The sequence below is a fragment of the Crinia signifera genome, chromosome 1 (assembly GCF_055691185.1).
Source record: "Crinia signifera chromosome 1, ASM5569118v1, whole genome shotgun sequence".
NCBI lineage: Eukaryota > Metazoa > Chordata > Amphibia > Anura > Myobatrachidae > Crinia > Crinia signifera.
Window position 1 is genome coordinate 445272246 of NC_139217.1, and position 144179 is coordinate 445416424.

Sequence of the window (144179 nt, forward strand, 5' to 3'; positions counted from 1 at the left end):
TGGTCAGTGAAGCAGGGGTGTGCTGCTCTTGTGGTAAGAGCTGTCCTTCGCGTTGAGGCCGGCGATGTGCAGCGGGTCCCCCCTCCCTCCCTGGACCCTTGCCTGGCTGCTGCTGCTTGGCCAGGGCTCCGCCTCCTCCTCCCTGCACCCGGAAGCAGTGCAGGGAGGAAACATATATATATATATATATATATATATATATATATATATAAGTCCACTGTTGGTCGGCACTCGCTCAATGTAATGATCCCAGGTGCACTCCACAATAATCCAGAAAAATCCAAAGAAAGAGGCACTCCAGTAGAATAACGAAAATGGCTGTATTATAGCGCCAAGCGCTTTCGGGGATCAAAGCCCTTTCCTCAGGGCACAATAGCAACAACCAATATTACATACATACCACAAATAAATACCCTTACCTGTCCAGAAGCCGTCCATTCACGCCAGGCGCTGGCATCCGGCCCGCGGGATGTCGTCATCACTGACGCACTGTCAGCCAACGGGGAGCGTTCATGCGTTCCACCCGTCTCTGGCTTGCGTTCCACTGCTGTCCAGGAAGCTGTCTCCACGGCCAGGCCCGTCGCCACGCACCTTAAGGATACCAATGGATCGGATGTTACTGGACAGGATGTGCATCACATAAAAACATACAATACAATGTGTAACAATACATAAAAAGAAAAATCAAAAAACTTATTACAAACAATACACTAAACAGCATTGGCGGATGTAAGTGTACAGGTAAATATAGAAAACACATACACATATAAACGGTGCAATTAGGTTATAGGGGTAAGTCATCCCAATGGTGAAATAGAGATAGGATGAAATTAACTGTATGGAGCCTATGTCAGGCTATTCCAATAATTTTTTTCATTGAGACCCCCAGGATTGGTGGTCCCAAGTCTCATTATCCATTGTGATTCCCTGATAAGTAAGGTCTTGGCACGGTCCCCACCCCTCAATGACGCTGGAACATGGTCAATCATGAAATAGCGGAGGGATTCTAGGGGATGGTTCAGTGCCTTAAAGAGACGGGCCACAGGTTGGTCTATGTCACGGCCCCTCAATGCTAAACTGATAGAGGATCTATGGCCCCCCATGCGCTCCTTGAATTTACACGTGGTTTGGCCCACATAATGTATTCCACAGGGACACACTATTATGTAGACCATGTGGGTGGAGTTACATCCTAACACAAACCTGATGTCATAGTTTTTGTTGGTATGGGGATGTTTAAAGTTCTTACAGGGTATTAATAATTTGCAAGTGGCACAGTCACTACACTTATAACATCCCGGTGCCTTGAAATAGGTGTTAGGGCATCTTTTTTTTGCCCATGCCGGTGATGTCTGTGCGCACAGACATCACCGGCATGGGCAAAAAAAGATGCCCTAACACCTATTTCAAGGCACCGGGATGTTATAAGTGTAGTGACTGTGCCACTTGCAAATTATTGGCGGGCCTGGCAGTGGAGACAGCTTCCTGGACAGCAAGCCAGGAAGCTGTGGAACGCAAGCCAGAGACGGGTGGAATGCATGAACGCTCCCCGTTGGCTGACAGTGCGTACCACCGGAAGTACCGCGATGACGACTTCCGGCGGGCCGGACGCCGGCACCTGGCGCGAATGGACGGCTTCTGGACAGGTAAGGGTATTTATTTGTGGTATGTATGTAATATTGGTTGTTGCTATTGTGCCCTGAGGAAAGGGCTTTGATCCCCGAAAGCGCTTGGCGCTATAATACAGACATTGTCGTTATTCTACTGGAGTGCCTCTTTCTTTGGATTTATATATATATATATATTTTTTTTTTTACGGTATGATTTGTGTCTCTTCTTTACTTACAGCGGAGGAAAATAGTATTGCAGCATTCACATGTCCTCAATGACCTTCTAATGTCATTGACATATGAGAATAGAGCGAATGCAGCACTGTTTACTTCTAGAATAAGCTGTACGGGGACAGAGTGACAGCCTGTACAGCATTTCCTAAGAAAGGACACGTATTACAGCTTACGGTAGGATGTGAGCAATGAATGCAAATGTGATTGAGTATCAGACTTTACTTATGTCTATTTTCAAATGTCTACAATAAAGGAACTCTCGCAGAAAAGAAAGTAATACACAGACTGGATCTGACAATAATTAAAACATTAAAACATATCAGAAACAGTTCATCACTGACTACCCCTGTCCTTACCAGCTGTATTACATGAGGATTTAAACAGATCTGTCGGCTTCCACCTTATAATTCCCATTTCTGTCTATGGTCATCTACTGGAGACAATGTCCAGGCCTCTTCTTTCTAATCATATACAATGAAGTGATCTCGCAACAGGAAAGGTTTAATCGGGCAAAGTTATGTTTCTGGTTTGGGGTTATATCTGTGGAATATCTAGAAAATTTCACTTTTCAGATGTCAATTAATAGAAGCATTGATGTCTAGCCACATTGTTGTACCAAGAGGATATCTGCTTATTTATCTTTACATACAGTTGGTCTTTCCAACCCAAGTCACAGTAAACAAGTGTCTCTGTCTGATTTAGGTGGTGATGGATCTCAAAGTTTTTTAAAGTAGAGAACTTGCTCATAGCAACAAATGCATAACAATGCCACCTCATTCCAACCGGCGGCTTGGGCAGCCGGTGCCGTGGGGGCATAGAATTTTCAGATTCTATTCGGTCTGGAATCCGCTGGAAATGGCCCCGCAAAAATGCTCACCTCCTAGACTGTTGCTAGGTCCTACTGGACCTCTGGTGTCTGTCAGGAGAACGCAGTGTGTACAGCATTACCCAGAAGTGACAGATCCTGGGAGCTCTTGTGCGAATGCAAGCAAGAAATCCCTGGCAATGAACATGTAACCCCTAGCAACAAACATGAAACCTCTAGCAATGAGCAAGAAACCCCTGGTAATGAGCAAGAAATTCCTGGCAATGAACATGTAACTCCTGGCAACAAGCAAGAAACCCCTGGTAACCCCTGGCAATTAGCATGTAAGCTTTGGCAATGAGCAGGAAACCGCAAGCACAAGAATGTGACCCCAAGCAACACGCATCTAACCCCTGGCAAGTAGCAAGAAACCCCTGGTAACGAGCAAGAAATCCCTGGCAATGAACATGTAACCCCTGGCAACAAACATAAAACCTCTAGCAACAAGCAAGAACCCCCTGGTAACCCCTGGCAATGAGCATGTAAGCTTTGGCAATGACCAGGAAACCACTAGCACAAGAATATAACCCCTAGCAACAAGCATGTAACCCCTGGCAAGTAGCAAGAACCCCCTGGCAATGAACATGCAACCCCTGGCAACAAACATAAAACTTCTAGCAACAAGCAAGAAACCCCTGGTAACCCCTGGCAATGAGCATGTAAGCTTTGGCAATGAGTAGGAAACCACTAGCACAAGAATGTGACCCCTAGCAACGAGCATGTAATCCCTGGCAAGGAGCAATAAACCCCTGGCAATGAGCATGTACAGGTAAAAAAAATAAACTTTTTAGGCAGGGGGGTAAAAATTTCTAGTTACGCCACTGCATAGCAACCAATAAGAATTTAACTATCATTTTATAGCATGTACTAGAGAAATGATAGCTAGAGGCTGATTTATTGGTTGCTATGGGCAATGCATGTACATACCCTTTTTAAAGGATCTGATACATTTCCCCCATAGGGGGATTTAATAAACCCTCTAGAGAGGACATGTGGAGAACTTACCCATAGTAACCAGGGTCTACATATCGATTTATAGAACTACTGTAGATAAATGATAGCTAGAATCTATTGGTTGCTATGGGTAATGTCACATATCCTGGTTAGACGGCTTGATGTATCTCATGCTTAACCTTTTCAGTTATCATTCTACAATGTATAAACCAATACTATTGTTTCTTGGGTAACATGGTGGCAATTGTGGATGTGCAGACTTATATGAGAAGAGCTGGTCGGACACAGCTAGGACAAATATGTTACAAGTCGGGTGGACAATCCCTGGATCGGCGGTATCTTGGGATTTTAGCCTAAAATCACTGTGATACGAATCCCAGGTTTGGAGCTTCTAATTTCGGTATTTCTAATGCATTACGAAGTTGGTTAAATGCCCAATAACAGCCGCGTACGCCTAGTGAGTCTCCTGTCCACCCACTGTACCTCCACCCCATCCACCACGCCTCCAGTCCATCCACCTGTCCATACCTAACATGGAGAACATGTAAGTACCTGACATTTGTACCTACAAACAGAGTAGAAGAAAATGGCTATTTGCAAGCCAATTAAGGGAATATTGTTATGAGTATAAAGACCCATAACTGTTTCATGATGACTTTCACACCGGAAGAAGGACGTTATATCCAAAATGTGTTGTTAGGATGTTATCATGAGGACAGGAGGAGATGCTGCTTTGCCAAATATCTGCTTCCATCAAAAGCCTGTGTGGCGGTGCCAAGCGTTTTGCCTGGGACTGTTCATTCAGCTAATAGACCAATAGCCCACAGCACCACTAATATACCACCAACACAAGCCTACCCCCATTACTTTTAACTTAATTTTTTTGTTATTTTATGTTTTTCATGTGCACATTTGTAATACATTTGCATTTATTCTAACTAGTTTTTGATAACCCTATGGGCGAGATTTAGTGTGTTTACCGTTTTTTTAGAAAATGCGATTTTTTCGCAAATCGCCGTTTTTTTATAACGCATTTTTAAACAGAAATCGCGTATCTAATGGCTGGCGTAATGCCGCATGAAAAGTGCGATATATGGCGATATACGGCGATATGGTGCGAATTGAGCCGATGTAATACGCCATAAAAGTGCGATTTCCGGGTTAGGTCATGAGCGTATTTGCGGCCAACCGGAATGCGATTTACACCAATACACCTAATCAGCCCATACAACATGCTAACCTATTGGCCCACCTTAGTCCCTTGCAATATGCATCACACCCCCTATATAAAGGGGCGCAGGCGCCATTTTACCCATTGAAAGGGAGTAAGGCGTTTGAGATTGAGAGGAGAGGAGCAGTGATAAGGTGCAGAGGAGGCAGAGGGACAGCCAGCTTGGGCCCAAATACCCCAACCACTGGGAGAGGTAGGGGAGTGAGAGGCAGCACTGTAAGAGGCAGGACAGGGAGAGCCAGCATGCTGCCAGGAAGAGGTGCGCCAGGGATAAGCCACATGGTGGAAGCTGAGCAGGTGGCTATGGAGGATGAGGAGGAAGCAGGCACAAGCCATGTGTCCTCACAGGAGGAACAGAGTGACAGGCACACAGAGGGTGATTTTTCAGAGGTGGACTGGCCTCTGCAGGAGGAAGATGAAGCAGACTTGGAGGTGCTGGGGGAAGAACCAGGACAGGAGGAGGAGGAGGAGTAGGAGGAGGAGGAGGGTGACCCTGAAAATGTGGAGGAGGAGGATGATGCAGCTCGTACAGCTAGTGGGAGGAAAGTCAGGTTCTCATATGAGGAGAATATGGCCCTGGTGCGTGCACTCTTGCCCCTGTATGACCGCCTGCTTGGTCCTCACCATCACCGCACAAGTGTGGCAAGGAAGAAGGGGATGTGGGACAATATCACCTCTGCGGTAAATGCAGTCAGCACACACAAGAGGAGTGTGCGCAACGTCAAAAAACGATATAATGACATCAAGCGCCTCCTCAAAGCCAAGCTTATGTTTATAATGGAAAATGTCTTCTTCTTTCAAACAGCGCCATCTCTGGAGTCCCAGCCTGCTGTTGAGCGACATCAGCCACATCCGATTGTTCCCAATGTCCAGTCTGCAGGTGAGATATCATACTGTTACACAAAGACATTGCACATTTCACACATGCCTGCAGCCACCACAGTAGCCTGTGCCAATGCATGCACAATGCATAAGCGAGACCTCACAATTCCAACTAAGGTAACATGACCAACCATACACCATTCTGCATGGTGTATTGTAGGACCTTCCCAACCGATGCTAGAACCCACTGATCCCATCCAAACTATGGACGACATGAGTGAAATCATCTTGGAGCCGGTGCCATCGTTGGATCCTGCACAACACCAATCACACCCAGTCAATGAGGCCCCCTATACACAGTCACATAGGCAGCAGCCCCCACTCATTGCAGCCACCAACACTCCCACTAGTGCAGAGGAGTTGGCGCAATCCATCCATATTTTCAAAGGGAAACAAATATCTTTTATGGAGATGCAGACCACCCAACTAGAAACCATTAAGGGGTATATAGGGCCAGATTTATCAAGCTCAAAAAGTGATAAAACGGAAAGTGATAAACAACCAGCCAATCAGCTCTTACCTGTCATGTTACAGGCTGGGTTTGAAAAATAACAGGTAGGAGCTGATTGGCTAGTTGTTTATCACCCTCCGTTTTATCACTTTTTGAAGCTTGATACATCTGGCCAATTGTGTGTAACATCGGTCAGCAAATGAGAAGAATTTCCCAAAGTGTGCGTGCTAATGTAGGGACACAAATTCGTCTTGTCTCCACAATAGACACACGCTTATCAGAAATTGGGCAAGCCATTCAGAGCCAAACTACTAATTTTAGAGCACTAAATGCCAATATGGTTGAACAGACACAAGCTATTAATGGCCAAACAACTGCGTTGAAGTCCTTACAAACGCAACTCAGCCTCAGTGCAACTAGTTTGTTAGGTCAGCACCAAACCACATCTACGCAAAGTAGTAGTGTGTCCTCCACACCCATGAGTGGATACCCCACTACTCCCCCACGTCGTAGTATCCGTACTAGGGGTGGTGGTACCACTAGTGTTAAGGGTGCTAATACCCGGGCTCCAGGGAAAAATGATTAATGTTGTGTGCATTTACATGTATCATGTGCTGTTTTTTTTACCACACTCATGCAGTGAATGGTAATGTTAAATTTTTCTATGGTATGGGCTATGCCTAAATGTTTCAGCAAGTAAAAATTATATGCAGCCAGCAAACTTGTTGTCATTCTTTACTAATGATTACCCACACTGTACTTTTATGTATTGTCAAATAGTGACATTTTAGCAGACACGGGACTTTGGGTTGTGTGTGCTTATTTGTCATGAAATTTTAAGGACATAGTGACATTTGAGGGGGATAAGCATTGGGAATTGCATACTGTATGTAGCCGACACTTGTTTTGGTAAATTTCATCCACCTCAGATCAATGATGCATGTCACCTCCATCCATTAACCCTATGTTAATTAGCAATTTCAATCATTTGTGCAAAGAAAAAACGACAGTACTTACATTACATTGTTATAGGTGTTATCATGTTGCCAGGCATAAAGTATACTGAGTTGGGGCAGCTTGCAGGTGTTGGCCATTATTGTTGGTCTGTTTCTGGGCGATGAACATGGACAGTGAAAAATGTAATGTTAACAATGTATGTGTGTTACAGGTTCCCCTTTACTATTCATTGCACACAACAAAATTACCTGTGAAATGCTGAAGTATCATCTGTGTACGAACCACATCCCCCCTCCGTGTACTTCGCACTACAACATCAGTAGTTTGAGCTTCCTGCACGACTGCTGCAGTGGCCACATTTACATAATTTGGTTGACCCAAAGCTATGTTATGCAGCATGCAGCAAGCCTGGACGACCAAAACAAATTTGGCAGGGTGGTATAGTAGTGTACCTGCTGACCTGTCCAAACACCGAAATCTGCTTTTCAGCACCCCAAAGGTGCGTTCCACTACATTGCGGGTAGCAATATGTGCAGCATTGTAGCGGTGCTGTGCAGGGCTTTGTGGGTTCCGCAGAGGTGTCATGAGCCACAAATGACACCCATATCCTGAGTCACCTAACATGTAAAGGGATTTGTGTGGTCACATATCATGTGGTTAATTTGCACATAATAGTAGCAGCCTAGACTATATTGTTCGGGCTGGTATAAACAATTACAACAACAATGACTCTTTAATATAAGGTTACACATATGGATGTTAAAGGGAAAGACATAGGTTAGCATACATCATGTAAACAGTGCTAAGTGACTTACCAAGTAGCCAGCCCTCTGGCATGGTGTGGTTGTGGAAACGGTCCCAGAGAGCTGAGTGCCGCCGGATATAGGCATCATGGCAGTTCCCGGGATAGCCTGCAACCACACTGAGAATTCTGAGGTTGGCATCGCAGACCACCTGCACATTGAGGGAATGTCTGCCCCTGCAATTCACATAGACATGCTCCCTCACGCGCGGGGCCCGAATCCCAATGTGGGTGCAGTCTATGGCTCCCAGCACATTTGGAAATGCTGAGAGCCGATAGAATTCCACCTTCAGGTCCTGCCACTCGGACTCACAACGTGGGAATGTGATATATGTGCGCCACAGCTTCTTTAATGCATTTAACGCCTGAGATAAATGTTTAGAGAAAGTGGCTTGTGACACCCCCAAGGCCCATGAGCTCACAGACTGAGTGGAGCCTGTGGCAAATAAGTGGAGGGCGCACATTAATTTCTGCAGCCCAGACACTGCATAGTTGCCCCCCCCACAAGGGTCCAAATCATCTCTCACCTGCTCATATAAGTTCAACAGGTTCTGTCGGTTCAACCTAAACATGTCCACCACCTGTTGATCAGATAGGGAGTCCAGGTACACCCTAGCATGGTACCGACGAGAAGCACGGAGTGGTCGGGGTACCTGGATCTGGTGGGCAGCATCATCCCTCCTGCGTAGCTCCTCCAAACGCCCCAGCTCACACACTAGCACCTCCAGTCCACTCTGCAAAATCTCCATCTCAAACACCCTCACAGGTGTCCATAATCATGTGGGGGTATATGTAGGGGACTTAGTAATTGCTATGTGTGTCACCTGTGACAGATTTAACCTTCTCTACGCTCAAACGCTGGCGATTTTGAGAAAATCACCACCCTGTACTTGATCTATTTTATTTTTTTGGGAAAAAAATAGCATTTTGCTGCCGATTTCCAAATGCGGCAGACATTAAATTAGCGATTTCTATCTTTTTCAATGGGAAAACATCTGGATGCGATGTTGGAATTCGCCACTTCAGAAAGTGCGAATTAGCGGCAAAAAGTGCGATTTCTGCCGCAAATCGCCACCCATTAAGTCGCAAAAAAAATCGCAAAAAACACAACATCGACCTCTAATAAATGTCACCCAATGTTCCTACCTGATTAGGTTAAAAAAGTATCAAAACACTTAACTTGCATCGTCTTCAGATTTGGTGCCTGTTTTGCTTATTTACCGTCCCATTTACCAGACCAACCCCTTTGCTGCCACTGGTGATAAATGCTACAGCATGTACCTGGGCATCATTACGAGAAAAACGAGGGTGAAATCATATGGTTTGGTTGGAAAAGAAAGGCAGAAAAGCGATACAGGAGACTAGCCAGAAAGAGAATAGGGAATAGTTAAAGAGAGCCAAAGAGGCAATAAATAGGGATTTTAGGAGGCAATATAGGAAATCATCTTTGTACGCTCAAGAGCACCAATGCTTTTAAAATATACATTGATGAGAATTTAAATAAAAATATTTGTATTTTAATAACTATTACTATTATTTAAGACAGGTCAGTAGAGTGGGAGGCACAGTCCCATGGTGAACTGAAATCTTACATATGGTTGTACAAAGTGTCTGCGCTCAGGACCTTCCAAAAAGAAAACAAAATTCGTGCCCATTTATTCAAAATGGCAGTCAAGTGGGCGGAGATGCGCTGTGCTGTGTTTTTTTTTTTTCTTCTGGTGCTTATCTTACCCTTATTCTTATTTGTGCATCAGTAGTATTATAAGAAGCAGTAAGATACACATGTAGAGTATAAAAATGCACACATTAGAATATAAAGTAACAGTAATGTTCTGTTTTTGTCAACATAAATAAAAAATAATTCATTTTCTCAGATAATACCATTTTGCGCAATACGCTGGAGAAAAAACAAAAAATCTGCAAGAAATTAACCTTTCTTTTAAGAAAAAGTAGAAGTATGCAGTAGGAGAAGTGAGAAACTTTGCACTTTATCAGTCATCTCTGATGAAGTGTCAGCTCTGGTGTAAAATCTCAGTGAAATAGTAGATCAGATCTCGTTTATGACATACTGTGATGGAGCTTTCTATCTTTAGATGGCTATGAGTCATGAGGTTGTACAGGCCCACATTTAATAATTCACTTTCTTCCTTTGTTCTTTACAGTGCAGCCCTGAATTAATATATTTCTTAGATTCTAGATGTAGTTTTTGTTGCCCTGCACCCAATGTGAAAAGCACTACAGAACTGGGTACTGGAAATAACCAGCTCTACCTTATTTGGGGTCTACTGTAATTCAGACTTGATTGCAAAGCACATGCCGTGTGCATCGGATCGAAGCCAGAGATTGCATGGCCTGTACTATAGAATTATCGGATCCCGATAAGACCTTACTGGGATCTTATGTGATATATCACATGCAAAAAGAACGCATGCAATATATCGCATGTGATCCAGCTATCGCAGGGTTGCCAACCCTCCCGGAATGGCCGGGAGGATCCTGAAAATCGGGTCCCCCTCCCGGCCCTCTGGAAAGGTGGGCAACCCTCCCGGATGCCGGCGGTCCCCCCCCCCCCCCCCCCTTCATGTACCTGGTGGTGGAAGCTTTAAATTGCTTTTCAGTGAAATGTGCGGGGCTAAATATGCAAATCGGACGTATTTAGCCCCGCCTCCTCATCGGAGACCTGCTTATTGCAGTATTTGCATTACTGGGAGGAGGGACTGATGATGATGTCTCTATCAGGCCCCGCCCCCAGAAGTGATGTTGACATTCTCCTCTCCGGGGTTCTCCCGGAGGGGAGACTGTAAAAGTTGGCAACCCTGAGCTTTGGTGGGGCTGCTAGGTCAATTCCAGGGGTATCGCATACAATGCTAGCATATGATACCTCAACCTAGGGCCTTAACTCTTTCTGCACATGATAAATTTGCTCCACATGCAGTGCACATTGGCCCTTATTCAGATCTGATCACAGTACAAATTTTTTGGAAAATGGGCAAAACCATGTGCACTGCCGGTGGGGCAGATGTAACATGTGCAGAGAGAGTTAAGTTTGGGTGGGGTGTGTTGAAACTGAAATCTTAATTGCAGTGTAAAAATAATGCAGCCAGTATTTACCCTGCACAGAAACAAAATAACTCACACAAATCTAACTCTCTGCACATGTTACATCTGCCCGACCTGCAGTGCACATGGTTTTGCCCATTTCCCCCAAAATCTGTACTGCAATCAGATCTGAATAAAGGCCATTGTTTTATCCATTTGAGAAAAAATGTGCACTGCGATCGAACCTGAATTAGGCCCTTTATCAATACATAGCTAAAGGCACAAAAGGAAACTGCAAGCTTATTGATGGTGTACACCTTATTTAAGGTGTTTTTGGTAAGATGTGGTATAAAACAGTAGATCTAATCTTTCTAAACTTTTATGAGGGAATTGGAGAATAGAAATCTAAAATTGATTATACAGGTAGAACCACCGATTATCCGGCATCGTCGTTTCCAGCGCTGATCCAGATTACCTATTTTGCCGGATTTACGATGGTGTCACCTGAATGCAGGTAGATGCACCCAGCTCGATTCCCCCCTCTCCAACCCCCCACAGCTTGTATCCTGCTTGCAAGGGATCCAAGCCTCCACAATGCAGCCCGACACCCTCCCACTTCCCATCTAAGCCCTCCCACTGCTCCTGCTTCCGTCCCAATGCCGTCCTAAGCCCTCCCACAGATTCTTTAACATCAAACACCCATCAAATCCTAGCTCCCCCTGGAACCCGATGTGTACAGATTAAAAAAGGTTCCGGACCTTCGGTTGCCGGAAAAACAAGGGTGTACCTGTACCAAAAATCCAAGTAATGGAATGGGCAACTGAAACATGACTACACTTTATAAGCCAGGCATGTCCAAACTATGGCCCTCCAGCTGTTGTGAAACTAAAATTCCCATCATGCCCTGTCACAATTTTTCTATTTGGGAATGCTAAAACTATGGCAAGGCATGCTGGGATGTGTAGTTTCCCAACAGCTGGAGGGCCACAGTTTGGACATGCCTGATTTAAGCCATTTAAAGTAACTATCAATAAAAGCTGTAACTAAATAGGGCAATTGAAGCATAGTCTAAAGTCTAGTTATAGTAAATGCTAAACATATTTAAGGCTGATCTTATGGATGGAAATCATTAAATCTGATCCAATGACAAGCATGATTTAATCCAAGGCAAAACCCCCAAAAACCCAAGAAAAACAAATACTTACAGGGTTTTTTTTGTACTTGTAGGAAAACTTTATTTGTTTTACGTTTTCATTGTCTGCTCTTGTCTTGTTTAGATTATCCCTAGGTCTGCTGATAACTTTGTACACTCGCTATGAAAATATTTCTCGTGAAGGTGATACATCAGATGAGACTGATAACAAATACCTTGTTTATTAATGTACAATGCCATTGGTTTTCTATGTGATCATTCCAACTGATTAAATGTGGTGAATTGGTCCTCATTCCTCTACAGCCGAGGGGTTTAAGTACAAGTCCCCACTGAAAGCTCTGTACACATTCATAAATTGGATCCATGTGTTATGATTGAGAGCGAAGAACGTGTGCTGTTTGTAGAAAATATAAATACAGCTACAAGGTCCTATACAGTATGTGCAAAGGCCGGCATACTGTATGTACAAACATACATCAAGGCAAATCGTTGCAATAGCAACACAGCAATGTCATCCATCAATGTGAATATTTTATTAAAGCTTCCCACACCCTTGCCCATTCAGGGGGTGATTCCCAGTAGTGAACACGGGGGGGGGGGGTTCTGAGTACTCCCCCAAGTTGAGGGTCCCCTCTTTCCATGGGTACAAGAATTTTAAAAATCGGCCCTGGGGAACCGGAGATATCTGACTTAAAAGCAGTGGTCCCCATCCAAGACTGTTAATTGCTCTTCCCAGTCAGATATTTCAGTTTCTGTCTGACTTAGAGTTTTTCTGAGGGAATATTCCAAAAGCTGGGACTCTCCCCCTTTGATGGACACTAGTAGCTTGTCTCTACTGTTTCCAGAACCAGTGATATCAGCCTTCTAGCAGCTGGTTACTGCTCCAGCTCCACACACCTGGTATGTAGTTTTATATACTCGTTGGCGGATTGCTCTGCCTCCTGAAATCTGATCCCCTAGTCCCCAGTACCATTTGGTAGGTGGGATTCTCTAGTTTTTAATTCCATTAAAAGCTAAGAAATCTAGTTCCGGAAACTGGAGATATCTGTGGTCAAGCAAGCTGTCCTCCCACCAGAAAATTATGAATAATAAGCCCACTCCACTATACACCCCTCCTCCGCATATTAAACATCCTCTACCACCCTGGAAATAATGTATTGGGACCCCTTCATTCAGCCCAATGCCCCCTTCTCCCACCCCATCTCCCACCATCTGTGCAGTAAAGGGGTAATCAGTGGAAATTACTGATCCAGGCCCTACATGCTGAGCAGTTGATATATTACCCCTACCACCCGGACGGGACATCAAAGCTTCCCCCACCCCTACCACTGGAGGATCGGTAGGTGCCCCAATACATTGCTATGCCCAGGGGTCTACACTGCTGTTATGTGTGTGTATATATATTTATATATATATATATATATATATATATATATTTATTATTATTATTTATATACATTTGGTCTATCTATAATACTTTAACTGACCCGGCATATACTGGGTCACCTAAGTTTCCATCTCCGTGCTTTGCTCCGCCCCTCTGGAAACCCCCTTCTGAAAATCCTGCGTTTGCCTCTGAGGTTGGTTTGCAAAAGAAAACTCTTTCTTTAATGGGCAAAACCATGCTGCACTGCAGGTGCGGCAGATGTAACAGGTGCAGAGAGAGTTACATTTGGGTGAGTTACAGTATTTTGTTTCTGTGCAGAGTAAATACTGGCTGAATTATTTTTACACTGCAATTTAGATTTCAGTTTAAACACACCCCACCCAAATGTAACTCTCTCTGAACATGTTACATCTGCCCCACCTGCAGTGCACATGGTTTTGCCCATTAGAGAGATATTTTGCTTTTGCAAGCCAACTCAGAGTGAAAAATATATTCCCACCGCATTCCGAGGTGGCAGTCAGCTCTTCCTGATGCAAAGATGCTTGGCTTTGTGTTTAGGTCATTTTAAGTTCCATTTATAAGGGTTTTGTTTTTGTTTTGTATTTTATAAAATTTTGTAGGATGATATTCTGTAAGCAGTATTAGTGTCATTGAGTATCGGTAGGTACAATTTAAATCTGTCTACTTTGTAGGTTGCATCTGCTATATAATCCCAAAGTCTCAGAGAGAATGTGTATATTTGTATATTTGTGGATATTAAATGTATTATTTATTACAGTTATTTATATAGCGCACACATATTCCGCAGCACTCTATAGAGAATATTTGAACTAGGGATGGCCATCTTGCCTTTGCCATCGATGGTTGCCATCGATGGCAAAAGTGCAAATGACCATCTATAGTGCATAACTATTCAACGGATGACCATCAATGTTTTTACTTATCAATGGTCATCCAGTTTCTTTGATTGATTGGCCTGTGGGCCAATCAAAATACAGGGGCGGGGCTTCATGCGTGTCCTGGCCCCTTGGGGAAAAAGTAAAGACTAAACTATTTGTTTAAGCTTGACATAGATGGTGGGAAACCATCTGGTTTTCCCCTATCGATGGCAAAACTATTCAACATCGGCCAGCAATGATTTCTAATCATCGATGGTCGATGGCCATACCTAATTTGAACACTCTCGTCAGTCCCTGCCCCAGTGGAGCTTACAATCTATGTTCCCTACCACATGTTCACGCACAGACATTCTAGGGTTAATTTTGTTTGGAGCCAATTAACCTACCAGTATATTTTTGTGGGAAGAAACCGGAGTACCCGGAGGAAACCCACGCAAGTACCGGGAGAATATACAAACTCCGCACAGTTGGGGCCATGGTGGGAATTGAAACCATGACCTCAGTGTTGTGAGGCAGTAATGCTAACCATTACACCATCCATGTTGCAATATCCACTGAATGTAACAAGTTGGATGCATAGTACGGACTTTGTGTCCTAGAGATTGTTTTTTATAACACAATCTTAGTGCATACATTTGGCAGGAGCATCACATTACTGTCTTTTGTGATTGGAGGACCTTACTCCATAACCTGCAACATGAGTCATTCCATTAGGTACAACATTCTCTGTTCCTGGACATCCTCACCAGTGGCAGTTGCAGAGGTGGCACAGTCCAAACTTTAAATAGGGGAGCTACACCAACTGCCACTCCAAACACTTTCTAAACGTTCCCATCGTGAATTCACCAACAGTGGGTGGGGCTCCCTTGTGTGAATTTTGGACTGAGCTGCCGCTCAACTCTGCAAGGAGGTCCAGGGACAGAGCATTTTCTCCCTCCTGGAATGGATCGTGTATGTAGATCCTTCCAATTGGGTTTGGATTACTAGATAGACAAATGTCGACATAAAAACCTGGTAGACACCTTGGAAGGTGAACATGAGTTTTGCACATTTTTTGGGTGGCAATGGGGACAACTGTTGGAATAGACACCCAATTAGTGTAACACGTAACCTTGCATGGCTCGCTTCGCTTGCCATTATATCATAGTCTCCCTCTATGCCGACATGTATGGTGAAGTAAGACCAAGCCTGTTTAAAAAAAATCATTAAAAACTCATGTTGACCGTGTGATGTGTCCCCCTTTTTCATGTCGACCTTTTCAGAATATAGACCGTTTGACTCTGTCGACCTATTGCATGTCAACCTTTTGGGCTAGACCTATTGACGGTCTATCTAGACCAGGGGTGGCCAAACCGGTCCTCAAGATTTACCAACGGTCCATGTTTTCCAGGTTACCTAGATGGTGCACAGCTGTATTCATTACTAACTGTAACATTTTAAAACCTGCTGCATTCATTCCTACTATAGATCCACAGGTTGCCTGGAAAACATGCACCGTTGGTAGATCTTGAGGACAGGTTTGGCCACCCCTGATCTAGAAACTGTAGATCTATCAACCAGAACCACTTCCAATTTGACTTCCTTACATCACAATGCCGCACTGTCCTTACTACCACAATAACAACAACAACAAGTATAGATGTCACCACCACCCTCAAGACCAGCATCCTCCTCTACAGAATGACTGTGCAGTAGAACCCAACAGCTTGTTATAATCAATGCACCTTTAAAACTGGGGAAGGACGATAGAACAGAGCTGTGTAAGTGGTTCTAGAATTTTACACACATGCACCCAGTGGCGTAACTAGATATGTATAGGTCCCATAGGAAAGGTTTGTAAAGGCCCCTTTGTACATCCCAATGTGGAAACATTTATATAGTACATGTTACTTTAACTGTAAAGGTGGGCCCCCATCCACTCTGGGCCCCATAGCATCTGCACTCCCTGAACCTATGGTAGTTATGCCCTTGCATGCACTAATATAGAGGTTTGTTTCAAGTAGTGAAAGGCTGGATACGTGGACCACTGCAGAAATTGCCCATAGCAACCAATGACATACCTCCCAACATGACCCATGCCAGGAGGGACACAATGCTCTGCTCCTGGGCATTCCTCTTAATGTATGATTGCCATCACCTGTTTTTGAGTAGGTTAACTAATCAGAAAGGTGCTTTAACACAGATGATGGAAATCATAAAGTGAGAGGAAAGTCCAGGAGCAGAGCATTGTGTCCCTCCTGGAGAGGGTCATTTTGGGCGGTATGCAATTAGTTTATACCTACTGTATCCTTTCATGCAGCGAAGCACTGCTGCCCAATGTTGCCCGATGCAGCTCTGCAGCCAGCGGTGGTGCAGGGGGGAATCGCCGCAGGGAAAAGAGGGTCCGGCTGCGGTCCCCCTTTAGTACATTAGGACGATACTTAATATTTGCAGCTAGCCCCCGAAAATGGATGTTTTCGGGGATTTACCCACAAATATTGTTCAATAAATGCATCCCAAAATGCTCTACTCCTTCTTAATTCTAGATTGCCATCACCTGTCGTGAAACACCATACTTATCAGTCAACCTGTACAACACAGATGAGGGTTATCATACATGAAGAGGGAAATGCAGAAACAGAGCATTGTGTCTCACCTGGAGAGGGTCATGTTGGGAGGTATGCAGATGATGGTAATCATACATTAAGAGGGAAATCCAGAAACGGAGCATTGTGTCCCACCTGGAGAGGGTCATGTGTGGAGGTATGCAGATGAGGGTAATCATACATGAAGAGGGAAATCCAGAAACGGAGCATTGTGTCCCACCTGGAGAGGGTCATGTGTGGAGGGATTTATCTAGACTAAACTTCTACTATGGGCGGTATTCAATGAGGCTGATTCGCCATGTTTTTATGGCGATTTTGTGCTGTAAGGCGAATTTTTGACTAAAACGGTGAATCACCCTATTCAATGACCAGATGGCCAATACATTTCAAGGTTTTTTTGCCATGATTCACCGAGTAGCAATCGCTATATTTTTATGATGAAGTGGAAGGTGAACTTTTAAAATAAAGTGTTTTGTTTTTTACATTTGGTGTCAAAAAATCAGGAATTTTATTCTGAGGAGGGGCATGCTATTTTTATTCATGTGCTGTAAGCACATGAATATATATTTAATTTAAAAAAAAAACATTATTTTTTTTTTTTTTACACAGAGCAGCCAGCAGGGGGCCAGAGCCGAGCCGCTCATTAGATATTCATATATTCACTGCACCCGATCATTACATATACATGATCGGGTGTAGTGAATATACCCGGTCCCCTGCTGGCACCCCCGGGGGGCAGCCTGTGCTGCCTGGCACCCGGGGAGCCCACCTCCCCCCCCACAAACATTCTGGGGCAGGCAGGGAGACTTCCATCTCCCTGCCTGCCGCCGTCCTCGGGCTCCCTGCGGCATCGCCGCAGGAGTTAAAATTCGCCAGTCAGGGGCAGCAAGCCCCTGACTCGTTGAATACTGGAGCTGGCGAGGCTCCGGAACTCAGCGAGCAGTGGCGAATGTGCAGCGAATCCTAAACAGGATTCGCTGCACATCGCCAAAATGCTCATTGAATACTGCCCTATGACTCTGCTCAAATGTGCAGTTTGTTCTGAATGGTTTTGCAGTAGTATTTCTGTCGTTGTGACTATACTTGGTAATGGCAATTCAAATAAAAGTGATAACGACATGGTGAAGGCGCAGCGATATGTAAGGGTGGTCCAGACCACTCATACTAGGGTGTCCAACTCATCTCTTTAATCCGGGACGCATATTAATTACACAGGTTCTGTGGCTGGCTTTCACCTGGTTTTAAACTGCCACAGAACCTGTGTAATTAATATGTGTCCCGGATTAAAGGGATGAGTTGGTCACCCTAACTCATACATATGGGTGTAGAATCCGGTTAGGTCAGCTGACCCCCCGCACGTGCGTCACGAATGCATTAGCTGGGTGTTCACATATGCCAATGGCCCACCCTGGCACACCACACCCCTCTCTACCCCCTGCTCGAAAGGCAGGGAGCGTGCACTCGGCGATCAGATTTTGCACCAAGTTTGCACGCTCCCAGTGTATACACATGGGCAGAAATGCTGCTGCGCATACACAAAACAACGCTCTCCCCGACTGAATCAACCTGAATAACTGCCTTAGTTCACTGCTTACCGAGCACTGAATCACTGCCCCACCAAATCCTCTCAGTACAGTGATCCAAGCAGGGATGGTGAAAGGCACCGGAGCACCCCAGGCGGGTGCGGGGGGTCGCTCCGTCCCTCCACTGGGGGGGGGGTGTCCGGTAATGCGCCGCGGCATGTCGCAACGTTCAACAGGAGGGGAGGGGGCGGGTGTGATGCGGACAGGGCCGCAGAGTAACTTCATGGGGCATGATGCGGCGGTGGCGGCCGCCTAGTCGCTTCAGGGGGGGAGATGGGGGGAGTTGCCGCTAACCTCCATCTATAGGGACCTGCTCCTAAGTGCTGCCCTAAGTGGCCGGCGCCCTAGGCAAACGCCTAAGGCTGCCTAGTGGTGGCGCCGGCCCTGGCTCCAGGGACTGACTGAACCAGATTCAGGCCCTCTCTCTCTCATTTTCTGTTATTTGTTTGTGAGGACACTGTGGTTTATGTATAAAGATGGGAGTTCTACTGGAGATGGGATCAGATTCTACCTTCTTATTTATTCAGCATCTTCTAGAAAATATTATATAGAATCATGTTGGTTGCTATTGGTCCCATCTTCAATAGAACCCCACAGTACCTAATTTAGCCCTAACCTCTCATCTGCAAAGTTGCAGAGGACAAAGCATAGATAGCCATCGCACAAAGAAAACCCGCCCCACGCGCATCTGCGAAAACATCACTATTCGCTATCCAGTTCCATGAGCAATTCACGAACCATTGAATGTTTTTTTCCAGTCTGCGCAAATGTAAGTCTGACCCGTCCACAACTTTGGTACAGAAACAGTCTGACAGGCCGGCGCTGATGTCACACGCCCTCCCTTAACATGCTTCGGACACTCCCAGAAAACAGCCAGTTACCACGCCCCAGATGGCGACTTCCTGTCAGTCAAATTGCGAGGAGATTGCGATTAGATCCATTCCCTGTTTTTGGTGCTAATTTGTCCGCAGTATGCATGCAAAGTCATTCGATAATCTATCAATTTGCAAATTTACACATCAGAGATCAACTCTGGATCATGCCCACTGTCCCAGAACTATGCGCTTCATCCCAAGTCATGCTTTCCTACTTTTGAAAACTAGTTTCAGGGAGATTATAGTTGGTAGTAGATTTTTGCACAGCACCCCATTGAGGGGGCGTGTCATGCTCCACCCAAAGGGTGTGTCTAGTTCCATATATGGAGATATTGTGAAAAGAAATTGTGAACGTGGCACCTAGAAGCGTGGGCGTGTACTGCTACATCTGAGAGGAATCTTGTAAAATGACTTATATCCAAATGTAGATGAGCCCCAAAGCAGTTAGTAAGAGCTACTGTACTGGCTAAAGTGCTGGGAAATGGTGCTGATGATTCAATGTAAATGTATCTGTCTCTCATTCCTTTTCCCCCAAAAAAATTAACAGTGTAATGTGGCTTTGCTGAAATCAGGAAGATTGCTAGACTAATGAGGGAGAGAGGGAGATTGCTGTTATTTCAGGGAGTCTCCTGCAGAATGCAGGAGGGTAGGCAGCTATGTCCCAAGTCAAATGTTACCATTTTAAAATCTATCTGTCTAAATGCGCCGTTATTTGTAAATATTTCTACTTATTGCGCCTTCTCCTTTGTTCTTCCATAATTGGGAGAGGGTAGTTGTCTTGTCTTGAGTCTAATGACCCTTGTCTCTAGGTGCTCATTGTCAGGCAATGCAGAAGACTGCAGACTGTAAACACACAAACAGCTGCCACTTGTCTTAATTTCTTAAAACATAAAAGGCAGCAGTAAACGATAGATGAAAAGCCCGTTTCTGTAAGTGCACGCCATTAGATCCGGATCACACGCTTCACTACAAGACTTTGGCAGAACAGCGCCCTCTTTCTGCAGATCGCAAGCACACAGCATCGCATATCCATCCACACTCCAAGCACTGAGGTATCATCAGAACATGATTCTTATACATTTTGGGTCTCATTCAGAATTACAGAGGCAACTGCACTTATTTTTTGTCACATGTGTGTCTGTTCACACTGTGAGTCTATTGACAGCAGTAAGCATGACATGCCACTGTGTTCTACTTGCAGGATGGGACTGGGTCTGGAAAGGACATGTAGAGACTGGAGAAACATGTACTAAGCCATGCAAGTGATAAACTGGAGAGTGATAAAGCATACCCGAGTCCCAACTGTCCCTTTTACAGCAGGACAGTCCTGCTATTTGGAGACTGTCCCACTGGGGGTAGTTGGGGAGAGCCGGAGATCACCACTGCTCTCAGAAAAGAGGTGTGCTAGACCACGCCCCTTTACCCAAGGCCATGCCCACCTACTCTTAGCCCCACGCCTTTTCAGGAGGATTGCACCTTAGGCGCACAAGGTCTCGGTTTGGGGATTGACAAATTTGGGAGGTACTGTATGAAAAAAGTATCAGCCAATCAGCTCACTGTCACGTTACAGGGCATGTTTGAAAAATGTAATTTAGGAACTGGTTGGTTGATATTTTATCACTCTCCACTTTATCGCATTTCAAAGCTTACTACATCTGGCCCTCTGTGAGCAGATGTGGGAAAGGTACAGTAAGACCGTTGTGTGGGCACGCCGTGCTTGGCGAATGAAAGTGACCACTGAACAGACCCTGCAAAAATCCTGGTGTAAGTTGATTGATAATGATGATGACGATAAATCTGGTTGACGAATACATTTCAGGTAAAGCCATTATCTAGGTAAATAATATGCAAATATGATCAAACTTCCCAACAATGCTGCACCAGTAACACTCATTTTACACAAAGCACCTTATTCTGGTGCCCGCTGTTCACATATGCTGCCGCCTCTCCGCCCCCCTCCCTTTGCAGGGCGAATTCCCCCGCACCGCTGCAAGTGGATGTTTAGCATAAACAGCCATTCGCAGGCTATAGGGAAACACCCACATCATTCGATGGTCACCGACCATTGAATGATGGGGAAGGAACATGCTAAACCACGACACTCTGAGGAATCTTAGCTTTGCGTGTATTCCTAAGGGGTAAATGGCAGGCAGCTGACATCCGGTGCCTGCCCCCAGCACCCACATCACTGAGTGATTACCATGGGAAGACCCATGAAACGCTGGTCATTCCCACGGGTGCATCTACCCGCTGCCATCCCATACCACCCTGCCTGTAGTGGTGGGTGCGAGCGGCCTGGCTCACCATGGCCACTCAAATTCTGTGCATCCACATGTGCAGTAATGCGCATTCGCAGATAAAAAAACATTGCTCGAATTGGCATGCGAGCGAACAGACCAGATTAAATCATCCCCAAGTGCCCACTGAATGCTGAAAGACTTGGATCACTGGACGACCCTTCTAGTGACAGACGGGTAGAAATGATTCTATATGCCCGATGACTGACTTTAAAAATGGCAGAATCTAGAAGTATACACTGGGGTCGTCTGAACACATTTCTATAGGCTCATAACACTATATTAGGTATGGAATAACAAGTGGTACATTAAATAGGTGTAGCAGGGACGTGCAGTCACGGGAGTCAATGCTTCCCCTGTAATTTTGTCTAAAATAATACACAGAATATACCTATGACACATATAATATTTTCTTTATAGTATTTTTGCAATTTGTAATATTTACAATAGTTTGGGAGGCACTGATATGTGTGCCTCCCACTAACTAGAAGAGCACATTAAAAATAATGGCAAAAGCGGCACTTCTAGACGTGCTTCATTTGGCAGAGGCTGGTGTGATTGGATAGCACATCCAATCACAGCAGCCCCTGTTAATTAAGCTTCTGGAAGTGCCGCTTTCCCCTCCCCTATCATCTGTACCCCGGCTCCCCATCGCTGTGTCCTGTTCCCTGTCCGCTGTCCGCTCCCCAGGTTGTATGTATGACATAAAATGGTACTACCATATCAAACAAGAAAAATCGTGAGCAGCACAGTGGATGTTTTGATTGGTAATGCCCTGCTCCTGAGCACCACGTCGCCGCATCCTGTTCGGCCATTGCAGGGGGGAGGCTGGCCAGGTTACTGCAGCAATGCCTCAATGCCGGTGGCGCACAGCCCGTCAGCTTCCTATACCACAGTCAGTTGCGTTACTGCCTGTACTGGAAAGTGACACATGGTGCAGGCTGGGCAAGGTGGACTGACAAAGAGTGCCAGCTCCAGATAGGGGGGAAGGGCACCACAGTTCAAACTTCAAATAGGGGAGAAACACCAACTGCCAGTGAGTCAGTTTGGAATGACGGTTGATGTGGCTCCCCTATTTGAATTTTGAACAGTACTGCAGCCTGCCACTCCACCTCCAAATACAAATGACAGAACACTGTAACCCCTGGTTACAGCATATGTATAAAAAAATATTGGCTGTTTGGCAGAAGAACTATTCGTGGCATCACAAGCGGCCGCACTCGGTGTCACTCAATGTTGGGTAACATCAAAAAGGTGGCTCCTGCTCACTGACCGGATCTGGCTGCTGCACTACAATGTGCAGCACCTGGTTCTTGCTGCAGTGTAGGAGCTGGCACTGCAACCTACACTGTCACCTTTCTGACCTTCGGCGTGATAAAAATGTGATACCCCGCCCCCCAACAAGACCACATCCCCTCCTGATAAGACCACACCCCTTTCTTCCTGGCACACACCTTCCTTTGCGGGAGACCAAGCCCTGAAACACGCCTGCATTCAGTTTCTTTTCATCCAGAGTGATGGTTCTGTGAAGTACAGTAACGCATATAAATACAGTTTATTCACTGCTTTTAAAAAAATGAATAGATACATTATAGTGGATAAAAGGAAGTACTTTTTTTGTGGTTAATTAATACATATTCGTTAATCTGGTTTGTTTTTAAGACTCAGGAAACCAGAACCAAGTGTTGGTTTATTACACGTCAATAGTGTACTGCCACTTGTAAAGGCTTTCCTTCCCAACATCGACCCTTATAGGAGCCATTCCGCACAATAAATACCTTATAAAGATCCGGAGAGGAACGCTGGCATCCATATGTGTTGATTCTGCTAAACTACTTACAGATGAAATCTCTTGTCTCCAACTTCTTTTTTTTATCATATTAGCTTAGTTTTGTTGATTTCCTCGACGGCTTTGTCTACATCATGTGCGGTAAGCAAGCAAAGAGCTTGCAGACCATTGCGCGGACTCTCACGGAAAGCAGAGTATCAGGTGTTCCCAATTTTGTTATGTGATTAAATGGCTGGAGGGCCGCAGACTGTGCATTCGCATAAGCAGGGGTTAGAGTGAGGGGGAACGGAATGGAACTGAGTTCCACCACCTCTAATGGTGAGGTGGAACATTTTAACCTCCACATTGGCCTTGCACAAAAAAGCATTCTAGTTTGCAGGGGGATGCCAAAAACCCTATACCTGGCCCTGTCTCTGCCTAATGGGGGGAGGGGAGGGGGATAATTTGGTGGCAAAGAGAAATGAGTTCCACCACCTCTGCATGACCACTTTAAGGCCTGCACATAAGTAGTAGTTCATCTGTGTTGTTCATTTGTGTATTGCGCAGGTAGCAGGAAGTTGTTTTGTTGGTAGTTTTCCTGTATGCCGAACTAAGTCAATGTGTTCTGCCAGCAGGGTCAGTTCCAAAACTATTACAAAAAAAACAAAAATATTAACTTGGGGGCCAATTCAGTCCGAATTCGGCACCGACCCCGATAGTAAGGATCTGCGCATGCGCATAATCACTCATGGACATGCGCACTCCCCCGGAGCAAACACAGGGGGCGGTCGCTGGGGTCCAGCCAGTGTTTTATAAACATGCCCACGAAAACAGTGGGCATGCCCATAGAAACACGGCATACCCCTGCCCATGCCTGCTCTGGTTGGGCGGATGATGTCACATGACGTCAGTGCCTGCCCCCATTCGGCCATCACCATGCAGTATTAAAGTAAGTTCAGGCTTACTTTTATCTGGTGAGCGACTTTTCCTCTGTGCGGCCGCATGGGAGCGGATGTGTAAGCATATTTTAGCGGGTGGTGTTTGCCTGCTCACTAGGCAGAGAATGTACACTAGAGTGCAGGTCTGAATCGGGCCCATAGTGCTCCCTGGATTGAACAGGAAGTCACATGCAGATTCATGATTATTGGGCATGTGTAAAACGGGTCTTGCTTTGTCGCCTGCAGTTTTTTTTCTGCAGCTGCCTTATTGACAGGCAACAGAATTGAGTGGGTGGTGAGGGAACACGTGGAGGCCAGCATTCCCAGAAATAGGGGGAAACTGCAGTAGCTTGGCCTGTTAATCTCCATGACTCCAAAGTCAGTTCTAGAAAATCATACTCTTTCATAAGGTTATGTAGCATCACCATTGCAACCTCCTCGTGGTCTACTTGTATGCCTCATAAAATCAGTTACTGAGATATAGACATCATTCATATTCTTGCACACAGTTAAGTGCCATACAGAGCGCGTCTCAGGATGAATCATCTCATTACGCCTTTCATGTTTTCATTCTGTAAGGCTACCCACATTTCATGTAGCAACACCTTACTGTTGAATACATCTGCTGCTCTGCAACTAAACTTACGGTCGCCATGGCCTTTTCCACATGGGGACCAGGATCACTAATGTCTTTCCAAAATGTTTCCATCTCCAACTGCATCTGCCTAGCGAATTTCCGCGTAGTGTAATTCTCTGAACGGTTGTTTAAACAAATTAAGTAAATCTGTTTTTTAACCCATTCCACTAAACAACAAGGTCCGTTTTTCCAGAGTTTGGCAGCAAATGGTGCGCTGCGATTATAAATAAAAGGCATGCTTCATTATCCCGCAGAACAGCAGTGAGAAGAGTCATAAGGATAAAAAAAAAATATTTGATATCTAGTTTAAGAATCTGCCAAGAGCAATAATTATTCCCAATTAGCTCTACCCCGATATTAAAATTCTAAAAGCGAGCTCCACTTGATTCTGCCACAGCAGCGCAGGAAATCGGACACCAATTCTTATAGCATTTTGTGAGGTCTGTTATACTGTACGTCGGCGGAACGAATTCCACGTTCCCTCCATCAAGAGGTTTATTAGTAATAAGCTACAGATGGAGTGTGCGTTGGGGATGGTCACAAAGCACTTTACCTAGGTCAAACCAGAAGAATTTTAATGAATCCTTTCTAATGTAATAGGCGAATGGATGACAGGTTGGGGATGTTTTTTAAAATAAGTTGCAATCGCAACGTCTCTATAGACAATTTCTGTTTGTTTAATGTTTTAATGGGGTGCCTGACTCCAGTCTGCAGTGGTAATTTCCTTTATCTGTTCTCCCCCGGGCAGGATGGATACAGAATTTTGCAGCACGATGGCTGAATGTATAAAATACCTTCCAGTGAAACACCTGGTTTGTACAGATTACATTTCCACACTGTAACTCACACAGAGGCCCCTTCACCAATATCTGCTTCTTTTGTCCTCCTGCTCTTTGTGGCCTTTGCGACGGAGTTAAAGCTAATGACTCCAGGTATAAATATTTCAAAGGAAAGTTGGAAACCAAAGAAAGAGCAGTTGAGAATAGAGAATAGAAACTCAAGTATATTGTTATAAATCTGGTTTGTGAATACAAGCAAGCAATCATTTGGCCAAGAAACGGAGGAGGATTATTTTTTTTTCTCTCTCTCAATTCGTACATTTAAGCTGTTGAGGAATAAAACCTGTTTTGCAATTAAACCGGAGCCTGTTCATTTCTATTAGGTTAAAGCCTTCTGCTGTGCGTACTGCAAGCTGATGAAATTCTAAATGATTGACTAGGTTCTTAACCCTTTGAGGGCCAACTTCTCTTTGAGGGATGTGCAAGGTATCTGCTAAAAATGCCAGCGTCGCTCTCATTTGTTATATAAATTCAAATAAAAATTGTTAAGTAAAAAGAGATTAAATACCCAATATAAGGTAACCATTGCAGGTGACGGTGATGCGTGGCCTGACTGTGCCTGACTAGATTTATAGTGCATGCAGTATAAATCTAGTCATCGCCATTGTTCTCTCACCAGAGAACACTACTGGCCACGACAGATCGGTCAGCACACATAGCAGGTGCATCGCTGTGTGCTGAGCGAACTGTGCTGCACGGTCTGAGCGTGACTGCATCGCTCAGCATGGAGGCTTACTCGCCCCATGTGTATGGGGCGTTATTCCGTATTACCAGTTAATACAGCAAAACATCATGAATACAGGAGATTTCGCAAACTACAAAAAGGAAGTGCAGGGCAGGTATAACACAGGTTTTCTGGGTGGGTGGTTTATAAGGGCCAGATGTATCAAGCTTCAAAAAGTGATAAAGTGGATAAGTGATAAACAACCAGCCAATCAGACCCTGACTGCCATGTTACAGGCTGGGTTTGAAAAATGACAGGTAGGAGCTGATACAGTTTTTGATACATCTGGACCTTTAAATGTTGGCCATTGTCACCTGCCAATGAAGGATGCATAAATATCATGTAAGAAGCTTAGTCCGCCCAGACAAAGTGCATATTATGTAATACCAGTGGCGCATTTATAATGGGTGCAGTGTGCATGGGGCACATGGGCCCCTGAGTCCCAGGGGGCCCACATCGCACCCATTTTTTTTAAAATACAGTACTTACCCTCTGCCAAACATGGCCATGCACCATTTTTCCAAAGACTGGCGCATGCGTAGTAAGGCCTGAGCACTCTAGTGCTCAGACCCTGGCACTCCCTGCAGCGAGCCCGGTCAGAAGAGGCCGCACATGGGCTTCCTCCTCTGTTAAGCACACAAGCTGCAGGACACCCGGCAGCAGCTCCAGGGTCCCAATCGCTAATTGCAGCAGCAGCAGTGTCCTGGCCATTGCCGCATGCAGGTAGAGGAAGTAACAGCAGCGGGCTGGGGAGAGGAGCAGGAGGAGGAGAGAGCCCTAACCTGGCCGCAGTGGCAGGCGAGTCTCTGGCGCAGAGCCGACGGTAGTAGAGAGCGGCGGTACGTGGGCGCGTCCGGTTGGCTGCGTCACGCTGCACGTCTGAGCTTCGCAGCCAGGACGGGAGCAGCCGGGCAGCATCTGAGTGAGTGCTCAGATGCTACCTGGCATTAGACTGCGCAAGCGCAGTCTAATCCTGAAATCCCGGGATTGGAAATTCTAATCCCGGGATTCAAATCCCAGCAATTTTGGTGCCAAATTCCAGGATCCGCTGATCCTGATACCAGGATTAGCCACCCTATTTATAATAAACATGAGCAAGTTATAGTATTAGTTACAAATAAAATAATCATCATTTTAAGGCTCAACTGAATTGGCTGTGCTATATAAGAAAGAATATAATTAAGTACATCTGTTTTTTATTATTATAATTATTATTATTATCAATAGCTAAAATGAGTTCAGTAGTTATGGGGTTCTTACCATATTTGTACGTGTACTTAAAGCCTGTGCATTGTGCACTGAGGTTGGATTAGAGACACATAATTATAAATTTTCACAATATTTGTGTCGTTTTTTCATATTTGTGTCACCGCACAGGAAGTGTGAGTGCCAGGATCACATTGCAGGCGCGATTCTACATTTCCTTTAATTTGTGGTTTTCTGTTCTGTAAGCAAATTATCTGAAGAGACATCTTTCGTTAGCGCCTCCTTTAGCACATACAAATCTGTTCTCATGTGCTTTCTAACACTAATGTTGCCAAACTGTGGATGATTCAGAACTCTATTATCTAGTTAAACCCCAACTTCCGTTTGTCTTGGTTGTGGAAGCAATACATTTTTTACATCAGATAATTTTTGAAAAAAATGTATCCACATTCTGTACCACCCAACGGTGACTTTCCCGGTTTGGCTGGTAGGTGGAGGTAGGGAGGTATGACTCAGCCCTTCTATATATAAATATTGAGCTGAAAGAATTGTAGAGGTAGCAGTAGTGTGTATTGCGTCCATAAAAAATGGACGTTCACCTGACAGGGTACCACGGTAATAGAAGAGAAAGCGGAAATACTAATTTTTTTTGCTTCGGTATTTACAAGGGAATAATCTTTGTTGGTTCTCCCACAGATTGAATGCTCAGCTCTGGATTTCTCCGAATTTTGTGTGTTTGAGTGAGAATATAGTCAAAAAGATATTACAGAACCTAAATAATAACAAATCTCCTGGGTCGGAAGAAATACTCCCTAGGATACTAAAATAATTGAGTTCTGCCATAGCACTACCATTATATCTGATATTCAAAGAATCAATACACTCGGGGACAGTACCAAGGGACTGGCGCATAGGTAACGTAGTACCAATTTGTAAAAAAGAAAGGTAGCAAAATTAACCAAAATTATAGACCGGTCAGCCTTATGTCCATTGTGGGGAAAATATTAGAAGGAATAATAAGAGATAGTATTCAAAATTTATTAGAACAGGAGAAGGTGATAAGTAACTCTTTGCATGGGTTCATCAAAAATAAATCATGTCAGACAAATTTAATTAGCTTCTATGAGGAAGTCAGTAACTGGGTGGACTGTTGATGTAATACTTATTGATTTCGCTAAGGCTTTTTTTGACACGGTGTTTCATAAAAGGTTATTAATAAAACTAGGTAACTTAGGGATAGGATATAAAATGTTTAACTGGATTACAGAGTGGTGGTAGATGGCATACATTCCAGCTGGGGTAAGGTCCAATGTGGAGTCCCACAATGTTCAATATTGGGATCCACCTTGTTTAATAGATTCATTAATGATATAGGTAGGGACATAATGAGTAAGATTGCAATATTTGGTAACAGTGCACACTGCTCAACATTGAAGCCAAGGCAATGATATAAGATTTAAGACCAAATCCAGGTTCCTAGTACAGACGCTTGTGATGTTATGGCAATAAAAAAATGCATTTTTTTATTGAAAATTGCTTTTTTTCATAACTTTAGGGCTGATCTAATCTTCTGTTGTTTACTCTTTCTGTGTGTGTGCATGATTGTTTGGACAGGAGTGTTCTGGAATTAAAGGGAAATTGGGTTGTTCATAAAATCTAACCGTGTGTGGGCACCTTAAAAATGGTATACTGTATACAGTAAGGGACACACAGAGGGGTCTGATGGAAGATAAGAGGCAGGTGGAAAGGTCTAATAGCACTTAAAGGACATATGGAGGAGTGGCTCTGAGGGCATATAAGGGGTATGTGAAAGTGTTTTACGTTATGGTGATACACCAACCACCATGTCTCTTATATCTCCACCATTCGCTCATACCTCTTCTTAGCATGTAAGCTCTAACGGGCAGGGCCCTCTCTCCTCATGTGAATCTCCAGCACTAGCCTTGCTTCCAGTGCTCCTTGTCTCTTGAACCTTTTAGCAACTCTGACTTTATGTTATCCTTTACTGGGTTCAATCCTATTGCATAGTTTCCTATCCTCCTGCATTCTGCATGTGACTTCCTGAAATAGTAACAATCTCCCTGCCTGCCTGAAGAGTCTAACAATCTCCCTGATTTAGTAGTAGTATGTTTATTTATAAGGCGCCGCAAAGTGTCCGCATCGCCGTGCATAGCAAACAAAAAACAAATGACAAGGTAACGTACAGGGTGTGTTGAAAAATACAGTATAAATAGGGGTATAGCTGGTAGAAATAAAATCAGCATCAGTTCAGAAGTAGGTGTCAAAATTGTCGAGGAGACTGAAGATGAAGTAGAGGAAGGGAAGAACAGGACAGGAGGACATGTGAGGTAAAGAGGTAGGGTGAGTACGTGAGGCAGGAGGACCCTACTCATAAGAGTTAACATACTAAAAATAGGTGGGTGGACGAACGAAAAACAACAGGATAAGTAGGAACGGAGGGGAACGGAGGCAGGATAGGAGGATCAAAAGAGGTTAGGAGGAGGGATAGGCTAGTCGAAAAAAGTGGGTTTTGAGGGAGCGCTTGAAGGAGGTAGTGGGAATCAGAAAGCCTGATTTAATCTAGAGCATCTATATTAGGAGACAGAGGATCTGGGGCTCCCAACTGCCCCCCCCCCCCACCATGAGCATGAGGCCCTGCGCTACAGTGGTAAAAAAAAACAGGGGCATGGCCTCGCAGGAGCATTGCAATGCAAGTATAGGCCACATTCCCTTTACTACTAAAACCATCCCCCCCCCCCCCCCCCCCCCCAAAAAAAAGAAAAAAAATGGGTGTGTACCTTCAGTGTGTGCAGGGTCTTGCTTAACATACTTGAGATGTTGGGAGGTATGCTGTAACTTCAAACTTTATTTCAAAATACTTCCAAAATCTGCTATGTACATGAGGCTTTTTAGATGTAACGCACCTCTTTAAATACAATTTGGGTGAGATTTCTGATCTTGGCTTGTTATAATTTAACTTTGCATGCTCTCTCATTGCTACAGGGCTAAACTAGCAGAGGCCTCTGCAAACAATTTGTTTCCAGGATACTGGAATGGGAGAAGATGGTATCTTTCTCTGTCAGATGCCCTTTTCCACTGACCTCAGTGAAATAAGAAAACAGTCAGATGTAATATTTTGCCATAAATGCAAGAAAGGAGAAAAATGGAACAAATGTTTTCTTTAGGCAATACTTCCATCCAAATATTCCATTACATCCTAAATGTTGTCCGGCATTGCACAACAGCGTGCTTTGTGGTCTTTAGTTGTGCATTAACCTGTTACCTCTTCTGCTGTAGCCTCGTGTACTACAGTATCTGCATCTGTCAATTGTATCAAGTATGTCCAGAAACGGAACAATTTTTTTAGTGGGACGGGGCCTGACGCAAACCTTCAATAATTGTTTATGCCTCCGGGCAGTCAATAGCGGATGACTGGAATGGCAGCAGCAAAGGACTTCCCCCCCAGGAATGGAGCCACGGCACAAGAGTTCCACTGCACAATCAGGCCTCTGGGCAGTCATTAGCTATGGACTTACCCGGCGGCCGTGGCTGCAGGATATTGGCTCCATTCCCAGAAGAGCCATGCGGGTGGGTGGGAGGGCGTCATGGCGGGTCATGATGTCATGCTGAGTCATGGCGCCACAGCGCGTCATGACATCCTGCATTGGCCCCGTCCCCACGCTTTCCCCCACCAAAGAGGGTGCTTGGCGGGCAGTCTGTCACTGCTTCTCTGATAATGAATGATGCACGCATCATCCGTATGTTAAGGGGGAAAGGCTGGGGACGTAAGCATATCTATAATGGGTACAGTATGTGCGCTGCACCCAATGTTCAATTTCTTCTGTGGAGTTCTGCGTTGGTGCTACTCTACAGCAAAAATCACCTGGAAAGTGGTGGGGACACCTTTTTCATTTTGATTAGTACATGCACAGTAAAGATTTGCTGCCAGGAACATGGCGGGTGTCATGTTTCCAGAGATGTGCACACGTAGCGGATTTTGTGTTTCCAGAGAACTGCGCATGCGTAGAGTTTACAGCGCCACAGAGACTAAGGGGCCTGCATGGGATGCGCACCACCTCTCTTAAACCACCATTGGCTGGAGCTTCCCAGCTGCTCCAGTAGTACTGGGCAAGCATAAACCATGACAACCATCCGGACGTGTCTTTATGTCATGCATGTGCCAGGGTGAAAGAAAAATTATACCTATTTTGTTAGAAAAAATATATCCTATTCTTATCGTTATATAATAAAATCAGGCTCTGATAAAAATGATGCAGGTTCAGATTGTGCATCACAATGTGGCCTAGGTTGCCGAAAAACATACCTCTGATTTAGAGTTAGGAATGCCAATGATAAGATTAGGAGCGGTGGGATCCCGGGATTTAGGCCAATTTTTCCTCTGATGTTAATCTTGGGATTAGATCCTCCAATACCAGCATGCACATTTCATCCCTTTCTGTCGGGCAACGATGAGTGCCAGCAGCGCTCGGCTCAGGTGCTGCCCGGAAAACATTGTGTTAAACTGTGCAGCTTGATGTTAGAGGTCATGCTGTACAGCCAAGCACCATCCGTCCCCACCTTCCCCTCCACCAGCCCCTCTCCACTGTGTCCGCTGGCTCCCGCCCCCTTTTTCCACCTTTTCCATCAGCTCCCGTCCACTCTCCCTGCCGCATCTACCTAGCATGTGTTCTTTGTCCATTCCGGGTGCCGCATCAGGAGGCCAATCTTGGGAATCCCGGGATTGATAGTTTTTCAATCTTGAATCTCGGGAATGAAAAAAAAAGGCCTGGGACTAGCCTCCATATTCAGAGACTGGTGTGCAGATTGACAGATCAAATGATTATCAAATGACTGTGCATTTGTACTGTATGCATTGCGTTTACGTGAGAAGAAATAGCGACAGAAAAAAAGAATATTGATCATAAATACAAAGCGGCCGGAGGTTGACTGACAGGAATCCGGTGTTTGGAGGTGATACCAGGATGTTTTCTGGGAATGCCCAGGCACTTTAAGTGACGTCAGCACAGGTTTCGATCAGCATCAGTCTCAGTCGCAGAGTTGTGGAACGGTCAGACCAGCGGCGGCTTTTACCTCTGCATAGGAGGGGGCTGCCACGATGCAGGCCCCTCCTCCTCCTCTGATTTTCAGGAACACAATATACGTTCACTCCAATCACATTGGCTTCATTCAGGTTCTCAATTGTCAGGAGTCCATATGAAGAAATGAATAAAATAAGGGAAATCGTGAGTTAATGGTCCCAGAATGTGTTTGACCACAATTGCGGTATTCCTATGAGACAACTGACCTTAAAATAAGGCCCTATAGGCACATAAAGGTATCTTTACTCATCAGGATTTTCATCAGTTGTTACATATGGAAAAGGTCTCAACTGCACCATGTGCCCTATGTTCCACAAAAGGTATCTGTTCTGGTCAACTCCAAGGAATACGACAAGGTCCCAGGACTCCCAGTAAGTTAAAAAGGTAATTTATTCCATAAAAAATTATACACGAAAAGTCTTTCACCTGGGTCTGGAATACCCCCAACACCACTCACCCGGAATGAGGGGTGGTAAGTACTTCCTGAGATGGCAACAGCAGGATCTCTACAGAATTGGAGGTTGTGTAGAGATCCCACTGGTGAGGATATTCCAGCAGCAATAGTATTGTGAGGTTTTCACGGCTCAAGAGTGGTATTGCTGCCGGAATATCCCCACGAGTGGGATCTCTACACAACCTCCAATTCTGCTGGATCAAAGTAAAGGTTTCCCGGAGTAGACCCTAGGGTTCAATACAACCAAAATGCAGGCGTGCCTGGGTGTGTGACATCAGCTCCGGCCCCGATCCGACTGCTTCTTTCACAGACGCCTTGTGGGCTACGTGCAGACTACACACGGGGGAAAAAACATTCAATGGTAAGTGGCAAATAGATTTGCAGGGAATCGCAATCAAACCTGATCCAATTAATTTCCTCAAGCTGTGCTAAACAATTTGCAGGCTTGCATGGGTGGGATTTCACGCTGACTTGGTGGCGTTTATCTGATCGTAATTCAGCATCTGATATCCCCCAATCTCAGGCGCCTCCTGCTGCATTCATATTTTTATAGCGCAGGATTGCACCATCACTTTCTTCTTGCAGCTGTACAACTTCATGTATCAGGCCCTGAGTTCCTCTAGATTCTTCAGTATGGGCTATGCACAAATAATAGTCTATTTCAGAAATGTTTTGTGGGAACGCGCTCAAAACAAATATCGGACAACTAAAACACAAGAGTAAAAGTCTTCCAGCAAGAACAATTATTTGGCAGAAGGGGGCTTATTTAGAAAAAAAATTCCTTAACCTTCAGACTTTTGTTTCAAAATGCATTCTTTAAAGATAGATATCTCAGACATGTACTGTAAATATATATATATATATATATCTGTTGGTGAAAGCACTCTTATTAGGTCCAATGTTGTGCGCCATTATCTATAGCAGATAACTACAGTAACTCCTCACCATATGTCTATCCTTATCCTGTATTTGTTAATATGTTGCTTTTTTGCCTGAACAGCCAGTGTTTTTTAGCCGTGAATAATAGTGTGGGCTGGTTCTCTGCATTGGCTGGCGCCTAGGTCATGGCCGTGCGTTCCACGGTCTGACTGTGTGCGTTCCAGCAAGCAGGAAGTGAGCCAGTGCTCTTTAGTCGTTATTGGTAGTGTAGATTGGATCTCTGCACTAGCTGATGCCCGAGTCATGGCCATGCGTTCCACGGCCTGTGCGTTCCAGCTAGCAGGAAGTGAGGCGTATGGCTGTAGACTCGTTTATGGGACACGCCCGCTGCACCGGAGGGTGTTGTAGGCAATATATATATGCAAAGTTTGGAGAAGAAAGCGCACAATGAGCAATGATATCACAAATAATTTACTGACGAATTTACTGACGTAAAAAAGCTCACATGTATAGAAGTTAAAATTTAACTGCTTTCCAGCTCAGAAATCAAATCCACAAAGTAGGCACGCCAACGGAAGGGACCGGGTCTAGTCCTACTGCACCACTGAAGGCTTCTATGGATCAGGACGCGGTCTGGAGGCCACGCCCAATGCGTTTTATCACTTGTTTGAACTTCGTCAGGAGCTCTGTGAGCTGCTGGCCATGCCCCCTTTCCTCCTGCTTGGTGTGAATAGATTCCACACAGTGTCTATTCCCCTCTGGGTAGTAGGGGGGACTCCCAACTGCCCCCCCCCCACTGTGGGACACTGCCGGCCCCAGACAGGACACAGGGTAGTGCCAAAAGTACCGAATTGTCCCACAAAAATTGGGACAGTTGGAATGTATGGGATACCTAAAGTATCAACCAACTGGACTGACACTTGGGGGTACAGAATTACAAAACTCTGATCATGTGCGGAATATTGGCATATGGAATAGCGACCTGACACTTTATCATCAGATATCAACCACAATCAAATCCTCATTATTTCATCTGAGGAACATAGCCAGAATCAAACACTTAATCCCCTCTGCCAAAAGTCATACATGCATTTGTATTATCATGCCTATACTACTGCAGTGCCCTCTACCTTGGCCTCCCAGCAAAAGACCTGCACCGATTACAGCTGGTAAAAAACACGGCTGCCAGGCTGTTAACCAACCAGCCCCATTCTAACCACATAACTCCCATTCTCTACTCCCTTTACTGGCTGCCCATAAAATGGCGAATCATCCACAAGATTAACTTAATGAGTTTCAAAGCCCTACATGACCAAGGCCCAAGGTACCTGAAGCATCTTCTGATTCCATACTGTCCCACCCGACTTCTGCGATCTGTAGATGAAGGACTTTTAGCAGTACCTAGAATCCCGTAATTCATCTGGGGGTCGAGCTTTTAGCCATGCAACACCGACTTTATGGAACTCACTTCCCCGAACAGTTGGAGAGGGCCCTACTCTAGAATGCTTCAAAAACAGACTCAAGACTTTCTTGTTTTTTTCAAGCATTTCCTTCATTCCCTTAAGTATTGTTTATAAAAAGGTTTTCTGTACATCATTGTTTCTGTATTGTATTCAGTCATTCTATCCTATTGGAGAAAGAGCGCTATATGAAAAATTATTATTATTATTATTAAAGTTAGTAGAAGAGGTGGAGTGAGTGGAGTCATGAGAGGACACAGAGAAAGACTGGTCAAAGAAGTAGAAGGACAACCGGAAGGGGCCATTTATTATAGACCAAGACAGTGAAGGCTTTGCAGGAGGAGAGGAGTAGTGGCCCTTGGATTTGGCAGCATGGAGGTCATTGCTGACTTTTGTGCAGGCTGAGGTGAAATCAGCCTGATCCAGGCTGGAGCTGACATCACACATCCTCCCCTAAAAGGGTTTGGCATGCCTGCATTTTACTTAACACTCCCACTAATATGCCAGTTACCACCCACAGACGTCTACTTCTTGTCAATCACCTTGCGAATGGCTAAGAAAAAAATGATCAGGCTTTCATCGCACTACAGCATCGCGCATGCACATTACAGCCCAAGCACATGCGCAGTGTATGGATAATCGGCCACTGTGCAAATTCTCGGTCGTGCTGGTCTGAATTACCCCCATTGTCTGTGGATGTGGTGCTTTATTTTACTTCAGCCACCCTGCAGTAAGATCCACCAGCTCAGAGAGCTCAGCTGAGCCAATTGCAGTCTGTGAATGACCTCCAACTGAAAGTTCTACCTGTGAGCATCAGACACTCCAGGCAGTCCAACTGAGAGGTGTGTCTTCCCCTTAGGACTGCCAGTCCAGGCTGGGATCAGCCCAGAGTGTGCTTCCTGTAGGAAGCCACTCCTTGTTTTTTCAAGCAGCCCTACCCAGCTTCTATGAGCTGGTACATGGGTGCCAGGACCTGGCTTTTCTCCTTGCCTCCTCTTTGGCATGGATAGCGGAACCCCCCCTTCCCAAAACAGGAAGGAGACTCAGATGGTTTTAAGACATTACCAATATATGTTCCTATTTATTTAATGTCTTAAGTCTATTTTTGTTTTGAAAGCCTGCCCCCTACCGGTGAGTACTTATCTCTTTTGTAGGCCTAGGTTGATGTGCATGTAGGTACTGATAAGTGCAGGAATAAAGTTCTCTCATTGTACAACGTTGCATTATCTCTTGATGCTATAGATAAAAATGTAGAAAAAAAAGATTTCTGAAACTCTATAGATGAACAAATTCATGGGAAGGCAAATCTGGACACATCTAAATTTGACTGGTGACCTTAAATAACCAGATATAATGAGAGACCAATACATTTCAGCACTAAACTTGGTTCATGCCCTTCAAGCGTAAAGCGTCTTAACCATCAAAGCCACACAGTGTACGATGTAACATGCTGCTCTTAACAGTCACCTCTTGACCTGCTCCGACATATTTTACCATGTAAATTAGTGGAACTCTGTAACTAGTTTTGAAATTCCCAGTTATAAGATGAAAGCAGGTACAATCATCCATTATGTTTCCAAATTGTGCCTTACCGTTTGCATTAGTTCAACTCAACGTTTAGTGCGAATGCTATCAAACATAATAACTGCACAGAGAGGCTGAGACACAGTAGATATGAGGAAAAGCTTAAAACGTAATACTACACAAATATAAACAATAGAAGACGGGGAGGAAGAAGGCTAGTGAGTAAAACAGATGTCTACCAGAAACTAACTAGACAGTTCTACGTGAAACAAAGATCAAATACAAGGAACATGTTTTCTCCTGGAAAAGGGGAAAAACGAGGTGAAAAGCTGTAACATGAAATAAAGCGGTAGAACCAGCCCCGTTCCCATGGTAAGGTAAAGGAGGAGTTAATACCTAGGTTATCTAGGGGTCTTACCCGAGGTTAATTATAAGGCAATCTAAACTTTTAGCACATGTTTTAGATCAGTAGACTGTATTACACCAATGATTCAGCTTAGTCTTACCAAATGATTCTGTATATCAAAGACAAACAGTCTATAACCATTTAATACTATATATGACCATGTGCATTTATTTGGGCTCATTACCAATTTCTGTTATTAATATTTTTAGTCAAATAAAATAACAAGAAGCCAATAAGACATGATGGCTTTACATCTACGTGATGGGCAACAGGTGGCCACTCGCACTTGATATGGCCTCTGAGCCTTCATTTGTGGCCCACAGTTACTTAAGGACCCCATGAAATAGTCATAAACTAATCCAAATTGTCCTAAGGACAAGTCGGACCAAATTACCCTTGAGCTCCCCATGCAGCTCCCTCTGACACATATGGAAGTAGCTTCAGTGTTCAGTAATGGAGAGGTAATACTTTATAACAGAGCTGCTGCAAAATGCAAGTTGGGTAACACTGAACAACATATTTTCCCCTTAAGTGCGCTGCACCATCTGGTCGTTAATGGCCCCCATAACCCTGATCTAGTTACCAGGTATGTATTGCAACTATTCCATATTTTTGTGAGCTGGAAAATTTTCATAGCGTCTGCAAGTTTCACCGGAAATTCTTGATAAAACACTCACGTCAGAAAACATTTATTTATTTGCTGATGCCAGTAAATGCCCGGCAGCTACAATGTTCTTTTACATGCTCAGATTCCTGAATAAAAACAACATATCCTACTGTTTATGGGCACAGGTCATTTTAGCACTAGACCTTAACTTGCATCTGTTATTTATGGGAAGAGAAATATATTCTATGTGGTACATCAATTGAAGCATATTCTAAACAGGTTAATAAACTCCAAACTCCCAGCTATTGGCCATGAAGAAAAAATACATTGCTCATTGTTAACCTGACATTCCACTCTCTGCAGTAGTGTCATATAGTACATAATGATATCCCCCACACTAATACAGTTTAGAATAGCATATATATTTTTTTATCTAGAATTTATTTCATGAAGGCTCCTACCTTCTGGAGCATATGAGTTAAACCACAAACTGTCCCGATTCCCGTGGGACACTGTCCTGCTGGATAATATTGGAAGAGCCTATGATTGCCACTGTTCCAGGGACGTGCGGTGGGGTAAATGGCTGAGGAGTCCCTGGCAAGTACCAGAGCAAGATTTGCACACAAAGAGTTGAGGGGTACATGCCGGCATTATACACTGTACTGTATATACAGTACTGCTGGAGAGTTGCTGAGTTTTAATAAGAGATGTGAAGAAAAGGTAGCCAGGTGAGGCACTGCCTCACCTGCCATAGACTTTTTACTCTATCTATTTTCCATCAGGAATAATGATTTGTTAAATACAAGGCTCTCTCATCAGGGATTCAATGCAATTTGCAGATCCTTGAAAGCAGGGGTGAGATTTAATAGGATGAGAGATTCAGAAAGTGAGAGATTTGGTAAGAAATCTCCAGGTTTTTTTAAAGCGGCAATCATTTACACTGCAAAATCAAACTGGTTTTGCAGTGTAAATGATTGCCGCTTTAAACAAACTGGAGATTTCTTACCAAATCTCTCACTTTCTGAATCTCTCATCCTATTAAATCTCACCCCAGAAGTCTGTATATACTTATCACCTGACACTATACTATTTATATCCACCCTCTGACACTCTCTCATCTATCCAGTCCTTGGTGCCATCCCTGCATCAGGGCGACACACTGTACCGCATTACAAAGCAGAAGTGTCCACTGTTTTAGCTTCCTTGAACAATCCACTCGGTACTCTCATTTGACACTGATTCTGCAGTCTTTACCACCATACCCCACTGGCAGTAACAGCTTAGAACAACCAGTGAGGGGTCAGGAACAGTAACCAGGGAGGAGACTCCTGGTGAATAGCTGGTGTGGTAACGCAGTCTAGGTGCTGAAACAGCAGATGCACAGGAGCCACCGATTGTGGTAGCACTTGTTCACTCAGACAATATCTTTAAAATATCTCTGTATAGCAGACACCCAGGAAAGCACAGTTTTCCAGTAGATAAAGGGAGTAACGGACAGAGGCCATCACGGGGTAGGACTACCTGGGGTAACCGGTCCCAATGATTGATATATATGCTAAGGCAAAAAAATATAAAATATTGATTTAAATTAATTGGGACCCAAATCATATATTTTCACGGACCAAAATAATTTGTTGTATGAACAATAAGTTAAAGCAACGAATGCACTCAGCTTGTGTAATAATGCTTAATTAAGCTTTTAGATATTGCAAACGCTCACTTTCTTTTAGATATAAAAGTCTAATAAAATGTATGTTTTAAATTAATACACAAACTATACAAATATCACTGTATTAAAGAGTGCGCCCAAAAGACACATTTGTCTTTCCGTTTGCATCTATGCAGACAAACCCCACAGTATTCAGTCACAATTACTGAATGTTTTGTGCGCACCACCAATCTATGACTACAAAAATTGTATTACATAGTAGTCCAACATATTGGTTAATTTGATGATCAACAAAAAATCTATTTTTTTATTAAGTGTCTGTGCGGATCCACACACCTCTATCTAGATCACTAAATTGATGCCATTTATATAAGACTGGTATCTATCAATGCTGGGAGAGGATACAAAATTAAGATAATGGGGGTTATGCAGCGAGGCTCCAATGTGATCACCCATCAATTATATAAGCCCGTACTGTTTTGTGTGTTTAGACCTGGCAGCATCCTAATTACCGGTGAGTGTGTTGTGGGGAACAACAGGTAGCTGTTATAGGCAGAAGACCTCTTTAGCATAACTCTAAGGGTTATATATATATATATATATATATATATACACATCTGGGTATTTCATAACAACAACTTTAACTTATTACAGACCAACCTATCTTTATTGTCTCCGCTCTAGGAGAACCCTTGAGGGAATATGTAGTTTATCCTCGATGGCACAAATAAGGCATTTTCATAATTAGTCCCTGCAAAATGATGGAAATGAGGACAACCTCTTCATATTGGGCCTACCGCCTCCACATGCCAATTTTTTATTGATGTCTAAGGCAACAACATGAGGGAGAGAGGGAGATTGCTGTTATTTCAGGGTGTCTCCTGCAGAATGGAGGGTAGGCAACAATGCCCCAGAACCCAACTGGAAGTGAGACACATGTTTGGGGGATTAAACAGCATGTTACCAGTGTAAATAAGAATACTCAGTGTTACAGTGAATATATGATAGTTATACGTGAAGATGTCAGGATTGCTGGGAATAGGTCAGACTGTTAGACTATCTCTTTATAAATCACCTTTCATTTTGTGCTGTGATGTTGCTACTCTCCCACAATTAGCTGCTTAGTCTAATAAAGATTTAATTGCATGGTTCATATGCTTGCAGTTATCAGGCACCACAACTAGCATTGCATTTAAGTTTGAACTAGATTGCCCTGGGCAACTGAGTGATTTGTCTGTATTTAAAGAAGTTTGAACATGTGGGCATAAAACCCTCTTTGATTGCTTGGGATTTCCTGTGTTAGAATTTACTTCACCAACATGTTTTCAGCAACATTTAAATGCACCGAAAAGATAAAGAATGAAATATATCAAAAAAATATAAATAGCCTTGTCAATGACATCACTATTTACAATAAATATTGGATTAGCGCATCCACGCTGATAATTTGTTTATATTCTGCTCTTCGGGCTATAAAATCTAACTCTGTTTCGTCCTCTAAACACAGGATTTTTCTTGCTAAGATGAAAGCTTTGATAATAACCTTTGACTAATTACACACACAAAAGCCTTTATTGATCAAAGACAGGTCTATTTTTGCGATATTTTTAAATGCACTTGTGCCATTTTCTAAGTAAACACATTACAACTAGATGAAACTGTTGGATTCCTGTGAAACATATACATAAAATGCCCCTTTTATTGTGAAATACTGTATACAGTAGTTTACCTCTGCAAGCAATGCTTTCTACCTTATCCCATTCAAAAAGTCCAGATTTATTTTTTTAAAGGAGGTGGATGCCACCCAAATAGCGTACATACATTGGGCGAGAAGGTCCGCTGGTGTACCTCTGAAGTTCCATACAGGTACAGTATATCTCCTTTGTCTTTAGAGACATCTGTACTTAAGCCGTGTACACACGGCAGTAATAGGGGCTAATATCACTGGGAATATGGTCGCTGGCGACCATATTCCCAGTGATGGGAGTGTGCCCCGGTGATAAATCGCTGGGTGTGCGCTCCTGTTTTCAGCCCCTTTCTAACAAAGTGGGGATCCGGCTCTTGGTACCTGAGAGTTGACTCCGACCACATTCACTGGAAATTCTCTGTGGTCATATCTGAGTGCTGTATTCTAATCAGGTCTGTTCCAGTCGCCACTCGCTGTCCCCGTCGCCCTCTACGCGTTTCTCCGCCTTCTCACGTCAGCGGCTTCCTCAGGAGGTATGAGGCGGAGAAACGCATAGAGGGCGATGGGGACAGCGAGTGGCGACTGGAACAGACCTGATTAGAATACAGCACTCAGATATGACCACAGAGAATTTCCAGTGAATGTGGTCGGAGTCAACTCTCAGGTACCAAGAGCCGGATCCCCACTTTGCAACAAAACCCTCAATAGAGTGACCCATATACCACTAACATGTGCACATGAGTGGGGGACATTTATCTCCAACAGTTGGGAAGTATAAATTACCATACTAACTGGTGTATGTTACCAATAATGGACTAACAGGATGAATGCATACTAACATCCTAATAAGGAACTTTTAAACAGAGCATTGTTATATGTGTGTGTTCGTCTTGTCTGTCATAGTGGCCACTTAAGATAAATTGTATAATTTCTTTTATATTTAAAATTTTAATAAATTGGAAAGTAATTGGCAAAGCGCAACTCTATTTTTCTTTTTTAAGTGTTGTTCATTGTTCAAAGGGGTTTGGTAATCCCCCTTTATCGGGAGCAGCTGCAGTGCAAAATAAGACAATCCGTGCTCAAATCCTTTTCTTTTTCTGTTTGATTGGTTCTACTCATAGAAGCTCACTGCATTTGCACATAATATCTTTCATGCTATGCATACCTCCAGGCTTGCCTACCCTCCCCGAATGGGCAGGAGGCTCCTGAAAATCTGTTCCACCTCCCGGCCCTCCTGGGAAGGTGGGCAAGTCTCCTGCTTGCTGGTCAAAGACCCCGCTCCCCCCTTCCCTGCTGGTTTAATTACTGCACAGGTCTGCGGAGAGGGGGCGTGGCTAAAATGATGTGATAGCTGCATTTCGCATCATTAAAGCCCCACCCCCTCTCCACGTGATGTCAACCTTGCCCCCACCCCACTCACATGTTGCCTCTCTGGGTTTCTCCAGGAGAGGTGAAAGTCCGGCAAGTATGCATACCTCCCAACTGTCCCTATTACTGTGGGACAGTCCCACTATTTGGAGATTGTCCCACTTTCCCTCCTGTGGGGAGTTGAATGTAAAATGTATAATTCAAGTGCACCATCTGATTCTGATCTCTAGAAGAGGAGGTGGACCCCCAGGCAGTGGGGCCCACCGGGGGTTCCCCTGAACATCTATATGGCCAGTTGAGTGAACGTAAACATTATGTGATCATCTCACACTAATAATTGACTCAGGGAACATGCTGAAGCCAAGAATTGGTGTCATGTGGGGGACCATATTTTTTTTCTACAAGTGCCAACTTTATGGAAATAAGTTTACTATGAGATTCACATTGTGCTGAGACTAACCCTCAGTGGTGTAACTATTAAGTTTCCGCCCCCCTGCCACAAATTCGGGCAGCGCCCCTAGGGTTAACAAACCCCCGCCCCCACCCCCTTCCTGTGCAGCCGGTACCTCCTGCCACGGCTGGCGCTTCTGTAAGGTCTCGGCTCTCCCAACTCCTGCAGCATATACAAAGTGACTCTCAGAAAATGGTTGCCCCCATAATGCAGACAGTTTTTGAGGATGCTAGAGTAGGAGGCGGCCTACTCCAGCAACCTTAAAAATGGTCTCCTGTATGGGGGCAGACATTTTCTAATTGTCACTTTTTATTATTTGCAGGAGCCGGGACCCGACAGAAGCTCCGGCAGCAGGAGGTACCGGCCGGCGGCAGGGGCAGACGGCAGCGCTCACACCTTCTCAGCACCTTACTGCCACCGTGGGGGCTGCGGGACTTTAGTTACGCCACTGCTAACCCTACTATAAAAGAGGATAAGTCAACCTCAAAAAAGACAGAAAGTCTTTTATATGAGAAAGTCCATAATTTTGTATAAAATGTCTAATAGGGGTTATTATGGAAGAATATGACAATAATTAATGAACTGTAGTAATTGGGAAAGCCCAGGAACTGTTGGGTGGCGTACAGACCAGATGATCAGTGAGAAACCTGAATGACCTTACCTTTCTCATGATCCATTGACAATACTTGGCCAGAGAGAATGATATGAATGAGGACCTCTTGATCATGAATTTGGTGAGCAGAGATTGTCTTGGAAAATATTGAGATACTGGATAGGTAGAATTTTATTTTTAGAAAAGCTCTTTAAAAATCAAATTGGTGAAATTTTGAAACAAAGTAGGTGCATTTTTTTTTTAGGTCAAATGGTGTTACTAGGTATATGTACAGGCCTGATGATAACCACAGCTTTTACTGGGCTCCATATTTCTAGGACCCAAAGATAATCCCACTGCAGTGATTAGTAGGATGCAGGCTTGAACAGGGTCTATCTGGGTAGCAGCTTTAGCTTTATTGCCCTAGTGGTGGCCAATGCAATGTTGTTGTTCTAGTTTATTTTATTTTATTGCATCTCTAAGAAACAGAGTAAAGCAACCATGGTGGACAGCCAGAAGACATGGAAGGAACGTTTAGGTGCTAAAGAGACACTCTGAAGCCTGGAGAGAAATCATGGAGCCAGAAGAGACGTGGTTGGGGACTGGAGAGACACTATAGGGACTGGAGAGACATTTTGGGACTGGAGGGACACTGTGGGGGTTGGGTAGGGACTGAAGACAATGTCAGGGATTGGCCAAAGAGAAGCTGTGGAGCAGAAGATGCATTGAAGGGCTGGGACTGGGGATACACTATGGAACTGAGACTGAAGGGACAATGTTCTGAGATGGAGGGACATTGTGGGACTGAAAGAGTACTGGAGTTGGAAAGACAGAAGCTGTCTAGGGATGGAGAGACAGAAGGGAGCATGGGGGGATGAGGCTGAAGATAAGTGGGGAACTGCCTAGAGATTTTTTTTACAGATGGCAGGATTAGACTTCCCAGAATAATATAAATTTTCTCATTAAGGGGCAGATGTACTAAGCCTTGCAGTTGTAAAGTGATAAAGTGACAAAGGTGACAACCATTATTCCAATGGAGCTCGGAAGCCAAAAGTTTAAACTGGATGACATTCTGACTGCACTGGTCCATCATTAAAGTTCCCTGACAGAGACTTTTTGGAAAGCTTCAACAAAGATTATTCCAATGAGTAACATAAGATCTTGTTCTCACAGTGAAGAAGCTCAGGCAAAGGTTTGTTCTGAAAGATCATGACGGCTACTTTAGCTTTCTCAGATATAAACTTTTCAGGCACAATTTTGAAAATATGCAGAACCAGTGTTCTCCCCTTGATGATTATTTGTGCACTTTGCCCGGAATAATTTCCCTACACCCTTGCACTCTCACGCAGCAAAAAATGACAAATTACAGAAGGAGCACCTCTCATGCAGCTCCAGGGCTCGCTGGAATGCCCCTGCCGGCGAGCGCTGGCAGAAAGGCACCCAGATCTGACTGGGACGTGTGAGCGTCTCGCACGCATGCGCGTCCCAGTCACTCGGCGGCGGGGAGTGGAAACCCTACCCGTCTCCATTTCACGGAGATGGGCAGGATTATGGGGGGTGCGGGGAGGTGGTGGGGATCGACGGAGACCAGCGGGGAGGTCACAGGAGGCGCTGGAGAGCTCCGTTGGAACTGGGCACGCGAGCATCTTGTTCGCACGTGCCCCCTTCCGGCGTTTGTCAGGGGCTGGTGGATGGCGATTCTATAGCGCTACATCTGTATAACAGTTTCACTGTGCTGAGGTTACAATGATCCAAACAGAAATGTCAGCGCAACTCAATTTAATGATTCAACTTTGCTGCAGAATACTCCCCTGCTATCAAAGTCAGGGTGCGGTTGGCTAGCAGGAAGGGTTAGCCGGTGTAGACCACAGAGAAGGCAGCGCAATGTCTCAGCGCACATGTTTCTATTTCCTTTCCTCATTTTACTTCTTTTGTCTTTTCTATTGTTGTTTACTTAATAGTGTGCTGCTTACGTTCACTTTGTATTGTTATGATGCTGCCGTTTTGATTACTGTATTTTAGAATTTCTTCTACTGTCTTATCATCACTGTTCAATAGACATCATATATGTTTTTTAACCTTTCCATTTTTGCTTAATAAAAGGTTTATAAAAAAAGATCTACATAAAAAAAAATATAGAAACCAGATTTTATTGTCTTACTTTAAAATTTAAAAACCACTTTGTGGCAAGGCTTTGTTTTCATTTTTGGAATTGTCTGGATTTCCTGGCTGTTCCGCTTCCTGTTTGTTTTTCTCTGATTATACTGTATGATTATTGGATTTTTTCCTGTAACGCAGTATCTTTAAAATAAAAGGTAAATAGAAGAATAGGTGCTGTTGAAGGGCATATCAAATGGAAAATAGAGTGCTAAAAGAGGGGAAAAAAGAGGGCCTTGCTTCTGTGAGTTTATAAGCATCCCATCGTCTTACCTGTCACACATCAGCATGTCAAAAACCTTAACACTTTAACTTATTAAATATAAAACTGAAATAACGACTCAGAGACTTGGGTTGGCAGAAAATTGTTAACTGATTTATTTATCGGAAATTTTATGCTAATTTGATTATTTAAATTAATTGATTAAATAATGGTGGCCAAGAAAGAACGGCTATTAACTAGAACTCCACCCCAACTACCCACGTGACTGGCCTAACTCACAAAATAGCGGTATCCAACTCAACCTCACTGCATTGACTGCCCACCCAGCCGGGTGGGGTCACTGACCCCGACACGGGTGTTACAGCAACAGGCCTAAGCCAATGAGAGGTGAGAGCACCGAAACAAGGCCATATACTCAAGATCAATAACTAATGTAAACTTAATTTTACTAAAACCTGCCGTTCTTTCCCGCCAAAGTGGAGGATCCCGCCGGATACCCCGCCCCGCCACCACCTAAACTACAGACTCAATACCTAAAAACAGATCCTCCAGGAATATAAACAGGCCCTCATTGCCAAGGTGAACCCCATCCGGCCGGGAGGGGTGCTGGTACCCAAACCTAATCCTATCGTGAGAGACTACAGCCCCCCCAGCGGACAGCACCCACCGCGCTATTGCAGCGTTAAGTTTCTTCCTGGCCTCATCGATCGCTCTGGGATTACTAACCCCCCTCCAGCTCAACCTGGGAACCACAAAGGACCAGACAATGGTGCAGCCGGGCCAAGCTGTATTAATGGCAGCCAGATTACTCAAGATCAGGTTCCTCAACTCCAATTGGGACATTTTCCCCAGGTCATTACCCCCTAAATGAAGCACCAAAACCCTGGGCAGCCCGTATTTGCGGACGTTCAGCATAAGGAACCCCCGGAGTGCTAACCATGACATACCCCGGACTCCCAGCCACCTAATTAAGTTGGTGTATGCAAAGGAGGGACCCCTACCTGAGCCAGCTAATCTGGCCGCCCAATGGATAAAGGAGTGGCCGACTACCCACACCTGGAGCCTATCGATTCCCAGACCTATAAAGAAGAGATATAAAGTTCGGGGTTAGGATTGGTTCGTTGTATGCAGGCCTATTTACACATAAGGGGAGGATCTGCCAAAAAGAAAAAACAAATTTGGTAACATTAAACTAGAGGCACAAAGTATTGGTGCCCAATAAACATGCTCCAATCACAATTGTAGCCATCCAGGACACAATGGGGAAGCGACAAACAGGGGTAGGGCAAGGTAATGGACAGGTAAGGAATAAAAGGTGTACTCGGCCGGAGAAAAACGACTAGACCTGCTGAGGGACTCTTAATTAGACTATAGCCAGATTAGTAGCACCAGATTCAGTCCGTCAGGTCAGGCAAAAAAGCGACAAAACTCCGGACGCTGGCCCAATAGCAGAGCGTAGATAACCCCCGAGTAGGGTGGACATAGGGTAGGGGGAACAAATGACCATCCACCACACCAGACAGATAGACAAGACAGGCACAGCAGCGCTCAGGGCAGGAGATGTGGTCTAATATATCTCCTGTAGCTCGCAGAGCGCCATCTACCTAAGGATTTAATGTCCGCCACTGACCTGCCAGCCGCCGCGGCCGCAGTAGCGGCGCCAATGCGGAATGAATGAGTACCAAAGTCACCTGGAGACAGCCCCAATCTCAATAAGCAGCAGCCCAGCATCCACCTGAACTGGTATACCGTCATGGGAGAACCGTCGTAATGCAGGAGCCAAGAGCACCCCGCATGTGGCCTCACTTGAATATACAGGGATGCCAGCGACACCGGGCATACCAACTCGGGGACCACTGGGCCCATGGAGGACCATCTGCCCCTGGCTGACTGGTCAGTCTTGGACCGCCTAATCCTGAACCATAGCGCCCCGCCCTCCAGCCGTATGTCAGATTCTAGCAATACTGCCTCCCTTGTCTTAGAGGGAGCAACCAACTCCGATATCCTAAACGCGCCGTGAAAAGCCATGGAGAAGGACAATCTGAACAATAGAGATTCGAATGCAGAGCTCGCGCAATGTTCAACCTCAACCAGCAGAGCTGACAAGAGCGAAGCATCGATAGGCCGGCGGCAATCAGGAGGAGACGGGGACATCCGGGACCAGCCCTTCATGGCCTTGGTTATAAGAAAACCTTTAGTGAAATCCGGCAGACCCTTAAGCCTAGCGAAGAAAGATATGCCTGCCAAATAACGCGCGGCTACTGCCCTGGGTTTTCCTGCGCTGTATAGGGACCAAAGAAAGGACAGTAACCGCTGTTGACCCTGCCTACCTGGCTGCGCTTCCCCTCCAGAGAAAGATTCCCATTCTGTCCAGGCCTGCCGATATGTCCGCAGCGTAGCGGGGGCTAGGGAGGACTCAGCTAACCCCTCCAATCCGGCCCGATCACCTGCCAAACATAAGAGGGGCAGGGCACCCCAACAACATCAGCCCGTGGAGCCAACTCTCTAAAACGCTGCCACTGGCAACGGGACAGTGCATCCGCTATCTCATTCTCTACGCCCGGTACGTGCTGGGCCCTAAACAGGATGTTATACCTTAAACACTGCAGGGAAAGCTGAGCAAGGACCCGCAACACCAAGAGAGACTTTGCCTTCTGGTTGTTGATAGCATGGACCGCGCTAAAGTTGTCGCACCAGAATAACACACTCTTATTAGCCAAGCGCGACCCCCAGATCTCCATTGCGACCATAATGGGAAAGAGTTCTAACAACAAGAGGTCCCTGGTGAGCCCGGTCGCGGCCCAATCACTGGGCCACTTCCCGGTACACCAATGCCCGGCCAAGAAGCATCCAAAGCCGGCCAATCAAGCAGAATCCGTGAACAGCTGAAGCTCAGCATTCGTCACCACAGGGGGGAGCCAAATCCGCACACCATTGAAATCCTCCAGGAAGGAGGACCAAACCGACAAGTCACGCCGAATCTCGGTGGACAATCGGACCAGATGGTGTGGTTTGTTCACCCCGGCGGTGGCCCGCTCTAGCTTCCTACAGAAGAGCTTACCCATAGGAATGACCCTGCAAGCGAAATTGAGCAGCCCTAACACAGACTGAGCCTGGCGCAGTGTAATCTTACTCCTACCACTGCACAGCTGGATCGCCTTGGCGAGTTTAAGGACCTTGTCCTGCGGCAAACTACAACAACCCCTTACGGTATCAATCTGGATGCCCAAGAACGACAGACAAGTGCACGGGCCCTCGGTTTTGTCATCAGCGATGGGGACACCAAAGTGTCGGAAGAGCACCTGCACCCTGGACAGAAGGTTCACACAGCGATCGGAACCAGCCGGTCCGACGCACAGGAAATCATCGAGGTAATGAGCGAGCCCGCTCTCCCCCGATGAATGCTCTACACACCAGTGCAAGAAAGAGCTGAACTTTTCGAAAAAAGCACAGGATACCGAACACCCCATCGGCAAACATTTGTCGATGAAATACTCCTCTCCTATGCGAAAGCCCATGAACCTAAATGCACTGGGGTGTAGCGGAAGCAGTCAGAAAGCCGACTCAACATCTATCTTTGCCATGAGTGCCCCCCGTCCAAACGACCGTACCATTTCCAGGGCATCGTCAAATGACTGGTAAGTCACCGAACAATATTCCGCTGGAATGGCGTCGTTGACGGAGAACCCCGCTGGGTAAGATAGATGTTGTATGAGTCCATACTTCCCTGGGGCCTTCTTAGGGACAACCCCCACTGGCGATATGACCAGGTCATCCAATGGGGGACGGGAAAAGGAGCCGGCCATGCGGCCCAACTGAATTTCTTTGCAAACTTTTTCTCTCAACACCTCGGGAAGGGAGAGGGCAGACTGTAAGTTCCTGTAGGAACCCCCCCGTACCTCCCCACGAATTGGTAAACAAAACCCCACACTAAAACCTTCCAGCAGAAAGGCCGCCACCTCCCTATTCGGGTACCGGTGGATCCACTCAGACATGGCCTCCACCCGTACTGGCGTATGTGCTCTACCGAGGGTTCCCGGCTCCCCCGCAATTGATGCAAATGTGCCGAAAACGACACCGCAGCCCCAACTGGCAGGAAGAATTATTAAAGGCATAGCATTTGCCCTTAGAGGCCCCCCCGGCCCCAGGCCTGTTTCCTGCCGGAAAACGCTGTGCCTGAGGGGTCTCCGACACTGACTGTGGAGGAGCGGGAGCCACGACCGCGGCCACTGAGGACGCGGCGGGGCCCCCCCCGCATCCGAGCGAACCCTCGTGAGCCCCATCCAAATCTCCACGTCTTTGCATCCCATGTCTAAAATGTGTAAGCAGTCCTGCTTTTTCCTGAACTGTTCATCATATGTACGCCAGGCAGTCCCCCCATAGGTACGCTGCATCTCATGGATCATATGAATGTAACGGATCACATTTATGTGCTCCTCCGGCCTATCCTCCAGATAGCAAACTGCAAAGACGCAGAAGCCGGCCAACCAGTTATCGTAAGAGCGGTACACTTCTGATCCTATGCCCCCTTTTTCTTTAGCTGCCTTAAACGCCTTTTTGGTATCCACGGTCAGACTGAAAATGTCGACATAGTCGCCCTTTGCAATCTTGACCCTACAGCTCTCACGAAGGCCTCTCAACACTGCTGTGTAGTCGCAGTGCACCACCCCGGGTTGGTTACGCCTCTTCCTTTCCCTGCGCGACATCCTGGCCCTATGCTTCCTTTTTCTGCCCAGCGCCTGCCTCCCAGCCTCCTTCCTAGCGTATTTGGCGGCCCTTTTGCGCGCCTTGGTTGCACTCCCCGCCTCAGACCCCCCTGCCGAGGAGGATGAGGAAGAAGAGGAGCGGCTGCTGCGCGACCCTGTGGAAGAAGCATGAGAAGACACAACATCGGTCCCAGAGGACCCCTCACCTGACGACTCTGGCGGCTCAGCCCAGGTATCATCATCATCATCTGCGTCGTCACCCCCGCCGACATGGTGATCTTCTGCGTCCATGCTGTCGCTCTCGTCTGTGCCACCCCCATCACCGGCAGGGACAGGGTACCGCGGCACGGCCTGCTGCCTGCTGGAACCACGGGCCCTCCTAGGGCCCTGGGCAGCACCAGAAACACCTTCGGCGGAGGAGCCTCTGCCCTCCATCACAGCAACCACGTCGCCCATGGCCCTAAATGCATCCAAGAATTGGGAGCACCCAGGGACGGGTTCCCGGGGAGACCCGGAGGCTCTCCTCCTCCCTCTGCGACTCCCTCCCGTGGCCGTGGGCATGCTGTCGGCCAAGGGTGCGAGGGCCCCCGCTACCGACGACAGGGCGGCGGAGAGCAGGGAAGGGTCGAAACCCGGGGCAGGGGACCCAGTGTCCCTTCTCTGTCTGTGCCCAGTAATAGCCGGGCTACGGGTAGGCCCCTCCCTGCGCCTCCCCCGCACACCATCATCACGCCGCGATGCCCCCGCTACCCCAGCCGGTGGAGTGGCCTGCCTGCCCACAGAGCGTGCATCCCCCTGCCTGCTGCCCTTCCTGGGGACCCCACACGCTGCCTACCCTCCACACCAGCGGCCTGTCCCCTCCGGGCGGCACCCTGACCACGAGTGCGCGCGCCGGGACGGGGGCCTGCTGCGGGAGGCGTATCATCAGCCCTGGCTAGTGCCCACTCACTACCCCCGTCTGGCTCCCCCCCGCGAGCCCCAGCCGGCGCACCAGCACTCTGAGCCCGGGTGCACGACCTCGATGCTCCCAGACCCCGCCGCGCGTCATCCGCCCGCGCCGGCTGCTCGCCGCCCGCCAAGCAGGCCGCACAATCGCGCCGGGTGCATTGCCCTCAACACGCTGTGCAGCAGCTCGGGAGCGACGGCCGGGGACAGGGGCGAGGACGACAGCACTTGGGACTGGGGATTTAGCATCGCCATCCCACACATCGTCAGGACGGAAACGTGCTGACTGCCGGGCAGAACGCCGCGGCCTGGACGGGAGGACAGCGGGGGAGCGGGACATATTGCCACTCACTTTCTACAGGTAACCTCACCCTACTCTCACAGCGCAGCGACCCGCAAGGCAGCCAGGCAGACCGGGAGCTCCAGGGGGCACAACCACACGCACGAAATTCGGGAGGAAGAAGAGGAATCCTCCTCCGCTTCCTGCCCCTATACCTATCTCATAGTTAACCTAATGTCCAACCCACCCATGCTATTGGGTCCCAGAGTCACATGTCTAATAGTGTGACACAGACGGGGACGCTTAACCCACTACATGCCTATTGCAGGCACTGCGTTATTCTATTCTGAAGGGTAGGGCAGGGCCTGATTAAGGAGGGGCGGGCACAGGGGGTCAGTACCCCTGGGCTCCCCTCTAGCTAGGGGCCCCCTGTGGTTGGCATGTATTTTTTTAAAAAATTGGTACTTGTGTAGTTTCACGGCGCCACCGCGCGCACAGTCTGTATTTACTGTTTCTCATGAAACTTGGCAGGTTGCCAGACTCTGTGTTTACTGTGCGCATGCCGCTGTAGATGTGCTTTACATATGTAATCTACGTTATCAGCATAGCGCTGGCAGCAGCAGCACGCGCTGCCTAGCGCTGACGGGTCATTGTGGGACTTGTAGTTCCACAGTGAAATAGACAGTCCTGCACACCGCTAACAACGGGGGCATGTAAACTGGACACCCCGGCACACCGCTAACAAACGGGGCTTCTAAACTAGACCCCGGCACACCGCTATCAAAGGGGGTGTTCCAAATGTAGACGTGAAATTTAGACGCTTTAGCGCTTTAGCGTCTAAATTTACACTCCATGCAAACTGCTAAGAAGGCTGCACCTAAATTTAGATGCTTTAGCGTCTAAATCTAGACTCCCTGCAAACCGCTAAGAAGGGGGCATCTAAATTTAGACGCAAAAGCGTCTAAATTTAGTTGGGTCTAGGGGTACATAGGGGTGCACTGTGCAAAACACTATTAAAGCTACACTAGGCAACGTAACAGCTGTCGACCTTGTTAATTCCACTATCCACGCCACCCCGAAGCGTGGCGAGCGCAGCGAGCCCCACGAGGGGACGCGGTACGCGTCCGACCGACCTTTTCATACCCCCACTATGAACGTCAGCATGGAGTTAATTCGGGCTCGGTGGCTCGCTGCGCTCGCCACACTATATAAGATCAACTCCACGCCGACGTGAATAGTGGGGGTATGAAAAGGTCAGTCGGAGGCATAACACGTCCCCTCGCGGGGCTCGCTGCGCTCGCCACACTTCGGGGTGGCGTGGATAGTGAAATTAACAAGGTCGACAGCTGTTACGTCGACTAGTGTCATTGTGAACAGGTTTAATAGTGTTTTGCACAGTGCACCCCTATGTACCCTAGATGCCCCCTTCTTAGCGGTTTGCAGGGAGTCTAGATTTAGACGCTTTAAATTTAGGTGCTGCCTTCTTAGCGGTTTGCGTCTACATTTGGGACACCCCCCTTTATAGCAGTGTGCCGGGGTGTCTACTTTAGAAGCCCCGTTTGTTAGCGGTGTACCGGGGTGTCCAGTTTACATGCCCCCGTTGTTAGCGGTGTGCAGGACTGTCTATTTCACTGTGGAACTACAAGTACCACATTGACCTGTCAGCGCTGGGCAGCGCGTGCACAGTAAACACAGAGTCTGGCAAGCTGTCAAGTTTCATGAGAAACAGTAAATACAGACTGTGCGCACGGTGGCGCCGTGAAACTACACAAGTACCCAAAAATTTTAAGCTAAAGGTTTTGGGTACTTGTATATTATCTGGGCGCCTATCGCATCGCATACCACTAATTAAGGTATGCGATGGCATGCGATGGGACCCGATTTGAGGGTTTTCCGGGCTGAGCATACAATTTTAATATCGCATCGCATGCCATTATAATGGCATGCGATGCGATGCAACGTGATTATACCCGATTTTACATTGTACAGACACCCTGATGCCTGATTCCTATGTTAAATGCACCCCCAGACCCGATTTTTAATTGTACACCCACCCTGATGGGTAATTACTATGTTAAATGCCCCATCATTGTTAACGCCACCCCAGTATCAACGCCAACCCGAAGCGTGGGGAGTACAGCTGTGCTCGCCACACTGTATGAAAACAACTCCACGCCGACGTGGATAGTGGGGGTATGAAAAGGTCAGAGGATGCGTACCGCCGCCCCTCGCGGGCTCGCTGTACTCCCCACGCTTTGGGTTGGCGTTGATACTGGGGTGGCGTTAACAATGATGGGGCATTTAACATAGTAATTACCCATCAGGGTGCCTGTACAATTAAAAATCGGGTCGCATCGATGTGACCGATTTTTGGTTGTACAATGCCCTACGATGGAAATCTTGGGCGCCCAGATAATACACAAGTACCAGGTTTTGTGCATGGTAGTGGGGTAGTGCAGCCTCATCATGGAGGGTTTTTTAATCAGAGGCAGCGCTGAGCCTGTGAGTCCTACAGTCCTACAGAGTAAGGTCCAAAGGGACAAACACAGGCTTTTCATGTGGTATGTATGTATATATAATACTAATCCCCCCCACCCCCACCCCCCCCCCACCCCCCCACCCAACCTGCAGTTACCCATTGACCAAGTTTATACTGCATTTACTCTATGTTTTGACAGTGTAATATTCTCCCGTGCAGTTTGAGGCCAGTAATGACAAGAGCAAGAGGGGGCCCGTGTCTGAAGTGCCCCGAGCCCCCCAAAGGCTTAATCCGGCACTGGGGTAGGGGCAAACAGACAACATAGGTGATAAAAATGGGGTAGAAGTGAGCATGTGGCAGAAGGTTAGGATGAGAGACAGGGTAGAAGTGAGCATGTGGCAGATGGTTAGGATGAGAGATGCATACCTCCCAACTGTCACGATAACAGCGGGACAGTCCCGATTTTCGGGTCCTGTCCCGCTGTCCCACCCGCGGCAGGCATTGTCCTGCTGCGGGGGGTGGCAGTTGGGAGACCCCCCAATCTAATAGAATAGACGCTGTGCGTATGAAAATAATGGCATGCGATGTACATACGATGCCCGCGATGGGCGCCGTTCTAGGAAACAAGTACCGAAGTGAGCATGTGGCAGAGGGTTAGGATGAGAGATTGGGTAGAAGTGAACATGTGGCAGAGAGTTAGGATGAGAGATGGGGTAGAAGTGAGCATGTGGCAGAGAGTTAGGATGTGAGCTGGATAGAAGTGAGCATGTGGTGGAGGGTTAGGATGAGAGACGGGGTAGAAGTGAGCATGTGGCAGAGGATTAGGATGATAGATGGAGGTATTGGAAATCATTTCCCTTGCCACCATCCCCCGAAATCCCCCCATTAGGCTGAGCCTGGGCCAGTGCCAGGTTTTTTGGCACCCACTGCAAACTACAAAATTTGTGCTCTAACTTCCATACTTTATAAAGGCATTATCACAATTCAAATTATGCCACACAGTAGCACAATCATATTCACATTACACGGCATATAGTGCCCCTGATTCATATTACACCAAATAGTATTCACATTATAACAGTAGTGCCCCTTATTCACATTATGTCACTCAGTAGTGCCCCTTATTCATGTTATGCTACACAGAAGTACTGCTTATACATGTATGCCACACAGTAGTGTCGCTTACACATAATGCCCACAGTAGAATTGCTTACTCACATAATGCCCAGAGAAGTAGTACACCTTACACAAAATGCCCACAGTAAGTGCCCTTTATGAACATATCTGACTCTGTACCTCCAGCAGCTTCCCCTTCTTTCTTCTTCACTTCAGTGGCAGTAACAACATGACATCACATACGACATGCCGGACAAGTAGGCTGGTGGGACAGGCTTGTCTTTTGGAATTACTGTGCAGGGCTACGGTGGCGGTGGAAATTAGTTCCACCCCATCCAACCCCATCCCACCCTACACACACACACACTTTAACTCCTGCTTATAGCAATAGAAAATAAGGGGTCCCAGAACAGAACTACTGTTAGGGGAAGTGCGAGAGAGATGGAGTCATAAGAGAAGACAGAGAAGGAGCAGTCCGAGAGGTAAGAGGACAGCCGTAAGAGGGCAGTATCACACAGAACAAGAGTGAAGTATTTGCAGAAGATAGTGGTCCTCATTGTCAAAAGCAGCAGAGAAGTCAAGAAGAATACGCAGAGAATAGTAGCCCTTGGATTTGGCAGTATGGATGTCATTGCAGACTTGGAGAGGATGGAAGCCAGAATTAAATTAATCATGCAGGAAGTGGAAGGAGAGAAAGGCAGTAAGGTTGTTTTTAGACAATATGCTGAAGGAATTTGGAGGCAAAAAAAAGAGACATGGGTCAGTAGTTGGAAAGAGTTTTAAGATCAAGTTTAGGGTTTTTAAGAATAGGGGAGGCCAGGGCATAATTGAAGGCAGAGTGGACAGTGCCTGATGAGAGGGATAAATTGAGAAAGTGGGCAAGATGGAAACAAAAGGAGAAAAGATGCAGGAATGGATTAGGTCTATTCCTCCAATGTCGCTCAGCAGTATGTGTACATTTTTGCAGATATCTGTGACCTTGGTGTGCCAGGGTTAAGGTGTTGACCCTGAGCAGAAGTAAAGGCATACTTACCTACTTTTGAAAACTAGTTTCAGGGAGATTATAGTTGGTAGGAGAATCCTGCACTGCTCCCTATTGAGGGGGCGTGTCATGCTCCACCCAAAGGGCGTGTCTAGTTCCATATATGGATAGACACTTAGAAGCATGGGTGTGTGAGAGGAATATTTTAATTAAATTGACTTAGATCCAAATGTAGATGAGCCCCGAAGGAGTAAATAAGAGATACCATACACCATAAGTGCTGGGAAATGGTGCTGATGAGTCAATGTAAATGTATCTATCTCCCATTCCTTTTTTCCCCAAAAATGTAACAGGGTAATGTGGACTAGGTGACATGAGGGAGATTGCTAGACTAATGAGGGAAAGAGGGAGATTGCTGCTATTTCAGGGAGTCTCTTGGTATAAGTCAATAGATATTAAAGGGGTAGTAAGCCCAAGGTGGGGCAGAGGTGAGTGAAAGGACAGCAGAATGACTGCTTAGGCATGTAGTGTATTAAACATGCTGAAGCTGGGTGTAGACCTAGGGAGAGCATGTGACTCGGGGTATCCAATAGGGACATGGGGATTGGCAGATTAGCTTGGATAATATGAACTGAAATGGGAGGAGTCTCCCTCTCTTCCCAGGAAAATTCCCGCCCTCCCTTCCCTATTTATTTTTGGTTCTTGGGGGGGTGGGGTTGGTGTTTAATCGCGTTAGCTGATCGGCGGGAAAGAACGCCAAGTTCATAGATTTTAGATTATTTCTTAAGTTTTGTTAGTTGCGGAGTTGGCTTGTTTTTTGGTGCGCTCGGCTCTCATTGGCTTAGGCCTTTCGCTGGATTACCCGCTCGGGGACTGCAAACCCACCCGGATGGGTGGGTAGTCAATGTTGTAGGTTGAGTGGATACTGTTTTCTGAGTTAGGCTGATTTACGCAAGTTAGTTTGGGGGGTGGAGCTTAACAATTTTAGCCGTTCTTTCTGGCCACCATAAAATAACCAATAAAAATTAATCAAACATCAAATTAGCTTAAAGACTAAATAAACTCAGCTAACAATTTCTGCCAAACCTATGTCTCCGAGTCTTTATTTTAGATAAGCCTATGTAGAAGTATAAGTACATAATTTTACATGCTAAAGGTCACATATCTGCTGATAGAATGTTTAGTGTGTGTGTGTGTGTGTGTGTATGTGTGGTGGGGGGATGTAACAGGAGAGGATGGAAAAAGAAGCAGAGGGGTGGAGAGGAGACAGAAGAGGGGGTGGGGGGAGAGGTGTAGAAGAATTAAGGTGTTATCATATATACATAATATACACTACTATTCAAAAGTTTGGGATCACTTAGAAATTTCCTTATTTTTAAAAGAAAAGAATTGTTTTTTTCAATTAAGATAACATTAAATCACAAATACACTCTATACATTATAAATGTGGTAAATGACTATACCAGCTGCAAACATGTTTTTTAAAGGAATATCTACATAGGTGTGTAGAGGCCCATTTCCCGCCACCATCACTCCAGTGCTCTAATAGTACATAGTGTTTGCAAATCGCATTACAAGAATAACAGATGATTAGAAAATCCTTGTGCAATTATGTTAGCACAGCTAAAAATGGTTTTGCTCATTAGAGAAGCTATATAACTGGCCTTCCTTAGAGCTACAGTAGCTGAGCTTTTGGAGCATCACATTTGTGGGTTAAATTATACTCTCAAAAAGGCCAGAAAAGAGAACTTTCATGTGAAACTCAACAGTTTATTCTTGTTCTTCGAAATGAAGGCTATTCCATGTGAGAAATTGGCAAGAAACTGAACATCTCCTACAATGATGTGTACAGCTCCCTTCAGAGAACAGGCTCTAACCAGAGTACAAAGAGAAGTGGGAGGCCTCGATGCGCAACTGAGCAAGAAGACAAGTACATTAGAATCTCCAGTTTGAGAAATAGACACCTCACAGGTCCTCAACTGGCAGCTTCATTAAATGGTACCCGCAAAACCCCAGTGTCAATGTTTACGTTGAAAAGGCAACTCTGGGATGCTGGCTTTCTGGGCAGAGTGTCAAAGAAAAAGTCATATATGAGACTGGCAAATAAAAGCAAAAGATTAACACGGGCAAAAGAACACAGACCTTGGACAGCGGAAGATTGGACAAAAGTGTTATGGATAGACAAATCAAAGTTTGAGGTGTTTAGATCACACAGAAGAACATTTGTGAAACACTGAACAAGTGAAAAGATGCTGGATGAGGCCATCTGCCAAGCATGGTGGAGGTAATGTGATGGTCTGTGGATGCTTTGGTGTTGGTAAAGTTGGAGATTTGTTCAAGGTACCCTGTGGACGGCACTTGATTGGAGCCAATTTCCTCCTCCAACAGGACAATGACCCAAAGCATACCTCCAAATTAAGCAAGAACTATTTGGGGAAGAAGCAGGCAGCTGGTTACCATTTCTCAACCCCACTGAGCTGTTGTGGGAGGAGCTTGACGGTATGGTATGCAAGAAGTGCCCATCAAGCCAATCCAACCTGTGGGAGGTGCTTCAGGAAACGTGGGATTTAAATTTCTTCAGATTACCTCAACAAATTAACAGCTAGAATGTCAAAGGTCTGCAATGCTGTAATTGCTGAAAAAGGAGCCTTCTTTAATAGAAGCAAAGTTTAAAGGACAAAACTGTTATTTCAAATAAAAAATATTTATTTCTAACCTTACCTATGTCTCGACTATATGTTCTATTCATTTTGTAACTCATTTGATAAATAAAAGTAATTTTTCATGTAAAACATTAAAATTGTCTGGGTGACCCTAAAATTTGGACGGTAGTGTACATAAATGGTCAGACTGTCCCAAAAGGGCACAGTGGAAAAACTCTGGTGAGCTTTACTGTGTGAGACAGGTTCCATATTGTATATTTGAGTTATACATATGTTACATTATATGGTACAGGACTATGGTTTATTGCCGCCATTAGTCCGTTACATTATTGTGCATGAACTAGCATAATTTTCTCTCTCTCTCTCTCTCTCTCTCTCCCGCAGTTCAACACTGTATGTATATTTCTGTTCAACAGCAAGTAGGCACTAGTAAAAGTGGTACTTATATGTTAGTTGGGCGCCCACTATAGTTAGTACACTCATACCCCCACTATCCATGTCAGCATGGAGTTGATTTTATATAGTGTGGCGAGTGCAGCGAGCCACCGAGCCCGTAGCGTGGCGAGCCTAGTGAGCCCCGCGAGGGGACGCGGAAAACGAAGCAAATAGCTTAGTGGGCGCCCAACTGACATAAGTACCATAAAAGTTATATTTGTGTCCTATCAACAAGAGGACAGTGGCCATTGGCCCTTATTCAGATCTGATCGCAGTACAAATTTGTTCTCAAAATGGCCAAAACCATGTGCACTGCAGGTGGGGCAGATGTAACATGTGCAGAGAGTTCAATTTGGGTGGGGTGTGTTGAAACTGAAATCTAAATTGCAGTGTAAAAAATAATGCAGCCAGTATTTACCCAGCACAGAAACAAAATAACTCACACAAATCTAACTCTCTATATACATGTTACATCTGCCCCACCTGCAGTGCACATGGTTTTGCCCATTTTGAGAACAAATTTTTACTGCGATCATATCTGAATAAGAGCCAGTATATGGATTGGTCTTAAAAAATATATTTGTGTCCTGCCAGCAAGTGGCGAACACAATTACATCTGTGTTCAGTCAGCTGTTACCCATATTGAGCGAAAAGTTAAATCAGATTACAACGTTCTTAGGTTTCTTTAAGAAAAATGAAAGTACGAAAATGACAAGAGAGCCAGATAATTCCAACAAGGACATTGCAGATGGGGCTGGTCCATCTTCTGAATCACGATCTGTTTCGCATGAAAAAGGTTTCTCCAAACATTACATATCAGGAGTAAACAGTGATTGGCTTAAATCATTTTAGTTGTTGGTAAAGGTAATAGAATGATGAGTTCCACATGTATAAAATATAGAACAAGACCGGCCACAAACAATGAAGTGACTTGGGTGACTATTTTGTGCAAAAGAATTTTAAATGAAAGTTTACTGGTCCATGAGCAAAGTAATTTACACACTGATTCGTGTTCAAATATAATTCAAAAAAGTGTTCTTGTTGGTTCGGAGAAATTGTACCTTGTATCTTCAGACCTCCAGAGAAATGTAGGATCTGGATTTGTTGTTAAAAAATAACCACATAAAGTACTACATGGTACAAAAATTACTTGAGCACTGCAAGGCTATGGGTTGTACATACGTAAAGTATCTTGATTTTTGAAATGTTTGAATGTTGATATATAGTAAACAAGTCCTTGGAGTGCCGCCTACTTACATAGTAACGTAGTAGCTAAGGTTGAGTAAGGACGTTCGTCCATCAAGTTCAACCTGTTTGAACTACCTGTTTGGAGTAAGTTTTAGATGTGATTTGCTCCCCCAGGATTATACACTTTGGTTCCTTGCTTGGTTTAACTAGTGAGTTGTGTTGGCATTATTTTCCCGCTGCTCCCTTCCCTAGACCATTGCGTGTTGATTATAGCACTGAATGCTATTGAATATAGATATATTGATAGATTCATGATAAATAATCAGATACAAAAACAAACTACTCGCTCGATCAGTTCCTTTGTAGAGTCTCTATTGATCCTCTGGATATTAGTGTAGAACTCTACAGTCAGTTCAGATGGGGGCATCTAGTGGCTCCTGGCAGTACTGCAGGCAGCAGTAACTTCAGTATCATCCTCTGCTGATTGCTCTCCCCAATGTACTTATCTTAAATATCTTAGAATATCTCCAAACCCAACCTTTCTGCTCTGCACAATATCTACGTCTCTCATTCACACACATTATTTGCTCCCATTCGCCATTTCAGGACTTTCTTCTGGCTGCACTCACTCTGTGGAATGCCCACCCACGCACAATTATAGTCTCCTCTAGTCTCTAGGGGCCAGATGTATCAAGCTTCAATAAGTTATAGCATGTAGAGTGATAAACAACCAGCCAATCAGTTCTTACCTGCCATTTTTCAAAGCCAGCCTGTAACATGGCAGTTACGAGCTGATTGGTTGGTTGTTTATCACTCTCCATTTTATCACTTTTGAAGCTTGATACATCTGGTCCTAAACATTTAAGTGTTCCATGAAATGTAACCTCTTCAGCCAAGCTTATCAAATTCCGCTTATCAAATTCGCCCTCATAAGCTTCCCTATGTAATTACATCACCACTATAGAATCCAAATATAGGGGGTGATTCTTATCCCTTTGGAACAGGGGGAATTCTGCTCTGTACTGATGGTTGGGGGACTGTGCTTGCACATGGTCTTTAATGCGAAGGTGCAAGTCCCTTTTGCAAATGGTTTTGGCAACTTGTATAGTCGCCAAGCTGTTCACAGGGAACGTGGCGAGCTGGGGGCAGATGGCGGCGGGTTTGCATTTCACTGGGTGTTCCCATGGGAATGCGGGCGGGACAATGGAGGTTATTCTGATCGGTGCGGCCAAACGTGCGTACGTTCACTATTAACGTACGCTAGCCGTACGCGGCCGTTGGGGTTAAGTCCACCCACAACTCAGCCGCATACGTACGGGCATAAACAACGTAGAAGGGGAGTGGCGTACAAATGAGCGTACGCCAACGTACACGGACGGGCCAGCCCTTACACTCCGACAACTGGCGTACAATTGAGCATACACCACCGTTTACGGACGTCTCTCGGCCGTCTTCCCACCGACTTCTTGCGGCTATCTGAGCGTACGCCAGCTTGCACGGACGGGTCCCTATTGTTTTCAATAGAAAAGTCAGCTTATGTCACCGCTCGTGAGAGTGAGCGTACGTCCGTGTACGCTGACATACCCTTCATATATATGGACCTGCAAATCTTGCCTTTCAACTAGAATTATGAAAATTAATTAATTGATTGAATTAATTAATGTGCAAAATAGTGGCCATGGGCTTAAAACATTGCTGAAACATCCTTTGTAGGTGTTAGATGTGGTTTATGTTATTGTATAATAAATACAAAACCTATGTTTGTATTACAGTGAACACGTTGACACATGTCGACTTGTGTAGATTGAGTGTGCTACTGAGTAAAGTCTATGAAAGCACGTAGTGAATGTGTCGAACTGTTTAACAAATACCTACCTTAGCATATATAAGCAGGTCTTACAAAGATTCTTACCTTAAATTAAACAAACCTTTAAATGTAGAGAAGTATAGAAAGATAAGCTTCCAATGTGTTAGAGTGCTGTGTGTGGCTTGCAGGTAGTGAATTCATAGTTTTGACTTAATAGACTGCAGCATTGCTTATTACATTCAGGTGTATGTGTTTGAGTAGTAATCCGCGTAAATTAGCTAACCCAGGCGCACGCTGGCATGCGGTATCTGTAGGGGTGGTTTGAGATGGCGGTTGGCGGCCGCCTGTTTTGTGTCCGAAATGAACGGTGCTTTAGTCGACCGTGCGGTAGTAGCACCGCTCATTTTTGGTGCACACCCCCGTGTACGCCCATATTTACGCCCATTTTCCCTCATTATTTCGGCCGCTCCCCTCAACACGCCCCTATGCCGCCCCCAATACCCGTACACTCGCGTACAGGTTTTTTCGCACGTAGAGACCCGTCCGTAAGCATTGGTGAGTGGTCGCGCCTGCGCATTAGAGAATGTACGCATGCGCAGATCATTAAAAATCCCGGGACGTACGCGTACGGCCCGGCCGCTCCAACCAGAATAAGGCCCAATGTGTGCCATCCGCCCTGTCTTCGTCCTGGAGGCCGCAAATAATAGTCAGTTTCCAGTGATCAATTTGTGAAGCCAGGAGAAATCATTCGATGGTCTGCGACCATCGAATGATTTCTCCGGCAGTGGCGGCATGAAAGGGATGTGTCTTCGTTATACATCCCCTCGCATGGTAGCTGTCACAAACCGCAGTAAGCATCTCCGTTTAAGACCGCAGTCCCTACCTTCCCGATGGTCCGCGCTGCGGTTAAGGTCTCTGGTCGGCGCTGCTGCTTGGCGCGATGTCCCCTGTGTGCCCGCGGGTGACCGGCGTTGTCCCTTGTCGCCGACACGCCGGCTCCGGGCGGCATGGCCGCCGCCATGACACTTGTGCTCACCTGACCAGTACGTCCAATCCCACTGACCATTAGGGTGAACCCTGACCCGCACACCTGCTCCACAATCAAGGTGTGCTCAGACTTTCTCCAGCATTGATTGGTGCTGCGGCTGGCAGCCAATCAGAGTCCAGTAAGGGGGATATAGTTCAGGCCTCTGGCCTAAGATCCTTGCCTTGGACAATTGCTTTACCTGCTCCCAGTGTTCTCCTGTGTCAGTGAAGTTTCCAAGGCTCCAGGATATCCAGGTTCACCTGCGTTTCCTTCTCAGCCTTCTCTGCATCTGCTATACTTACCTGGTTCGATCCATCTCCAGAAGACTCCTGCCATTCCATCCCTGCAGTCGAGTAGCAGGTGCCCTGCTAAGTTTCACCTTTGGCTTTTTCAGAGACATTCACCACCTAGTCTTGATACTGCCGACAGGTGCTGTCGACTCCCAGGTTGACACCCTTCTACTGTGCCTATAGTGACTGTGCCATCTACGTCCTATTCATACCACCAGCCAGTATACCTGAATTGCTCGTCACCTGTCAGCATCACCGTCGACATCACAAGTCATCACTCCCTGCAGTTCCCAGACTGCACATCTATACCCTGGTCTCTTCAAGGTATATTCCCCGAGTTCAGTGTCCTCAGTCCCAGCCTGCGTCCAGAGGACCAGGGCAGGGGGCCGCGACCTGCTTGTCAGACGCAGCTAAGTCCAAAGTCCCTTGCGGGACTCCCTTGTGAACACCGCTGGCAAGTTAGACTCCGCGCCCCTGTTCCTGGTCTCCCCCAACACTCTGGTTCGCTGAGTTCCTGTCCCTCCGTGTATGTCACACATCAAGCCTCCAGCATTCTGCTACCCAGCGCCCCCCACTGGTCCACCACGGTCTCAGCCGGGAACACAAAGAACCCCAGCGCTGACAGTAGCAATGGTACTCATCGGTGAAGGGGGGGTTTTCGATCCTCGCAGCTTACCGAGTCAACCAGAATAATCCCCATATTCACACATATTTTCTCTAGTTTCACTCTCCCATCCTCCTGACCCCTGGCCAACATTGCTGTGTGGCCATATCATACAACTCACCAAGAAACTCTGGTGGACCATTATGCAACAGATACCTATCCTTGTGTTCCAAATGCCTATTTCCCTATAAAGCAGTGGCGGATCCAGCACAGGGGACGATAGGGGTGGTCGCCCCGGGGCCCCCACACATCAGGGGCCCACACACTCCAGTAAGCAGCTGCTGCTCACTGCTGATCCGCGCAGTGCTACCTATGAAATTAGAACACAGCAAGCATGATAAAGCTGCGCTGTGTCTCTGATTTAATTTGATTTACAACGCAGGACAGTGGGACACTGATGCGGTGAAGGCTGCAGCTGAATGTACGCCTACGGCACGCAGCCCTGCGCCAGCCCCGGCCCGGCTTTTGTGAGATATCCCAGGAGCCAGCCTGGGATGACGTAGACGGCGCGTCTGACACCATTTTAATGAGCACTGAAAGCCCCTTCCCCAGGTCTGCCCAGCAGCAACCAGAGCCCGAGGGCGCCCGGCTCCTCACCCTCGCTGCCGGGCTTTGGTCCATGCAGACCTCATCCCCTCCACTTACACCTCCCCCCCAGCAGCAGCAGCAGCAGCCGGCTGCACCCCACCTTGCTTGCCACAACCTCAACGCCCTGCACAGGCCGCAGCCTGACAGCTACTAGTATTACCAGGCATCCCCTCCTCCATCAACCTCCATCAACCTTTCTTTCACAGCTTCTCCCTGGTCTCTGCCAACCCGTGCCCTGGCGTGCCCGGATTCAGCAGCCCTTTCTTGGCTCATATCAGCATCACCCAGCAGCAACAGAGCCGGAGGTCCTAATCAGCCCCCAGCTGAACCCCCAGCAACACCACCAGGCTGCAGCCTTCCTCCAGCAGAGGAACAGCTACAACCACCACCAGGTAATCAGCAGGTCCCACTGCCCTACAGTATGCCCAGCTGGCACATGCCATTCACCCTGTGCTGCCTAATACTCATTGGGCGGTATTCAATGACCTGAATCGTTGGTCACAGCGATTCAGATTTTACATTCGTCAGTCAATCGCCGTTTTTTTTACGTCGATTCGCCAAGCATAGGGATTCGTCGGGAGTCGCCGGGACTAGCTGTGTCACCCTATTCAACGTGGCTGAGAATCGCCGCCCCCAACGGCGATTCTCAGCCAATCCGGCGTTTCCCTAAACAGCTTCAGTACTGTAAGAAATTGCAGTGAAATGCAAGAAAAATGCAAATTACCCTGAAAAAACGATTCCAATACAGCAGACTGCAAAAGCTGTGTAATCTACTCAAAGGCCAAACGAAGGAGTGAGGTGGGGAGGAGAATCATGGGTAAGTGAGGTGCACCATGGGTAAGAACAGTGTTTTGTGGGAGAAAAAAAAAATACCAGAAAAAATTAAATATATATTTGTATAGCACTTCTACGACCATCACATCACACAAGGGCAGCAAATAATAATACATTACACTTGCAGAGTTAAATTGAACACTTAAAACCAATTATTTCACAGGTTCCTATAAAAGTTCACCATAAAAAGATGACGAGGGACACTCGGTGAGGAACGGCGATATGAAACAAGAAATAAGAATCGCCAACTTCTCATTGAATACACTTTTGGCGATTCATGGTGATTCCCGTCGACTACCGGCGAATCCCCATGAAAATTCATATAGACAAAAACCGGCGATTTGTAGAGAATAACATTTGGCGATTGGTGCTTCATTCACCGGTCGTCATCGGCGAATAGAGGTCGTTGAATAGGGTGATTCGCTTTTTCAGCTCCAAAAATCGCCGGCACACACGAAAAAAACACAGAATCGCCATAAAACTTGGCGATTCTGCCTCATTGAATACCGCCCACAGTCTCCCTTGTGCACTGCATGATAATGGCACCAGGGGCCCCCACAAGTTTGTTGTCCAGGGCCCCCACAGACCTTAATCCGACCCTGCTATAGAGTGTAAGTTTGCGAGGAGGGACCACCTACCTCTATGTCTGACTGCTATTATCCCAATATTTAGTTTTTCACTGTTGTTTCTAATTATAAAGCACAATGGAATATTCTGCGCTATATAAGAAGCCTTAATAAATTATAACTACGTTTAGTGCCTGGACTTACAGCAGTGATTGCAAAATAACGTATGTTTTCAAAATATTTCATAGCACATCTTATATTTCTTGTTTCTTTCACCACGTTTTATGCGTTGGGGTGTATTAAGGACAGCAGTTGCCGGGTTCTGCTATAAATGTGTAATATTAAGTTCACTTTACAGGAATTGCTGCCACATTTGTTTAGCTGTGTATCGTATTTTTTTTTAATGATGGGTGTATGGACATTTACCAACGACATTTTGTGTATGTTATAAAACAAATATTTATTTCATGTACTATATATTTAGTAGAAATATATTGAGTGTAATGAATTTAATATTTTCTTGGACAAACTCCATAAACTTGGCAAAATAAAACAGTTACGCAAGAAGAATCCAAAGGACAGAATATAAATTATACAAACCCTGTAATTCTTTTACGCTCATTTGAGTGACACCGTCTAATGAAAAGAATGTATGTAATATATGTTTTGTAGAACTTGCTGGGCAGCGGTGAAGTGTATTTTTAAATCTTTTTACGGCTGATCTACTGCAGACATTTATACCGGAGCTTTGTTAAACCGAAGGGTCTGCTTCAGAGGTGAATGCCAATGTTAGCGGATCTGAGCAGTCTATATTTGGACTATACATGTTACAGGTTCTCACTCTGCATGCAACAAGATTGATTGCTGATGATAATGCAGACCGGTTTAACCGGTTTAAGGGGGGCATATGAGCATGGGACTGAGGGGCAGATGTATTAAGCCTGGGTAAGAGATAAAGTGGAGATAAAGTGGAAGGAGATAATGCACCATCCAATCAACTGTGTTTGAAAAATGACAGTTGGAAGTTAATTGGCTGGTGTGTTATCACCTTTCACTTTATCTCTAAAAGGGTGGTGATTTATGCTGCCCATATGCCACCAAAGCGGGGGTCTGTAGGGGTAATTATTGAGAAAATGGGTGCAGGGATTGCATTGTGGGAACCTTGGACCTAGGGGGTCGTGTACATGGCACTTCCTGCACCTATCACAGATACGCCACTGCCCTGGTGAGCCCCTTATGCTTTGATTCAGCCCCGCTGGAATGTGCGTGGTTTTGATGAGTTATAACTCTACAAATTGCTGAAAAATGTCATTGAGTTTGCCAGGTTGAACTAACAAATGGCCTGATTCAGACCTGATTGCATGCAAGTGAATTAGCAGCGCCGTGCAAGTAGTTATTCACCACTCCGCCAGAGTGCCGGAGCTGACGTCACACAACTTCCCCTCAAACACTTAACATTTTTCCCTGGGCACTCCTGCATTTTTTCCTGCGCTCCCATAAAACAGCAGGATTTCACCGCAGGCTGGCGTCATGCACACGCATTGTGGCATGCGCAGTGTATTGATAACCAGCCGTGCTGAACCAAGAAAAAAAATTCTGATTCTGATTTTCTGATTCTCTATATAGAAAATTTAACAAAACCTTACCTTAATTTTGAAACCGTTGCTTTTGACCTTTTTACAATGATCATTACAATCTCTAGCTAAGCCTGCTCGAAGCAAAAGCTTTGAAAGCTAGTCTGCTAGCCTTGTGATGCCGATTCGATATCGATGCGTGCTCCCATGTAGAGTACATCGAATAGAAAAGTAGACTTGCCAGGCAAAACTACATAGTGTGAATCTGATGTCAAAAAGTGAAAATCAAAAAGCAGCAGAGAAATCGAATAGCACAAATCGAATAGAAAAATACATCTTAAGTCCCCCCATACACTATGCGATTTGGGCCCAATTTGGATGGATAGGGCTGTGAAATCATCCCAGATCGCATGTACAGACATCCCGTCCGACCCGATGCACAGTCCCGTGGTCAGAGTCGGGAGGTCGGAAGGGCTAAACATAAGATTTGGAAAATCTCATGTGCAGCCTGGAAGCAGGCAGGGGATGCAGAGAAGCATTGGGCAGTGATTGCGGCGAGGGGACCAGAGCGCCGGGTAGGGGAAGCTGGGTGGCGGTGCACATAGAAATAAAAACCCATACAAATGAATGGGCAGCCAGTGATTGGCTGAGAGCCCCCGCTCTGCCCGGTTCACTCCGCCTGCAGCTCCTCGGGAACGGCATGTGATAAATCCCATTCCATTTATTACATGCAAAACTTGGTACATAAAATGCCAAGTCATGTGTGATCACCCCCCCCTCCCCCCCCAAGGGAGATGTCAGGAGGGGGCCATTACCATGTGTACATACCATTGCAGTAGTTGATTGTTTTACATTTGTTTTTGTAAATAAAAGTAATCCAAATTCATAACAAAAGTTTGATCTATTTTTACACACAATAATGTCTGAAAAGCAAACTTTTTCCGAGAAAACATTCTTTAATTAGTAATGTGGAAGAAATCGGAAAGCAGATATGCAGAACCCAGACTCAAAATTCGCGTTGGCCGGGGTAATTCGCAGCTGTGCAATCAGGTCTGAATAAGGCCCAATGTCACCATTCTTTTCCAGCGATTTGTGGATGCCTTGAAAGAACAAAGGGCCTGATTCAGACCTGTTCGTAGACTGCGTGTAATCGCAGTCCAGTGAACAGGTAAGTGCGCCGCAAACACATCCCCGCGCATGCGGCGAAAATCATTGCTGGTCGCTGTATGATTCTCTTCCCTCCGGTAATAAAAGTCAGTCTGAATTGACTTGTATTACCGTTGGAGATGGCCGAAAAGGGGGCGGGCACTGACGACAAGTAATATCAGCCGCCTGAGCCTGCAGTCCCAGGGGAACGCCCAGCACCAGCCCCCTGTCTGCCCCCGCATGCCCCCTCTGAAGTGTACGGCCCCACGAGTGAAACTCGCCACAAACATCATGGAAGGGGCTGAATTCGGTCTGAATCAGCCACAAACTCCGCAGAATCTCACCAGAAAAAGGCTCTGGCTGAAGAGATTGCCCACACTGCATGCATTTTCAGCTATCTGTCTGGGCACTATATATAACAAGTAGGTTAGGAAAAGAGCAAGTCTACGCGCCAATAGAATCTTAGATCAAACATGCTCATAAGAGCTATTATAGTGAAGCAGAACAGACATACAGGGTGACATAAATAAGGCAGAGGGCGAGAGGCTCAAAAATCCCCTACTTGAAGTGCAGAAAGATAAATGAATGGTAGGTACTTATGTAGTATCTGGGCGTCCGATTTAGAAATCGGGTCGAATCGGGCACATCGCATCGCATGCGACCATCGGATGCGATGCGATGCGATGACCCGATTTTTCCATAGGAATCAATGTTTAACATGGAATTCAATGGGAAAAAGGGGTCCTTTTTATACCCCTACTATCCAAGTGGGCATGGAGTTGGATATAAACCTGTGGCGAGCGTAGCGAGCCACCGAGCCCGAAGCGTGGCGAGCGTGGCGAGCCCCGCGAGGGGACACAGAATACCGTCCCTTTGCGGGGCTCGCTTCGCTCGCCACGCTTCGCTCGCCACGCTTCGGGCTCGGTGGCTCGCTACGCTCGCCACAGGTTTATATCCAACTCTATGCCCACTTGGATAGTAGGGGTATGAAAGGACCCCTTTTTCCCATTGAATTCCATGTTAAAATGGACTCAGTCCATTTTAACATTGATTCCTATGGAAAAATCGGGTCATCGCATCGCATCGCATCCGATGGTCGCATGCGATGCGATATCGCATCGCATCTGATTGTATGCCTTAACTTAAGGCATACAATCAAAAAATCGGACGCCCAGATACTACATAAGTACCGAATGGTATAAGGAGACATATGACTAAATAAAGGTATATCACATGTGGATTCCATTACTCCAATAACTACAGATAGACAAACAAGGGCAGGTGCACTGCACAGCAGATACGCAGCCGTAACGTATAAGAGGCATCATTCACACCCGTTAGCAAGGCTGCAATTTTTGCAGATGGACAAAACCATGATGCACTGCTGATGGGGCAGATGTAACGTGCAGAGAGAGTTAGGTTTGGCTGAGTTATACTGTTTCTGTGCCCGGTAAATATTTTCTACATTATTCTTACACTGCAATTTAGATTTCAGTTGGAACTCACCTCACCCAAATGGATGGTGAGGTGAATGGATGCCGCACACAGGCATCCATTCACCTCCTCCCTGCCTCCGGTGGTGTCTGCAGAGTACAGCAGACAGCAGCGGAGGCTGTGTGAGTCCCCCGGCCCAACCTTTATGTTGACTGCAGGATGTTGCGGTCTGGAAGTTGGGCTTCCCCTATTGCTGTACCCGTTTACACTGCCCTCTACCCAGGTCCTGCCCATGTTCTACCCTGGTCAGGACCTGGGTAGAAGTCCCTTGTAAAGGTACACAGGTTAACCCCTTTTACACCACCGCTTGAACCCGGTGCACCAGGGAAAAACCCAGGTTTTCGCAGCAGTGTAAAAGGGGTATAGGTGACGCTTTAAAAAATAAATGGGGACTTTCTCCTCTTCAGATATCAGAGCTCACCACCAGCCCCTTTAGATGGACATACATTAGGCCAACTTTCATCCATCCAACCTATACATTACCAGTTACATGTTTATTACAGCCAAGCAAAGTTTGTCCAGGTTTAGAATATTACAGGCACAGGTAGTGACTACGTTGCGGGTGGGGTGTACTGCGCTCACCTTGAGAGTGTTTTGGAGCGCTGCTCAGCCACAGGGGTATCCCTACCCCCTGTGTGTTGAGTATACAGAGAAAACAATGGGTGGGCTTAAGCGCTGCTCCTATGTGTGTCTGTCTACTGTAAATAAAGTGGATGTCCCAATATAAATGTAAATTCTGTTTATTAAAAATATAAATCACAGTAAGTGAAATGAAAATACAGGTAAATGGGGTGACTGTATGGGGGTGGTTGGGCTACTCTTGGGGGCTCTCACGACTCTATCTCCCCATCTTAAAGAGTGCCATGAAAGAGAAAGTGATATATTACGACTTATATAGACTTTCTACAATGTTGGCATAAAATACACAAATAGCATACAGTAAATATATAACTGTTAACAACTGTGACATACATGAATGTACCCTGATGTATTTGCTCCTGTAACACTTCCCAGGTCTTCATGGTCTATATAACCCTTCAATGTTTCTGGAGTGCTGTTCCACTACTCACGTCCAAATAAACATTCTCATGTTACCCATCAGCAGATTCACCTTAAATAACAATACAATCAGTGGCGGTTCCAGAGTTGGGGTTGCAGTACAGTGCAAATAAATTCAAATACAGCACCAACTGCCAGTGAGTCAGTTTGGAATGGCAGTTGATGGTAGTGGGTGTGGATTCCCTATTTGAATTTTGAAGCCCTGCCTCTGGAACCACCACTGTACACAACGGAACAAATATTGTTGTTTTTGTTAGCATGTTTACTGAGCATTCGTTATCCTATAATAATAACCACCACAATGTTGGATTATTCCTCTCTGCACCTTCAGGCTTATGGTCCGCTGCTTTCCCTGGCTCTGGCTATTTATTTCCCGCACTATTAACTTTTACATATGGCTTGTCATAGTTCTGAAGTAAAGAACCTGTAACAATAAGTTATGGCTTGCAGAAACAGAGCCAGCTCCATGCAGTTTACAATAATGTCTGCTGACACCTGGCCATATGTTTTACTGACACGAGAAATACCATTGGTTGGCTCCTTTTCACCTTTTACCACTTAGGCAATTTGTAAAGTTCAATTTTCTAAACTTCCTTCAACCTTGTATTATAAATGATGTTCCAGGCTCACTGTAATAACTGTAAGGACACAGAAGAGTGGAGATAATTGGCAGCCGGCTATTCTTACGGAACTCCCACACGATGCTAATTACAAGCACATAAATCTCTACATTTAATGTACACTTCACGATGAACGATTCCTAAGATTAATATACTTGGAGGATTGCTCCATCTTGTGTTTTCATCCACTCTTTGCCAGATACTGTAAAGCAAACCCATCCCATTGCATGTTAGAGAGGGGATTTGCACGGCGGTGGTGGTGGCGGGATGGCGGGTGTTTGTTTAGGCGGCAGGCGATGATGTTCTCGAACATACGCAGCCTTAGTGAACAGGTCAATTACTTAAAGCAGTGGTTCCCACACTGTGTCCCATTGCACCCGAGGGTGCCTCAGTACAGTTGCAGGGGTGCCTGACCAGTGCTTGTGGCAGCCAATCAGAAAATATGTGGACAAACGGGAGCAAATATCTCTACATAATTAAACCTAAAGATGACATATTATTTACACAATGTATTTCAATTATAATTTTTTCTTAATTTCTCAATAAAAACCTTTTGGCCTAGAGGTGCTGTGGGTACAATTCTGATACTATAGGGCGACTTGATGCAACAAAGTTTGGGAACCACAGACTTAAAGCATCAATCACTAGGTAACAGTGGCAGGATTTCTCAATGAGTTATTTACCCTCGAGGATCTATTTACTCCCTCGCAGCATTGTGCCCCTGCTCCCCTCTGTAAAGACCAGCAAATCATGGCAGGAGAGGACAGTGGCTAATAAAGTAGGGATGGCCATTTAGAAATCATTGATGGTTTATGGCCGATGTCGAATAGTTTTGCCATCGATGGGGAAGAACCAGATGGTTTCCCACCATTGATGTAAAGCTTAAACGAATAGATTTGTCTTTGCTTTTTCCCTAAAGTGCCAGGACACGGAGCATAGCTCCACCCCTGACACCCGCAAAGCCCTGCCCCCACATTTTGATTGGCCCTCAGGCCACTCAATCACAGAAAATGGATGACCATCGATATACAAAAACATTGATGGTCATCCATTGAATAGTTATTCACTATCGATGGCCAGTTGCACTTTTGCCATAGATGGCAACGGCAACGATGGCCATCCCTATAATGAAGTGATGCACCAATCAGTGATGTGCTGGCTGGGTCGCTCATGCATCTAATCCATGCATATGGTGGACAAGTCGTAGGTCATAAGGTCATAACATACATACGCATCTGTGCATTATATTTAGGCCATTCTGAGCACCTCACAACTGCTGGGGGAACCAAATGTGCTTTTCTTTACCTCGCCTTTTTCTATCCTGTCATAATTTGGGAATTTCTGGGGTATCTGGTAGATGGGTCAACAGTGTCTAGGTCGATGGACAATAGTGGACATGGCCTAGGTCTACCATGAAAAAAGGTCAAAACAGCAAAAGGTCAATGGTCTACAATGGTAGACACAAGTTTTTCACGTTTTTTATTAAACCTTCTGTGTTGACTATTTCCATGTCGACTTTTTGCTTGTGTTGATCTTTTGTCAATGTCGACCTAGACCACGTCGACCTTTTTCATGTGTCAACCTATTTCCTGTCAAACAATAGTGGTCAAAATAATGACTGTTGACCTAATAAACCACACCCATTTCTGTATAGCATCTTTGGTGCGGGGACCATGACGATCATGGTTAGGGGCTACCTGAACCCCCACTTATAGCTCCCAACTGTCCAGTTTTTTTCGCAGGACCATACCGTTTTTTTAGGACAGTTCCGCATCCCGCGCGGGCCAGCAGTGTCACGTGGTGGGGGCAGTTGGGAGTCCCCCTTGCCCGGCGCTGCAGAGCAGGGAATAGATGTTGTGTGCATGGGCACAGTGTGTATTCAGAGAGGCAGAGGTGCTGGGGGCATAACCAGCAGCTTACACAGCGCTGCCCATGCCTCCATAGTGATGAAGGGGCATACCTGCCGACTTTTAAAAACTCCTCTCCTGGGGAAGCCCAGAGAGGAGTGACGAGGCGAAGATTCGGGGGTGGGGCGAGGCTGACGTCACATGGCCCCGCCCCCACGATAAGCTGCCGCATTAATTTGCGGGTCTGTGGATGGGGGAGGGGCTAAAATTATGCGATTCACATCATTTTAGCCCCACCCCCTCCCACTGACCCGCGAAAATCTGCATTTTATACTGCGGGGAAGGGGGGGAGCAGGGGCTGTGGTCAAATGCGGGAGACTTACACATCTTCCCGGGGGACCCAATTTGCTCGACCATACCAGGAGGGTAGGCAAGTATGTGAAGGGGGCGTTGCCTGTGGCGGCATCCCTGCTAGGCCATGCCCCCCATTACATAGGTCAAGCCCCTTTTGTGTACACATGTCCCGGTTTCTCAAATGTAAATGATGGGAGGTATGCCCACTGATGTCACTCCGGGAGTCTGTGAGATGCTGGCCGCGCTGGAGACTGTCCTTGCTGCTTTGCCGGTTCCTAGACAGTGGCAGGACCTGGGTCCTGCGCATAATGTTACAGTATTACTTCAGTACATGTTTGGTGTTGTTATCATTATTATTACTATTTTATGTTGCCACTATTATATGGTGTATTACATGTACTACATATCACACATTTTGCAATTAAAATAAAATAAAGAACCTACAGTATACAGATTTATATTCACATTTATGATTTGACAAATGTCAGCATCTACTGTACGTTTGTATTAGGCATTCCTTTGCAGCAATTATTCATCTAGAATAAGCTATTAGATGCAAAGAGAATGCAGAGAGTCAGCAAGAGGTTCCTATTTATCATTATAAAAAAAGATGTGCAAAGTTTTGGTGCAACATTCTCATCATTCTTTCACTGCAACTGCTGGGAATATCCAAGGGGTGATTGCAACGAAGCACATGTTTCACCTTATTACTGGATGTCTTTTTCTTAATACAGTACACATGTTATTGTTGGAAATTATGTGTGTGGAGGTGTCAGGGCCGCCGACAGGGGGGTGCCCTGGGTACAGCTGTCCCGGGCCCAGGCCTCTGCCCAGCATTTTCACTGGAATGCCCAAAACACGCAGCCCATTCCCATAAGCGCTACCACTCGCCACCGATGTCTCAAACTATGAGCAACCCAGTTACTTAACCAATGACGTTGCTTTATTGAACGTTAGCAAGTACAGTCGTACTCACTGTTACATGTTACTATGGGGCCTGCAGTCTGGTTGAGATAACTGATATCTCCTGTGTCAGCCATGATTTATTGGAGGTATTCCCTTATTGATTAAAACCCTACAAACTTTAGCACTCGCAGCTGTTGCTATACATATTGGAAGTTACTTCTGGTTATATTTGCATTAAATATTATAAAAGTAATGCGGCAGGGAAGAGTTTTTTTGAGACGTCAGCAGTCATCATACCAGTGCCAGAATCCCTACTGGTGGCCACAAACACTGTATGTTGAGGAAGAGGAGGGTTATGGTTAGCCACTTATGGGGAGAGTTAGGGTTCAGTTGCGGGAAAGAGGAGCGTTAGGACGGATGTACTAAGGTGAAAATGCGGTAAAACCCCCGTTTTCGGGGGTTTTACCGCATTTTCAAATGTACTAAGACCCGGCCACCCCTCCTTCGATGGGCAGGGTATCGCCGCCTTTGGGTGGCGATACCCTATAGCAGTGATTTTCAACCTTTTTACCTTGCGGCACACTAAATGAGATCCCCACAGGGCAAAACACATTGGCCCCCACAGGAAAAAAACCAAACCTATTGGCTCCAATACAACACACAAACTGGTCCCCACATGTAACACAAATGAAATACATTGGCCTACATTGGCCCTTTACATGCAAAGAAGAGACCAGTAAATAACAGATGAACTTGTGGTGGCTGTAAACTGAGAACAGCTCAAGGCACACTAGTGTACCACGGCACAGTGGTTGAAAAACACTGCCCTATAGGATCCTATAGGATTAAGCTGTGGGGGAGGGTTAGGCTCTAAAGGGACAGTTAGGTTTCAATTGCAGGGAGGAGGTGGGTAAGCCACTATGGGGGAGAGTAAGGGTTAAGCTGTGGTGGAGTGTAAGACACTAAGGGAAGAGTTCGGTTTGGTTTTGGGTAGGCTGTGGGGGAGGGGGGGTGTTAGGTATAGGTTGCGGGTAGAGCTAGGGTAATAAGCACTAAAGTGAGGGCTAGGGTCCAGTTGCAGGGGAGGAGGAGGGTTAGGCACTAATGGGTTGAGTTGTCGTTAGGCCAGGCATGTCCAAACTATGGCCCTCCTGCTGTTTTGAAACTACACATCCCAGCATGCCTTGCCATAGTTCTAACATTCTCTATTAGCAAAACTGTGGCAAGGCATGATGGGACTTGTAGTTTGACATCTGCTGGAGGGCCATAGTTTGGACAAGCATGCGTTATGCTGGGTGTGTGTGTGGGGGGGGAGGGTTTAGGGTCATGCTGCAGGTTGGGTTGGTGGGAGGGGTTGTTAGGGCGAGAGGGTAAACCCAGCCCCTGTTGTGATTCTGTTCGGTGAGATGCCATTGCATACTGAATCCATGTGGCATGTTGTTTAGTAGTAGCTAATTTAATGTTTCTTATCAGCCACATTGGTACAAAAAAAGGTCTACCTGCGGCCAAAATATCCCTAAAGGTGGTGCGTAATTGCTTAGTTCTAAAGGGAAAAATGTTCCTCCCTCAGTCAAAGAAGTGTCCATGGTTTGTTCTGCAGTTATGTCACATTCCCTCAGGAAAATCACTTTCTTTATACACAGAAAATCCAGCGGAACATAAAAATGGCAGAGAGAGAGTAAAGCACAAAATAATGAGGTTAATTCAAGGATGATGACAACAAAATAAAGATGGGGCTGGCCAGCCAATCGCTGCAATGTCATTGGCACCGCTCAAAAGCAGAAGCCTCCACAGTGCGGATGGAACAAATGACAGGAAGATCTGACTGCCCGTCGCCGGCAAACACAGAACTATCCTCTCGGCTTTTTGGCAATAAAATAAAAGAAACAAGATTAAGCTGATAAAGGAAAGATAGAGAATAATATTTCAGAATGTAAGGAATTTTCTAAAAGGATTAGATGATATTATTGACTTTGTCAGCCAGCTGAGCCGAGGTTGGTCTTTGACACAGCATGAGAAATATTTATTCTGGTATTAATTTTCCATAATAAAATGCGGAATCATATTTTTCCTCTATGAAACGCACTGTACACATAGATCACAATCTGAAAACACCAGGGTCCTTCGAAGGGAACCAAAGCCTTGAACCCATTAAACCCCTGCTCTGAGGACAAACCTGAATTATAGACCTTGGGTGAAATGTAATAGGATGAGAGATTCAGAAAGTGAGAGATTTGGTAAGAAATCTCCAGTTTTTTAAAATCGGCAACCAGTTTGATTCTGCAGTGTAAATGATTGCCGCTTTAGAAAACTGGAGATTTCTTACCAAATCATCCCCAGGAGAAAGAAAGATCTTTTATTGAGCTGACAGTGTTAAAACTAAACTAAACTAAAAAAAAAAAAAAAACAATTATGCAGATACAGGTTGAGTATTCCTTCTCCAAAATGCTCAGGACCAGAAGAATTTTGGATAACAGTTTATTCTGTATTTTGGAATATTTTTGTATTTGAATGAGGTATCTTGCATTTATGTTGTATAACACATCAAACACATAAAATCAACACCAATATATATTATTTGTGCATGAAACCAGGCCTCAAAACATGAAACAAAGTTTGTGCATTATCTCAGGTACTGAATTTGAAATAGGGTTACCGCCCATCCGGGATTACTCTGGAGAGTCCAGTAATTAAGCCCGGTGTTGGGTGGTGTTCCCGGACTATAGAAAGTCCAGGAACAGGTTCGGTAGCCGCGCCAACATTTACTGACTCTCCACGGCCACTGACCTTGACGCGTAGCGTAGACGGGGTGTCTTTCGGGTAACACGCTTCAGTGTCCTGCAGTACTGGAGCATTGTGTATACAGGGAGAAGTGTATTGAAATGGGCATTGCGGTGTGTGGCAAAATGTTTAATGGGCATCACAATGTGTTGCATAATGTGTAATAGGCATTACTGTGTGTGGCATAATGTGTAATGGGCAGTTATGCATTATGGTGTGCAAAATTGGAGCAAAAGTATAAGCAGTCTAAAAAATAAGAACTATTTCATTTAAAATACTACAGAAATAGTTTAGAATTCTGACTAGTGATCCTGCTCCCAAGGGGGAACCTCTCCTCCCCTGCAAGTTTGAATCAGTTAATTTAAAGCCGTTGATATCGCTTCAGTGGCTGACTCCCCCTCCTAATATCCTTCTTACAAGTGTCACCCATGACCTGTCTTACTGGAGACAGACACCTTACTGATTGAACTATTTGGAGGGCACCAATATTAATCTTGCCTCCGGGCAACTGGAATGAACTTACGCCACTGGTACATACTGTATATTACAGAACCATTATACCTGGGGTAGCCAACCCTAGTCCTCGAGAGCTACCAACAGTGCATGTTTTGCAGGTCTCCTCACAGAATCACAAGTGAGCTAATTAGCTCCATCTGTGTATCTTTTAAAATGTGTCAGTGATTAATGAGTGCAGCAGCTAGGTTGTCTGGAAAATGTGAACTGTTGGTAGCTCTCGAGGGCTAGGGTTGGCTACCACTGCATTATACAGTATATATATAAAATTGTTTTTATACTCTGGCCTTTTCAGTATCGTATGATGAAGAATCACTTTATTGCAGAAGTAGTCAGATAATTGAAGGCAGGAACACTGACTACTCACTGAAATAGCAGCAAATATGTCTTTTTTATATGGTTTCAAGAAAAAATAAACAGGTCACGCTTTTAAAATAAATGACTAATGCTAAGAAAATCAATGAACTATGCACAAACATGCCAATTGTATGTATGTCCGCTGCGTAATAAAAGAGTACACATTCCAGAAAGGAAGTGCAGGCCCTAAATGGATACCTCTTCCCACACACAAAGGTTCCAGCCAAAGGATAGGGTTTTGGAAGCTCACCATTATGTGGTCAATCAATGGTTTTCAGAAACCAAGTCAGAAACCTTTAAATTACATGCAGCACAGATGCCTTAAACCGCTGAAATTGTTAAGGAAAGCCACATAAATATGTGTTGATTTCCTGAAAACAAGCTTCAAAGAGAAGACTCACATATGAGATTGGAAATGACATTCATGTTTGCAGACCAAGTAACTGCATGAATTTTTTGAAGCCTGATAATAAAATAAGGCTGTGTTATGAAACGGAACATATTGCGTGTGACAAAAAAATGTCAGAATAATAAAGAGAAGTACATACGTAGATATCAGGGGAGAGGTTACTGAATACTTGGGCCCAGGTTTCCTGTAGGGGTATAGCTGCAGCCCAACGGTATACCTATGGCCAGAGCCGCGTCTCTGCAAATTCCATGTGAACGGAATGGAAACTGCAAAAACAGCCTCGCAAAAATGTCTGCCTCCCTTCTAGGAGACAGATGGTAGAGGTCCTACTCGACCTCTAGCATCTGTCAGAATAAGACAGCGTGCCCAGCGCTACCCGGAAGTGTGGATTCTGGGAGTACTAGTGCATTCTGAGCAGTAACCCCCGGCAACAAGCATGTACCCTCCTGCAACAAGCATGTAACCGACTGACAACAAGCAAGAAACATCCTGGCAACGAGCAAGAAACCCCCTGGCAATGAGCATGTAACTCAAGGCAATAAACCTATATAACTCTTGGCAGCAAGCACAAAACTCCTGACATTCAGACCCTGGCTATAGAGTAGGTGCACATGGAAAAATGAACGAAATGGTCAGCTGTATCAGCAATGCCTTAACATCTTGTGTGTCCCACTATCATGGAGGCTTGGTGGACGAAGTCTAGATCCATCCTGCCAATTACGTTATTTGGTTGTACTACTAAATACATATTAAATCAATGCCTAAAGAATATAAATAATAAAGAAAATGGTACTTACGCATCTTTGCGGCCACCGCTTACGCTATGGAACTTACGTACTGTATGGCAAGCCGTGAGCGCAATCCTCCTGTGTCCACGCCACTGTCTATTACCTTTAGTAATGTTGAGGGGAGTGAAGCGAGCCCGCGAGGGGACAATGGTGCTGCTAAGCATCCTCGTCCGCATGTGTGCTCGCTTCGCTCGCCATGCTTTGGGTTCGGTGGGTCGCTCCGCTCCGCTTCACTTGCCACAACTTTACCAAAGGTAATAGATGGTGGCGTGGACACAGGAAGGTGGTGTGAAAGTACCTTTAGTTGTCGGAGACAGGTGGCCAGACCTCAGATGAGGAAGTACCAAAAAAATGTATTCCGGTCATTAAAATATATACAAATATATCAACTTATAACAATACTAGTTAAAAGTATGTACTTTTACTTTGAGCTGTGACACTTTTTAGCCCACAAACTCTCCACCCCATTCGCAGTCCCTATCTGCTCCTACCTCCAATCTCTGTCTTCACAGCTCCCTCTCACCAAATCCAGCAAGTTTAAACCAGATTAGTATCTCTGAAAAAATTGCTTTCACTTTCTGTTATGTCATCTTTTAGCACACAAAGGAGTAATCTGGTCCATCGAGTGGTCTCTAGTGGTCACTGTGGTATATCACCTCATAGAGGTGAGGTGTAGTTAGTCTTATAGATAGATAGATAGATAGATAGATATATATATATATATATATATATATATATATATATATATATATATATATATATATATATAGCGATTGGAGCAAGGTGGCACACAGATAGAGAGATTCCTCTTAGTATTGCGGTGCAGGGTTCATAAAGCAATTGATACGTACATTTGTCTCCCTTGGAGTAAGGAAAGAAAAGAACCAGCACACGCATCAATTTCAAAAAGCAAAAAGAAGTGTATTAAAGGTACATTACAGTTAGTGGCACGAAGGTATACAGCGGCTGACCCGACAGCCGTTTCAACTGGCAGCCAGCCAGTACCCCTGAGGAAAACTGGCTGGCTGCCAGTTGAAACGGCTGTCGGGTCAGCCGCTGTATACCTTCGTGCCACTAACTGTAATGAACCTTTAATACACTTATTTTTGCTTTTTGAAATCGATGCGTGTGCTGGTTCTTTTCTTTCCTTACTCCAAGGGAGATAAATGTACGTATATATGTATCATTCCTCCCTACTGTCTCATTTTCCGTGGGAACGTTTTTGGGGAAGTTCCCGCATCCCGCCCGGGGCCTGCAGTGTCCTGGGGCAGGGGGGTACATGGGAGTCCCCCCTGTCGTCCGGTATCTATTCCTGCAGCAGAGAGGCTGGGGGCTGGACAGCAGGGCGTGGTCTTGCGAGAATGACACAATTTGTAGACCACACCCCCTTACAACTAAGCCACACACACCCTGATTTCGGGTACGTGCAACTGTCCCTCTTTGCTGAGCTGACAAGTTGGGAGGTATGATAGATAGATAGATAGATAGATAGATAGATAGATAGATAGATAGATAGATAGATAGATAGATAGATAGATAGATAGATAGATAGATAGATAGATAGATACTGGTTCTAACACCAAGTTCACCTGTTCCAGCTGCGATCGCCCAGTGGCTTCTAAGACACAAACCACGATGAATAGCACACACACTGCAGCCTCTGGCTAATAGAATGACAGTTTAAAACATTACAGGAAGAACAGGGACAGAAGTCTCCAACATGATCCCTGTTCAATACCACAAAGTGTAAAATGAAGCCAACACAATAACACATAGAAGTATTAGAGCACTGTATTCGAGCCAATGGAACCCAGCTAGGAATGAAATGTATTAGCTTCTGTCATGTTTCATTACTCTGCATCAAAAAATCTGAGCCATTCGTAATCTGAGCTGGATTTGCTGCATCACCACAGTGCCATAAAGCGTTCTCAGGGGAAGGGTGCGTCAGCCCTGCCGAAACCATATCTTTGGGTAGACGAGAATATATGTATACAACAGAAATTGAGCACTACTTTGTAAGCGGTTACTTGCTTACACACGCCGATCAGCCATACCACTAAAACCACCTGCGTAGTCCCATCTCATGCCTCCAACAAAGCTTTGATCCATTGAGGCATGGACTCCACAAGACCTCTGAAGGTGTCCTGCGGTATCCAAAAACAAGTCCTTAGCAGCAGATCCTCTGAATCCTGTAAGATGCAAGGAGTATACCGTTACACTCGTTTTATGTTTATTATATTACATGTTGTAATGGGTTACATATGTATGATGGCGTTCAGGGTGCCGGCATCCCGAAGGAGAGAATCCGGACAGGGTCAGCGACACTATGAAGATCTACATACAAAAGGTTGACCACTAAAGGTCGACAGAGCCATGTTGGCCACATCAAATAGTTCAACAGGCCTAAGGTCAACAGGGTCAGAAGGTCAACACAAGCATTAGATCGACAATGGGATGGTGGACAGTCAGAAGGTCGATATGTTTTTTTTCATGTTGTTTTGTGTTTATGTCGACATAAGTCGTCATGGACATGGTATCAGTGTGCCGTGTCCCCATACGCATTGACCTTCATACTGTAAATATAGAGACTGTATCCCGCAAACAGGTGGATTTAGAGAAATAAACCGTGAAAGATCAATTAGATAGGTTGGAAAAGAACCAAGAAAGGGCTCTGACCTGAAGACCTAGGGAGTGTAGTGTTTGTATGACAAGAGCATGGTCAACAGTGTCAAATGCAGCAAAGAGATCTAGAAGAATTAAGGCCCCCATACATTAGGCCGACTTGTCCTTAGGACAAGTCGGACCCAATTCTCCTGTGAGCCGCCCGGCAGCTCCCCGGGAGGCTCAAATACAATTTGGCACTTGATGAGCCAGTTTTTACATGTGATAAATCGCTTGCGATTTATCACATGTAAAACAAATGGGGAGCTGCAGGGCGGTGAGGAGCAGTGGGGGCGAGCGGCGGCAGTAGTGGGGGCGGGCGGCGGCAGTAGTGGGGGCGGGCGGCGGCGAGTGATGCTGACCTGGCCGGGCAGCTGTGATCACAAATAGCAGCGCTGCCGCTGCGGGATGGGACGGGACGCACAGTGGCGGCTATTAGATTTTCAAAATTCCTGTCAAATGACCGGCCGTTCTGTGATTGGCTGAGAGAGCTCTCAGCCAATCACAGAACGGCCGGTCATTTGACAGGGATTTTAAAAATCTAATAGCCGCCACTGTGCGTCCCGTACCGCAGCGCTGCTATTTGTGATCACAGCTGCCCAGCCAGGTCAGTGTGTCTGCCCGCCGTGCTCCCCCGCCCCCCGGTGTCTGCATGCATATGCCTGACAGGTGGGCAGGCATATGCATAGCATACAGGGAGGTCGGATTATCTTATGTGCTGACCGTCCGACCTCCCTGATCCGGTCCGATGCGCACGGGACCGCGCATCGGATCGGATCATACATCACACACCTGCAATTTTGGGGCGATTTCATCCGGTTATCGGCCCAAAGTGCCGAAATCGGATGAAATCGTCCCAAAATCGTATAGTGTATGGGGGCCTTTAGTAGTGAGTAGTGCCCTTTAGACTTGACCAGATCGTTCACTACTTTAGTCAGTGTTGTCTCTGTGGAGTGCAGAGAATGAAAAGCCTGACTGAAGTGGCTCTAATAAGTTGTGTAAGTTAAGAATGTGTGTGAGGCGAGTGTAAGCAAGTCTCTCAAGTAGCTTGGAAACGCATGGGAGTAGTTTGAAGATGAGAGCAATCACTGCAGTTTTTTGAAGAATTGGATTAATCACTACAGGCTTGAACAATGAAGGTAAGATACCAGTAATGAGAGAATGATAGATTTTAGTTAATGTTGAGATGAGCACAGGAGACAGAGATTTACTTATTTGTGAGGGTATAGGATCAAGAGGAGAGGTACTGTAATTGAGTTGGAGGATGAAATAAAGTGTCACAGGGTTTCAGGTAAGGCATTGAGAGGGTCACTAGCTGAGGAAGAGCATACCATTTAATCTCTGATTTTATCAATCATGTCCAGAGATGTTTGGATTGTATGCATGGCTGGACTCAATAATTGTTTGATTGGATGCATGGCTGGATTTAATTAAAGGTTGGTTTGGATACATGTTGAATTAGATGCATGGGTGGACTGGATGGGGGTTTATTTACTAAGATGGGAGTTCTATTGAAGATGGGATGTTGCCCATTGCAACCAATCAGATTCTACACCTTATTTATTTAGCACCTTCTAGAAGATAATAGATATAATCTGATTGGTTGCTGTGGGCAACATCCCATCTTCAATAGAAAGCCCATCTTAGTAAATTTACCCCAATGAATGTTTAGACTAGATGCTTGACCAAATTTGATGCATTGTTGGACTGGATGAATATTTGGATTGGATGCATGGTTAGATTAGTTTCATGGTTAGATTGGATGCATAGTTGGACTGGATTAATATTTGGATTGGATGCATGGTTAGATTGGATGCATAGTTGGACTGAATGAAGATTTGGATTGGATGCATGGTTAGATTAGTTACATGGTTAGATTGGATGCATAGTTGGACTGGATAAATATTTGGATTGGATGTATGGTTAGATTAGTTTCATACTTAGATTGGATGCATAGTTGGACTGGATGAATATTTGGATTGGATGCATGGTTAGATTAATTTTGTGGTTAGATTGGATGCATAGATGATATGCATTGTTGGAATGGAGTTCACAAAACTCTGATATTATGCTCATCCATGTTCGGACAAAAAGACTGATTAATACTCTGCTCTCTCCCACTCCCCTTTGAAGCTAGAGCTAAAAAAACTTTTTAAGATGGCCTGTCTGATTCCCAAAACGAATATATCAGTGGTTCTCCTGTGACAGGTTCTAATTGCAATTTAGCTAAGCCCTGTCATCATTTGTACATCAGCCATCCAAACATGAGTGACTCCTGCCTTGGAGCTCTCCAGAAAAGGTGCTCACTCAGATGAGGATCACCTTCATAAATCTAGTACTGAGAAACCAAGGATGCCTTTTCTTACCAACGTATTAGTCTGAATATACTGTATAGAATCAGTCAAACTCTCCTCAATAGTAATGTTTTCACTTGCAAAACTAGGTCGGACCGGGCCCAACCCGTCTCTTACCCCGGTCCGATCCTTTTACACTAAACCCGGGTCATACATTATGCCCAGGGTGACCCGGGTCGAATTGCAGAGTTGCCTGACAGGTTTGGTGCTTTCACACCATACCTTGACCAGGCAGCAACCCCGAAATAACCCGATTTAAGTTGCTATATGAAAGGGGTATAGTTGAAATCCCTTTAAAATCCCTACTTAATATGAATATAAAAGGAATGCACTTTGAGAAATTGAAAGACATTTGTCAGTTTGTCATTCAGGTGCGGGAGGAAAAAAATATTCAAATGTATTTTAAAAGGGTGGTACAGAAGTTGCCCTAGAAGCAAATCCCATGAGAAGAGGTTCGGATAAGGGACACGAGTAGGAAGGAGCTGACTGACTACACAGTACACACCTAAGACAGACAGATACGGGGAGAATAATAACTTTGGCAATCTCACCTTAAACACTGTCAATTGCTGGAATTGGCATTCCATATCACCCTGCATCCTCGGTGGTCTTCAGCACTAAACTAGGTTGATGTGGGCACATATTGAGTATATTATACTCTTTATAAGCTTGCATGCCACGAAGTGTAAACACACGGAGACTGATAACTAAACAGTATAATTTATTACCTTTTGATATATTATCTCACGCATTAGCTTACGTTTGTGCTGAATGCTACGAAGATAGCATAACAATATGATCCATCTACCGTACAGAAATCCTCCCCAAGGTATTGCAAATATGTCATTTTATAACACAATAAGATTAGAAATGAATATGAGAAAAATAATATTTTGTTTTTGTTGTAACAATGCTTCAGAAACTCAGTATATACAATCTGGAATTCCCTGAAACTGAAAACTTTTGTTTATCTACGCTGTCTATGGGTACTATAATACAATAAATAAACATCCCAAGGTTCGCAAAATATTTGCTCTTAATCTTTTATATTTTTTTTAAGTGTTTTGTTGGTAAATCAGCATAAAATTTTATTGCATTAGAGCTATTACAGTGTTAACTCCATGTTCTCTTATACTGCTTTCACATTGCAGAAATGGGTAATGACACGGTATTCTTAAATGGGACTTTAAAACGGGTCTGAGCCTTGAGACCTTTCACATTGCAGGTGAAAACCGTTTTAAAAAGCATTTAATACCATTCAAACATTCAACCCGTTTAACCCCCAAGGGACACGTTTCAAGCCATTGAAATAGAGCTGTTCAAACTGCCAAAAAAACGGCTTTGAAACGTGTAGGACTCTGCTTTTTAACCGTGTTGAAATACCGGTTAACTTTAACCGGTAAATCAACTCTGGCACTTTCACATTGCAGCCTTAAACGTTTTAAAATGGAAAAAAAACGAAAATATACCGTTTTAAAAGTGCGATGTGAAAGGGGTATGAAAAAGGCACAAGTGAATTCAAACCACTTTCATAAATAATAATAATAATAATAATAATACTCCTATATAATAAATGGCTAACACTGATCCTCATCTCTACAGGGGGAATTCAAGTGTTTTGCATGCTGAAGACCACTAGATGGTGCCCAATGGATCAATTCAAGTGTTACTGTTATGTTGTTTTGTCCTTTTGATGAGATGGTAACTAGTAGTAAGAAGAAGCGTTACATATTTGTGTGGGCATGGGTCATTGGGTTGACCCATATAAGATTGACATCAGCATTGGCTTGACCACCGATGGTCGACACAGCTTAGATCAAAACATGAAATAGGTGGACACGGCTAAGGTCGATAAGGTTGGAAGGTCGACTCAAGCATTAAGTCGACAATGAGAAGGTCGACAGTCAAAAGGTGTTTTTTTTTTTTTTTAAATTTTTTTGTCCCGAATGTCGTCATAGTCAACAAGGACACCGTAAAAAGTACCGCGTACCCTCGCATGGCTCGCTGTGCTCACCGTGCTTTGGGCACGGTGCCTCACGGCGCTCACCATGCTTCGGGCACGGTGCCTTCCTGCGCTTGGCACACTATTCTATTCTCCGTGAAAAAAAACCATGAAAAACTCGTGTCAACCTTTTGACTGTCGACCTTTCCAATTGTCGACATAACACTTCTGTCGACTTTCCAACCCTGTCGACCTTAGCCATTTTAACCTATTTCATGCGTCAACCTAAGCACTGTCTACACTCAATGGTCGACCCAATGTGGGTCGACCTAGGGACTGTATCCCATAATGCTTGTAGACCTAGGGACCGTATCCCTTCTGGTTTTCTGCATCATTTTTGTTTTCACTTTATATACAATTAAAAAACTGTCACTTATAGACAGTTATACAAACTATTAACAGTCCAGTAAAGCATAGATAACATTATTCCAACGACCCCACTTGACGTCTGCTTATCACGTGAGTGCCATCCTCTTCTCTCTGGGCCCATATTGCCAGCATTATGTCACATTTTGCAGGTTCCTTCATTTTAAAGGGTTTATTGAGAAGTTGAGTTGTAATTAAATCATCGTTCTACATAGAAAAGTGCGTTCAGTATATTCTCAGCTCTACACTTGGCAGCGACTTTCTGTGCTGTATGCAAGACTTCTGTAATTGTGCAAGCACAGATCTAAATACTAATTTTCAACTGTACATTATACTGAGTTCAATAAATCATTTCCACCGACACACCCCTATCTGTATGCTTAGTCCCTAAGCAGCCATCATTATCAGTGTACGCTTGCACCATTTCTCTGCTTGGTGTAAGCAATCCATCAGAAAACAAATGGATCTCTGTTTATTTACAGATCAACTCAATATGCCCTCTCTAAACCTAGTCTACATTCAAACACAACCGTTGCCAACCGGTTAAGTACAGTTGGAATGGGAGATGCAACTGAGAAGTTCAAGGCTAATAATCACCACGAGATGTGTTTGCTCAGATCTGGGACATTGAACTTCCAATCAACTTGGCCCCTTTGGTTTACAAGGATATATCTGCTTTAAATTGTAGTAACTATTAATTTAACAAACCCTGGGGTACTTGTTTCCTATCTGGGCGCCCGTCGCGGGCATCGCGGGTACATTTATGTATGGCCGCGACGCGACCGACGCGATGCCCGCGATTTCCCATTGAAACCAATGTTAAACTTGGAAATCGTGTCGGTCGCGGCCGGCCATAAATGTACCCGCGATGCCCGCGACGCGATGCTCACGATTTCCCATAGGAATCAATGTTAAAAGCCGCGATGGACCCGATTTTACTGTTAAATGCCTCAATCCACCAGATTTGGCAATAGGAATCAATGTTAAATGGGCCACACAGCCCATTTAACATTGACGCCACCCCCCAATTTTTGACGCCACCCCACGATCGACGCCAACCCGAAGCGTGGCGAGCGCAGCGAGCCCGCGAGGGGCGGCGGTACGCGTCCTCCGACCTTTTCATGCCCTACTATCCACTAGGGCGTGGTGTGAGAATATAATAGTGTGGCCAGCGCAGCGAGCCACCGAGCCCGAAGCGTGGCGAGCGCAGCGAGCCCCGCGAGGGGACGCGGATACCTTCACAGTTATGCGCGTCCCCTCGCGGCCTTCACAGTGAAGGTATCCGCGTCCCCTCGCGGGGCTCGCTGCGCTCGCCACGCTTCGGGCTCGGTGGCTCGCTGCGCTCGCCACACTATTATATTCTCACACCACGCCCTAGTGGATAGTAGGGCATGAAAAGGTCGGAGGACGCGTACCGCCGCCCCTCGCGGGCTCGCTGCGCTCGCCACGCTTCGGGTTGGCGTCGATCGTGGGGTGGCGTCAAAAATTGGGGGGGACATTTAAGGGTTAATTTGCCCTATTTGGCCCCAAATCGGGTCCATTGAGGCATTTAACAGTAAAATCGCGGTCAATCAGGATTTTTAACATTGTTCCCTATGGGAAAATCGCGGTCATCGCGGTCATCGCGGGCATCGCGGCCATCCCAATTTACCCGCGATGCCCGCGATGACCGCGATGACCGCGATTTTTACCCCCGATGACCGCGATTTTGATCGTGGGCGCCCAGATAGGAAACAAGTACCAAACCTGGTTATCTTAGAGGTCAGTTTTCATACTGATTGCTTGAGTCCCTAGAGTAAACTCTACTGGCAGACAAGGTGCTCTTCTCCTCACCTGGCCTATCCTTAGGCGATAACATGCCGAACTCCTCATCACTATCGCCACTGAGGAAAGTTGTTATGAGGCCATGGTGTCTCACGTTCATCTTCCACACAATTGTCACGACAATCAGGCTCCTAAATGTGCTTGTTTAGTGAAAGTAGCAAAAATGGCAACCTAATCTGCATACTCTTGCAAATATCCCTTTTAGGGACCCCTGTATGTATCCGCAGTGGCGGTTTTTACCTATGGGCTGCAGGCCCCCACCCCAGGTAAAATCCGCCACTGTAGTGAAGCCAGTTGCAGTCTGTAACAGTGTCTTCCTATTGGAAGTTTGACCTGTCACCAAGGCAGACCCATTGGGAGATGTTCCCTCCCTCCAGGATGCCTCACGGATGCCCTCTCATTATAGTACAGGCGCCGGGAACGCGAACACTGCAGCAGGGACCAGGAGGGGAAGAGGTGCCGGCATTGCGGCCAGAGGCAGACCCCCTACTACCATACGGTGCGAGCCGTCAGTGCGTTTGACTGTTAATGGCACTACAAGTCCTGATGTAGTTAAGGCAGGGCATAATGTAATACTCTCAATTAATATTCTATCTCTCAACTAGCGCTCAGTTAGTTGGTTTCCCCATGCTTATAGAAATAAATATTAGTTACAATACAACCTTATAAATTGAATATCTTTTTCAAAGACTGAGCTTTGGCAGGGTTGTCTTAATAGTATTTTAGGCCCTGGGCAAAGCAATTCATTGGCACCCCCTCACGCCCATTTATGGGAACCAATTAGATAAAATTCTCCGTCTCTCCATACATTGAATGACTATCAGCTCAATCCACCAATCAGCATGCAGACAATTATACACTGTACGGCTGCAGACAGGAAGGCGGGTAGAGAATTTTGTTTAGTCACTCTGATTGTGTGACCACCGCTTGCCCTGTTCAGTCCTTTAAATTGTGGGGTCCTGAGCTACAGTATCTAGTGTGCCTATATGTGAAGATGGCTGTGGGATTTGGCGATTACATTAAAATAGACTAAAATAGAAAAACTTTATTTACATAAATGAGAACAATGTTTAGCTACAAAAAGGAGCTACAGAATACAGTGAAATCTGTGTTGCAATTTAAATTTGGCTTATAATGGCAGGAAATGGAGGTCCAGGCTTCAACTGTTCCACCTGCCATAGTGATGTCATTATCAAGTCCCCAATGACTGGCTGACTGCTTAATATCTCAAGGTCCATGCAAGGACCACCCATGTTACTAATTATGTGCATAAATTCCCCTGTGTAGTAGCCACATGAAATATATGTTCACATTAATCTATCATTTAACCTATACTAACAAACATACATCCCAAGTGGCCCCAATCAGGTCTTACCAGCACATAATGTCAGTTGTTGCCCTATGATATCTAAAGCCCCCAGTTATTGTATATATATCAATTTTATCAGGGACGTGCAGTCAGGGGAGGCAGGGGAGGCAGAGCCTCACCTGTCCCAAATGATTAAAAAGAAAATACAAAGATATTTAAAACACATACAGTATACTGTGTAATAAATATCTTCATTTATGTGGTGGGACACTGTAGGGAGTCTGGGAGGCAGCGGGAGCTGTGCCTCTTGCTGACAATTGAAACGTGTCAGCAGTAGGGGGCAGAGCTTAGGACAGGCAAAAAAAGTGCCTGAAAAGCTCATTAGAAACCAATGGGGAAGCGGCACCGACACATCTGCCTCAGTGACAGGGCTGTCACTGAGACAGATGTGATTGGACAGCGGATACAGTCTGTCACGCACAGACAGCCTGTATTCGGTCAGAGGCAGCTCTATTTGCCTTGATCAGAGCCTGCAGCTGCTGGAACAGCCGGGGGTGACACATCGCCAGACAATTCCCCCCCCCCCCCGCCCCTCAATGAAGGTATGACCTGCAACTTCGGAGCACCGGCGGCGGTGGTAGTGGGCGGCAGTAAAGGGCATCTGCGATGGAAGGCAGCGGGATTTGTTAACAGCGCAGGGCAGCACATCACAGTCTCACGAGTCCACACAGAGCGAGGTAGACCGAGGAAGGAGTAACAATGCACCAGGAGGAGATCCTGCCTCTGTGAGCCCAGGTATGGCTCAGCCTCCTCTATAGGACTCCCCAGTATTCCTCCTCCCAGCATGTATACTGTATAGCTAACTTCAGCCTCATGTTTCTATGCACATTACATCATGGTGTCGGACTAACCCCACTGTGCAATGAGAGTAGTGTAGTTGCATGGCCTTTAGAAGGTGCCTTACACCACACACATATCATGTCCCCCTGGGTAGTGACACAGAGGATCTTCCAGCACACCAGTCAGACAGTCCTGACAGCACAGAACCAAATTTATAGATATATAATATATTCATTAGTATGCCTTCATAGACTTTCTCCTCATATACAAAATACAGAGCCTCACCAGTGACTGACCTCACCGCACGTCACTAAATTTTATATCCAGACTGATAACCAGTGGCATCAGTAGGGGGATGTAGGTAGAGCGGTCATTCAAAGGAGTGACACCAAAACAGCAGAGCTGCGCTGTTATTTTGATGTCACCCTCTTGGTACCACCAAGCAGCTGTAATGGATGGCATGTTTCTGTGTGCTGTTTTGGAGCTGCATAGGGGGTGTGGCTTTGTGGGCATGAGGCCACACCTCTTTAATAGAGTTGCACATCAACACGCACCTGTGGATCCAAAGACCTGGATGACAAGGTAAGTACATAACATTCATTGGAATTCTATTTTTGGATCTTCTAGCTGGTTCAGTTCTTTTTTCAATAGCTGAATTGCCTAATTTAATCCCAGTTTGACGCCAATTCATTTCTAGTGCTTCTGACTGAGCGTGTGGCGTAGAACTGTTTATGAATCTACATTTAACTTCATTCTCATAATTAATTAATCATTAATCACTACATTTTAACAAATTGTAATCTTTTTTTTCTCTTTACCTACTGCAGGTGCTACTTTCTCAGTGAAAAGTGTAGGGTATCAACGCTAGTTACATACCTCCATGCCAAAAATTTCAAAATAATAGTAATAATACTTAATTTTGTGGAATTTTTTAATTTTTTTATTTTATTGGTGGTGGTAGTGTGGGGGGGGGGGGGGGTCTTAATACTAATGCTTAATTATTAAACAAATCCTAAAAAAAGAATAATAGAATTGTTAAATGAAATGTGTTGAACTAAATTTAACTTTGTTCTAAACACTGGCAATAAAAAATTGGTATGTGTTTTGTTTTATTATTGTAGCGCCAAGGAATCCCTTTGTTGGAGTTTCTTTTGAATACCAATAGTCCATTTTATGGCATTGCATAACTGTTTTTGAGTGCCAAGGGAATGGATCAAAATAGGTGTGAAAATTGCCAAGCAGACCTTTTTATTAACTCTTGCTGTGAGAGATCTGTGAGAGATCCTTGCTGTGAGAGATCCTCAAAATATCCGTTAAAATTGGGTGTATTTGTATTTATTTATACTAATGGAACATCCGCTGTGAGCGGCGCTGGCATTTTTAGCGGATATATTGAGGATTACCATACCCTCCAACATGACCCATTCCATTAGGTACAAAATGCTCTGTTGCTGGACTTCCCTGCCAGTGGCAGTTGCAGAGTTGGGGCTGCAGCACAGACCAACATTCAAGCAGGGGAGCCACACCTAATGCCACTCCAAACATCACTGCTCTGGACACACTGGCAGTTGATGTTACACCCCTCTTTGAATGTTGGACTGTGCTGGAGGCCAACCTCTGTAACTGCCACTGGCAGGGACGTCCAGGAACAGAGCATTTTGTACCTAATGGAATGGGTCATGTTGGAGGGTATGGATTACTCCCAGCAACTTTGGCACACAAAGGGGTAAGTGGGCAGCCTGCAGTGACATCTCTAAGATAACCACCGATTGTTACAGCTCACATATAATCCATTGCCAATGTGCATCAAATAGCAGCACTATACAGTAATTGCCTCTCGTTGGAGACATCAAGGTAAATTCCAACCAATCACATTTATAGCTATTAGCCTCTAGAAGGTGATAGATAAATGATAAGTAGAATGGCATTGGTTGCTATGGTATCATTTCTCACTTTAAAAAACTCACACTGAAGTAAATGTACCCCATCATGACCAAAACACCTGGAACCTGGTTGTACCTTCTGCTGTCTGGATAGAACTACATAGAATTAACAGCTGCAGAGAAGATAAAACAAAATGTAAAGGGAGGGTTCAGGCCTCAGTGCCAGATGCACTAAGCTTCAAAAAGTGATAAAATGGAGAGTGATAAACAACCAACCAATCAGCTCCTGCCTGTCATTTTTGAAACCCAGCGTGTAACATGGCAGATAGGAGCTGATTGGCTGGGTGTTTATCACTCTCCATTTTATCACTTTATGAAGCTTGATACATCTGGGCCTGTCTGTTGTCTATTCACCAAACTAAACTATATTACTTCACAGAGGTCAGGAATCACTGATTCTTCTATCTATCTATCTATCTATCTATCTATCTATCTATCTAAATACTAGTAAGCCCGCTCAAAGCAAATACTTTAAAAGCTAGTCTGTTACCTTGTGCATGTGCGAGGGAGAAGGAGATGTAATTTCACTCACTGCCAACAGATGGCAGTGTTTTGGAGCCTCACAGGCACTAGACACATATATATATATAGATGATATAAAGGCTAAATACTCCTCAGCTCTATGAGGTGAAGTACCGCCACTGACCACTAGAGGCCACTACACAGACCAAATTACTCCTTTGTGCGCTAAAACATGTCATAACAGAAAGTGAAAGCAATTTTGCAGGGACGCTGATCTGTTTCAAACTTGTTGGATATAGAGAGGGGGAGCTGTGAAGACAGATTGGAGGTAGGCGTAGATAGGGAGAGGTCTAAAAATTGTCACAGCTCAAAGTGAAAGTACATTGTAGAAGCCTGCCATTTTGAAGGGCTTTTAACTAGTATTTAATATTTGTTTGAAAGTGGTACCCTTTGAAGGCTAAAGCACTGTTAACCTGGTACACTTAATTGCCATATATATAAATATATACTGTATATATTGGAAGTAATGATTGGGTTAATTCAGCGTGGATCTTGCAGTCATTTGGTAGTAAATCTAATTATAAAATAAATGAATTTCTCAAAAATACCATCAGGCTATTTGTAAAAATGCTTTGGTAACCGAAACGGCTGAATCCAGAGTGATTATATGTTTCTCTCTTCTACAAAAACTCAAATTAAAATAATATATTTTGTCATTCTTCTGAACCACAGTAATCTTGGCGCAGATGCCCGTTAATATTGCAGTGTTGCTAAACAAGATCCAGTTTGTATTATTTTTCAAGTAATCCTATTTTGCCATGACATAAAACATTTTTAACAATTTATAAATGATTTTCATTATGTACACAAACATTTTAAATATATTACAAAGCCAGGATTGATAATCAGGTTAAGCGAGACCAGATGTCCTGGCCTTTAGTCAGTATACTGTGTAAAGGTCTTATTTGTGCTATAGAAAATGTTCGTCCGCGTTTTTTGCAATGGAACTTAATTTTTTCAGTGTGTTGCCCACATACAGTACAAGTAACTTGTACAGTACATAAGTCTTCTAATGACAATAGTTCTACAATTATCCCATTGGGATAGACTGGGAGATAGTTGAGAGAACCTTGTTCACAGAACAGAATGTTCCTTTAGCACAGCAGCCCTTTAGCATGCATTGTTTAACTCATTAGTAAAGGGTTTTGTATCTCTGTACCCTTTGTAGCATGTAGATCAGGCATGACCAAATTGTGGACCTCCGGGTTTTGTGAAACTACACATTCCAGAATGCCTTGCCATAGTTTTAGCATTACCTAATACCCCAACAGCCTGACCCTGTCCTGTTCTCAGCTGGCTCGACAGGCAATCCTCAGGCGGGATTCAATGGGAAAAGGGGGCTCTGCCGGGAGCTTGAAAATCCACGTCCGTTCTCGGCAGAACGGGCCCGACTGCCGAGATGCCTGTTCAATGCTGTTGGGAAAGACAGCATTGAATAGGGCCCCACCGCTATTTCCCCCGTCGGGAATAGCGGCGGGAGATTAAATACCCCCCTAAGGGAGAAAATTTATTAAACTTTCTAATGATGACAAGTTGTCTGTAGCAACCAATTAAATTGTAGCTAGAATTTAGCTACTATACGCTATAAAATGATATCTAGATTCTTATTGGTTGTTATGGGAAATTTCTCCAAATATTTGGTCACTTACAAGCCTGGATTTTACTTTTTAAGGCACAGAATGTCACCAGTATGGGGCATATTCAACACATGCACGGGACTTGTGGTTACCACTTTAAAATGAGTTGTAGTTCCAGAAACTAAATCCACACGAGAACTAACAGGTTCCAAATCATATACGTCTCTAACCCTCAACTTCCTTGCTGTAGCTTGTATCCCCCTAGTTCCTAAACCTCTCCTCATGTAGCCTAACCTTAAAGCCTCCCCTTAGTATCATGTCCCTGCTGTAGACTGTATCCCCCAGCATCTAACACTAACCTTCCCTTACATACTGTAGTCCTGCAACCTAAGCTAAACACTCCCCCTAGTATCTAACCCTACATGTCCCTGCTGTAGCCTATGCCTACTAGTACTTAACCCTGACTTTTCCTCCCGTGGTCCTTTAACCTAACATTAACACTCCCCCTAGTATTTAACCATAAATATCCCTGCTGTAGCCTATATCCCCCCAGTACCTAACCCTAACCTCCCCTCCCATAGTCCCATAACCAACCCTAACACTCCATTGCTGCTCTGTGCAGAAGGTCTACATATCGCACAACTATATTGTGACCATGTCAACATTCTGTCAATATTTCCACAATATAACTGTTCATACTGTAAACCCCAAATCATATGGTCTAATCCATCTGTCATTCTTACAAAAGGGGAGCAAATACAGGAGACAATGGAAGGCGGTCACCTCCGGACGCCAGCCCTGAATTGGGTACACTGGCCTCTTCCATTGCTCCAGTTTCTGCTTTATTGCCCCTTTATTTTAGTCTTCCCTCTCCCTCAACTGGGTGTTGCTGGGGTGGTAGAAGTGCAGGTAGAGGGTGAAAGTGACCTGTAGGAGGCAGGGCCCCTCCCACAGCAGTTGGCACCTATGCGGAGAGACTGCCTCTTGTATGCACACACACACACCCCTCACGTCTCCTCCTCCTCGCAGTTGTACGGGGCACATGCAGTTGCACAGGGGGACCATGTTCCCATAGCAGACAGGTCAGGCCCCTTTAACTGACCTCATCAGAACATTGGGGGTTATTTTGGTTCACTCTTTCTGACAAATTTCTTCTTAGATGGACAAAACCATGATGCACTGCAGGTGGGGCAGATGTAAACTGTGCACAGAGAATTAGATTTGGGTGAGTGATTTTGTTTCTGTGCAGGGAAAATACTGGCTGCTTTATTTTTACACTGCAATGTAGATCTCACTTTGAAGTAAAACCCCTCCCAAATCTAACTCTCTCTGCACAAGTAACATCTGCCCCACCTGCAGTGCACATGGTTTTGTCCATCTAAGAAGGAATTTGTCAGAAAGAGTGAACCAAAATAACCCCCAATGTTCTGATGAGGTCGGTTTTGTAGAGTATATGTAATAAACTGGAATTTTATTCTAATGTTTCTCTACCTTTCTATTTTGCAGGATACTTCTTCTTTCCTCTTCTACTTCCAGGATTATTCTATGTCGGTAAGTATAAACAGGTTTTTAGTTTATAATGAAGTATTTATTTATGAATAAAATTATATATTTGTGAAGTATATAATAAGTCCACTTCAACAGGTTATGCAACAAGAAATTGCAACATAAAACAAATTAAATTAAATTTACCATTTTCTAGCAATACATTAGAATTTTAATGCATCAAATAGCTAATAACAATAGTTAACCCACAGTGAATATGACAAAAATTCACTTGCATACATCTAACATCTCAATTACAATACACATTTACAACTAATATACTATAGTCGGCATTGCCACTTTAAAACGCATGTTTCACTCTTCTGCTAACAGCATAAATTGAGTCCCAAAAGATTTTGTAACAAACAGTCTATCCCAGTGGTTCCCAAACTGTGTGCCGTGGCTCCCTGGGGTGCCTCGGGACACATGCAGGGGTGCCGCGGCTTGGTGGTCTAGGACCAACTTAAATTATTAATGGTTAATTATTTATGAGCAAAACCAGTGCTGGTAGCTGGCAATCATAGAATGTGTACCAACAGAAGCAATTCCTGCCCTTTACCACATAACTGCCACTAAGAATCGCATATAAACCTAATCTAAATTAAAAAAAATTGACCTAGGGGTGCCGTGAAAAAAAGTCTGATTCTCTAGGGTGCCGTGAATCAAAAAAGATTGGGAACCCCTGGTCTATCCTATTAACTCGCAAAGTTCTGAGTATACACTGTGCACTGCTCCTCACAACGATTCTCTCCTTAAGGTAGAACTACTCTTGCAACAATGGATTATCTTATCCTATAATATGTCGAGTTCCTAGTCTTTGTTGGTTACAACAGAAGGAATATTAACCTATTGTTTCCAGCTTGTAATCCCACACTTTGTACAAGACTTTGCTTTACTTTGTCTGACTTTTATCTGCAGAAGCTGAGAAGACCCTGAAGTATAAAACCCTTTTCCTTGCAGGCAAGTGTTTTGTCAATCATCACTAAATGCTTTCCTTTATAGGTAGAATAAATATCTAACTGTATAACATCCTTAGCAAAGTTCTTCTTTCTTTATTCCACTGCTTCATCACTTTATCTCTATCTATTTCGCCTCTTTGCAATATTTATGGAACTGTGAGCTGTATAAAGGTGCTCCTCTTTAGGACTCCAGCCTCTCAACTGTTCAGTGTTAAGGTGCCCATACACGTTACAATTATTGTATACAATATCGCATCTCATCCGATCTTGGTTTTGCGATGACATCAGATGAGATGAGATCTAGTACAAAAAGTACGTGCTGCACATACTTTTTGTACTAGATCTCATCTCATCTGATGTCATCGCAAAATCGAGATCTGATGAGATACGATATTGTATACAATATTGTATACAATAATTGTAACGTGTATGGGCACCTTGACACTTGTAGTTCTGCGACTGGCAATTTATACTTTGCTATCTCCTTATGCAGGGTCTCAAGACTATACGTTTTGCACTATAAATCTTTGGCTACTTTATTTGGAATAGTACTGATACTCCGGCTCTTCTTATGCTGGGCAAATCTCACCAACACCTCACTGTATTGCAATTGCTAACTTCTATAGACAGCTCACTAGCCAGGGGGATGGAGGCAGGGGTAGGGGTACAACTGCTCACCGCTGGGTTAACTGATGCTGCTATTCGTCAGCACACCTCCTGCTGTAATGTTTACTCTTGCGCCCCTCAGTGTCACTCCTTACTTTAGTGATTCTGGCCGCGATTCCGGGTCCGCCCAGCGAGCGGTGTCACGCCTCCTGGCGGACCAGAGTGCTATAGGCTCCAGCACCCGGTCACCGGATTTCGGGCAGATAAGTGTCACCTCTCCAAGTTCTCCCCGGCCTTCCTGTCCCAGCAACCACTCTCCGCTTCCTCTATACTGCGTTACTCTGCTTTACACAGCAGCTCTCCATTTCAGCTATATTGTGCCGCTCTGCAGTCTCTCTCCTCTCTAACTGGTCAACTGTCACCTCCAAACGGCCCCCTGCCTTTTTTTTATGCCTCTGCATGCGGATTTGTGGCATGAGCTCCCCAACTTTATTAGTACTTCACAGTGGCTGTTCTCAGAGATTTTCTCCCCTATGTGGCAGGAGAAATAGTTCAGTCCGTGATTCCTTCGCATGGACTAAGCAAACAGACTAGTCCAATATGCCTAAAGTGAGGGGCATTTCAGTTCACCTAACAGTCTCTGATGACACTCACATACTTTTCTGTAAAAAGGTCTCTGGTTTCTAATATTTTATTCCCTCTATGAGGGACCATAGTTCATTAACTTACAGTATTTACTATATATACATGTATAACATTATCACATGTGCTGGTTATTACATATATGCTAGATATTTGCTTTAATATTTATATTCCATGTTGCTAGATTTACATCAAACTCAACTTACAGTATCATATCCATTGCTCTCTACTCCCACGGGGTCACAGTCTAATTCATACCTAATGTAATCTTTGTTCAACTCTATGCCAAGAAAACATAAATTATAAAGGGCCTTACATCTACATGACATAGACATCGACATGATTCATTTGCTCATATAACAGACAAATGAAAAGAACTTGTATTCATTTATGTATCTTTTTAGATGAATGCAAGATGCTACCTGTACAGTATTATACCTTTTATGATTGCATTTGATTCATAGTAAATTTTGGCTTTTGCGGTAACTGATTTACAGACCATTGCTACTTATTTTTTTATACTATTTATATGTATTTATACTCATGGCGATGGTGTATTTATACTCATGGCGATGGTGAGAAGGGGACGCGCGCGCACGAGAGGCGCGCGTGTCCCCTTCCGACGGCGCTTCCATCCGTTCCCCCGCCACCTGCCCGCATCCCCCCCTAACCCCCCCTAACCCTGTCCGTCTCCCTGAGGCGGAGACGGACAGGGTTTCCGTCGCGCTGGCGACGGAGACTGAGACACGTGTGCGCGTGAGACGCACGAGCGTCTCAGTGTATTCGCTGGCGCGGCTGCTGGCGGGTCGCCAGCGCGGACGTTCTGGCGACCCGCCAGCCAGGATGGGACCTGACCCATCTGTATATGCACACAAATACAGGTACAGAGCAAAATACACACTTTTAATAACTTTAATATTAATTAAAGTACACAAAATGATACTCTTAATAAAGATCTACACACAAATATTATTAAAATAAAATAAACTTCCATGCACCTCTCTGGTACCTCTCTCATACCTTCCTTCAGCTGCATCACACTGAGTGACTCACTGAAGTCTGGGCATGCTCACTGCAGAGAATTGCTTCTGGGCTGCACAGACAGCAGCCCATAGAAGCACTGTACCTCTGGTGATTTGCATAGAATGGCTTCCTGTTGGAAGCTATTGCTGTCATCGATCCATGTACTGGCAGACCAAGTGGGGGAGGAGTTTCCAGCTCTGTGTATGATGAGCAGTAGCAGCTTCCAATAGGAATCTACTACATGCTGCCCACAGGGTTGGGCTGTTGTTGTGTCTGCGCTGCTGCTTCATGGAGCCTGGTGAGAGGAGGTTACCAGCGTGTCAGAGACACAGACAGCCAGAACCAGAGCTCCGGAGGTAGGGGAGGGGGAAGCACAGGAGCTATGGTGCTGTCTGTCTGTGTCTCTGGTGTTGTAATTTTAACTTGAGGGGCTGCAGTCCTGCAGCCCTATAGCAGGAGTCGTCACTGATCAGCCAAGAGGCTCTTAAATCTGGAGCGGTGCTTCCAGTTGTCCCAAAAGTAGTCAAGTTTCATGAAGGTCGCACTCTGGCCATCCGTCTAGTTACTGAGTAAAGTGGGCGGGCCTGCTAACTAGTGACATGTTGTGCAGTTAATCACATCAATGTGATCTCTCACTTCACAAGCCGGTATTATTGGTACTGAAGAGCAGGGGTGGGGCCATTATGAAGCTATCACATTATTACTCCCCTGGTGTCGCCCAACCTGTTATATTAATATATTTATTTGTTATTTATATGGCGCGCACAATCTATATTCCCTATCACATGTACACTCCACACACATTCATTATAGATTTAATTGTTGTTGGGAGCCAGTTAGCCTACCAATATAATTGTGGGTTTAAGGAGGAAACCAGAGTACCCGGGGTAAACCCATGCAAGTACGGGGAGAATATACAAACTCAGCTCGGTTGTATAAGCAATGAATACTCGCCCACCATTTATTCAATTAATATATGAAAAGAAGCTTTGACAACCAATTGTTGTTTATTGCTGTTATTTTCGTGGGGATATATAAGGGAATTTGGAGTTATTTGACTTACACCAAGAAGTGATCAGCCCATATGCAGTTTATGCTGCTTAATGATCATTTTAATATGTTGTTTTGGGAACCTCTCCACTCTTTGGTAAAAATCTACCCCTCAGAGGGTAGAGACAGAATTATACAGGTTGAGCCTCCGTGTGTGTGTGTGATCTGATCTCATTAACCCCTTCCCTGGTACTCCCGAGAATTTTCCGGGCTGTGCTCCAGTGCCCAGTCTGGCAAACCCAGAAAATTCTCGTCAGAGCCACTGCCTGCGCTCCCTCTTGCCGGGCAGCGCTGCGCTCAGCTTCTGCCGCTGCCTGACTCCTGCAGCCCAGCCCTGCCTCCTTCCCCCGGCTGTGTGGGACGTGACCTTTCTAACGTCACGCCGCACACAACTGGGTTGCCAGGGGCAGGACCAGGCAGCAGCTATTGAAGTGCTCAGCAGCGCCCCCGGGAAACACAGCAGTGTTTTTTTAGGGAGCGCCCCCAAAGAAAAACTTGCCCACTGGGGATTCCAAAATCCATAAAAAATATGTAATGCTTCTGGCCCCAAGAAATTCATATATCAAAGACTCAACTTGTATATTATTTTAAGGTAACAGAGTTCGTTCTTGTGGAACATTGTTGCAGCTCCACACAGTCAAAAAACTATAGGTGTGTACACACGATTTATTTATTTACAGTTTCTTATATAGCGCATCATATGCCACTAAACGATTATCCTTATTCATACTTGCCTAATTTTAAAAGCTATTTTCAGGGAGATTATAGTTGGTAGTAAAATTTTGCACAGCACCACATTGAGGGGCTGTGTCATGCTCCACCCAAAGGGTGTGTTTAGTTCCATATATGGAGAGATTGTGAAAAGAGATTGTGAACGTGGCAGCTAGAAGCGTGGCTGTGTACTGCTACATCTGAGAAACATCTTGTAAAAATGACTTATATCCAAATGTAGATTAGCCCCAAAGCAGTTAGTAAGAGCTACTATACTTGGTAAAGTGCTGGGAAATGGTGCTGATGATTCAATGTAAATGTATCTATCTCTCATTCCTTTTTTCCCCAAAAATGTAACATTGTAATGTGGGCTAGGTGAAATGAGGGAGATTGCTAGACTAATGAGGGAGAGAGGGAGATTGCTGCTATGTCAGGGAGTCTCCTGCATAATGCAGGAGGAGCGGTAACTATGATGTAACAGTGTAATGTGGGCTAGGTGACATGAGGGAGACTGCTAGGCTAATGAGGGAGATTGCTGTTATGTCAGGGAGTCTCCTGCAGAATGCAGTAGGTGAGGTAACTATGATGTAACAGTGTAATTTGGGCTAGGTGACATGAGGGAGACTGCTAGGCTAATGAGGGAGATTGCTGTTATGTCAGGGAGTCTCCTGCAGAATGCAGTAGGTGAGGTAACTATGATGTAACAGTGTAATGTGGGCTAGGTGATATGAGGGAGATTGCTAGACTAATGAGGGAGAGAGGGAGATTGCTGTTATGTCAGGGAGTCTCCTGCAGAATGCAGTAGGTGAGGTAACTATGATGTAACAGTGTAATGTGGGCTAGGTGATATGAGGGAGATTGCTAGACTAATGAGGGAGAGAGGGAGATTGCTGCTATTTCAGGGAGTCTCCTGCAGAATGCAGGAGGGGAGGTAACTATGATGCAACAGTGTAATGTGGGCTAGGTGAGATGAGGGAGATTGCTAGACTAATGAGGGAGAGAGGGAGATTGCTGTTATGTCAGGGACTCTCCTGCAGAATGCAGGAGGGGAGGTAACTATTATGTAACAGTGTAATGTGGGCTAGGCGACACGAGGGAGATTGCTAGACTAATGAGGGAGAGAGGGAGATGGCTGTTATTTCAGGGAGTAGTAGGGATGGTAGGCAACTATGTCCTTATTGATAAGCACAATAACAATATCACTAACAATATTTTCGTGCATATCATGTAGTGTGTACACTCTATCGGCCCAATTCAGACCTGCTCGCTAGGCTGCGAACATTCGCTGCGTAGAGAGCAGGTAAATCCCTCTGCATTAAACAATAGGAGGAGAACATCAGCAAATGTTTTCTTTTTTTCCCCTGCAATGACTATCACCGCGCAGTAGATCATTTGGCTGTTATAATAAGCACTTAAGAAGAGGACAGTGAGTCAGAGTTGCACTTTCTGTTGTTGTAAATTGTTTGCAGATGTCTATTTGTACTTGTATCCGGGCTTCCTTCCCTCGCCCCAATTGTGCCACTGGATAATACTGTTCCTCAGGCTCAGTATCCTTAAAATGATGAAAGGATTTTAAGTTCTACCCATTCAGAAAAAGCTATTTTATTGTATTTGCATGTGGAGCACCCTCCAGGTGGAAACCTCAGAAATCGCTCAGACAATCCTAACACGTCTTTATTAAAGGGTAAACAAGCAAACAAGCACTACAGGTCACAGCCAACGTCTTGTGTTCCCAAATCCATAGTAAAGTGAAGACAAGTTACAGAGCTGACAAGGACAATAGAACAGAAATTATTATAATACTAATCAGCCACATTGCTCGAAATCGAGAAAAAAAAGTATTGTAATCTACAATGCATTTATCTAAAGATTACCGTGGTAGCGGGGAGGCGCTGTGTAAGTGCGGGCGATGAGGGATCTGCAGGGCTATTGTAACGCCGCCGCCACCGCATCTGTGCTGCAGATGGGACACACAGATTTACTTGTCTGCCTTGCGGTCCCGGCTTCCCTCCTGACTACTGCTGCTATGGAAACGGACCATCATAAATGTCCTCCCTCATAAAGCAGACAGTTCTCTGACTGTCTGCTGTATGGGGGCGGACATTTTATGATGGTCCGTTTTCATAGTAGCAGTAGCAGGAGGGGAGCCAGGACTGCACCGCAGAGAAGATCTGCTGCTGAGAGGAGGGGTAAGGCCCGGGGGGGAGGCATGGGCGGCCGCGGGGAGCATATATTATAGTTCTGCCACTGCCAGGGACGGTGCCGCATCACTTAGGACAGCTCTTATCGCATGAGCTGTCCTTTGCGTTACTAATCACAAATGTTAGTGCATATGCAATTAGTATGAATGCGGTAAGCGGTGATATAGGGCGGCGGATGTTAGAACTGAATATATGGAAAGAAAAAAATTGACAAGGGTTTTTCTGCAATTTACAACCCAAATGGTAAAAGCATGCTCGCGTCACTGTATGTTTTTTTCTATTGGGAAAAAAAATCATGACTTAAGGTGCCCATACACTAGTAAGATGTATCTGCAGATCTGTCTGGTTGGAACAAAAACATGGTTATGGATGAGAACAAATGACAGTTGACCATTTGCTTGGAAATGCTGGAAAACGGCCAAACTGTCACTCATTCATAACCATGTTTTTGTTCCAACCAGCCAGATCTGAAGATAAATCTTTTCTACAATATTTTCAATAAAACTATAAGATCCAAAATTTGGTGCCCTATTTTATAAAACGACACCAGGGCAATCCAAATAGATATGGTCATTGTGGAGTAGTCGCTCTCATGAAAAAGCAGATTAAACATATAGATTGATGAATAGATTTACAGTAAAGTCCATCATGAGCACCATACGGCTTACCTGGCACTATGTACATTAATGTTAATAAATCAGTTACAGAACATGCTAAATTCCAGATGGTATTTATTTAATGATACAGCGAAAAAGAATGGTTTTATCATATTGTACATGCTCGGTACACAATAACAGTTTGATGAGAAAAGACTTTATTCCTCTTCCTCTGATGAAATCATGTGAATCGTGACAAAAACGCATCAGCCAGGAATGCCCAGGCTTATTTGCTTTCGTGAAGCCCATACCTTAATGCAGCCATGCTGGTTGTGGTCAGATACCTTATTGAACTGTGGGGGACATGTATTATTCCTTCTAAAGAGAAAAAGTTGAAAATCTGCCCATCACATCATCTACAAGTTATCTCTAATAAAGTGCATTCATTAAATCAATATGTAGAAAATGTTTCAGGCCACTTTTGTTAGTTCTTTTAGCTATTCTGTAATTGAAAACCAGTTTAAGGTTCTTTCACGTTGGTATAGATGTCCACTAACTCTTGCAAAAATGTTTCCTGGGGTGCCTAATACTTGCTGGAGATGCAACGAGGAAGTTGGCTCACCTTTGCATATTTGGTGGTCGTGTGGGGCGCTCCGCCCTTTTTGGGACCAAGTTATGTCTATCGCTAAGATTATTGTGAAATCAGAAGTGCCTAATACCCCCTCATTCTGGTTGTTAAACCTATACCCGGGCTCGTTCAGGTCTTACAGAAAGTCCTTATTGAAGTTTTTGAATGGTGCAGCAAAAGCTGTTATACCGGTACATTGGAGATCTACCTCCCCCCCCCCCCCCACGATCAAAGAATGGTTCGCACGGGTGGATCTGTATATGACCATGGAAGACTTGAGGGTACCCCCTGAACGTACCCAGGAGTTTGCAGCGATTTGGCTCCCATGGATGGAGTTTAAGTCCACACAAACTTACCTGGTTAACAACTAAATATAGATGGCTGTACATGTTTGTGAATACCAACCACACAACCCTCTTTATCTCTCTCATTCTTTCCTTTTTCTGGCTGTTCTTTTTTCTACTCTTTTCTTTTTTTATCCCCATAATACTCTTATGGGTTACTTGCATTTAATGTAGTTTGTTTAGAGTTTGCACTGTGTGAATCAAAGATTGGATATGCTTCAGATATCGACCACTTGAAACCGATTTAGTTGGCATAGTATGTTCTTTTATTGTTACACAAGTGTTACATCTGAAATGTACTTTTCATTGTGTATTCCATAATGCTTACAATGGATGTGTGTTTGTACTATTTTCAAAGTCAATAAAAAGATATTGAAAAAAAAAAAATCAATATGTAGAAGCTTTTTATAAGGTTTGCCATATCTCCCCTTGTGCTTCCATTCCAGCCAGGGACTCCGCTATGATGTAAGCCTGGATTATACAACTGCTAAAAACAACTGCACCAAGGAATGCATTGATATGTTGCAGTTTATTTTGACCGCTTGCTATACAGTTAAAAACACTATCTGATCCTAAAAAAAGGGCAACTACACCCGGTCCCGCTATTGTTTTTGAATTTTGACAGATGAAATCTAGATATATCACATAAGAACCTTATACCTTTTCTCAGCATTCTGTTTACTGCAGCGAAAAAAGTTATATTGACATCATGGATAGATAGGCATGTCCCTACGATAGTGGATCTGGAGGGTTTATTATTTAAATTGAAAACCCCAATAAACATATTTTCCCAAAAAAAAAATGTGAATACAATTATATATATATAGTCTAGGGTCCATTTGTGTGTCTCCGAAACACTGCCATCTGTTGACAGCAATTGAAACTACATCTTTCTCTTTCACACGTGCACAAACACAGAGGCAATCACAAGGTAGCAGACTAGCTTTCGAAGCATTAGCTTAGAGCGGGCTTACTAGTATATAATATGTCCAGGAAAAATACTGACAATGCAAGCTCACAACAAGCCCCCATCTGTGCTCCCTATACTCGCTATTCACTCTTAAGCAGGGGAGGCTCCAGAGAGGGGGGCTGCAGCCTCATTTAAAATTCAAACAGGGAAGCCTCACCAACTGCCATTCCTAACCATCTCACTGTCAATTGGTTTTCCTCCCCTATTTGAAATTTTAAACTGTGCTGCAGCACCCCCTTCTGGAGCCGCCACTTCTCATAAGTCATCCTGATCAAACCCTCTTTACACAAGAGCTCCACCTACTTTTCTGCAAACCCCACCCATTTCTGCAGTGGAAATTCAGCAAAGTTGGGGGCATGGCAAAGGAGCATTTTTTGTGCAGTGATCATTGACTGCATGACTATATCCACAGTGGTTGCTTCATCTCACCCAAAACATCTGATTGTAACCATCTAAGATTTGCGGTTTTTTTAGTACGCAGATTAAATATATTTTCTTTATCAAATGACAAAAAGTCTTCCATTCATTTTAATGAACTTACAAACTTGCCAAGGATAACCAATTGAACAAGTAAAAATAAAGTTATGTAATCACTTAAAAAGAATACAACTGTGTAAACTACAATTACTCACAGGTGGAGTACTCTTAGTTTGTGAGATTTCTAGAAAGAGATGATCATAAAACCCATGAGCTGTGATCTTAAAATTCTGCAGGGTAGTAATAAAATAAGCAGTGTAGTAACAACGTCTGTTTGTAGTTATTGAATTGTTGTGCTTTTTGTTTAGTAGGTCAACAGATTGTCCTCTTAATATTTTGCCTGCGCCTATCGCGCATCGGCAGTCTCCGGACACACGGTTTCAATCACAGCATTGAAACCAGAAAAATAGAACATCCCAGGCTTTGAAAACCCCTTTTATATTTAAATGACTTACAACAATTTTCTTTCTTGCACACATAAGGAACCTAGGGGTATATTCAATTAAAGTCGGATCCATTCCGACATGCATTTGTCGGAATGGATTCGACAATACCTATTCAATTGTGCAGCCAAATCCGACTGTCGGATTTGTGGATTTAGATGCTGCTGCTGGTGATCACCCGCCGTCGTCCTCCCAGTGGTCCAGCCCATAGTAACCAATCAGAATCTACTTCTTATTTATTTTGCATCTTCTGGAAGATACTAGATAGAATCTCATTGGTTTCCCATAGCAACATCCTATTTTCAATAGAACTCCCATCTCAGTAAATAAATGTGTCAAAACAATGCCAGACATTAATTTTAATTGCTAAATAACACAAAAACATTTTCCGCCTACACATGAGCGCAACTTCCAGTATTTCATCTCAGATACTTGCTGGCTCCTGAAGTTAGGACTGAATATATGACTGAATTTGCCTGGATTTGATGAATTAATTCCTATAAATCAAGACATTCAAGAAGTCAATAAGTATTTATTGTTTATTATTATTAAGAGTTTTTAATATTTCATATTCTGCAGTGCTTTATAGGGACTATTTAACCATTTACATGAATTGTTGCCCCCATTAGTGCTTGTAGCCTGTAATCCCAGGGCCATAGAGAGTGTGGGCATAGAGAGGGGGTGTGGCTTAAATTTGGGGCTGTGACCATGCCCCCATACTAAAATAAAATTGGTATTCATAGTGGCAGCAGTCTCCCTGTGCCCACACTGCACACAGCAGTGTGGTAGAAACCGGGGTACTTGTGTATTATCACGGCGCCAATCGCATCGCATCGCATTTCCGTGTGAAAAAGCCAGAATGTACAATTAAACATCGCATGCCATCAAATGGCATGCGATGCGATGGCATGCGATTTTTAATTGTACAAGCACCCTAATGGGTGCATACAATGTTAAATGCTCCCAGAATGTAAAATGCCCCCCCCCCATTGTCAACACGACCCCCACTATCAACGCCAACCCGAAGCGTGGCGAGCGCAGCGAGTCGGCAAGGGGCGGCGGTACGCGTCCTCCGACCTTTTCATACCCCCACTATCCATGTCGGTGTGGAGTTGGTTTAAGATAGTATGGCGAGCGCAGCGAGCCACCGAGCCCGAAGCGTGGCTCGGTGGCTGTGCTCGCCACACTATCTAAAATCTACTCCATGCCGACGTGGATAGTGGGGGTATGAAAAGGTCAGAGGACGCATACCGCCGCCCCTCGCGGGCTCGCTGCGCTCGCCACGCTTCGAGTTGGCGTTGATAGTGGGGGTGGTGTTGACAATGGGGTGCATTTAACATTGTAAGCACCCATCAGGGTGCTTGTACAATAAAAAATCGCATCTGATCGCATCGCATGCCGCTATATTGCATGCGATGCGATGTGCTGCAGTACGATCAACATTGTGGGCGCCGTGATAATACACAAATACCAAAACCCGGGTTACCCAAAGGAAACACTGGAAGCACGTACAAACTGCATCAAAGTAATAATTATTTAAATTAGAAATAAATGATGGTGCTAACAAATATATCTGGATAATGTCTCTGTTTATGACATGTTCCATAACATTTGAGACACTTTATATTACTATTATTACTAGTTTCTACTTCAATTATATTTCTTTCATTTGATACTAGTTAAAACTCCATTAGAATGACAGCTTCTGCAATGTGCTTTCACTTTGAGCTGTGACCGTTTTTAGCCCACAAACTCTCCCCCCCCCCCCCCAGTCCCTATCATCTCCTACCTCCAAACTCTGTCTTCACAGCTCCCTCTCTCCAATCCACTAAGTATGAAACAGATCAGTGTCTCTGCAAAACTTACTTTCACTTTCTGTTATGACATCTTTTAGCACACAAAGGAGTAATTTGGTCCATTGAGTGACCTCTAGTGATCAGTGGCAACACTTCGCCTCATAGAGAGGAGGAGTAGATAGACAGACAGGCAGACAGACAGACAGGCAGGCAGGCAGGCAGACAGATAGATAGACAGATAGATAGAGACAGACAGACAGACAGACAGACAGACAGACAGACAGACAGACAGACAGACAGACAGACAGACAGACAGATAGATAGATAGATAGATAGATAGATAGATAGATAGATAGATAGATAGATAGATAGACATAACCCCTTCTACCCAGTTTAAAATCCTTTGCAACTCAGATTTCTCCAGGAGAATGAGATTTTGTTCCCATGAGATGGTATAAGAAAGGGGCAAACAAAAAGGCAAAAGGGGACTTATAGCATTGGTATATATTAAGATCAATAGAGCTGCCACCACGTCATGCATGGCAAGAGCGGCTGTGTATGTGAAAGCCGCCAGGCAAATAGCGAGCGGCTGTGTATGTGAAAGCTGCCGCTACACCAGTCCCTGGACCCCCTGCTGCCAACATACCTGTGTGCAGCCAGCAGGGGTAGGCAGCGTCCAGGGGTCCAGGGACTGGTGTAGCGGCAGCCTTCACTCACTCCATCTCCTAGCGCTATATGCCTGGCAGCGGGAAGCGCTGATGACTTTGAAAAGACTTGCCGGACGCTGATTGGCTGAATTCAAAACCTGCTTCCCGCCCACCGCCCGGCAGCGCTAGTAGGAGCCGGAGTTAACCCACCAGTCCCCGGACCCTGCTGCCTGTCCCCGGGACCCCGGCAGGCGCCAGCGTTAACCCACCAGTCCCTGGACCCCCTAGCCCATCCCCGGGACCACGCTGCCGGGACCTCACACTAGTGCCTCCAGCGCCCGGTGCGCGTGACCCCCTAGCCCCCCCCCCCCTAGTTACGGCCCTGGTAAGGGACAGAACAGAGCTGCTGCACATGCCTATTGTACCAGCTTCTTCTACCACATTTACTGTATGTGTGACTGACAATCACAATGGACCAGAGAGTAGCTGCCAGGTGGCAGAGATAGGAGCCTTACCATGAGGTGGAAGATTGTGAGCTTAAAGTGCAGTACTGATTCTATTATGTTTGTGTATTTATTTATTATATGTTTAACCTTTTTCCTGACCACTTATCTTATTTAAATGTTTAAAACAGACAATACTATAGACCACCCGTACTGTTAAATATTAATATTCCATACTGTATTCAGTGTATGAAAAGACCAATTTTCAGGGCTGTTACCGCTCGCCCAGACTCCTGTACTTAGTCCAATGTGCTGCAGAGTGGAACAATTTGGATGTGGTAACCCCTCTAAAAATCCTGCGTTTGCCACTGTAGTGAATAATAGAATCAAAGATAGTAATTACAGAGAAAGACTGTAGAAGCCAGCTTGTCTGGCTGAAAACAGCATAAACTCACCTGGCTATTGGCAGGAATCTTTAGCTCACACACTGGATCTGGGCCCGGGGGTTCGGCTTATCTTGATTGACGGGTTGGCTGATTTGAATGACGGTTCAGGATAGGCTGGTTGAGGTCAGAGGTGGAGATTGATGGGGTGATGTTCTTGCTTCCAGAAGATTCTGCCTCTTGCTTCAGGAAACGTTGGACTGTTGAGTACAGACAATTATTAGCCTGTGTTAGAGTTCTAATATTTCTTATATTCTCTCTACCTATCTCTTTTCTCTCTCACCCCATTTATCTATACTCTTACTGCTAAACTATCTTCACCACTTTAAAATCTTTCCATCTTTCTATATCTAGCCTAAACCTGATTTATTGTTTTGGCATGTCAGACAGGCCTAAGCGCACTGCGGGGGCTCCCGCTAGATACGCTGCGCTAGGCGAGTCTGGGGAGTCTGCCAGGGCCAGAGCCAGGCCTCCATGCAGAGGCGGTGAGAGGGGGCTATCCCCCTCTCCTCGACGGAGGGCTGCCGGAGTGCAGGCGGGACCGTCCGCTCCGGCGGTTGACAAAGGTTTGCAGGGCAGGTCAGGGCGGCGTGGCGGTGCTGCCGGAGGCTCAGGAATCCCTCCGGCAACCCGCTCACGCCAGTCACGCGCGAGGGGGCGGGCGGCTAGCGGGTATGTGCCGGCACCCGTCCCCGCTGTCTCAAGCAGCGTCACGCGGCGGAGCTCAGGCGCTAGGCCTGAAGCATCCGCCGCATCAGCAAAGAGGGATGCGGGTGCCAGGAGTCACTCCGCACCCGCATCCGTGCTACAGGCAGGCAGGATAGGGAAGTCAAGGCGCGACGGTCGGGGGACCGGAGCGCAAAAGAAAAACAAAAAGGGGGGTGCAGTGCCTATGAGCACTGAGTGTGTAATGGCCGCCAGAGGAAGAACTGGCCGCAGGGGTGAAGCCACAGAGGCTGCAGAGGGTGTTGCAGGCACTTCTATGCCTGGAGCGCCCTCTGCTGTAAGAAGGGGTAATAGCAGGAGGTCCCAAGAAAAAGGGAAGAATAGGAATGAGGGAACAGCGCCATCTGGTGGTATTAGTTATGATAGCAACCCCAGGGGACAATTTATTGAGGACATGAGGCATAAGCTAACTGAAGCCGAATTTGCAATGTTTAAATCGCCCGTAGCTCAGTGGCAGGATAATAGCGAGGATTCGGCTGAATCCGTATCCTCAAGCAGTGACTCAGGTGAAGTGGGTTCGCAAAGCAGCGAATCCGGTCCGCAAGAGCAAGCTCCCTTTGCTGTTTCAAACGGAGAAGGTGGGGGTAGTGACGGGGACCAACAAAGTGATTCAGAAATGAATCCGGAAGAGGGGGTTAGAAATTCTAACGCCAGATCTAGACGGGCAGCGAGGAGAAGGTTGGTCGCGGAGAAGGCTAAGGAGATCAATAGGGTGCCACAAGGTGCCAGGAGGCAACCGGGTCGCTCATATGCGGACGCGGTTGCAGGGAGGAACACAGAGGGTAACACCGTGTCATTAGACACATCGGCGCTTACATCTATATGCGCAGCAGTGGTGTCGGCAGTGGCTCCTCTGTTAACCACCGGGCCAGGTGGGCAGGGGGACACTGCCCCTTCGGCAACTCTAGAGTCAGTATCTGACCTCATAGCCAAAGCGATAGCTCCGACTATTACTGCGGCGCGAGGGGGAAATGCCATTTCCTCTGCTGAAAGGGTATCGCCGAATGTTCCAACTGTGATGGGGGTTGTTAATGAACCTCTATTGGCAGGTCAAGATTCCGCGGAGCAAGCCATGGAAGGACCATCGTCAAGTCAAGAAAGAGGGGTACGTGGAAGAAGTAGGGCAGCATCATCTGATACTGGTGAGTCCACGAATGATCCTGACTGGACAAATGATGATAATACCGGGGCTAGCAGTGGTGCGTCTGAGGATTCATCCGTAGAGAAGAAATCTAGGCGAAAAAGATCTGCAAAGTCTCGGAAGAGACGGCGCAGAAATGAAACCTCGGATTCCTCGTTGGCATCGACGTCTTCCGAAGATAAGTCATCTTCGGACGGCGTCGCAAGGAGACGAAGGCGGAAGAGGCGTAGAGAATATAGGTCCCATAGCTCTGGATCCTCTAATGTATCGGTTGAGTCCGATGCTGTACAGTGCGCGAACACCGCTGTTAAGCGGGGTTTGCGCCCTAGGGCTAGGGATAGGATTAGAAAAGGGCGCTATGTAGATATCTTTGCTTTAACAAGCAAAGATAGGCGGGCCCTCCTAGCCGCAAGGAAGAAAGGACCCGCTAGCGAGGATGCCTTTAGAAATTATAATAACTGGGTTAGAGGCATACTTATTTTTGCGGCCTGTTATTTAGAGACACATCCAGATGAATATGTGAACCTGGTGAGATACCAGTTCCTTATTCATAAACTCTACACCTCTTACGTCGGTCCCAGTTGGCGGGTCTATGACGAAGAGTTTAGGAGGAAGCAGCACGGCCGGGAGGTGTACGATTTTGGTAAAAAAGACGTAGAGTTATACGGCGAAGTTGCCGAATCAGCTACACCTATTAGGGCTGCTGAGAATAAGGGGTGGGTAAGACAGTATGGGAGTAGGCCTTACAATAACATTAATAAGGGAGGTAATACTAAGCCTGGCCATGGTAAGTGCTACTCATTTAATAATGGGCAATGCAGCCTGGGAAACCGGTGTCGTTTTCGGCACCTTTGTCTCAGATGCGGAGGTCCACACGCAATCAAGGATTGCACAAAACCACCAACTGGTGGGGGAGGTGGGGCTCAGTCCACGACAAAACAAAGCCGCGGTCCAGCGGCACCTGTCGTTGGATAGAGCCCCAACTCCAATAGTATTGGTCAGGATGTTACCATGGCTGGAACGGTATCCGGACAGAGATGAAGCAAGATTTTTGCAGTCCGGATTTTCAGAAGGTTTCCAATTACCTGTTTCCGCTCCAATTAATACGGGAACTAGGGGAAACTTACGCTCCGCCATGGAATATCCTGACATAATATCCCAAAAAGTTGAAGCCGAGGTAAAACTAGGTCGCATGGCAGGCCCATTTTCAACACCACCAGTTGAGGGACTAATTTTGTCCCCTATTGGGGTGGTTCCCAAGAAGGTTAAAGGGAAGTTCAGGCTGATTCAACATCTTTCTTGTCCTAGAGGGTCGTCTGTCAATGACGCCATCGATGACGATTTGTGCACTGTTAATTATTTTTTATTTGAGGACGCTATGGACATCATTCGAAAGATTGGTCCTGGTGCCCTCATGTGCAAATTGGATGTTGAGTCAGCTTTTAGACTATTACCTTTACATAAGAACGCATTTCAGTACATGGGATTTAAATTGAATGGGGGTTTTTACATAGATAAATGTTTGCCCATGGGTTGCTCCATTTCATGTGCTTATTTTGAGCGCTTTAGCACATTTTTGCAGTGGTGCCTACAGGAAGTGACGGGAGCTGACAGCATTACTCATTATTTGGATGACTTTCTTTTAGTGGGTCCTCCAAGTTCTGACCGGTGCCTTAGGTTACTAGAAACAGCGCTTGATTTATTTAGAGATTTCGGGGTTCCCGTGGCAGGGGAAAAAACCGAGGGACCTACTACTAATTTGGTGTACCTTGGAATTGAAATTGATTCCGAGTTAGGTCTGTGTAAACTTCCTCTAGATAAAGTACGCCGGCTACATGACGAAATACTTTATGCCATCGCGGCTGCTAAGTTAACACTTAGACAGGCTCAATCTTTATTGGGCCTGTTTAATTTCGCATGTAGAGTTATACCCATGGGCAAAATATTTTGTAGAAAACTTCAGCGAGCGACCGTCGGGATTCGCAAACCCCACCATTTTCTACGTCTATCTTCAGAAATGAAGAGGGATCTAAAAGTGTGGGAAATGTTTCTGGATCATTTCAACGGCATATGCATATGGCAAGCTCCAGCCGTTGCAAATGCGGAGTTGGAATTATATACAGATGCTGCAGGATCTTCCGGATTCGGCGCATTTTATGCGGGACGTTGGTGCGCAGATGCCTGGCCCGAGTCTTGGGCACGAGACGGCATGACCAAGAATATGCTATTATTGGAAATATTTCCAATAATGGTCGCCTTAGAGCTCTGGGGCGCAGAATTGGGAAACAGGGAGGTTGTCTTTTGGTGTGATAACCTAGGGGTGGTCCAATCCATTACGCAACTAAGGTCAACCTCTCTCCCAGTTTTGCGTATTTTAGCACGGATAGTGTTGATGTGCTTGGCGAACAACATTACGTTGCGAGCCAAGCACGTCCCAGGTGTACTTAATGAAGTAGCGGATGCATTGTCCCGTTTCGAATGGGTAAGATTCAGGCAACTTGTGCCTTTAGCCCAGAAGCATGGTGAACAATGTCCATCTTTTTTATGGCAGGTGCCCATGGAGGGGTAGAGGAGCTGGCCCTGCGGTCGCTAGCGCCGGCTACCTTCAGAGCTTATCTGGCCTCATGGGAGCGCTGGAGCGAGTTCATGCTTGAACAGGGTGGCACAGGTAAGAGCTCTAAGCGTCTTATTATTGCCTATGTATGGAACCTGTACACAGAGGGTAAGTCCAGAAGTTTTGTTGGACGCTCTCTGGCAGGCATATCATTCTTTTTGCGTCTTGGTGGGAGGAGAGACATTACCAAGTCTTTCATCCTTTCAAGGATGCTAAAAGGATGGGCCAGAACCAGGCCGGTTTTGCCCGACAGGCGCCGGCCGATTGATGCCGGTCTGTTGCGTCGAATCTCGAGGTCCCTAAGAGTAATCTGCTCAAACGATTACGAGGTTCGACTTTTCAGGCTGGCCTTTGCCATGGCTTTCCATGGGGCGTTCAGAGTAGGCGAACTGGTGTCCGCAACCAGGGCATCTTCCTCGCCTATGCTGTTCGGCCATGTCGACGTGCACCGCGACGGTTTATGGTGCAAGATACAGCGCTCAAAGACCGACGTAGCGGGCAGGGGTCAGTGGGTCCATTTGGGTCGGAGTGGCGACCGCCGGATCTGTCCGGTGGCGGCGGCTCTGGCTTACGTGGAGTTGCGGCCCCAATTGCCCGGGGCCTGGCTGATGCACATCGACGGGTCCCCCCTTACTAACTTCCAGTTTAGGTCGGTGTTCAGGCGTTGTATATTGCATCAGGGTCTTTCTCCAGCCGACTTTGGGACACACTCTTTCCGTATCGGCGCCGCTTCGGCAGCCGCTGCGGCGGGTTGGTCTCAGGTCGACATACGAGCACTCGGAAGATGGCGGTCTGGTGCATTTAAGCGATACATCAGGCCGACATAGTCCAGTGAGCCCATTTGAGGAGTAGCCGCTCGCCCAAACGCGCTTTAGTGTTTGGGGGGCCTTGAGGAATTTTTTGTGTTATCACCAGTCTTAAATTAGGCTCTAGCCAACTGGTGGAAGATTTGTGTTTTTTGCCTCAAGTCAAATCGGGTGACCCATCCCCCCCCCCCCCCCCCCCACCACAAAATAGGAAACAACAAGTAGGGATTACACATAAGTCAAGTGGGTCAAATAATCAATTAGTCTTAAATAGATCACCCAAATCACAGTCCTATTAGTTATCAACAATTTAATATAGAACTCCAAAATCACCTTTAAGGGAATCTCCCAGGCCCGTTAAAATGTTGCCAGATGTTTGCCTTGATTTCAATCTTTCTAACAGTATCTATCATTTCGACTTGCAGGTCAACGCTTGGACACCAATATGATTTGGATGGTGGGTCATTCATTTATTTATTGGTTGTCCTTGTCCCAGGTAACCACGGATACGGAACGTTTCCCTGAGACGCGATTTATCCGTTGGCTGGGGCGTAGAGGTATGAGGTGGTCCGCGTTGAGGGGTCTTTTGGAGGAGTCAGTTAGGTCATTTGGATACCCACTTTTTGTCATCATTCACTTGGGGGGCAACGACCTCACGCATAATTCCGGTCTCAATATACGATTTGAGATTAGGAATTTATTGCTGGACCTGATCAGAGAATGGCGATTTTGTCGTTTCTTTTGGTCAGAGATTATACCTAGGAGGGTTTGGAGAGATGCACTCAATCCGGGGGCCATCGATTTAGTACGGAGGCGGATCAATTCCGTAGTCGGCAGGGCTATAGTAACGGAGGGCGGAGTGGTCGTCAGGCATGAGGCCATATCCTTTAGAAACGAGACCCTGTATAGGCCAGATGGGGTGCATCTCTCTTTAGTCGGCATGGATTTATTTTTTCAGAATCTGATAGACACCTTGAGAAGTTTAGAGGTTTAGATGAGGGAGTTTTTTGTCATTAGGTTGGTGGCGGGTCAGTTCAGTTTGAACTGATGTGGCGGAAAGAACGGTAGTTTAAATTAGAGCTGTATTTACACTTAGCTGGTGGTTGATGTCGAGATGTGGGCATCACCGATCCAGGTGGGCCCACATCTGGACCTTAACGATCATCTACTTCGGATAGCGTAAATTGTTGCGGACATTTGTAGTTTAGGGCAGGTGGCCCAATTTTTTGATGACTCGGGCAGAGTGGCCCTTAGATCCGGAGTTTGTTATTTTTATTACTTTGTTATTTTCCAGCAATGTTATTTATCTTGCATGCCGTTCTGCCCGCCACCTTAGTTAGAGCAGGGACATAAATTTTAGTTAGATTCAAATAGGCCGCCCCTGCTCAAAATAAATAAGCCGTCCCCTTTAAGCCCATTCAGTTGTACGCGTCTTTATTTCTTAGATAAGTAGTGTGAGTGTGGATGAATGCCTATGTCTGTGTGGAGTTTAAGACTGTAGAAGCCAGCTTGTCTGGCTGAAAACAGCATAAACTCACCTGGCTATTGGCAGGAATCTTTAGCTCACACACTGGATCTGGGCCCGGGGGTTCGGCTTATCTTGATTGACGGGTTGGCTGATTTGAATGACGGTTCAGGATAGGCTGGTTGAGGTCAGAGGTGTAGATTGATGGGGTGATGTTCTTGCTTCCAGAAGATTCTGCCTCTTGCTTCAGGAAACGTTGCCCTCCCTCCCGCCCCAATTGTTAGTTAGAATGAGTTTTGAGAAGTCGTTCGCATTTATCCGTTTAGTTGTTGTCCGCTTATTTTGTCTTGGCGGAAAGAACGGTAGTTTAAATTAGAGCTGTATTTACACTTAGCTGGTGGTTGATGTCGAGATGTGGGCATCACCGATCCAGGTGGGCCCACATCTGGACCTTAACGATCATCTACTTCGGATAGCGTAAATTGTTGCGGACATTTGTAGTTTAGGGCAGGTGGCCCAATTTTTTGATGACTCGGGCAGAGTGGTGAGCTCTGCCTTAGTGATATTGCGAGGTCAGGGGCAGAAGCAGAAGGTCAACCCCCTGACCTTAAGGGCAAGTGGCCCCTTTTGAAAAGTCCGCTTCGTAATTGAGCCGTTGTCTTGGACGCTGGCAGGTGGCCGGTCCTTGGCAATTAAGGGCAGGAGGCCCTTAGATCCGGAGTTTGTTATTTTTATTACTTTGTTATTTTCCAGCAATGTGATTTATATTGCATGCCGTTCTTTGCCCGCCACCTTAGTTAGAGCAGGGACATAAATTTTAGTTAGATTCAAATAGGCCGCCCCTGCTCAAAATAAATAAGCCGTCCCCTTTAAGCCCATTCAGTTGTACGCGTCTTTATTTCTTAGATAAGTAGTGTGAGTGTGGATGAATGCCTATGTCTGTGTGGAGTTTATTGCAGCTTGCTACAAAGCTGAAGTCCAATGAAATACATAGGTACTAGACAGTGGCGTAACTACTTATTTTGCACCACCTCCCCCCCCCCGCCACACATTTTTTTTGCCACCCACTTCCCTTGGCGCCCCCCCATGCACATACCTGCCCGCCGCTGCATCTGCGGTCACAGTCCCGTCTCTCCCAGCGCTGGCTCCTGCTGCTATAATGAAAAGGGACACTTAGAAAATGGCTGCCCCCATACTGCAGACAGAAAACTGTCTGCAGTATGAGGGCAGCCATTTTCTAAGTGTCCGTTTTCATTATAGAAGCAGGAGCCAGCCCTAGGAGAGACGGGACTGTGACGGCACGGCAGGCAGGTACCCGCAGACAGCAGCGGGTAACTATAGCCCCGCAGATCCGGGGGCTGCGGAGCTATAGTTACGCCACTGGTACTAGAAAAGTGTTTTATAAATAAAAATAACAATATATCAATATTTTTCATTGGGTCACCATTTGCATTGTCAGGATCCATCCTGTCTTCATCCGTGGAAACCTGTATCTGTTTGGCTGGGATCAGTGGTGCTGCAGAGTAACCTGGCTGGAACTTGCACAAGAAAATGATAGATAATCTGCTAGCAGGAAAATGAGATTTTAGCTGCACACTGAGATTAGGGAGATCTGCAGGATGCCCTATTTCAAAGGTAGACTAATGCCGGTTATTAACAGATATAGGTTGAGTTTAAATCTGCAGATGAGATACACTGGAATAGATTAGGTGAAGAACTCTGGTGGAAGCATAATCAGGAGAGAGTCACAGCACAGCAGAGCTAAGATGCAGGCATATAAACAAGATTTGGTACTTATGTAGTATCTGGGCGCCCGATTTTTTGATTGTATGCCTTAAGTTAAGGCATACAATCAGATGCGATGCGATGACCCGATTTTTCCATAGGAATCAATGTTAAAATGGACTGAGTCCATTTTAACACGGAATTCAATGGGAAAAAGGGGTCCTTTTCATATCCCTACTATCCAAGTGGGCATGGAGTTGGATATAAACCTGTGGCGAGCGTAGCGAGCCACCGAGCCCGAAGCGTGGCGAGCGAAGCGAGCCCCGCCCCGCGAGGGGCCGGTATTCTGTGTCCCCTCGCGGGGCTCGCTTCGCTCGCCACGCTTCGGGCTCGGTGGCTCGGTACGCTCGCCACAGGTTTATATCCAACTCCATGCCCACTTGGATAGTAGGGGTATGGAAAGGACCCCTTTTCGAATTGAATTCCATGTTAAAATGGACTCAGACCATTTTAACATTGAATCCTATGGAAAAATCGGGTCCATCGCATCGCATCCGATGGTCGCATGCGATGCGATGCGATGTGCCCGATCCAACCCGATTCCTAAATCGGGCGCCCAGATACTACATAAGTACCCAAGATTTTAATAGGCAGAGAACTTCACCTCACTGAATAGTCTTCAGCTGCACTAAGCTTGAGGGACAGGCAATCCTAGAGCTAGGAACTCTGGGGCTTTAGCTAAACAGATTCACTAGAAACACACAAAATAACCATAGCCTGGAAAGTCCAGTAGAACTTGAGAGAGCGAGGGCTGCCTAGGCATGAGGGAATATAAGAGTCAGTGCAGTTTGGGATGGTATGACAAAGATAGAAATCAGAGTGTCACTTACCCATCTTCCTCTTGAGTCTGGATTTTTCTTCAGGATCAGGGACAGTCGACCTGCAGGGAAAGATACAGGAAGCTAAGTATTTTTGTATTAATTCTGTTGCATTGTTAATAAAGCTACACCATGCGCCGATCACAGCGTCAGGCACCCCCTCCCCGCTGGCTTGCCGAGTCAGCGCGGCCCCTGTCTGCCGCAGCAGCAAGGGTCACCGCCCGGGAGTCGCGGCCTAGCGCCGGCTTCTTGGCGTCACAGCGGGACCCTACCCGCTCCCCTTCCCCTGCAGCCGCGGCTGCATCCCCCTCTGTAAAGTCAGCGGCAAGCGTCTATGGCGGCTCCCCGCCTGACTCGCCGCTGGATCTTTCCCTTATCCGGGCGCAGACGCCGGTCGGGGCGCGGGGTGTGCACACGGTTGCACAGTCTCCTGTCCCCGCGCCGCCGCCCGCAACTCCTCGCGCGAGCAGCGCGGAATTGTTCCCCTCAATGCTCGCGGTGGGTAATGAGCTGCGAGCGGGGTCAGGGGGTCATATCACGCCGCGCAGGAGCTCAACTCCGGCGGCTTCCCTTCACCCCTCCACTCCTGGGTCAGGGTCTGGCTGGCCCCTGATACATGGGGGTGCCAGGACGCCAAGGCAGGGGGGAGGGCAGGATCCCAGCACAAGGGGCCTCAGAGCCTCTCACAGTGCTCTGGCGCCACCTGCTGGGCACGTAGCATCCATGCTAGCACAAGGCCCCATAAGCTTACATTTAGGGGGTTTAGTGCATGGCCAGGGCTCCCCCTCCTCCGGGGATCCCCTGTTGGGGCCCATTCAGCAGCTCCACCAGCTGCCACCCCCTGGGCAAGGGGGGCCATGGCCCCCAACACAAGGGGTCGCACACAGCGGGGACGCACCGCAGGGGCCATACCCCGGGTCATTTCCCCGTTTTCCACCGGTTTTTCCTACGCTGGGAGGACAGCAGCTTACGCCTCAATGGCCCTACCCGCCGCTGTAGTTTCACACAGGGTTTCTCGTCCCGGGCCCAGGCGGCGGGCAGCGCCACCGTTACGTCTGCCGTGGTCGCACAGCACAGTAGGGGGGGAGTATTGCCCAGTGTCCCAGATGCCTCACTAACCCTTTTTACTTCTCCCGAGGTGTTGGCCGTCCAGCAGACTTCGGTACCAGAGGCAGCACGTCCCTCCAGAGATGGCAACCATGAAGCTGAACAGGAGCGGCGAACGACACGCACGACGCTGACTTCCGCAGCTGAGGCAACATCGGGCCCCTCAGGAGCCGCTGCAGAAACATCTCAGGCTGCCGGGTCTCTTGGGGCAGAGGACATACCGGGTGATGGTGAGCATGATGACGATGATGCTGATTCTGCTTGTTCCACATCTGGCCAGTCATCTGGTAGCAGTGACGGGTCAGATACCGGTAGGCGCCCCCATAAACTAGACCGGTTAGTTGCGCGTGCAGTGGCTAAAAAGGTGGGTGGTAGCAAACAGGCCCCTAAGGCTAAACCCGCAGAGAAAACACAGCCCCCCACTGACATGGTGCACTGCAGCAACACAGCGGTATCACGTGGCTTGCGCAGGGGCATAAAAGGCAAAATAGCCAAAGGGAAATTCGTGGACGTCTTTATGTTGACGACCGAAATGAAGGAGGAACACGAAAAGGCCAGGAAAGCTGCTGGGGCAGGGGAAAACCCTTACAGGAGCTTTCACAACTGGCTGAAGGGCTTCCTCATATTTGGGTCTTGCTACCTCGACACCAGGCCTGAGGAACACAACAATGTCCTTAGGTACATTTATTTGGTGAACGAGACGTTCATAGCTTACAAGGGCTCGGCGTGGAGGGACTATGACGACAAGTTTCGTCTGACGCACGACGGCACCCGAGTAATGCCCATGGGCCTTAAGCACGTGGAAATTTGGTTGGAGGTCATTGGGAAGGGCCACACAGGGGCGGAGGCAACACACAATAAGCCCTTTCTTGGGGGAAGAAGGCGGCCAAACCCGCCGCCAAAGGCAGGTGTTTTGCGTTCAACGACTCCAAGTGCGACAGGGGTGCGAAATGCAGTTTTCGCCACGAATGCCGCAATTGTGGAGCCAACCACCCGGCCAAGTCCTGTAAGTCAGGCACGGGGGGCGAGCACAGCGCTGGCGATAAGTAAAGCCCCCTCCCCCATAGTCATAGAACAGTTAGAGCTGCGGTTGCGATCCTACGCCAACAGGGAGGATGCCTCGTTTTTGTTAAACGGTTTTCGTTACGGTTTTAGTTTGCCAATTCCAGAGGATGTCAGGGTAGTGTCCCACAGGAACCTTAAATCGGCGATGGAGTTCCCTGAGGTGGTGAGACAGAAAGTACAGGCCGAAGTGGCGTTGGGCAGGATGGTTGGCCCATTCGCTTCTGACCCATTGAGTGACTTGTGCTTCTCGCCGTTAGGCGTGGTGCCCAAGAAAGCTCCGGGGAAATATCGGCTTATACAACATCTGTCTCACCCCCATGGGGCATCCATCAACGATGCCATCCCCCGATGCGTTATGCAGCATCAAGTACCAGCTGTTTGATGAGGTGCTGGCATTAGTTCGGGGGTTCGGCAGGGGCGCCCTAATGGCAAAGCTGGACATTGAGTCCGCTTTCCGACTCCTACCGTTACACCCAAAATCCTTTAGATTTATGGGTTTTCGCTTAGACGGGGGGATTTTCCTCGATAAGTGTCTGCCCATGGGTTGCTCCGTCTCCTGCTCATACTTTGAGAAATTCAGCACTTTCCTACATTGGTGCGTCCAGGAAACCTCAGGGTGCCCCGGGGTGGCACATTACCTGGACGATTTTCTCTTTGTGGGACCTGGAGGCGGAGACACTTGCGCTTTTGTGTTGTCCGCGGCGATTCGGGTGTTCCAAACCCTTGGGGTGCCCATCGCGGTGGACAAGACGGAGGGGCCCACATGCGTGATTTCGTATCTCGGCATCGAGATCGATACTGCGGCCGGCTGTTGTCGCCTCCCGGCGGACAAAGTCAGCAAGTTGCTGGGGCTCATAAGGGAATGCTTGCCGCGTAAGAAAGCGCAACTGCGGCAGGTACAGTCACTACTGGGCTCCCTTAATTTCGCATGCAGGGTCATACCGATGGGAAGGGTATTTTGCCGCAAGTTAGAGAGGGCCACAGCGGGGACACGGGACCCACACCACATGGTCAGGTTGTCCAGGGAAATCAGAGACGACATGGTCGTCTGGGCATCATTCCTGGTGAACTTTAACCGGGAACTGCTCTGGCCCTCTGAACCGGCGCCAAATGCCAGGCTGCAGCTATTCACAGACGCTGCAGGGTCCACAGGTTTCGGGGCGTTTTTCCAGGGGGAGTGGTGCGCCGCGCCATGGCCTCAGTCATGGGTCGACAGAGGTTTCACTGCCAACTTACTCTTATTGGAACTCTTTCCCATAATAGAGGCAGTGGGGTTATGGGCACAGAGGTTAGCGAACCAGACAATCGTGTTCTGGTGCGATAACCTGGGGGTTGTACACGCTATTAACAACCAGCGCACCTCATCCCCCCAAGCCCTGCGTCTGTTGCGGCATTTAGTACTGCACTGCCTGCAGCATAACATATATTTCATGGCGCGTCACGTCCCGGGGGTAGATAACTGCATAGCTGATGCGTTGTCTCGGTTCAACTTCGCGAAGTTTCGTGACCCAACGCATCTCCCCTTGGGCTTACTTGTCCATGTTCTGTGTGGCAGATTGTAGAGCAGACATGATGGGGCTAGCATTGCGATCCCTGGCCCCCTCCACCCGTAGGGCGTATGCTGCGGCACAGCAAGACTGGGAGGCATTTCAGGAGTCCCCGGCGAACAGCGGTAAGTCGGTCGATGACTGTTTGCTGGCGTTCGTATGGGGCCATTACAAAGCTGGCAGGTCTAAATCCGCCATGTCATCAGCCCTAGCGGGGATATCCTTCCACGCCAAATTGCTCGGGGTGCGTGATCCCACCAAGTCCTTTGTATTGACTAAGGCCTTGCGTGGGTGGGCTAAAGAACGCCCTGTAGCAGCGGATTCACGCAAGCCAATCGACCCGCTGATGCTCAGGAAGTTAATTAACTGTGTGCAGAGCGTGGCGGACAGCGCAGAGGAGGCGTCGCTCTTTCGAGCGGCGTTCTCATTTGCGTTCTTTGGGGCCTTCAGGGTGAGCGAGCTTGTAGCGGCCAATAAGAGTGCCACTGATTCCGGTTTGCGGTATGAAGACATGGTCTTCCAGGAAGGTTTAGTCCTTTGCAAAATCCGCCGGTCCAAGACCGATCAGTTGGGCAAGGGCCGCTGGGTCACCCTGAAGTCCCAGCCGGAAGGGGACATATGCCCTGTGCGCCTTGCCGCGGCATATTTGCCTCTGAGGCCAGCACCCCCGGCACAGTTCTTCGCGCACGCTGATGCATCACCCTTGACGCGCTTTCAATTCACTGCTGTGTTTAAGCGCTGTGTGGCTGCGTTGGGTTTGGAGGTCGCCGATTACGGGACGCATTCGTTCCGTATTGGTGCGGCCACCAACGCAGCAGCAGAGGGCCTTCCAGTGAATGCCATTCAGCAACTCGGCCGCTGGAAGTCCTCCGCTTATAAATCTTATATACGTCTAGATAAGGTTTAGCACGCGCCTTCGGAGCTGGATCCAAAAACTATGTTTACAATCGGTTTTGTAACGGCAGCGTTACGGAATCGACGGTGTGAAGGGAATTTTTTACTTTTTCCTCCGATAGTGGGCTGATTACAATTGGCTTTCCCCCCCCCCCCCCCCCCTCAAGTCCACCGGAGGTTTTTTAAGGTTTTCCCCTTCACTTGGATTCTAGTGTACTAATTCATGTTGTGCATTATATGTCTAACCCTACGTTGTGCATTATACAGTTTAAGTTTGAATGCTAACCGGTTAGGGTTTTCTTTTTCAGCCCTTCCTCCCCCTTCAACGACTCATGCCACTGTCTGGTTCGTCGGGCATTCATACATTTTCTGGGCATCCAATCATCAGTTAGCTGTCAGGGCCCGGGCAGAGCTAGGGGCGAAGGCAGTACATTGGTTCGGTGTCAGGGGTCTCCGGTGGAATGGTCTTTTACCATTATTGTCAGATAAAGAGCGTCGCTGGGGTCGCCCGGATGTTTTGGTGGTACACCTAGGAGGTAACGACTTAGGCCGGGGAACCAGCATAGGCCTTATTTTGAGGATCGAGGCTGATCTTAAGACTCTGGTAGGCCTTTGGCCTGGATTGCGGATAGTTTGGTCCGACATAGTGCCTCGTTTCAACTGGAGAGGCTGCTGGAACCCCAAGTCATTAGAGAAGATCAGACGCAAGGTCAACTTTGCGGTCTCCAAAGCGGTCACGTCCATGGGAGGCACAGCGGTTAGACACCCCTCTTTAGCCCTGGAGACCCCATCCTTCTACAGAAGTGATGGTGTACATTTGTCGGAATCAGGCATGGCCGTTCTACTTCAGGACTTGTTCAGTTGTTGCAGATAGGGGATTAGGTTTGTGTTACTCTGGTTGACTTAGTTATTGATTGGTTTGGCGGGCTTGGGTTCTACAGTAATTGTCTTTAAGTGGCAATTTTTGAACCCAGCTGTGGCGGGAGGGCGCTCTCGATCAGCAGTCCAGTTTAAGTACAGGTGGTCACTGTGAGGTATTGCCACCCTCTGCCAGGAAGGCTGGTGAGTTCTGCCCCCGAGGGGGGACGCAGGACACTTTTAGAACTGTCCTCATTAGGCCCTAGGAGGGGCGGCAAGACAGTCACAGCGCAGGCTGGCTTTGAATTCAATGGGGGCGGTTCCTCGCCCTAGTTACAAGTTGGGGCGTTGTAGTCGCCGCCATTGCTAACGTTTATGACTGGCTGGTCTCCAAGCGCTCTCTAGGCCATCCCTTTCAATAGGGTCATACCACAATAAATACCCTTTACCTTTTTAAACTTATGCAGTGGTTGTCCGTGTCGTTATTTCAGGTCACGTGTCCGTGTGAGTTATTTCAGGTCATGTGTCCGTGTGATTTACTGCTAGGGGTAATCAAGGTTTAAGTTGAAAGAAAAGGTTCATCTCAATAATGCATTAGACGCCTTAGAGAAAGCGAGGGCTGCCTAGGCATGAGGGAATATAAGAGTCGGTGCAGTTTGGGATGGTATGACAAAGATAGAAATCAGAGTGTCACTTACCCATAGAAGTGCAGTGTAGATGGGGTAGCCAATCAGGTGTAGAAGGGGTGGTAGCTTAGGTGGAGGTATATAAGAGGTAGTCAGGTGATCCATCTTCCTCTTGAGTCTGGATTCCCACCCTCCCTCCCTTGTGCTAACCTACCACATGGCCTTTTGTCCGTCACCCAAATTTGGCTCTCATCAATTTAAATATTAATTGGCGGGAGGGCGCTCTCGATCAGCAGTCCAGTTTGAAGTACAGGTGGTCACTGTGAGGTATTGCCACCCTCTGCCAGGAAGGCTGGTGAGTTCTGCCCCCGAGGGGGGATGCAGGACACTTTTAGAACTGTCCTCATTAGGCCCTAGGAGGGGCGGCAAGACAGTCACAGCGCAGGCTGGCTTTGAATTCAATGGGGGCGGTTCCTCGCCCTAGTTACAAGTTGGGGCGTTGTAGTCGCCGCCATTGCTAACGTTTATGACTGGCTGGTCTCCAAGCGCTCTCTAGGCCATCCCTTTCAATAGGGTCATACCACAATAAATACCCTTTACCTTTTTAAACTTATGCAGTGGTTGTCCGTGTCGTTATTTCAGGTCACGTGTCCGTGTGAGTTATTTCAGGTCATGTGTCCGTGTTATTTACTGCTAGGGGTAATCAAGGTTTAAGTTGAAAGAAAAGGTTCATCTCAATAATGCATTAGACGCCTTAATACTTGCAGAAAGAAAACTCAGCAATACAGAGACACTGAGATATCACTAGGAATTGTAGACTTGGCCACAATTTCAGCATTGCTCTGGCAGTGAGCTGGAGAACAGGAAGGGATTAAATAGGAGCAGAAGGATACAGATTGGCTGCCAGAGTCAGCTGAGAAAAAGAAGCATTAAGTCTGAAGGACAATACAACAGCCAATATATCGATATTCATGCATCAGCTCACAGAACAAGCAATAAGGAACCCTGACCTGCAGGACAAGTATGTGAGGAATCACTACATGAAATGGGATGAAAGTTTGATTCCTGACATCCAATTTCAAATTCATGAATACATAAATAACTGTTTATTTATTTTTAATAAGTAGATTTATTGTTTACATGTACAAGTAAAAGTTGGGTCACCCTCTTCCATGTATTTTCCCCTCCCCCCTGCCCCTTTTTTCATACTTACCTCATATCCTGATGTCCACGGCCGCTTCCGGGATCCTCTTTAGCAGCATCTCCGGTCCTAGGGGTTCAATGCTCAAGTGCGCGGGCGCGCAGGTGATGTCACCGGCGCGCCTGCGCACTTGCACAATGCACCCCTGGGACCAAAGATGCCACTGAAGAGGATCCTAAAGGCCGCCGTGGAACGCCGGGGGACACCATGGATGCCAGGGGACACCGTGGATGTTGGGGGACTTTCGGGGCACCACCAGGGGACCAGGTAAGTATGGTAAAAAATATATTTGTGGTCCCGAGCATTTCGGATAAGGGATAGTAAACTTGTAATAGTACATACAGTATGTGCAGTATGTCTGGTGCACAATACTTGTCAGATTTAGCTTTAAGGGTGGATCACGGGACCCCTTTAGGGTTATCAGGGCTTTTCACCTGGGCAACATACAAGAATACAAACAAAACATACATATATTGCAACCGCTCCCCCCCCCCCCCAATTAGCTTTCATACAAGTTACTACTGCTGCACTCTTGCAAATTAAATGCTCAACTTTATTGCTGTTACATTTTATTCAAGGTAAATAGTAGAGATGAGCGGGTCCGGATCCCCGAGATCCGACAGATCCGAATATTGGGGATCCGGGCCAGATCCGAGCCGGCTCGGGAGTTCCCGCCTGAATTCCGGACCAATAACGAGGCCGAACGTCGGATTCTCGCGGGAGCGGGATCTTATAAAAGACGCACGCGCGCCCCGTCATCTTCACTCCAATCTTGGAGAGGGAAGAGGGTGGTTGGGATGCTCCGTGTGCTCCGTGCTGTGCTCTGTGCCATGTGCTCCGTGCTGTGCTCCGCTCTGTGACCTGTGCCCTCACTGCCCTGTGTTGTAGACTTGAGAGTCAGTGACTGTTTATAGGCCTGAGCCCTGTAGTGTGATCAGGGCCGGCGCCACCACTAGGCAGCTCTAGGCATTTGCCTAGGGCGCCGGCACCTGGAGGGCGGCAGTTCGCCCTCACCCCCAGCATTTAGCGAATGGTACCTGTGAAAAAACGTGCGTCCCTGCTGACTGCTGGTGCGTGCAGAGGTTTCCGTGCCGCCGGGGGAACCTGCGGCGCTGTTATTGTGTGTAAGCTGGCCGCGGCCAGCGGGGTCCCTACAGTGAATAGAAAATAACTAGTGCGGGACGCACGTTTTTTCACAGGTACCACCCCCCCCCCCCCCCCCCCGGCACCTGGGCGCCCCCACCCCGACTCGCCTCGGGCACTCCGGTGCCTTGCACCGGCCCTGAGTGTGATTTAACTAACTAGGTGCTGCAGTGCTCACACGCAGGGGCTGCAGTGTCCACTGTCCAGGGACTGTCCTGTGGCCCGTGCCCTGTTGTGATTAATTTAGCCCTAAGCCCTGTGTTGTGATTTATTTAGCCCTGAACCCTGTGTTTTTTGTGATTTAACTAACTAACTCAGTGCTGCAGTGCTCACACGCAGGGGCTGCAGTGCTGCTGAGTAGTACACTGTGTACAGGGGCTGCAGTAATACAAGGGGCTGTGTCCAGTGTGACGGCCTATATCTTATCCATTGTCCAGTGTCACGAGTCACTCACGACATATATCCTGTGTCCTGTCCTGTGTGACGACTGACGGCATATCCTGTGTCCAGTGTTACGACATATATCCAGTGTCCATCGTGACATATATCCATTGTTCAGTGTACAGGAGCTGTGTCCAGGGGCGGTGTCCAGAGGCTGTGTCCAGTGTGACGGCTGTGTCCATTGTGCAGGAGCTGTGTCCAGTGTGACGGCTGTGTCCAGTGTACAGGAGCTGTGTCCAGAGGCTGTGTCCAGGGTGACATGCTGTGTCCAGTGTCCAGGGGCAGTGTCCAGGGGCTGTGTCCAGGGGCAGTGTCCAGTGTCCAAGGGGCTGTGTCCAGTGTGACAAGCTGTGTACAGTGTAAAGTAAGAAAAATAAATAAAAGTAATAAATAAAATAAAAACACATTTTTGGAGGATGATGGAGGAGGAGGAAATAGTGGGAGTGCTGAAGCTGCTACCACCAGTCATGACAAGGCCGATACCTCTTTGTATTTGCTGTTTGGAGCATTTCTCTTTTTTTGGGATAGTTTATTAAACTGCCACCCTGTCTTCCCCTGCAGTGCCGCTTTGCCAGGTTGGAAGTGTAAGGTCCACATGTATGTGATGCCGACTGCTGTCGCTTAGCTTAGTCATCCAGCTACCTCGGTATACCCTTTTGGCCCAACTACAGTAAATTAAAACAATTTTGTAAGCTGTGAAGTGATCAAAATTGACTAGAAATGAGTGGAAACTAATGTTATTGAGGTCAATAATACTTTAGGGGCAAAAACAGGCCCAAATTCTGTTATTTTAGCCATTTTTAGCATTTTTTCATAAAAATCCAGATCCAAAACCAAAACCCACTAGGGTGGTTTTGCCAAAAAAATTCCAGATCCAAAACACGAAGGGAGATCCAGATCCAAAACCAAAACCCAAAAAAGTGGCCGCCGCACATCTCTAGTAAATAGGAGTTCAGTATATCTTGTCATAATTGTGACAGAATAAATTTTGACATGGCCGACATGTTGACCATGTTCACACATTTAGCAGGTCGACATCAAGTCACTTTGCAGCAGAATGTCAAACATGTCAATTATAACCCTACCATTAAACCTGATCCCTAACATTTCATAAATTAACAAAGTGTCGCTTCCCAAATTCCTATCTGTTTTTCTAAAATCCCCCATTTATATCCCAAATAGGGTATTTAAAAAAAAAAAAATTACAGTATTACGTTGTCTTTCATATGTGGTAATAAAAGGGTAAGGTTAAAAAATAGGTACCCTGGTTCGAAATAAAACACAGGGAGGAATGGGGCTTCCCCATTTTAAATTATATTATATGGCCTCTCAGTTATGGCATATGGGAAGAAGGATTAGAGGGAAGTGTGATGAGAATCTAAATGACTTGTTGGGGCAAGTTAAAAATGGATATACTCCCAAACAACTAATACTGGTGATTAACCGGATAAGAATAAAGAGTCCACTGATTAAACAAGCAAAAAAAATTGGAGATACGTAAATAAATGAATAATAAATATTTATAATGGAATATAATGATGTGGACCCAGAAGTCTCAATATGGGCCATTAGTGAAAAAAAGGACAGTAGTATAAGACATAATGAAATTAGGCTTTGATGGAGGCAGTATGGGTTTGAAAATATCGTCCGGATTTATACAGGAAGCAATATAAAAACATTTGAACAATTGGAAAGAGAGTATAAGGTTAAAAATAAATATGTTTTTTCACTATCTACAATTAAGAAGTATATTAAATGCAACATATGGGAGTAGAGATGTGAATATACGGGAGACACCAATGGAGCAAATTTAGGCTCAATTAGTAACATGAAGGTCTTAGGGATATATAAAGTATTAATAAACCATCTACAAGGAAAAGTGAGTCCAACATGTAGGAGACATCACGGAGCAAGAGTGGAATAAGGCATTAGGATCTCCGACAAGGGCAACCTATGCTACAGTATAAGGAACCAACAATACCAATACAGCTATCATTGCTCTTAATTTATTTTTGCTGTGTGATTGTCCCGGATGGGCGGCCCACCGCCCACGTCCAGTGCCTACCAATGAAGTTTTTCAATGTCTACGACTCCTGATGACTGTCCTGTTGTATGTGTTATGCGTACCGTGTTTTTTGAATAATGCGCCACTTCTTATTGTTCATGTTATTTTTATGAAATCATGTATTTTTTATTGAATTTTGAGAATACAAAAATAAAAATAACATGAACAATAAGAAGTGGTGCATTATTCAAAAAAACACGGTACGCATAACACATGTTTACAACAGGACAGTCAGGAGTGCATTGCGCGAGTTCCCAGGTGCCCGGGGACGTCATGCACTCCTGGGACCGCTGGAGACGACGGAGAGGATCCTGAAGGCCTGCCGTGGATGCCGGGGGACTTGGTAAGTATAAAAAAGGGTTAGGGGGAGGGTAAAAAAAAATTCTAAATATTCGATTTATTCCCCAAAAAAACACGTTTTTGCCCAGATACGGGATACTCAACCTGTATTAAACCACAGGGAATAAATAAACACGATACACAGCTTATTGAAAAATTTGTGACACTGATGAAAGTAGTAATATTTAGAAAGTGGTTGGCACATGACACTCCAAGTTTTTAACAATTTAGTAAATAGCACAATAGGACATGAAAGATATATGTATAGTAAACACAATCATTTGAAGAAGTTCCATCAGATTTGGAATAGGTGGATGAGCTCTAAGTATTAATAAGTGTGAAGAAGTTAAAGCGTAATAGGATTAGTAGGGAATGGGGAAAAACAGGACAAAAGTAGTAGTGAAATACTCATTTATTAATGCACAAACATAAAAAAATCACGTGGTAGTAATAAATAACATGGTTGGGTAGAGTAGCATAGCCAAAATATGGGGAAGGGTAATGTAAAGAGGCTGCATAATTCTAATAGTATAAAATAATAAACAGACAAGATCAAGCATAAATAAAACTGCAAATGGAAAGTAAAGGACAATCCATGGTGGGGAGGGGGAGGCTATGGAGGGGGTTGGGTGTATATAGGGTGTTTGTTTATGTTTAATGAATGATGGTTAAGAAATGTAACTGTTACAAATGAATCATAATAATGTATGGAATGGGATAAATTATGAGAAAATTGAATAAGGAATACTTTATTTAAAAAAATCAGCGAAGTGTCGCAAGGCCACACTCCTTACCGTGTGTCTCCGTCCCTATGCAGCGTGACTTCTTCAACATTTTCAGTGGGCACATACTCTCGATTAATGCAGGTACCAATATTGGATGGTATTGTGGCAGGGAGAGCATACATCCACATAGAGATAATGTGGAGGATCCGGTCCAGTTTTTGTTGCAGCAGCAGCTGGGAAACTGATGTGATCATGGTTGTGCTGATTAGCAGCACCTATGCTCTACTGATATAAGTGTTTCCAGAGCAGAAGGTCATTGCTCTTGGTGGTGGAATAGCTACCCAAGTGATAGGCCAGGTTTGGGCAATGGTAGGGACCACTGGAGCTTTCTAAAGAGTTTGTAATCTGCTGGGACACCTGTATGCTGCAACCATCCTTACCTATGCTGATTACCTGGTAAGCTGTGTACCTGCTACAAAATAAAGACAAGACTTCATCTGATCCAGTATATGTGATTCCTTGTCACAGTATGCATAGCTCAAGTAGGGTTAATAAACTAAAAAAGCCTACTGACAAAAGGGATGCACAGCGCATGTCAGGGCTCTCCCCATGCTATGCTGATCTGACCATTATGAAAGGGTGCGTGCCCCCAAGGCGAACATACCCCCCCCAGACAGGGGTACTGGCCCATGGGATTGCCCAGCGTTCCATGGGCAATCCCATTGTAATCGCCCGGTGACGTTGGGCGCCGGGGGTGGCCAGCTGACAACACCGGATGTTGTCCGTTGTTGTCCGTTGTTCGTACACATATATAACAGTGACCTGAGAGTCACTTTACATATGCAAGTGCGCACCATATCTTTTAATGGTTGGCGACCATTGAAAGATGTGGGAGGTTCCCACTGGCATGCGAACGGATGTATATGTAAATCATTCATTTGCATGCCATGCAAACGTACGTGCTGTGCGAATGGTGGGCCGGTGTACCACCATTTGCAGGGCGGGTTCTGGTTGACTCGCAGGGATGCAAATTTGCATCTGAACGAATCGAACAGAATAACCAGGGGCTGCGGTGCTATTGTAATGCCACTGAGTGGATAATTTATTTTGTACATTCATTCACATTTAAAACCGTTGAGATCATTCTGATATATCTTGTGTATGTTTTTTTTTTCCATGAACCATTCATTACGTGGAACTAAACATACTCTTGAGACATCTTTATGAAACATACGGCTAAACGTACATACATCCTATTCTGACGTGGGGCGCAATTTCTCCTATATTCTGTTGATTTGACATTTGTGCTGCACTGTTGCCCAGTATTTGTGTGAATTCCTGAGTTTTCTTAATAATTGCTTTGGCATCACTGGACCTTCTCATTTGCCAACTACTGCAGGTCTGGTCAACCTGTGTCTCTCCAACTGTTGTGCAACTACACTTACCATCATGCCCTGTCATAGTTTTGCTATTAGGGAATGATAAATTAGTGGCATGGCATGCTGGGATGTGTAGTTTCACAACAACTAGGGAGCCACAGGTTGACCAGGCCTGAACTACGGCATTTGAGCCTATAATTATCTAACTCTAAATTAGGCCGACCACTTGCCGTCATTGATGGTTCGCAATTAACTGATTCAAACATGCAGGGGAGGAGAGGTGCCCCCTTGGGAGCAGGAGCCTGGCGGCAGATAACTCCATTGCCTTCCAGAGTTATGCCTCTGCTCAGGTGTACGTTTTGAAATCTGGTTTCCATGAAATAGTGATGCATACTGTATTTTGCCATCTATGTTCTGACCTGCATTGCCCCCATTTGAGAATGACCGTTATCATCCTTATAATGATTTGAAAGTTTTGTCTGAGAATCATTTCGTTCATCTGTAGCTGAACGCAGACCAGAGGGAGGGGCAATGCTGGCTGGCCGCCCGCCTGCATGCACCCTTTAATGAGTAACGTATTGTGATTTACTTCATGGTACTTATGTAGTAACTGGGCTGCCGATTTTGAAATCGGGTCCATCGCATCGCATCGCACCCGACCATATCGCATGCGATGCGATGCGATGCGATGGACCCGATTTTTCCATAGGATTCAATGTTAAAATGGACTGAGTCCATTTTAACATAGAATTCAATGGGAAAAGGGGTCCTTTTCATACCCCTACTATCCAAGTGGGCATGGAGTTGGATATAAACCTGTGGCGAGCGTAGCGAGCCACCGAGCCCGAAGCGTGGCGAGCGTAGCGAGCCCCGCGAGGGGACACAGAATACCGTCCCCTCGCGGGGCTCGCTTCGCTCGCCACGCTTCGGGCTCGGTGGCTCGCTACGCTCGCCACAGGTTTATATCCAACTCCATGCCCACTTGGATAGTAGGGGTATGAAAAGGACCCCTTTTTCCCATTGAATTCCATGTTAAAATGGACTCAGTCCATTTTAACATTGAATCCTATGGAAAAATCGGGTCATCGCATCGCATCGCATCGCATGGTCGTATGCGATGCGATGCGATATCGCATCGCATCGCATCTGATTGTATGCCTTAACTTAAGGCATACAATCAAAAAATCGGCAGCCCAGATACTACATAAGTACCTACTTCATTACTTCCCTGTCAGCACCAATGATTTGAAGCAGTTCTCATTTTAGGCAAAAGCTGCTGTTTATACTGAGACCAGAACATTCTATTATGGAGGTAAAGCTAATAGTGATGACTGGCAGACATTGCATCTAAGGTGGCATTATAGGAACTGGGTATAGTAAGGGGGTATTTATCAAAGCTTACAGAGAGATAAAAATGTGAGAGATAAATACCAACCAAACAACTCGCACATGTTATTTATCAAATACAGCCCAGCAATAGCTGATTGGTTGGTATTTTGGGGGGTGATTTTGAATCATTCGAATAAGGCCAAAATTGGCCCCGTTCAGATGTTTGGTGCATGCGCATGGTATACTATATTATGCACATGTGCAGGTCCCCTTTGCAAATGGGGCGACCCAGGGACGGACGGCAATGAGGACTGTGACCCACCCATGGTAATGCCCAGTGTTTTATAGGAGACCCCATGAAGTGCTGGGCATTCCCATAGGTACGCGTCTTCGTCCCGGCGGGCGCAAATAAAAGTCAGTTTCCAGGCAGGAGAAATCATTCGAGGGTCTGCAATTTCTCCTGCTGCAAAAACATGCAAAGTTTGCTCCTGAAGAAGCCAGAGTGCTATATCTGGGGAAACACGTTGAGCACTTTATACACCACCAACTGATATCATACCTTCTATTGGCTGTTTGCCCTGAGAATAACCACTTCTTACTGGACATTGCATATGAGACTATTGCCTTGCCCCTAATTAACCAGCCCAAGTGGATTACAATCTCAAGGACTCCAGAGCTCCTGGAAATACCTAGTGCATACCAAGGAGTACAAAAGAGGCAGCTTTATACGTGGGACATACACCTCCCATCCGCTTCAAACCATCAGCTAGTGTAACATAAACCAAAATACTATCCATCCAGTTGGAACTGTGTTACCTCATATAAATATACAGCAAATGCAGCTCTATTTAATCTTCTTTTATTATGTTTTAAATATTACTAATACTTTTTATCGTGGTATGCATCAATAGTATCTATTTTGTTTTTCTTTATAAATGAAAAATCAATTTTGAAAATAGAACCTTCTTGTTATATCATTCAGCCAGTGCTGGCACTTTTCTTTTTCTTGAATATATATCCAGGGCCGGTGCGATGCACCAGAGCGCCCCAGGCACCCTGCTGGGTGGGGGGATGCGGCTGCTGTGCTGCTCCGCTCCACAGGGGGGGAGATGCGGCAGCAGCGGGTGAGTGGCTCCACAGGGAGTGGGGGGGGGTTTGGTCTCCTCCATACCGCTCCCTTCTGCCGCATCACTCCAGGAAGAGGGGAGATGTGGCGGCAGCCAAGAGGCTCCACGGGTTGGGGAGAGTTGCAGGGGCAGTTGCTCACCTCCATCCTGCTCCCTTCAGTGGGGGGGGGAGATGTGGAGGCCGAGTGGCTCCATAGGGGGGGTGAGTTGCTCACCTCCATCCATCCTGCACCCTCCTGCCGCCCTCTAGTGGCCAGCGCCCCAGGCAGATGCCTAAAGCTGCCTAGTGGTGGCGCTGGCCCTGTATATATATATCTTTTAGGGGAGTGACTACCCCGTGCCAGCTGCTGCTAATTGCACAACACACAAATCTTTCTAAAGCTGTGTACACACAGTGCAATATCGCTGGCAATATGGTCACTGAGTGGAAGACAGGTAGAAAGTGCTACCTCAGTCTGTCTCCCACAGGAGTAGAAATTCCATAGAAAATCACAATAATTATTGTCATGACTGCTTTTACAATGAGGGTCTGGGTCTTGTTACAGAACTGATCCAAATTGAAATCCGATATCGTAACCAATACTAGTGAATTGAGAGTTGTACATACAGCCGTACTTAGGTCGGGATGCTCTAAAACCCCGTAATCTTGGTTTTACCGCATTTCCATATGCTTTAACCCCTTCAGTGGCATTCCCGGAAATTTTACGGGCCAAGCTGCAGTGCCGCAGCGGGCAGTCCCGGAAAATTTCCGGCAATGCCACAAATCTACAGGTGTGCACCAGTGGTGCCTGCAGGTGTGCTCGTACGCCAGAGCTCCCCTGCCGCCGCCATTTCTTGGGGAAAGACGGCGGCACCTTGGGGATGTTCGGCACGGCTCAGGGGACTTGGGATCTCTCGGGTGTTCGGGCACCCGAGTCCTCCCGAGCCGCCCCGAACATCCCTGAGCCAGTGTGCTACTATGATCGGCAGGGGTTAATGCCCCTCCACCGGGTCAGCGCTGTGGAGGGTAATATGAAAAATGTAATAGGCACCTACCACATTTATTTTTTCATTCTGCTATGGAACTCTTCAATCTGTAGTATCAATTTGATTACTTGGGTCAATTATTCCTGAAAATGAGATAGGCATTCATATAAGTATCAGTCGATGAGAAGCTCTAGAACAATATTTTATCAATTTAGAAAATGAAACACAACGTGGTTCTCCATCCTTTGTTACATATTAAACTTTAGTTTCACTTCAAAAGAGGAAAATGGATGGGCCAAAATATTATTCTTTTGCTGGTTCAATACATGCATTAAATATGTATTTATTTAATCTATTGGCTGTGACATTTCGCTGTAAATGTCTGATATTTGGCATACAGTAAATTTGAGCAACAGATATCTCCACGTGTTTGCTTATATAATTAAAGTTTTTCCAGTGTTACTGCTGAAATGTTAGCCATGAGATGTGTAACCTATTACCCAATTCTTGAAAATTGTAAATTTATTCTAAATCATTTGTGTTCAGTATATATATATTTATACGTACTCCAATTTATATACCTATTAAGACTGGGGTCTTTTATGACCATGTGCAAAACATATGTGTTGCCTCAATAGTAGCGGACACTTCATCCCTTAATAGCACTTACTAACACATACACAATCCGGCTTAGTCATACGATCCGGAAATATCTTAATCTGAATGATACTTTATGAATCTTTCAACCGGTTATGACAGACGTCTATTCATAGGCACTGCAGCCATTAAGTTATAGTTCTACCACTTTGTTCTGGGAAGCACGGAAGTGGAAGAATGTTCTAGACTATTTTTTGCAATGTCCCAAATTTAGATGATTTAGCTAAACTCTATGGGAAAAGTTTTCATCTTGGACAGACGAGGGTAAAGCTGGCCACACACTAGTGCGATTTGGCCACTTTCAATCCGATCTTGATGGTTCAAGCTGAGAAATCGGATGAAAAGTGGTAAATCGTATGTGTTTGTTTTAGGTTCTGATCCTATACATGTTTCTGTGCAGCGGCGTTACTATAGCACCGCAGCCCCCGCCACCGCGGAGGGGGCGCTGTGCATGTGGGGGCGCCGGGGGCTGCGGTGCTATAGTTACACCCACCCACCCCCCCCCCAATCTCCCACAGACTTACCTATCTCGCTGGTCCCGGCGGCTCCGTTCTTCTGCTGAGGACCACCACAAAATGGCGCCCAGATATAGCACACAGTTCTCTGAAACTGTCTGCTGTATGGGGGCGGCCATTTTGTGGTGGTCCTCAGCAGAAGAAGAACGGAGCCGCCGGGACCAGAGCGATAGGTAAGGCTTCAGGGGATTGGGGGGGGGTTTGCATGGGCGGCGGGGGATTGGGGGTGCTTGGCGGGGCGGTGGCGCTGGGGGGGGGCGCCCCCCCTAACGGCGGGGCGGGGCCCAAAACTTAGTTACGCCACTGTTTCTGTGTGCATCGTTATGTCACGCCGCACACAGCCGGATTGCCGGGGGAAGGGCCGGGCAGCGGTTGATGGACTGTTCAGCGGCGCTGCCCGGACCCGGGGATTACAGTTCTTGGGGGGTGGTTTTAGGGAGCGCTCCTCAAAAATCACCCAGTGGGGAGCGCTCCCTAAAAAAATACCACCACTGAAGTGGTTAAACTATCCAGACTGAGAGGCTTGTATGGTGTCAGCAGGAAAAGTAACGCAGATAAAATTGAATTTTATTAATTGTATCCTGTTTCATCCTCCTGAATGGCTGACAATGCTAGGGTGCACCGTGCTGCCTAACAAAAGATGATTATAGTACAATTTAGAGACAATAAGCAGCTATTCTAGTACATGGGGTAATAATACGTAATCTGTATTCTTAGTAACAGCAGTGCAGAATGAAGTGGATGCTTTATGTAAGGTTATATTCAGTGTTCTTATTTATTCGATCGTTATAAAACCAGCCATTATTATGACATCACCACAGTTGCTTTTGGCAGTTACTGCAAGTAGTCAGATGTGAAACGGCCTCATCTGTGATAATAATTCATTTATGGAATAATGACAACATCTACTGAGTAAGATATTCTATTCTTACAAATTAGTATCTATTGCATGCAAAGAAATGAGATTATTTTCAAAACTAATAAAATTACTGTGAGATCAAAGAGTGATAAGACAGAAATAGGACGACTCATTCTAATATTTCATATCTCATAATGTAATTAACGAGCGTACGGAACAACGCACAATTATCCATTACAGCTGAAACAAATTGTTCTGATCTGGATATCAAAAGTTGAAGCTTCAAACTCAGGTCATAAGAAATTTACTAAGAAAGTGTTGTCACGGAAATTGGACAGGGAAGACTGTGGGCGGTATGTACTAAAGTGAAATTGTGGTATAAAACCCAATTGCCGCATTTTCGAATGCAAGAAAGCCCCTCTACTGGGGTACTGCTGCGGAGGGAATCACCAGCAAAAGCTGTCGATACCTTATAGAAGCCAATGGGCTTCTCTCTGCTGTGGTGTTTGAGGGATACCTCGCGGATCATGTCCCGCGGCTGGCACCGTCACTGTGCACATATGCAGATGGACTCCTGGGTCCTAGACCAGAAAGTCCAGCGCTGGAGCCGCTTCGCAAAGAAAAAAATTCCTTTGCATTAATAATTGCATATCTTAGTGCATATGCGATTATTATAGATGCGGTAAGCGGCGATGTGGAGCGGCGGATCTTAGTGCACCCTCCTGTATCTGTAATTTCAGATGCTCCCATATAAAGCAGCTGTTTACTAATGCTACACAAAAGTGTGTTGATATGTTATATATAGTTTAGTAACGTTGCATTGATTTTATAAATATGTGGTATTTTTTTTTAATTCCGCAAGTGCCTACCGGCACTACCGAAACAAATGGGCTGTTTGTGGTGGATGCTGGTGCACAAGACATAAAATAGGCAGGGCCAGCACTGTCGTTGCCACCAGCGACGTGCGGTGAGGTCATTGCCTGGGGATGCACTGACCTCACTGCACTGCGAACAGAAAAGAGAGGGCCCTGGCCAGTAGCCTCTGTTCTCCCATCAACCTGGCATTTCACATCTGTGATGCCAAAAGGACCATATCTAATACTTGCACCTCCTGTGTATTCGTATGTAAATTAGGACAGTCGAATCCCATGAGACCCCATATTTAAGATACGCATTTTAGGAGGCTCGTATTTTCAGGTTACAGCAATATGGCCCTTATTCAGATTTGCGCGGTACGGCCCGCGTGCGGCCGTACCGCCGATGTTTTCCGTCTGCACATGCGCAGAGGTCAATCTGCGCATGTGCAGGCGAATTCGCCGCACAGAAATTTACTACGCCGCAAAGGGGGCGTATAGGGGAGTGAGGGGCTTCATGCCCTCATTTCCCTATGTATACGCCCCGCGTTTCATGGGCGTTCCCATGCAAACGCGGGGCGTACGCATGCTAATGAGGGCATGACGCAACTCATGGGGGCGGAAAGCTGACGTCGCCGGATGTCAGCTTTCAGCCCCCATACAAGCTACCACACGGACGATTGTCCGTGTGGTCTCAGCTTGCGGGAGCTGCCGCGGCGTGCGGACCTGCCTTCGATGGTCGACGACCATCGAATGCAGGGGGCAGCTCCCACCATGGTGGAGGCGTAGCCTCCCCAATTTTTATGCGGATCGCCAGCCGTCCGTGTACGGACGGCCGTGGCGATCCGTAGGGTGGGCGGGGATTCGTCTGGTGCGGTCGGAGCCGCATATGCGGCTCGACCGCACCAACCAGAATAAGGGCCTATGTTTGGTCCCTGCATTCTTCCCACCAAATTATTCAACTACTGGAATATTCTGCTAGGTGGAAGTATTCTTAGTGACCAGAGAATACAGTCTTAATGGGGAAGTGTCCTTATATGATGCATCAATGCTAATTAATTTTTGAATATATATTTTTTAAAAAGATCCACATCTTGTTGTTTTTTATGTATCTTGTGATTTTTAGGTGTGTGCACACTGATTCTTATCAATTATATGATTTTATGTAATAACTTATTATATTGTGCAATTTGAGTTTGATTCATCCATGTCTGCATTATTCTAGCTTATATATAAGCATAGATATTGTTTTAAATATTTCCTTATTTTTGTTTCAATTTATGTTGAGATCTTGTGTGCCTACACAGGCGGATGTTATACCTGCAGCTCAATTACATTGTTTGCCAAACTAGTGCAATAGCACCAATTTTAAGTTAACAGGTGAATTAATATACCTCACATTTCATGATCAAAATTTAAGTTGTTCAAAAATAAATATGGGCATCATACCACTTCATTGACTCTTTGGATGATCAGTATGATAAAAAAAAATACCCAAAACATTCTTTTTATGCTACCACATAAATACTATGGCAAAAATTCAAATATAAACAATTAGAATAAAAATCTAAAAAAAATATAAAATAAAAACATAAAATAAATACAAAAGATTTTGTGCAACAACAAAAGACTGCTGTAAAACGTTCCCTCCCTGTATATTTTCACCTGTAAGTTATACAATGAAAGAGTGTTTTCAATTGGTTTCCATGGCTTAACGATAATTTTGCAACTAAATATAATTTCAATAAAGGAATAAAGTTTGCCACGCTTTGTACTTTTATACATTAAAAATGGAACATACTTTATTTATTATAGATAAATAGGTTTCTTCATTTTTATATAGGTTTCTTTATTATAGGTGAATCTAATTATGTTTCTTTTGCAATGTTGTTGTGAAACTATCGATTGATAAAAAATGTTGTTTTTTCCGTATAAACAAAACACTAAATTGCAGGAGAGTCTTGAAGCACCAGTGCTATAATAATACAAATTAAACCAACATGTTCTCCTAATCCTACTATAGGACACAATAGAATATTCTCATTCCAAAAGCATGTGGAAAACAAAATAGCGCAGCAAAAATGATCTATTCAATTTTACTCTTTGATCAACATTCAAATATGAACAATCTAATAACTCAGAGGTGCGGCAGACAAAGGGATTTTGGTCAGAATGACAAGAAACAGTATCAAAGTAATGATGTTATTAATATCATGTTGCAAGACAGAAATTTCCACGAATAACAAACTAGCCGGAGACTTAAAACTAATAAGTCTGGTGCTGAACATTTTTACAACTGTTACCCCAAATGTCAGTTTGCTGTTGTTCTCTCAGACACATAAAACACTGGTGATCAGGGAGCACCGAAGACAGACTGTCGGATTCCGCTGGAAACCGCCATCCATAAATTACAAGTGCTTTATGTAGAGCATTAAATTATAGGATATAGATTATATGTTATCAGGTCAGAAATGTACTGACAAAAAATATTTATGAACCCTTTGAGTGCCCAAAACTCTGTGAGTGAGATGTTCAAAATATCTGCTAAAAATGCCAACACCACTCACATTTGTTATGTAAATCAAAATAAAAACTGTTGTGTAATAAAAAAGATTATATTCCCTTATATAAGGTAAACAATTGCAGGTCAATACGATGAATACAAATGTTTGCTTGGCAATTTTCACACCTATTTATTTTTGACAAATTCACTTGGCACTCAAAGGGTTAAAAATTATTCCAGCTGACAAATTAGGAGGTAAATTTAGTAAAGGATCTAAAAATCAGAAGCGGTGATGTTACAATGTAAGCTCTCACGAGCAGGGCCCTCTCTCCTCATGTGCTTTTCTTAGAATATACAGATGGAGCCTCTTCCTTGCAGGGGCTGGCGATTCTATTGCCAGCCCCCGCCAGTGGCCGGCTCTCACCAGGGGCGTGTGAGATGCACGCGTGTCCCAGTCAGATGGAGCGCCTCTGCACCGGCGATCGCCAGCGGAGACATGCTGGCGATCCCCGGCCAGGGATCAGAGGCGCTCAATCTGTATATATACACAGTATAGTATATATCTGCCTCCCTAATAATTGCTTCAGTGTCCTGTCACCTGATTGAACTGTCTTCATTTACCATGTACTTGTCCTAAATTGCCTTGTTCTGTAATTGGTTATTTAATTGTTTTTTTTTTTTTTTTGCTCATTAGTGTAGTTGTTAGTTAATAATAATGATAATGATAATAATGATAATAATAATAATACAAGTTGAGTATCCCTTACCCGAAATGCTGGGTACCACAAGCAT